This window comes from Eurypyga helias, unplaced genomic scaffold (assembly GCF_000690775.1).
Source record: "Eurypyga helias isolate BGI_N326 unplaced genomic scaffold, ASM69077v1 scaffold16930, whole genome shotgun sequence".
Taxonomy (NCBI): Eukaryota; Metazoa; Chordata; class Aves; order Eurypygiformes; family Eurypygidae; genus Eurypyga; species Eurypyga helias.
Window position 1 is genome coordinate 9,450 of NW_010225263.1, and position 124,696 is coordinate 134,145.

Sequence of the window (124,696 nt, forward strand, 5' to 3'; positions counted from 1 at the left end):
TGTGACAGTCGGGCTCTGCCTTATTGCTGGCTGCTTTCCCATGCCAGGAATATCGATCAGTCACTCCGAAACGACGTCAGAGTTCACATCCCATTATAACACCGTTTTGACCTTTCCGAAGTAACTGCAGCCTGTGCGGGGCGTGCGGTGTCCAACGGGGCCGGGTGCAGGTCACTGTCCCTGTGCCCTGCTTCCAGGCAGCTCCTGCCCCAGCGGATCTCCAGGAATATGGGGACCAGCTGTGGAAACCTGTGTCTCCATTTACCACTCCGGGCACGCAGCAGTTTGGAGTTTTGTGCAGCTGAGGTGCAGGGGGTTTTGATGGGCACCATCGTCCGTGTGCCCAGGGGGTCACACCGGGCGTGATAACCCCGCAGAGCTGAGTCAGGGGGATGCGCATGGAAGAGGGGAGGCTCCGATTTTGCAATCCTTCCCCTACACAAATGATCTCTGCTCTCTCATCACCTCCATGGCGTTTTGCAGTGACAGGTCATAAGCAGGAGCAGTTCCCCGGGTACAGAGCGGGACACTTCTCCAAAGCACGTTGGGTTCAGCTCAGCTCGCCGACCCTGCTGAGTGCACGAGCTGCCAGATGAGCCGGTACCCACTAGCTACCCGGTTTCTTCTGCATATCAGCATGGCCAGCTGCGTTTCCCCTGTGGTGAAACCAGGAGACAAGGAGTTATTTAAAAGTCCTGGAGACTTGTGTGAAAGCAGGGTGAGGGCCTCCTTGCTTGTTTGCACGTCGTTTTGGTGGAAAAGCAAAGAAGCGAGCTGGGGAAGAGGGAAGCTTTTCTGGAACATCCTCCTGAGCTGCCCTTAGACATCCCTGAGCTCCTAAACCACATAGGGGACGGGTAAAAGGACGGGGGTGGCCGGAGAGTGCAGGGATAGTAAACACAGGACTGAGGTATGAAGTGGTTTCAGCAGAGGGACGGTAATGCACAAGCAGTAAAATGGGAGCTACCAGCACAGTATTTCCTATTAACCACATGCCAGACTCGCTCAGCCTTCCAAGAAGAGGCCGGGGAGCGGAAGGAGGGATCTGTGGAGAAGCCGTGTCACGGTCCCTACCAAAGTGTTACCCGAGATATAAAAGATGAGAAACTCCCATCACAACCCAGCGGGGTCTGGGGGCACACGAGAGCTGCAACAGGCAACGAGAAATGAATTGGGACAGAAGCAGGGGTAGCGTTGGAGAGAGTCAGGTGAAATCCTGCACCAGCTCGGGCTCATGGATCAGCTCCCTGGGACACATGACACGGGGCTTTCCCGGGTGGGCTCCACTTGTTTTTCCTCTCTAGGAAAGAAAATTTGTGTTAGGGTGGGTATCCAGAGCCATGTGCCGGGCACTGCTGGTTCAGGAGTCGTGCTACCGGCGCTGCCATCAGGAAAGCCAGAGGTGCAGGTTGCTTTAATAAATACTTTCTGCAAACAGCCTTTTAATGGGATCTTTTGCTTCTCGAGGATATGACGTGTGGTAACAGTCTGTCTGCAGAAACACTTGCCCATCTGTCTGCAGAAATAGGCCAAATACGGCGTTTTTCTCCTCATTTACACCAAAAAAGAGGGTGGTTTTTTAACTTAAAAACTCGTGTGCACTCGCAGAGCGTGGACAGGGCGCTGTCAGCCGCTGGCGGAGAGTCTTCCTCTCCATCACACACAGCGGGATCTGCTGCAGAGCTGCTGCTCCGAGTGCCTCTGTTCATACACTTTGAATATATTTTACGCTTCTCAAAGCATGGATTAACTGAAGTCCAGCACTTACGGAAAGCCACTGGATACTACAAAAAAGGCACTGGGATTAAAACCGTAACCATGTACAGTATTAACAGCAGCACTGATTAAAAAAGTTAACATACACAGAAAATATAACTGACCACATTCCATAACTGTTTAAAAGATGAATGGGATTTTGTGGCAAAACACTGTACTCTGCGACAGGTGGGGAGGGAGCATCTGGGGCAGAGGGACTCAATGACATAAATTTGTCTTCATGTGTATTTTGGAACATGATTTTTTTGTGTTCATTTAAATGACAGCTCTTCTGGTAATTTCTTCCTTTCCTAGCAAAGAAGCCTTAATCTCCTTATTGGAAATTGTACTATTTATGCATAAAATCCTGCCTCTGAGATTGCTTGAGATCAGGAGTTATGTAACCCAAACAGATGGAGTTGGGACTTTTTTTTTGGAATGTCAATTCATATTATAATCCCAGCAGGCTGCAATCATTTATCAGCTCGTTTGTAGCATAGAAAAAAAAAAAAAAACAGACTAGGATTTTAAACATGCATTTAATATATGCTTATATAGGAACACTTACGCTGGTGACAAGACTGTCACTAAATACCAATAATAGTAATAACGCCTATTAAAGACTTCCCTCATTCTTACGAACAGAGGGACTCCGCGTGAAACACATAATAATATGTACACGATATTATGACCGTCACCCTGCAGAGACGTGTATGTGGCTGTATTTACACGCTGGATACATGTGGTTATCTGCAGCGCTGCTGTGAAGTTAAATCTGAGAGTACCTGGGGGATCAAACCGGTGAATAAGTGGGAAGGAGGAGCGAGAGGAGGGCTGGAGAGAAGCAGGCCAGGGCAGGGCGATCAGTGTGAAGAACATGATTAATGCTGCCCTGGTCAACTTTTGAGTAGTATAAAGTCTTAAAATGATGAATCATCCATGCAACTCCCAGCTGATCACTTGCATACCCCGTAGAAGCCAATATATAATATACAATACCTAGTTTTAAAATTCATATTATCTTAATAATCTGTGCGCTAACACGATCAGGCAGGTAAAATCCTAAAAGGCTCAATTACACTTGCAGAGATTTTATCCCTTTTTGTTACTAATGTGGCTGTTCTTATGAGTTTAAGCTAAAGTGAATCAAGACCACAAGAAAAAGAGGATTAAAAGGGATGGAAGGGAAAGGTAGCAAGCAAAGGTTACACCAAAATAAAATTAACATGAATGGAGTACCTAGGTGTTCTCGAAACTAAAGGGGTTTGATCAAATGAATTTGGGAGGAAGAAGAGAAAGAAAGGATAATTTGAACCCCCGTCGAATTTTCTATCAAGCTGAAGTTCAACCAGGGCTAAAAAAAAAAGCCACCAACTTTAAATATGGTCGTAGTCCAACCACATTACACACTTTTCTTCCATTGTGTGGGAATTCCCCATGTCACACACTTGCCTATTGGGGCCCAAAGTGCAATGTAAGGCTCAAACTAGGGCAAGGAGCTTTGCTAGAGGAGAGCTTTCAAGAAAACCTCAGGAAGCCAGTTCCTCTGGCGTATGCCTTCAGGGGACCAACCTAGAGAACTGAACCAGAGAGCTGCTCGCAGCCAAGCGCTGCACCATCAGCCGTCTCAGCCCTTACCACCACCACCAGATCTTCCACTAAGGATATTTCTAAGCGGGACAATAAAAATCAAGTTAGCAGGGGTTCAGCGTGTAAACCCAGGTGTGGTTATAGCCACTAAATTCCCTCATCCCCTCAAACTTAATTTTTTTCCCCTCTCATATTTAAGAATGCAGAGAGAACAAGAGATTTTAATGAAGCATCAAGCGATGGAAGTTGTTACCATGTAGCAGCAATACAACATTTCAAAACCAGCCCTAATTTTAGCCAGGGGCTCACTATTTCTAATATGCAATACTATGCAACACCTTGACCTCCTTCTTCCAGACTGGGGGCTTTACCTACTTGGTGCTACTAATGTGAGAAAAATTATAATAGGTTTTTAATTCCTTCTGGATCTTGGCCAGCGATTAATTTAGTCAGAAGCCTTTTTTTTTTTTAATCAGCCAAAACTTCAAAGATCCCCTTTTTTCTTTTCCACAAGGAAAGAAATGAGCTTCTGCTCCTGCTTGTAAATATATGTAAATGTTTAACTGAGCAGGATTTTGCTCAGGCTTATAAAGCATGCTTTCTTTAGAATAGCTTTTCCCTGGATGATGTAATTTACTTGACTGGGTATTTTCTACTCTTGTACCACTGTGCTAGTCGACCTAAGCAGATTAATCTAAGCACCAACCTGGCACTCGCTTTGCCAAACAGTTATTCAGTGCCCTGCAAAAAAAGGATTGTTATTTTAGGAAGGCAAAAAGATCACTTTTCTGTGCCCGAGAGGACTTTCAGATGGATGTTAGTCTGTTTGTGTGTAAATAGGTCTAAAAGCCCCAAGGACCGATAGGCTGGATGAGCCAGATACTGTATTAGCAGTTACGTAACAGGAGCAGCACTAAGAGGACAAAAAAGGTTGCTTTTTCCCCACTGTTACAATGACAGTCCAGAGTCAGATAATTTAAAGGGTGTAGACATTATTTAAAGCGAGCATCCACCAGCTATGCTTCCTAAATCTTCAGCCCCACAGAGCTCTTGATATTACAGTCTGGGTTTGTAGGGGAGAGGGGGAAAATAAAGGCGAGAGGAGAAAGAAGGAGGTTTATTTTTACTAGAAATGACTCCCAGACAGAGGTAAGGTGATAGACTAATAGCTTTCAGGAAACACTTCATTTAAACCTAAAACACGGACTGCAGAAAGCAGATTCAAGTCATGTCCACAACACGGTCCAAAATGCTTCAACATCACTCGGTCAGTCTGCCCTTAAGGGTGAGATAATTATGGCTGTGCTGTCTGAATGAGGGTTTTCTTGGTTCACTGATCAAAAATTTATTTTAAATCAACTTGAAAAGAAAATTTCACTCCTTGTTTTGTTAGGGTTTGGGGGAAGTTGACATTTTCCCTCCTTTCATTCAAAATTATTAATGTAATTCAGACAGTATTAAAAAAAATACATTTTTTTCATTAGGGCTAAGGAGATTTTAGGAAAAAAAAATCACCATGAATATTTTTGCCATTGTAAAAGTACTTCCTAAATTCAGCTCCGGTACTTGGTCATTCCGAAACCGCAGACTCCTGCAATGAGCTGTCTTCCTGGGCTTCTAGTGAACTCTGAATTAATATTCAATTCCTCGATATTTTTGACTATTAAAGACACAGATTTAGTACAGCCAATCACATCTCCCTCTTGTGGCTACTTCCCAGGACTAAACCAACCTGCTATTTACTCGGCATCGTATGGGATTACATAGGTTGCTTCTTTCCCTTTCCAGCCTGTAGCCCTGCTGATGACAGTACGTGGGTGTTCGAGAGGCTACACCGCCACGCCTTGCCTTGCGCTCCCCAACAGGATGCCACCGACTGCACCTCTGGGACACCGCTATCAAACTGGAGGGTCCCACCAGCCGCATGCCAACCGGCTCAACCTTTAGCCAAGCCAAGAGAGACGTTAGCAAAGCACAGGCTTCTCTATCTGCGTGGTGGGCAGCTGAACAAACCCAGTAAGTAGGCAATCTGGAGGAGACATGGGCTTTATAAGATGCTTTGCCCTCCGGAGCTCTTGCGGAGGTTTCCCCCTAAATAACAGCATTTTGCTGCTCCCCACTTGGGTTTTACAAATAGCTGCTTTTATAGCTGCATTTATTCTCCTGCTAACGGTTTCACAGCAAATGATATTTCATTTTCATGAGAAAGCTTTTGAGCCAAAGCCAAATTGCTCCAGGCAAAGCAGATTTTGTTTTCCTACAGCTTAATCAGTAGGAAATTAAGAGGCCGATATTGTGCTGCCACAGACATGGAGGCGAGCAGCCACCTTTGGTCAGGAGAGTTTTTCCTTTCCCTCACTCCCTGGGACATAACCGGGAGTCAGAAGTCACACTGTCAGACATAAATCCGACGGTCCCAATCCTCAGCCCGTGTAAATCAGTGTCGCTCCATCGGGAGCAGATTTACAGCCTTCGTCGGCCGGCAGGTACGCAGCATCCATCGCAGAACAGTACACGATCAGCCGACCTCTCTAATTTGTTTAAAAGTCAATTTTACCTTTTAAGAGGAAATCAAGGACGTAATTCCAATTCCTGTTTGTGTCCTTGCCTCAAGAGGAAGGCAGCTCCTAAGCAGCTTCTGGTGGCTGGTCAGACAGTATGAAAAGCCACTGAAATCCTATTTTTTTTTTTTTCCATGCTGTCTGAAAGGGTCAAGACTGGCTGCTCCAAGGGAAGGTGTTTCTAGGCAAACATTAATGTGACACTCCGTTTGAAGGGGTGACTCAGCCACAGAAATATGTGCCTTTTATTGCACATCCCAAACTCTGTAAAAAACAAGTTTAGGGGACCTCAGTCTGCTTATTCCACCGTGGAATTCAGCTCAAATTCTCCATCCAAAAGATGTTTATCTCACTGGGTTTAGCAAATGTCAAACTATATAGACTAAATGCTTTCCGAGGGGTATGTGCTTTATATATGAAATACAATGCCTGTGTTGCTTTAATAAAGGACCTGGCATCGTTATCCAGGTGATGGTTTTCCAGCACATGCCTGAACGATCATGAGGGACCTGCAAATCCTGCAAGGATTGTCCCCATGAGGTCTCACTTTGCAGCAAAAGACTTACAGTAATCCAGTGCCCCATCCGCGGGAGCGACAGCCCTTCGCTGGGACCCCAGGCTCTTTCCAGAGGAGTTTTATGCCAGTCCCTGTGGCCGGCAGGGCTTTAGTGCTCAGCCTTTTTCATGGGGTTGTCTGAGGTTAAGAGCAAGGGGGGTCATCATGTTGGCTCGAGCTCCTCCTGCCCTCTTCTAACCAGGATCAAAAAGAAACTCACTCCAGTGCTGGGCCTGGCTCCCCCTACTTCAGCCCGGGGCAGGGATTTCCCACCTGCTTCACCAGGTTTTTAAGGGGCGATGTCTGCAAACTCCAGCTCTCATCCCGGCTCTCCAGGCGGAACACGTCTGAGCAGCCTGGTGATGCCTTTGCTGGACTGAGGATGTGAACAGACATGCCGGGATGAAGGGACTGGGCCGTGGCACCGAGCAAACCCAGCTGAGCTGTCTCCGACCGCCAACGTGTCACCCCGTGCTGCCAGCAGTCCCCTCGCAGCACCCAGAGCCCATGGCGGGGAGGGTCAGCGCGTTAGCGCGGGAAGGAGCATCTTCCAATACTTCCTCCGCGTTAAGTGGCTTTCCTGGGAAGGCAGCCGCCAGTAGCTGGTCGTAGGGGAGGGAAGGGTAGGGTGGTGGCATGGAAAACCCTGTCACCTTTCTCCAGGTTTCCTCATCTCGAGAGTCAGCACTTTATCATATCGCTGGCGGAAACTATTTAAAGGCTCCTTAATTAGCCCGTGGTCTCGGGCAGTTCCTGTGCTGATGGCTAGATGGGTCTGGGCGATACCACAGCCTTCGACTTGCCAGATGGAAAAAGTTTTCATGCGAACCGCAGCAAAACCCGTGTGTCGCCTGACTACCAGGCGGGCTGGGGGGAGGCGGCGAGTGGAGGTAAAAGGGGGCAGTCACGTCAGGCAGGATTTGCTTCTGCCGCATCCTGATAGGAAGCGACAGGCTCTCGCTGAGCTGGATTTCAGCAGGTCTCACCTCCAAAGCTCTTCTCCGCTCCTGACTCCTGGTGCCTTGTGCCGTGGCTGGCGGTAGGAGGATGGGAATGGCTTCTCGGAGAAAAGTCGCTCAGCATCTGAAACAACCACTCTGGGTTTTGCCCACCACATCCTGCCGTGTAGCTCACGCCAGCGTAGCTGGGGTTTTCGTCATTTTTCTTGACCTGAAGTCTCATAAAAGCCTTTTTTGGGGGGACTCTTCCCCACCATGAGCCATGCCTTGGGTACCAACACTGCGGCAGGGCTACCTCACCCCCTGCCTGCACTGCGTCTCCTGGCCAGGGTGCTGGGAGACTGAGGGTCGGAAAAGGACTTTTCATCCATTTCATGCTAATAGTAGAGGCTGAGTTAAAGCTTTTAATCACTTGCTAAAAGTATTGTTAAATGAAGTAGCTAACTCAGCTGATTACTCAGCTGAGAAACCTGCTTTTCAGCTGGGGAACCTAGCTGCTTGCCCCCATGTTTGGGCCAAACCCCAAGCAAATCCAAGCTACAGTTCCCGAGTCAGAAGGGAATCCAAAATCAGAACTTCGGGGACTTTTCCTTGCTGCTCCCCTCCTCAGGGCTGTGCTCCCCATTCCTCATTCACACACACACCTCCAATCTGTTGCTCACACCTCTTTAGGGCTCCCAGAGCTGGCTGATCCTGCCTGTAGCAGGGCTCCCACCTTCCTCTCCTACCCCCCAGCACACCTCCCTCCCACTCTCCCAAAATCCTTCAGCTGGCATGGATGTCTCATGCACCTTGGGGCTCTTCCTTATGCACAGGGGTGCCCTTGGACATACATCGATATCTGCATCAGCTCTGATGCATAAAGCAGCAGTTGCCCAGAATTATGTTAAAGCACGTGCATATAGTCACCTCGTACGGGTGTTTCTGCTGCAAGTGTCCAGAAAAGGGTGACTGGGGACTGCCTGTTGCTGATTTTTCTCATCTTTATTCCCACACATGCAGCGGAGGCTTTCACAGGCAGTAATAACTGGAAATAGATTTCTGAAGAAGTTTAAGTTAAGAATATTTTCCTGTGCTTAGGCAGGCATTTAGCAGTGTAATTCTTAAATACACTTTATTGCTATTAAATTTAATACCCGTGAAGGATTACATATCTGCTTCATTGCAAGTCAGGCAGGATTAGGAGAGTAGTGTCTGCTTAGTGTTTTTAAAACATCAAACACTAACAAAGCCCTGAGCAAGAAACCTTTCCTAAAGGCTGCAAAATGCCAAGGGTCTGGGGAATTGCACGGTGCCAGGAAAGCTGATGGCATGCCCTTTGAGGAGCCTTGCGTTCCAGCTGCCCAAGCACGCGGTGACAGAGACGCAGCCGCTGCAGAAATCCTCTGCACCCTAATACTCCAAATTCTGCTCCCTGGCAGCGAAGAACCACTGGCTTCAACCCAGGCAGCCGGCTGGGGAAGCGGGAGCTCGCCCCCCTTCTCCACAGGGGATTTAAATAGTATTTGCAACATTCAAATAGCAAGTAATTGTTCGTGGTGATCTCCCTCTTTCTCAGATATACACGTGGAATGAAAGTCAGTTCCCTTAGTCCTGAAACTACAGACATGTAGCAAGGATGTTAAATCCTCGTTAGAGCAGGAGGTGCAGCCAGGATGGGATGAGCCGGGATGGGATGAGCCAGGCTGGCTCGGACCCTCCTGGGGTGGCGAGGAGGTTGGCATAAGCCCCTTTAAATGATCTGCCTCTTTGAAAAGGCTCTTCCATTTCTCAAAAGAGGCTGAAAGTCAACCCTGTTTGCTCTAATTAATGGCCTCTCCAGCACAGGCACCAGCCTTAGGCAAATCCACCCCAAAAATCCCCTGGAATAAACACTATCACTTTGATGATAGCTATGAGGTGACTTGCCTTGCATTACAGTAAATTGGCATGTGGGAAGAGCAAACCAGCCTCGCCGCTTCCCTGCTCCCTCCGGAAAGCTCCCGCGCAGGCGTGGGATGATCTTCTGCCCTCCATCTTCAAGGAAACTGGGACTGTGCCGAGAGTCAGAGCCAGTCATTGCCAGGCTCTGAATGGGCCATAAGCACCATGTTTAGGTACAGTGCAGGGGCAGTGAAGCTTATTTTTGATTCAGCTGCTATTAAGGTGATTCTGGCATCAATAGAGATGGATTAGCTCTGGATATTTCCAGGCGTAAGGGTTTGGCCCTGGAATCCATAGAAAAAAACCCACTTGAGGTACAGTAGTGGAGGTGGGGTTTTTAAAAATATTATTATTATTATTATTGCATTTTCCTTTTACAGCTAATGAGCGTTTGCCCCCAGGGAAGGGAGCAGGCGCAGTAGAAGGCTGCAAGTGCTGGAGGCAGAGCCGAGCTGAAGAGGGTGAACGGCAGTGAAGCGGCACCTCCCGATGGGTACTGGATGGACACAGAGAGAGTTCACCCATCTCCGGCAAGATGCAATGGCCAGGCATTCCTAGAAAGCTCATTTTCTGCTACAAAAGGGAAAGAAGAGATTAGAAAATGAAAAATACTCTAAGAGTTGCCTTCAAAACTCTGGTGGCAGATTTAAATGTAATCTCCAATTACTACTACTACTCTCAGCTCAGCTCCAATTCCTCATAACTGTTTCCTTTACATCAAAGACAGAGAAACTTGAAATAAAAATAATAATCAAAGCAGCAAACAAATCATAAAGCAAAAAGGGTTTCATAAAGCAGTGAGGGAGCCAGGTCTCTCTTCATTTGCCTAAGGAGAGCCCAAAGACAGAGCCTTGCAGTTGCTTGCTGAAAGATGGGATCCCAAGGGAAGGCTCTTGACTAAATCCTCCCCAAAACCCGCAGCTAGGCTCAGCTGAGCCTGGTTTAAAGCCGTGCTACCACACCAAGCTGCTTGCGCTGAAAGAGCTGGGGGCTGGGGAGGAATGCTGGCCAGACCCAGGGCCAGGTGGGCAGAGCATTTGCCTGGGGCTGGGAGAGGGATCAGACACCTCGCCAAGGGGTTCCCAGTGACCGAACCTCACCCGCAATTACCCAGCCCTAATTAGCTGGATGGGAAACATGATTTGTCATGAACAGAGTTTGGGGAAGGGGGGGGAGGGTGTCAGTGTGTCACAGCTTCAGTTTGAATCATCAGCTCGAAATGTAATGGCAGCATCAGCCAAGAAGAAACACTTCTCAGCTCAGATGTGTTGCCATCGGAGGCTGATGCAAGCATGGGAGGACCCAGGGGCACCCCGTAAGGGGCACACCAGCTTTTTCACAGATGGGCTGGTGGGAAGCAGACCTCCGAGTTACACTCAGAATTTGTGGGCCATTCATTACCCAGCCCACAGCAGTAAATGCCGCACGGTGTATATGCGCCCAGCACAAGACGGATCGCTCTGGCAGCGACCGCTGCACTCCTGGGCAGCTTCCTTTGCATTAAGTGCTTTTGACACTAATGGTGGTGCCTAAGCAAACACATTTGGATGACTAAAACACCCGGGCTGCTAGGAAGCACAGAGCACACACGCTGGTAACGCAGCAGCGGAGCAAGAGAAAAGCAATGTGCTTTTGTTTTTAAGGCTGGTCCTTGTCGTCTCCTGCCTTTGTACGGCTGTAAGCTGGGTTTGGTGAGATGTTTATGGGTGAGGCAATACTTCACACATCAGTGCTACTGGTGAAGCAGACCTAAATATTCTGCATTAAAAAGTCCTGTCCGTGGTTTATGCTCATGTGAAAAGTAATTGGATTTGATTGTGCCCTTTACAGGTCTGGGAAGTAAATCCACTTCCTGCACTCAGTAGAATTACAGTGTTGTAAGGACAGCTGAAACAAGAAGAAATTCGGATTCGTTGCCCATAGTACTTGGCGCTGCCGCGCAACACTAAAGGTTTTGTTGCACAGATCTACAGCCCAGATATTCCCATTTGGAAGAACTTGAGATTCGGGGGATTATAAAGGATGCGTGGGAGTATTAGGCAGCTCTCCATGCTGAAGATGAAAAAGACTCTCATAGAAATACTTAATGGCCTTTGAAACAAGAATAAAGCAGGCGGGATATTTTTAGAAGCCCGCCTGCACTTGCCAACACCTGCATCTGCTGATGGTAGAGGCTCCTGAGTGTCGACACCCAGCACCTCTCATTGCCACACCGCGCCGGACTTACACAAGATTTTGTGCTGCAGCCACGATAAAAGGGGAACGTGAAATGCTGAAGCATGGAGAGTACCCCAACTAAAGCATCTCTGAAAAGCCACCTCTGAAAAACTTCAAGGACCTTGGTTCGTTCCCTTTCTGCAAACTGAGAACATGTTTGTCCTGCGAAGGTGCCTGGGGGTTGCATGGTGGAAATATCCCACAGTGCATGAGAAGGATTGAGGTGGGACTTGCCCATCTGTCCTTTGCCCATCTCTTTTCTTGGTTAAAGACACAGTATCTCCAGCTGGGTCATCTGTTTTGGACTTTTCTTTCCGGAAAGCCAGATGGTGTCTGCGGCCCAGAGACACCAGCACTAGTCAGTTATGGAAATGCTGAAGGGATGCGAGTTAAAATTTCTTTGGAACTCACACTTCAAAGCAGCATAAAAATACAGAGTGGTTTGGTGTTTTGCATGTTTACCTACCACTCCAAAGAATGGTTGGAAGCAGGTTGATAAGTGAGGGGTTGTAATTATCCTGTGTGTTTTCCCTTTCACCCCAGCTGCCATTACTTTCCTTAAAAATAGACACACACACTGGAAAGAAGCATTTTCGCATGAAAGACTACCAATGCCTGATTGTGTTAAGTTCTTAGGAAATTACTTGTTATTACATGTTTGGTTTTTGATATTAAAAAATTGTAGTGTCTGAATTTTCCAGCAAGAGAAACTTAATCTTATTGTATAAGAATTAGCCCAGGCCAGTAATAACATTTCTGAAAGAACCAGTCATGGAAAACATGTTTCTCAGAACTGTTCTCAGGACAAGAAACTTCCTGGGAAAATCTAAAACTTGAAAAAGTAAAGGAAAATTGAAACCAAGAGGCTCAGGATACAGCTGGAACTGCTGTGCAAGGGTGGTATGTGGGAATTTAACATGTTGCTGTTGCTAACAAGAGGGTTTGTCTCCTTCACCAGGGTGGCTAACTGTTGTGCTTCAGGCTACGAAGGGCCATCTCACGTGGGAATATCAACAGTAAAACTACAGGGGTTGTGCCAGAGAAATCCATACCCCTCTATCCATCAGCCCTCAGGCTCGGTGTGGAAGCCCAGGATGGCTTCCCCTTTGCACGGTCTCCTCTCCAGTCCTGGACAGGGATTTGGAGGAGAAGACACCTCTCCATGCCAGTGCCTTCTCCTCCTGCTGGGTGGGCAGAGGTGTCCCTGCTAGCGGCGCTGGCAGCCCTCCGGAAAGCCAGCAGGACACGTCATCAGCTTAGCCCATAGGGATGCTCTGGCTTTCAGGGTACAGCCAGGTACCTCCCTTGACACCCGACCCCTGTGCAAGCTGGCTGCTCCCTGCTGCGGGGGCATGGACCCGGCTTCTGTCCCCAGGACCTCCCTTGCTTGCTAAGCACAGCAACAAGGACGGGCTCTTTTCTTACCCAGAGCCATACATGGAAAACATATTTTGCTGACAGTGTCGTATCTGTCAATTCTCCTGTTAAAAGAGGAGACATGAGTTTTGTCTCTGCTAAGGCTTGTATATGCAGTAAAAGCCCTTCTATCAACAGAGGCACCAAGGAAACAAGCTGGCTAAACCCCAAACTGTACCAGATCCTATCTATCATCTTTCAGGCTGTTGGATTCTTGCCTGCTTGCACTGAGGACATTCAGCTGGAGCAGGGTCTGGGACCGGGGGTCAGGGGAGAAAGGAGTCTCACTGCCCCCGAGCCCTCCTCTGGGATCGCTTTTGCATCTGCCGTCTTGCCATGCTTGGTACTCGCTAGGCTCCTCTCCATGGAGGCAAGGCACCCCTCCTTTCCATCAGGGCAACCTCACTCTATGCCCTGGCCATCCAGAAAGTTTGGGAAAAGGCTAGACAGGGGGGAGAAAAAGAAAAAAAATTAAAAGGACAGCCCTACCAAGGACTGCAAGGAACAGCATCTGCTTGACAAATGCTCTTCACTTGTAACTGTAATGATTTGTTTGGGAAACAGATTAATTTGGAGCCAGTCTGACACAGATCTTTCTTTTCCCCTGTATTTATTGTTACCGCTCGGAGTCTTTTGCTATGATCTAAGGGCATGTTGCAGAGCTGAGGACTGCAATAAGCGTGGTAGTCTTAGATTATTCACTTACCGAGCCAACAGGGAGGATCTTTGCAACAGGAGGCCAAGGGCAATTCCAATCTCATTCTGAAAAGCTGCATTTCATTCAGGCATCCTTTGAGGATCAGAGTTTCTCCTCATCTGAAGCCATTGCCTTAATCTAAATCGTTGGCTCAATTGCTTTTCATGAATTCACCACTTAAAGGGATTAGGGCAAAAAAGCTCTAATTTTCCTTCTGACCTTTTAACATCATCAGATGGAAGTTGGGACATCAGCAAAGGAATTTTAAGTCAATAATTGTTTTGTAGCAGCTGTATGTTTGTGAGCCAAACGCTGCCCCTGCCCTAATCCTCATCCCCTGTATGGAGCAGTCATCCGCGGTAGACTTCTGGATTTGGCTTCACAGCGGCCTCACCAACAAGACGGACCTTGCAAGCAAGGCAAGACAGCAGTGATCCACATAAAAATCAAGGAGGTGAAGCTGCTCTGCTTCAGCCCCAGCAAGTTCTCAAAATGGGCTGTTGCTGAAATCCTGACCTTGTTTGCTTTTGGTTTGCCTGAGCTGCTGCCTACCCTGTAGCCAAGATTAATTAGTTCTCATATTCATGTGTCGAGCAAGTGCCATGAAATCATAAAACACGCAGAAAGCTGCTGGCATCTTGTAAAACTTGAGGAGGAGACAGGGAACCAACACACAGGGATTTACAGCACGGCGTACAGAGCTAGCGCAGCTATAATCTCGGGTTGTGTTGCCTAAAAAGAGGCAGATCAGGTACCTCATTCTGCTCTGTGTTACCCTGGTCAGCAGTTAATGGACCTACATGGCACAAAGCACATGAAGGGAGAGTAACCAAGGAGGCCAGATCCTTATCCCTTTGACATTTCAGCTCTTACACCAGGTAAGCAGCTGGACGGTGAAGTCTGCGTGTTGCAGATGGGTTTAGTTGCAGCGTGGAGTTGCAGGTTTAGATTTCCTTTTGGCCCTCAGAGCCCATCTTTGTCTCTTCCCTGGTCCTGTGTTGGCTCCCCTCGCTGTCACACAGCTGCGGTGACATTGACGGAGTTAGAAAAACTCTTTTGGAGGTGTGGTTTGTGTTCGTGGAGAGGATGGAGGGGAAAGCCAAGCAGTCGTGGGAGCCTTTTGTGGCTGCAAGAAAGAGCAAGGCTGGAAGGAAGCGTAACCCATGGCAGGAACATCACCATCCCCTTGAAGGAGAAGGTGGCTTGGGCAGCACGTGGCAGTGGTGCGGCACGCGGCGTTGGGGTAGATGGCTCGTGCCACTGTGGGTCTATAGGGCTGGAATGGGGACCCGGATCCACGGCGGCATCGCTCCGCAGCAGGCTGCACACGAGGCCAGGCCCTGCCTGCTTTGGCAGGTCTTAGGCGCTGCCTCCTTGGGAGGGAATGTCTCTTGCAACATCTCTGCGTTTTCCAGCACAATGAGCCCCTGTCAGGCGTCTTCACTTACTCCAGTACCAAAGTACAGGGGAACCACAAACAAGAACTGTAGTGTTGCAACACCGCCGCGCTGTCAAGCCATCTCAGCTAAAAATAAACCGCCGGGATAGACTGGCAGCCTAAACAAGCATCAGACTTTCTCTCACCAAATGCCGTGAGGAAGACACCCATCGAGCACTAGCTGAGACAGGGCACAAATAACTTAAAATACTGAGATGAGTTTCATTTAATTCCTCTCTTCTAAGTCCCCCCCAGCCCTCTCCTGCTCCTCTGTCCCAAGCAAGTAGACTGGAGTCACTGGGATTCCTCCAGAAACTATTTGAGTATTTCTCCCCTTCTCATCACTTTAGGGTACTTTATGTAGCCCCGGGAAGGTAAATCCCCCTGCAGGGAAAGGAACAACCCTCACCTCTGCTTTAAGCTGAGTTCAAGCAACCTGTGAGCTCTGTTTCTTAGCTCAGCCGTTCACGTTTTACCATGATATGCAAGTTTTGCACAGCTTTACAGGGAGAGGGAGAACCAGCCTTGCGGAAAACTGCCCACAGACAGACAAAGGCCGGCAACAAAGCCCAGCGAGCCGTTTTGTCTGAGCCCGGACTGCTCCATCTCCGGCTTTTGCCAGGACTGGCAGCAGTCGAAAGCCAGGCTAGTTTTCTCAGCTGATCTCGCTTTAGTCTTACCAGGTTATCCGAAGTTCAGGTTTCCCCCCCGGCCCTGTGTGAGCTGAACGGAGTGTGATACCTGCCCGGAATCGCAGCTGTGCCAGGCTGCCCACGGCACACCGTCCCGTTGCTTGTGAGAAGCTGTGCTGGGAAGGTTCCTACCAGCTCCTCGCCTTTGAAGAGGAGCTGGAGACAGTAAAGACGGCTTTGGAGCGGCAGGTGGGATCGTTTGCAGCTTTGCTGAAAGAGTTCATCACCAGAGTCCCTCTCAGGGCTTCTTGGCAAGAGGCAGCACCAGGCCAGGGAGTGTAGGGTGCAGGGAATGGGGCCAGACCACCTTCAAACGCTGCTCCCACCCAAAGCGCAGTGGGAACAGGCACAGGCATGAGCTAAGCCAATGTTAACCAAACGAAAGAGAGTTCTGACTGAGGCTAGTGAACAGGGATGCACTCCAGCTCCTTGTAACAAACCTTTGCAGCTCCAACCCTACGGAAAGGTTTGGTCTTGCAGAAATTGCTGAAAAAAACAAGGCACAGAAATTCATGGACAGGTCCATCTGTGACCAGCGGAATTTGAGTCTCATTTCTTCAAGCTATTAGCAGATATAATGAGAATATTAAAAATACCGCAGCCCTATGGGGGCTTTGGGAGTGAAACTGTGCCCAGGCTGGATCAGACCCTGAGAAAGGGGTGCAGGAGCAGGCTCCTGTCTCCCTCTGTGTGGCTGCTGAGCTGCAGCCAGCCCAAAAGGCAGAGCAGAAGACTATAAAGCTACACGCAGCTGATTATGCCTTTCACTCACCCTCATTTGCTGATTGCAAAGCTGGGAAGGAAGGAGGCAGACAGTAAAATTAAAGCAGCTAAAGGTTGTTGTCAGAGATGCAAAGCAGTTCCCCAACTTCCTGGATGCCTGTTACACCCCGGTCCTCCGAGATCTCTGAAAACCACAGCCTGACAGTGCTGGGCAGCATCGAGTCCTTGGTCCCTATGAGATAATAAGGACCAGGATTTGCCATTTGCAATGATCCTGGAAGAAAACAAAGCAAGAGCAGGAACTGGTGCCGGAGCTGCAGCCCCCAGCCATGGGATGAGTTGTGCCTTGCTAGAGAGGGGTCAGTGCTCACAGTGTTAATTCACACCAACAGGAATCCGGCCCCGTGTGTTTGAAGCCGCTGCGCCGAATCCCTCACCGTTGGCTGCAGATGTAGCGGCAGCGCATCGCGTCGAGGGGTGAAGCAGGAGCCTGGGCTGGGGCAAAGCTCCTTCAGCGTCAGGAGGGCAATCGGCTCCGATTTGAGCAGAGCTCAGCATCTCCCTCCCGTATGAAGAGGGGAAACATTTTCAGAATCCGTACAGAAACACCGCGGTGCTGCAAACACTCCTGGGGTTTCTGTACTTTCTCAATCAGCAAACAGCTCAGCCTGACTTCTCCCTGTTTCTGCACAAATGCTTGAAATTCTCCTGAAATGGCCTTAAAAATTTTCCATTTTAAATACAATCTGGAGGGTAAAAGGAAAAAAAAGAAAAAGCTGCGTGTAACAATATTGGCTGGCTATAGGATTTATGCTGCATCATTGTTATATTTGGCTCTTCCTAATGTCCATAACTGTTGTGCTTTTAAGGCTGCATTAAAAAGATAAAAAAGGAACCAGACAAGGACAGTTCGGGCCAAACTTTTGTACCGTTGAATTGGTCAAATACACAAACCAGCTGCTTTAAACTCCAGAATCAATATTTTCACATCGGAGTGCTGCACAAAACATAGACCAGAGAAACTGGGGAAGTTTTGACAGGATTTTCTTTGGGAAGCCCTGGCTGAGCTCAGGCGGCTCTGGAGGCTGGGCTGGCGAGGAGTCAAGGCTGCAGGAAGCCTTTACAGGAGCTCTGGGCAGGGAAACATCCAAGTGTTTTACGGGTCTGCAGCTGCATGGGCCAAAGTGGAATTTGCTGGGCTACAACTATTTTCCACTGGATCTGCTGGGACCTGTAGCTGCTACTCCTTGGGATAAATTTGGTCCTGCAGTGACTTGAATTTCCTGACATGAAGAAAAGCATTTCCCTGCTAGTTTATGTGTCCTAAAATATACCAAGAAGAGGAAAATGAAGCCAGATGGTGCGGAGCAGATAGTAAACCCATCGCTTGCACCCCAGTTACCCTCCCAGCTGACTGTGCTGCCGAATAAATGATGCTGCGGGGATGATAAGTCATTACGCCGCTGCTTGAAGGGTTAATTACTGCTTTGTGAGCGAAAGCAGAAAGGTTGGTTCGTCAGATATAACTTGTTTCTGTTAGGAAGGAAAAGCTCAAGTCAAGGAGCTTCTCTCCACAAAAGCGAAATTTGTAACGTAATTCATGCCAGCGAGTTATTACTTTTCTGATCAAAGCGAGTTTAAGATTAATAGAGAATCTCACCGTATACAACATGTATATGCACATGAATACCATGTCTGAACTGCTCTCTAGCTCCAGGAGATAGGGAGGTGGGGCAGCAGTAAGAAAAGCTGGATTCATCCAGATGGAAGCTAGGACAGCACACAGACAGCTGACTTCTGAGGAGAAAAGGAAGAAAAATAAAAAAAATCCAAGATCAAAAATAAATAAAAGCCGTGAGATGTGAGGGGGATGCTCAGTGCCCTGGTGCTGGGCTGGGTCTGTCTTTCCTTATTGGAGATTATCCTTTCCCAGCTTACTGTTATAAAATAAGAAAAAGTCCTTGAAAATAAAATTGGAGTGAAATATTAACCTCCAAGATCATGGACTACTTGGCCATGGTTTTCCAGGGTCTGTTTTTGCCTGGACACCTATAGGAGGAGGGCCGGGCTCTTTGGAGCCTTCACTTGCCAGGGAGGGAAGACACTGCTAAGCCAGAGACACAAAAAATCCCCCAAGTCCAGTGCTGACCACCATGAACCGCCCCTGGAAATCACCGTCCTGTGCAGGTGACCCAGCGGCTCGGGCTGGGTATCAGGTGGTGTAAGAAAGGCAGAAGCAAGCCCCAAATACACCCCCAGATACTCTCCGACAAGGTTGAGCAGCTTCCCAGCCTGCGACACCCCAGCACCTCCTATTTATACACCCTGCACCCCGTAATTGCCTGCCTTGGCGCTTTAATCATCTGCGGCATGAATACAGGGGGCAGTAAACTGGTGCCAGCAGGGAGGCAGACTCACCCTGCTCAGCTCCCGACGGCAGGGGGAGAAAGAGGGGCTGTGTATGGTAGCCAACGCTACGGTGTGGGGCAGGGGGGGAGGAGTTGCAACCCCCTCGTCAGCCCCAAACTGCATTAGGCAGTTCTTGGGTGCTGAAGAGGTGTGACCAGGGCTCTCCAAACGCCTGCTCCACATGCCAGCCACCCCCAAGGACAGTTGGAAACTCCCCGTGTGATTTCGCCTGGGACAGGCCCGCATCCTGAATTCGGGCACACTCCTGCCAGGCTGACCCGTGAGCTGGCTGAGGACCTCCATCCCGAGGAGGACAACCACGAATCATGCTCCTGAGCACCCAACCCTCTCGCCCTGTGTAGGGGAGTAAAATAAGACACCGGGCATGCCCACATGCATGATGTTTGGGCCCATTTCAGGGTGGTTGGAGCCTCTGGGGTACTCTACCCTCATGGCCCAGGGACATACTGCTAGCAGAGCATGCTGGGGGACATCCAGGATGCTGCGGAGGAAAGAGATATCCCAGGAGGGATTAAATCGGGGAAAACCTATACATTCTGCAGCCTCCCATCCGCACCCATCCTTGGCTTCTTGGGCAACCCTAGCTGCCTGATTTGCCCTGTTCCTATGCCAAAATGGCGGGGATTGCTTTGCTGGTCCAACTGACGGGGTGTTGAAGAGGCCAGGCTGACTCAGCGGGTGCAGAGGCCAGTGACTCACACCCGAGGGTGGATTTCACCCGAGCCCTTGCTGCCTCGCTGCCATGCCGAAGGCTGCCGACCTCCCCCTCGGCAAGGCGATGCCGTCGGGATCAGCAGCGTTTTGCACTAATAACCTGGATCTGCAAGGCAGCAGCAAGAAGGAGCCGAGCAGCAGGGGGTTGGCAATGCCAGCATGCAAAGGTGGGTGGGCAGGAGCCAGAAACACGCTGGGTGCTGTGGCTAAACCCCCCTGGGATGGCGAGCCAGAGCCCCTGGTCAGCTCTGAGGGGTGTGCCTCGGGAAGGCGGGGGGATGCCGAGCCGGCCTGGCTAACGTGGAAGCCTGGGAACTCTGTAAACAGAGCTGGGAAACGCCCCATGGGTCAGGAGATGAGCACCAGGAAGGGGGGAAGTGGAGGGGAGAAGTAGTAAAAAGCTCTGATAAGAAAGGCTTTGTAATCAGAACAAATATTGAGTGATTCAGCAGCAGCTGATCAAGGAAGGAGTAAAGTGTACTCCTTGCAATGTTTGACTTGCCGGCTGTGATGGCGCAACCGCCTTGGCCGAAGCGAAGGGCAGACCCAGCGAGCGGGCCCGCCTCATCGCCGTGGCACCTGCTCATCTCCTGCAGCGGGGAACCCCAAAAAAATGTCATCTGGGCCTCCTTCAGCTGAAGAGACGCCTGCTCCTGCGGCGAGCGCATGTCTCCGGCCCACGGGGATGGCAGCGGCGCTCAGCACCAGCTGTCAGGCAGGAGGCCAGGACAAACTGCCCGGTTGTTTGCTCCGTGTCCCGGTAGACAAATACCGCTGGCAACTACCTTGCCGGGGGATGCTGCAAGAAACGCAATCCCCGCCTAGCCAAGCCTTGTAGCAAGGGCGAAAGGCCAAGCGGCAGCTGAATGTCCCGACGGCCCGCGTGATTTGTTCATACGGGGCAGGTCTGCCTGTAGCCCTATTTCACAGTGCCGGGGGGTGGTACCCTTGATGCTCACAGCACCTTGGCTCTGGGCTCGGCGCCGGGCATAGCTATTGCCTTTTATTTCCCTGCAGATCCCTGCAGCAGGTAGTTAGGAGAGGGCTCTCGCTCTCTTCCCCAGGGAGGCACCAGGAGGTGTGATATAATCCTCCACACAGGGCTTTGCTGGGCTCAGGCTTCGAAAAGCCGATGGTGCTTCAGGTCACAGGCGGGCTTTCCTCTGCCACTGCCAGGAATACAGGCTTGGAGCCCTGCTGAGCATCCCCCTTCAGAAATATAGGCCTCTTGAATGAGACCTCCAGCTGCAATGGAAGAAAGCAAACTGTGAAAAAAACCAACCTCAGCACCTCCCAAAATCATGACCTGAACTTTACTTCTGAAAATCTGGGCTCTCACCCCATATATATAAAATACACACACGCTTCCTGTTGGCTCCACCCTCTCGCTCACAGCACGGCCCACGTTTCACAAGACCCAGCTGGCAAAGAAATATCTATCTTTCCTGGCAGAGACAGACATGAGCTGGGGGCTCCGACGTGCAGGACCCCCACACCTTCGTCTCCTTTGCTCTTGGCTGCTGCAGGTGGGCTGTGGTTAGAAGAAAGGCTGGTGGGACACCTCTGGTGCCCATGGAAAACCAGCAAAGTTAAAGGAGGGAAAAGAGCCAAAATGGCAAGAAAAAATGGTGGTGGATCATATGGATGCCCACGCCACGACAAGGTGTAGGTTGAGGAGGTTCCTTGATTGCACAGGTCTTTCCACGGTCCCGGTGCCCCCTTCCCACCCATTGTGCCAGCGCGGGTGGCTGGGATAGCCAAGCGGAGCTGTGGAGGGGCTGGGCTGCGGGTGCAATGGGGCCGAAAGCTGCTCTGCCGGAGCAACCCGGGGAGGAGTGGGAATAACTCCCTGTGCCAGTCTCCTTTCATGGGGAAAGATGGGTGTCTCTAGTCCCACTATGTTGCTGAGCAAGGGGCAGCACTCACCCACCCACCCTGCTGGTGGCAGAGGGGGCTCCCGGCCAGGCCATCACCACAGATGGCATTTTCAAAACCATGGCAACACCCTGCTCACATGATGTGGCCCCGCAGCGGGCACATCCCGGCCAGATGGGCAGAGCTGGGCTCAGTTACGCCAGCCTCAAGTGCTGACTGTGCACAGGAGTAGCTTGGTATCCGGGTAAATGAACAACAAACAGGCACCTCAAAACAAAACACAGGCACAAATAGTGATGAAATCAGCTTTCCCGAGATCACATTTATGCTTTCTCCTTGGTACAACGCCTCTCCTCCCCAAACACCAGAGCTATGGCAGATGCACAAAAACACAAAAGGAGGGGGAGGAGGATAAATGAGACAATACAAAGGCCATGTAGGTACGGAGCAAGGCATGTCTACAGGCTGGCATGCCTTAACGTGGATTTGCAAAGACCTGAGCAGTGCCTGACCCACCTGCGAGAGCCGAGATGCAGCTGACCCTGACTGGCTAACCAGAGCAGCGGGAGATGGAAAGTCCCTCCGAGACCTGTGGTCATTGGCCAAGAAGTAGGGGGAAAAAATCAAGCAGAGGATTTCACCCCCCTGGAGATCACAGCTCATGGGACAAAAGTGCACGACCTCGCTGTTGCCCAACCGTTGGAGCTTCCCCGTCAGCGTAACGCAAACACCATCTGGGTTACAGCAGCCACCACCGGCTGCAGTTCCTGCGGATGCTTTGTGGCTGGGGGTCACCACTGCTGCTCCAGGCCCCCCTTTCCCACCCCACTGAACCTCCCAGACACCTTCCATGGCTTTGCCAGCAAAGAGCGAGAGGAATAAGCAGGACGTGGCGCGAGTCCAGGAACATGTTACCAGCGTGCTGGTTTGCACACGTGGCTTCTTGCCACGGACACTTGCTGCTCAGTTGATGTTGCATTTTGTGCTCCATCTATGGAGTCCAAGGGAAAGCAGGTAGCAAAACACCAGGGACCTGCCAAGAAAGCCAATAGCTCTGGCAGCTTCCCCAGAGCCCGGTGAAGACCCGCTCCGGTACCACACATCCCCCCGAGACCACCCGGTGCCTGCTCCAGCCACCACGGCCGCCTTCCCTACCCGCACCCCAGCCCCAACCTGCCACCCAGGCTCCTCAGCAATGCAAGAGCCAAGGCCCATTGCATAATCCTTACTCCACCTCCCCAGGGTAGGTCTCCATCAGCCCCAAACCTGGCAGCTTCCCCTGGGAGAACTTCGCCAGCCGGCCCCAAATGGCTGAGAGGAGCTGGGGCAACACTTGCCCCGCGTCCCGGAAAATACCCAAGGTTTTAAATCGTTTCCTGGTCCCAGGTCATGCCAAAGCCAAGACCTTTCCCAGTTCCTGGTGAGCAGCACCAGTTCCTGGTGTTCTGCTCAGACAGAGAAGGAACACCCTTCTCCAAGACCTCCACGCCAGCTCCTGCCTGCTTGCAAAGACTTGCCCCAGAGGGATGGGGTTAATGGATTTTCAAGTGCCTGAAAAGGGTTTTTATGGGCACATATTCAGCTTTACCCACTGCAAGCAAGATGATTTTACCCAGATTTCCAGGAGACCAGAAAAGAAAGGCAGAAGTGGAGCAATTAGCCTCTGAGGAAAGGATGGAGAGGTGAAGGTTTAAGGGCAGGGTGGTTGTTTCTCAGCAAAGTGGGGCCCAGGTGCTGCCAGGAAGGCCTCGGTGATAATGTAAGGAAGAAGCTGGTGCAAAAACGGAGCTCCCCGTGGGCTAGAGAGCACCCGGAGACTCTGCACTTCCTCTCGACTGCCGCCCACTGCCTTTCTCCTGGGCTGGGAGGCATTGTGGCCTGTGGCTCTGCCACCAGCCCGACACAACAGAGCCTTAAAAGCAAACGCAACTCCCCTTCGTATAAAAATAAAGTCATCAAGAGCTTTTGACCTGAGGGAGTCCATGAACTCCCGTGTTAAGCTGGTACCGGAGCCGGCCGAGGACCCCGGGGCACCCAGCTGCGTCGCAGCGGGTGCAGAGGGAGGCAGCGAAGCCATCACTGGGCATCGCCGTATCGCACCCACAATGTCTTAGGCATTCCTTTGTGGGCTTTTCTATTTTTGACCTTCTGCCTAATCGCATAAGCTGCTTTCCAGAGCAACTACAGCACTTGCAGCTTTCATTCACTTCCCCGGAAAACGAGAGGGAGGACTGCCAGGAGGGAGATACCAGAGTCGCACTCACTTTGATGTGGTTTATTCACCTGGATGGTCCATGGTCTTCAAATCATGCCAGGCAGGCAGGCAGCGGGACAAGCAAAGGGCTAGCGGTGCCCAGCTGGCATCTGCCACCACTTATTTTGTTGCCATCTGAGCAGCAAAATACTTGGTGTACTGAGCTGTTTGCTTACAACTCTTTCCACGCAGGAGAAGCTGAAAGTAGAAAGCCAAATCGCTCTCCACTCCACAATAAAGAGCGGGTGTTGAGTTTTAAAGATCATCTCACCGTGACCTTGACGGCCCATTTTATGTGTGGTGGCATGGAAGGGAGCCCAAAGGTAAAAAAGCTTAATTAGTAATACTTCAAGCTGATTACAATGGCCCATATATAGGGTGACCTGCATCTACTATCACTTAGCATGGTAATGACTAAGTACAGCATGCGGTTTAAATATCTCCCTAATGCTAAAGCTAAATGCATCTATAGCCCTAACCCTCTAATTGACTGATTCTAAATATGATAGATTAGCTTTCCATCTCATTATATGTACCTAATCAGGGGATGAGGGTGTGTATACCCTTGGACACATGGTTTTTCATTTCTACTGCCCTACAACAGCAATTAAAAGAAAATTACTTGTCTGCTTAGGTTTGTTGCAGGCTTATCTCAAACCCTATCTCAGAAGACGGGCAGATTCACTTTATGATGATAAAAAAAAATAAGCTGCAGAATCCTGCTTCTAGGGAGACACCAAGATTTAGAAACGTAGGTGTTGCCTGTGTGACATTTGCCTGATGACCCTGATTCGGGGTGGGGGTCTTGCTGCCTGTGGTCATCGACCTGTAAACAACCGGCTCACAGGCAGCAGTGCCCAGCAGGAAAGGCTGGGAGCAAGGAGCAGGGGAAGGTCTTGTCACAAACAACAGCTTAGGGTTCAACTGCCGATTCTCCATGAGGACGCTCATTTAGATACTGTCCAAAAGAAGTTTCCTGATTCCAGCAACCAGCTGTACAGGGTGCCAGTTCCTGTGGTCAGCAAGCCCAGCTGCAAGGTCCTGCACAGCAGGCAAGTCCACTTCCCTGGGAGCTGCTCACCATGACCCCAGCCTCAGGACACGTGGGTGGAGGACTAAGGCGAAGTCCCTGTGTGACCTCATGTGCATCTTCCAGCCCAGCTGAGCACTAATAAGCTTGCTGCTCTTGGGCTTTCTCTCCAGGTCTGGGTAGCTCCAGGCACCTCCTTGCTCATGCCGTGTCTCTGCCTAGGAACCAGTCCCCAGAGCAGGACACCATGGGCCATCTGTCCGGTCTTGAACTCCAGTTGCTGCTGGGGGCTCCTAAGCCACTTGTAAATGCTCAGGAGGCCCCAGGATACACTCGTGCTCCACCAAAACCGAGAGACACCTACATGAGGTCACCCTCAAGATTTGGCTACCACCGACAGGCTCCCTGGAGATCTCCTCTGGCCCAGGAGGCATGTCCTTTCCTGCTCAGAGGTGAGACCATTTGTCCATCCGTCCCTCCCAGACCCTCTGCCTGGGCCTGGCTAAACATGAGAGAAGAGGTCATCAGCTTTTTGACCAAGAGGCTTTCAGAGGAACCGAGGATCACCCACGCCTACAAACCTGTGTTGTTAGCATGGCCATGGGTGCTTGGCTTCCTCTATGTTGAACCCAATATAGAGGCTACAGAGCCAAACCAAAGGCCCAGAGTACCTCTATGGTCACGACAGCTGGTCCAGGCCAAGGCAGACAGGTCTATACGTAAACACAGTGTAACTCACCATGGGGAGATGAGACATGTTACACTTCTGTCATTTTCCACTCAAGTGTCCCAGGCACTGGTTGTAGTTTGGGGATTTTCCTTCTCAGACAAATTAACAGGCTCCACCAAAATAGCTGAGAGACAGCCCCGTTTTGGACTGCATCGTCTTCACCAGGCGAGCAGCACAGAGCTCCCTTCCTGCGTGAGGGAAACGCCTGCCGTGGGCCATGGTAAACGCGCTGCAGCGCAAGGAAAATGAAAGGAGTCAGGGTACCAGACTACAGAAGGCATCCCGAACTGGCAGGGGAAATTCTTACTCATTAGAAGCAAAAACAAAAGACAGCCTTCGATTGCCAGGGTGTAATTTAGACCCAGGTTCTATGTGGAACTTTCATGGGTCTGCAGGGAGCCCTGGTGAAACTCAGCGATGAAGGTTCCCACAAGCAGAAGGATTTTGCTGAAGTCCAGGCCTAGCTGAGCAGGTTTAAAGGTCACAGTTGCCTTTTCCCCCCCCCAGTTAAAATTGAGTTTTAGGCTACCAAGATTAGCATTTGAAAAGGGACAATATCCTGTGACATAGGGCTCACTTGACCATTTTCCTGAGGCAGTTGGAGGCAGGTTTGCTCCAGTGTCCAAGGAAGTGGCAGAAGCACCAAGCTGAACAAAACCACCACCCTGCTTTCCCCCTGGAGAAAGGGTTAGTGATGAGCCAGAATCAAGGGCCTGAGAAGCAGCAAACAGAAAGGATTGCCCCAGGGAGAGCAACATGTTCGGATACGTCTATCAGATAACAATACTTAAGCTCAAGCCCCAGAGTGTGTTCACAGAGCTTAAAAATAATGGTGACTCAGTTCTAGGTGAAACACTTACTCACCTGTAACACTGCCCTCCTGCCTCAAGTCAGAAGGTTTGAACTACTGATGGTCTGGCCTTCACTCCAAGTTTGGGAGACACCAACACCTCAGAAGCTAGAGGAGATGTCGGCCAGAGTCGCGTTGGCATTTGCAAACGCAACAGGCCGATGCTTAAGGTGAACACGATGCTACGTCTCAGCTCAGACGAAATCTGTAGCCAGCACCAAACTCTAATGAAGGCTCTTAACACCCTCGTTCTTCTAGACTCTGCGTTGGGGAAAAGAACGAAAGACCCTTGTGCAGAAGGTATCTCTGGGCAGCCTGTAATGACTAGGAGCCCTGGGACAGTTTCCCATCTGAATCTAGAAGAAAATAAGATGAAGATATACAAAATTGCCTCTCACTCCCTGTCCAACCACAGCACACCTTGGTTAGTCTCCAAGAATGGCTTTATTGACAACTCCTGCAATGTTCTTCTACCCTGGCGTATGTGCTGGCTACGGTGGTGGCGGTGATGTTGGTGCAGTGGTTTCAAGACCTTGTGATCCCGTTCCTGGAATCAAGTGAGATGAAGGTGAAACAGATTTCATTTAAGAAGAAACATTTTTAGTTCTCACTATTGTAGAAAAACTGAGGCTCTGACCCCAGTCCGCACTAAACTGGAAATGAGAAACCAGGTGATGAATAAGCCCCTCTTTTGCAGGAGGGGGGAAGGAAGGAGTGGAGGAACTGAGTCACTAGTTTTGAGCAATCCTGAACTCGCTGCTAAAATCTCTCAACTCCACTTCTATAAGACCTGTTGCCAACAACAGCCGTGGGAGCTCAGAGCTGGAGCTGACACCACAGGCAAGTTAAAACGGTTTCAGGGCTAAAAACTTCACACTGACACGTTACCTGTGTGAGCCCACGCAGCGAAGCCTCCATCTCTGACCCAAGCTCGCCTCAAGCTTCCTTCTTGGGATGAAAGGGTTTGGGGATGTTCCTTGGCAATTCTGCCCGGCAGCATTTTGCCACAACAGCTTCGAACTCCCACTGTCCCTGAGACCCACGGGGACCAAGTGTCCTCAATCAATTCATCCTCATTGAGGCAAAGGCACCTGCCTCTCCCAGCATGGATGGGGGCAGAGGCAAAAGGGTGACTTTCTCGCATGTCTTCACTAGTTGCCTACAAGTGGCCTCAGGAACTTCTAAAATACACTCCACCCTCACGGTCACATCCCTGAGCTGTGGCCCCATTTCTGAGAGGACACCCTCCTGTCCCCTTTCTCTCTCCTAGATTCTCATACAACGTGTGATAGCTTCTCCCGCAACTTCCAGTCATATATGGACATGACTGGGACACTGGCTACACCAATCACCACCACCTTGCTCAGGACCAGACGATGCCCAGGTAGCCAACCGCCAACACAACTTATCCTTCATCCACACTTTTTGAGCTCCTGTTCTTCCTACCGGCTCCATGAGCAGGACACTTCCAGCCGATGACGGCACCAGGGGCGATGCAAAGTGCTGTGCCCAGAGGAAGGCAGGCCGGGCAGCGGGGTGAGGGACGGCAGCACGGGACGCAGAAGGCACAAGGTGACACGCTTGTGCCAGGACTGATGCACGAGTGCAGAAATGCCGCTGAACAAGCCCCATGCACAGCAACTATACAGCACGTGAATGCCTTCCTCTTCACTCCAGTGCCTCCCGAACGCTGAATGCCCCGTTACCCGGCGTTTGAGGCAGGGGACCACACGGGGGACCATACATAAATAGGAAGAGGTGGGAAAATACAAAAAAGCCTGTACCCTCCGTTCTTAGAGTTTTAGCATTCTTCTTTTGGTGTTCGGCATTTTCCTCCAAGCTCCAATGCCTGGCTTCACATCAGTTCACCAACCCCAGCTTTCATCTAAAACATTTATAATTACATGACATTCCAGCTACTATTGATGTGGAGAAGAACTGCAAGTCAGAATCTGAAATATTCATAATAGAGATGTTTAAAAAAAAGAAAAATACTTTGACATTTATTATTTTGGAAAGCTCTTGATTTCTGAGTGAGCCATGATTTTCAGACAACCTGACTCATCATTTCTGAATGCTTTGGTTTGGCAGCCCCGTATGTATTTAGTAATACAAACCCTAACTTGCAGCTCCCAATGAGAATCCTAATGGCATGATAAGACAGATTTCCATCTCATTCACGTCATTTCCAAATATCAGGAAATTTACTTAGCAGCAAGAGTTGTAAAAGCTGTGAAATGGTCTCCCCGGGGAGGAGCAGCAACCTCCTGACTACTCACTTGAACGGCTGAACAAACCGACCGAGAGCAGGCAGCAGCAAACAGCCCTTTACTTTCTGGCCAAAGGACAGAGCAGATGATCCCAGACACGTTTTCCTCTGTACTTCTCCTGGCTCTGGGCATTGCTAATCAAGTCCTCATAACAGAGCCACCGGAGCTCCTCTCACATCCAACTGGAGAAACAGCAACTTCTGCAGGAAGAGCATGCAGCTTCAAGGGAAAAATCCTGTTGTGAACCGTTTAGGACTTCACAAGGAGTAAGGAACCTGTGCCAGTCCTTGAGAATGCATTCAAAGCATCTCCATCCAGCAGTTGGAGTTGCATTGTTAACAGTAAAATCCCTTAGGCGCTTGGAGTCTGTGAGATTTATTTTCCATTGCCTATCAAGCGGCGATATTAAAAACGATGTCTTTGGTAGCACCGCCAGCCTGAGTAGATGCGAGATGATTTTCATCTATTCATTCTAGACCATCTGCTTCTCACCCTCAACTTTCAAAGGCCTTGAATGAGATGTAGGCCACTGAATTTTACAGCTAAATTTCAGGAACCTCTTTGAAAATGAAAGGATCACACAGAACACAAATTTAGAGACATCAAAGGGACCTCCCCTCTTCATGCGGGCACTAAAAGCAGTGCAAAGGGAACTAATTCTAATTTGCTCTATTGCCAGTGTTCACACTGGAGCAAATACAAGCATTTTGTGCTTTAAACCTTACAAACCCACGGCTGCCAGCTTAACATACTCCTGAAGCCAGGATCAAATGGACACACTAAAACCACCTTGCATCCACTCAGGCAAGCAGTGAAGCCAAAAGAGCTGGCAGGCTAGCTCATGGGAAAACTCTTTTCTTTTTTTGTATCCCTGCTTTGTTTTAAAAAAATCAGTATTTCTTTATGTATGAAACAGCAGCATAAACACTAATTCAGGTTTCTCAGAAGCAAAGCCATCGCACTGATACTTTTCACTGAGCCGATCTTCACCCATGCTGCCGACAGAGTCTGGAGAGGACGCGATCGAAACGGCAGCGCCTCGTACGAAGTATGGCAGAGTTCAGGGATCTCAGCCAAACGCAGCTCACTCAGGATCTGCTGACTCGAGTGGCTGAAATCCGCATGCAGACATGCGATTTCCAGGCAGGCAACAGCGGGGAAGAGTTGCCCTAAATTATGAAGCAAGATCCAGCTGAAATTATGAAAATTAAGGAAATTATAGCAGAATTGGCTCCTAGTGCACACACAGATCTGCACACACACTTCGCAATGAGGGCAAGGGGAAGGTGGAGTGACCCTGACGCTGCTTGAAATCCGTGAAAAGAGAAACTGGGAAAAAATTTCCCTTTGATATTTGATTCCTGCCCCATCAAGCCAACAAGCCCTGGGCCAAAGCAGGTACTGGCTGGCCAGGGCAGGAGCTTTTCCTGCTCCCCAGGATGTCCTTAGACACTGAGTTTTATCCTCCAGACATCTACAACCTTTCCAATTTACAGTTCACAAAAATCCTAACGGAGCACCAACAGAGATGCCTTAGTTTCCATTCCACAAGTTTTCAGGACACAGATCGGCAGGTATCGCTACACCAATATAAGTCTCCAAAAGTGAATATTCCACATTCTTCATACTGTCAGTGATGTAAGCAAAGCTGCTCGGATCCTGGGGCCATGGAGGTGGGATCACGTGTTGATGCTGAAAGCACACTATGGCACCAGCTTCTTCAGCAGAAATCAGTCCAGAAGGTCTCCAGAGCCCTGAGGAATTACTCAAGCAGTGGAACACTGGGATGATACCAACATGCTGGCAAAAAAAGCATATCCCTTACTGTTCTCCTGCTCTGATCTCCAGGGAAGGAGAGGTGGTTCATCATCCTCAACAGCGGTAGAGTCCAAAAGCTGTCAACACAAAATTCACAGGAGACTCCTTACAGAAGGTGCTACCACCCTTGGTGGCCAGGTGAGCTGCACTCTCCCCCTGACAAGCAAGCACTGCTGCTGTCATAACACTGGGAAACCAGGAGGAAACGGAGTGAGGAGTTGCCTAGGGTCATGTCTGCACCAGGCAGGTGAACACCATGCTCAGTTCACATGTGAATAATATGCCACAGTGGCCCCCTCATGCAAATGCATTCATCCCTGTACCATTTCTTCCTATATGGGAAAGCAATTCAAGCTAGCCTGCACAACTGGTTCTCGGATAATTTTTCTGGATATCTGCTCTTCTTTCTCACACTTACACCATGCAACCTGTCCTTCCTCACCTCTTGGCCCTCTTTGAAGGAGCTGGGTATCTACAGACGGACAAGAGGATGAGAGGCTGGAGGTGACATGGCCAGAATATACCAAAGGAAGGAGACCAGAGGATGAAGCTGTGCTTACCTGAAGGAAGAGATGCAGGAAAAAAGAGGTAGAACTGGTATAATACATAAGCACAAAGGCAAGAAGAGTCCAAAGTTAACTGAAGCTGTGCCTCACTGGTCAAACAGTTCAGCAGATGGTTTAGGGGTAGAACTAAAAGGGACTCAATCAAGTAGAGAAGGCTTGGGGGGGAAGGGGTGTCACTTCTACTTAGATTTCCATTTCAATTTCTTATTCTAACTTGATCTCGCAGCAGGCGAGCACATACATGCTGGTGGGTCTGTGCTGTAACAGGGGTTGTGCCTGTGCAATTTCCTTAACAAGGGCTTATGCTCCTCTGCGTCACCTCCATGGCTGCAGTGGTGCAAGGTCTGTGCAGAGGTGTCCCTCTCTGCCCTTCTCTCAAGTTAAAGCACTACACAAACACGATACAGTTTTGCAAGAGATCAGAAAACCTTCTCCTTATCCAGTAATCCACATCTGCCCAAGGAAGAGGCTATAAACCTGACATACAGTTTCAAGCCCAGCCAGGAGTGCAAAGGCTTGTCATTGGGCTACAGAAAAGTCATCCAACTTCCAGAAGAGCAGGGACAGCACAAAACCATCTCCTACAGTGTCTGGTTTCTACAGATCACACTGAAAAATTATCTCAGTCTGCCTGTCGCGGAGGCTTGAGTCTGCAACTGATAAGAAGTGCCCTGTGAGTAATAAGCCCTCAAATCCAAATCAAACCAAGTCACCCTGTTTCTTAGATAAGGTTTATTGTTCTCATGGGAGAAAGTTGTCCTTTTGTGTTAGCTGTTGGTCGACGAATCTGCTTTCAAGCAGTTTGGCAGCTCCGTGGCTCCCATCGCAATAATGCTACAAATAATTTAAGCTCCACCACTTTGGATCAAAATTTTAATGAGGCACTAAACCCACAAAAGGGGCTCTGTAGAGCATAATTAAATAGAATGGGCCTAAATAAACAGTAAGGTTTTACAAGTTACCTTATAGTTGAAAACAGCTGGGAGGCAAAGAAAGGAGCATTGAAGATGCGTGAAGTAAAAAGGCATTTCACAGAATGCAAACACTAAAACTTTTCATATCGCACAAACAGGGAAACGCTACAAGCACATGCCTTCTCTTTGATTTGGAAGAATCCGTGTGGGGCACAGGGCATTTGTTTTTATCCTTCTGCTAGTCAGCACAATGAAATATTTCACATGGAAACCCAAACAGTGGCAAAGAGAGCCATTTGTCCTTGGGAAAGAAATAAATACTGCAGAAACACATAAAGTCAGTAGGAACACCTGGTTCAGTCAGGCCACGGGATGCTGGATCACAGCTCCAGAACACCGGACAGTGCTGGGACTCCTCAAAATAGTCTTGCAAACAATCAGAATTGTAACAAGTCTGTTTGGCTCAGAGCTGCAAGACACTTGTTTCATGCTCACACCGACTCCTTGAATCCACTGCAAGCGGTGACATTCAGGCTGAACCAACGAGCTCAGCATTCAATTCTCTGTCTGCATCAGCTATCTACAATATCGTGGTTGTTCCACCCCTGTCAATATTTGATCCAAGAGCTGCATAAACCCTACAAACACAGGAAGGTTTCAATTTCACATTAAGGTAACGTTGACAGTGGTGCTGCTGTGTCGCATGAAGTCAGTGCACTGTTACTCCTTGAGAATGAAATTACTGGTAAACTTGGGTTTCATTTCATTTCCCCCCAGTCCGCTCAGCAGCCCTTCACCAGAGCCGTAGCTATTGCTGTAGTTCTGGGCTTGTGAATGAAAAGTTTCTAAATTCATCTTGGTTTATCATCGGAAGAATTCCTTCTTCAATGGGAGTCAGAATGGGCTCCTCTTTTATAAAATCTGGATCGAAGTTGCTCACGTCATCTTTGGATTTCTGTCAAACAGAAAAGACAAAAGACAGAGATGTCAAAAATACATATCATCTGCTTGACACTCGTGATGCGTCTTTCTTCTGGTCTTGAGTGCAATGACCCACCACTTCCATAACCCAGACTGAGCTTACCGAAAGCTCCTTCTAGGGCTGCACTGGGAGCAGCTGAGTGCCCCCACAGACCCTCCTAAACCCTTTTAGGGCCTGTGCAAGCCTCTGTCAGAGAAACCCCTCTCTGATTTCACTGACACCACCTCTGATGGGTTGCCTACCCGGACATGGCAGGGCAGGGCACCTTAATCAGTTCTTTTTCTCAAGTGTCAGCACAGGCCCAGCATTTAAAGCAGTTATCAGCCGTGTTTCCAGTCTGCTGACTCCACACAGTCCCTCCGTATCTGCAGAGTGTCTCAGCTGGGTTTTGGGGCGAGGAGGGGGTGTACGCTCCCATATGTTCAAGCCATTACACTTGTTCAATAAGGAATTACTGGGTCATAGGAAGACAAATGGCTTGACTCCAGGTAACGTTCCTTGCTGGGAAGAGGCAGGAGGAGTGGGCAGGATGAGGACTACTTACCCTGCCTTATATTTGGGGCAATGCAAAGGGCAGTGAGGTGCCTGATCTGCTGCAGTTGCTTTTACAAACCTGCATCTTTTGGCTGAGCTGCTTTTAAAAACCCAGCATGGAGGGGAAGAGTGAACTGTACAACATCAGGTGGCCAACCAGCAGCCAAGCCAAGAGCAGAGACCTCAACTCCTGGCTCCTGGGTCAGGGCATTTTGTGTCAAGGTTGCCCTTCCTCCACCCACCTCCCTTCCTGTCTCACACGAAGAAACCTGCTTAAAGAGCCCAGTGGAGGTAAAAAAAACCCAAAGGGATCCTCCTCCCACCCCTCCCTTCCTCCTCCTTCCCACATACAATTCGGGGCCTGAAGGGTGGCTCCATCTGACGCTGGTTCAGCCGGGCCCAGAGGGGTGCCGCAGAATCGCGCTCTCGCCACCCAGCCCTGGGCTGCCCAGCCGCATGTTGGGGTTCTTCGTCATGAACTGCAGAACAAAAAGGGCTGTTTGTTTCCTCTCATGGCACGGCTACGGGAGAGGGACCTATTAGCAGTTGCACAAAAGCTTGTCCTCAGCTTTCCTGTTGAACCCAGTTGCTGGCCAGACTTCTCAATTTCACTGTACTGGAACCGCATGCAAAGAACTTGACTCACGCTCTAAAGGAAGACGTCACGGTGTGTTTTAACTCAGTCCCTTTTCCTTTGGTCAAATCCTTGGTCACCACAATAAGAAAGTTGTATTGCATCGTTCGTAACATTATAAATGCTGCACAGTGGGTTCGGTGGTTATTTATTTCTGTATTAATCTCTCAGGGATACAAACTCTCTCTCGAATGCTGCTCACCAGCCAGCCAGGCGTTGGACTGGAGTCAGTCCTGAGCTGCGTCTTTTTCCTAAACCTCAGCCTGCTGAAGCGCAGCCAGAAGCCTACACTTTCCTTCCTGTCATCTCAGGAAACCGAGGAAAACGAGCAAGGTGCTGGTTTTTAGAGCCTCCCTAAGCAGATGAGAGCAGACAGGTGACCATCTCCCTCCCTCAACGGTGAAACTCCGAAAGAAGATTTCTTCTTGTAACATTTTCACTCTGCTACCAGTGAAAATAAATCTCAAACCTCAGCCAAAGTGCCCTGATTTGACAGGGAGGAATGAGAAAAGCCATGCATCACGCACACAGTGCGAGAGCCCTGGCAGGTGCCCTTTTGGTCCCGAAAAGAATGATGAAGTGTGAGTGCTGCAGATATTTCTTAAGGGGAAGGGAAATACTGGGGGAGGAGGGGAATCCTTTCCCCAGGCAGGAAGAGCTAGTTGGCTTGTTAATTTAGGATCATAGTTCTTAAAAAGTCAGTAAAAAACCAATCTTTCCCCTCCCCTCAAGTATTTCTAATTCATGAGAGAAATCAGGTTATGTTTAAATTGGGAAAATAGCCGCTTTTATTTGCCTATTGAAACAGCAGCATAAAGCGAGCTGCACTCGGGTGGAGGTGTCCAGACGATTTCCTCGAAGATGAAAGAGCGTTAGTTTAGCAAATAGCTGAACCAGCCAAACCAGACAATCGGTCACTGTTTCAGGAATGGCCAAGTCTGCTGCATCTCGGCAATGGGGAAATGAAAAGGGGAGGTGCAGCGAGACCCACTCCATTCTGACTGTAGGAGCTTTTCAGAACGTACAAATGCTCCTAGGACGAGCGGATAAAAGGTCTAGTCATTCCCTACCTAGAGAGGAGATGGGGAGAAGACAGACAACTGCAAGATTTATTTCAGTTGTGTCCCCAGTAGTCCATCCTGAGGGGACTTCAGAGTCAAAGGGGATGGGGCATCTGCAGCTGAGACCTTGCTGCAGGACCCCAGACTCTGCTGACATTAGCACAAACACTCCAGCTCCTGAGCCCTTCCAGGACATGTACTGCCATGGCACTCCCTATGGCAGAATTGTTTTCCACCGTTCCCCCCCAAAACACCAGGAGAAAGTGCAGTCACCACGAGGGGAGCAAATCCGGCAGCTGGGGTCTTCCCATGCTTCTCTGGACTCTTCAGCCCTCAGTTATTCAGCATGTCCAGGGTCAGGCTCAAGGACAAGCAGAACTTCTCCATCTCCCTAACCCTTTCAACCTGTTCTTCTCGCTTTCTACCAACAGAACTTCAACACAATTTGTTTCCCAAGAGACTGTCCCAAAACATCTGTGGGATACTGCTCCCCAGCAAAAGCTTGGTTTCCAAACAAGAAATGGGTCAAGCCAAAGTCTCTCACAGAGACCTTCAAGCTTTGCAAGTCTTGAACCAAACTCCCTTGGTTTGCAAAATGGGCCAGAAATCTCCTGGAAGCCCCATCTTTCTCTAGAAATTCCCTGCCCAGCTTCTTTGTCCCCACAGATGGGTATCCACACCTCAGTGGCTCTTATTTGCATTGCTGGAACACCTAGAAAGTTCAAACAAGATCAGAGCTCGCTGGTTTTGGGAGTGGTATAGACCAAAACAGTCCATAAAGACAAGACAAAAAGGAGAGAGGAGCTGGGAATAAGTCCCATGTCTCCTGACTCCTGACCTACCACCGCCTCCATTACACCAGGAAGCTTATGCTAAATGTGGAGAGGAAAAAACCCAACCTATAATGAAAGCCAATAGTCTCTGAAAAGGGCTGGTAACATGCTTTGCTTGGGTTCCCATTCATGCTCAACCATATAAGACCAAAACCTAAATTGGGCCGCCCAATCCCAGACCGACTCAGAGCCCTGGGATACAAAAGTGTGTTTACTTTCCTATTTGCTTGCTTTATTCCACATGATGCCAAAATGGCACCAAGTAAAGGCGTCCCAACGCAACAAGCTGAGAGCCAAGGTAAATGCATTCCTGGCTGCTTAAAACACCCGTTTTGTCAGGACAATGAGGATTAGGCAAGGGCCACCCTATGAGGTGGGCGGTTTTGAGCTCTGAAAAAGCAAAACGTAACATTCAAACCAAAATGACTGTTCAAATTCATCCCTGATCAACATACTGTACGCTGCGCCGAGACCTCGACTGCATCTGCACTTGGGAACCAGCACTGCAAACGTTGCCTTAGACGGGCATCATTCAGCACGTCAAACATGGTCCCGCACCCCGGCAGGTTACTCAGCCGGCGGATGCAGCCATTGCTGCTCTTCCCTTACAGAAAATCTCCTGGTGAATTTTAGAGGCGGCAGGTCCGTCGCAGACTGCTGAAGGTGGTGGCGAACGGGCTGAAAAGCAGATGTGCAAAAGGTGACTCCAGCAGAGACAGGACTGGTGTTTTTGCACTGGAACAGGGTTTCCTGCCTTACTGTAAGAAGTACATAAAATCAAAGGAGGAAATTTTTGAAGCCAGTTTCCACTAAAATGAATAACTAACCCTCTCAAACACTATTTGAATTCACCAGAAATTGTTGCACTGACAGAGCTGAAGTTTTGTGTTGTCCAGTACATCAGGAAAAAACAAAATACTATAATGACCTCTCAAAGGCTCAAGAGCCCATGAATCCTCCTCCTTCTCTCTCTCTGCCTTCGGCAGTACTGACGTTTCTCTGCTGCAACAGGGCAGCATCTGACAGCCCCTCTCACACCGCCTCTGCTATCTGATGGCACTTCCAGCAAAGCAAACAAAGAACTTGAGATTTCTGAGGAACTTAATTACAAGCTCAGCCTTCACCTGAAATAAGTAGCTGGAGCCCATACCCATGTCTCTGACCATACAGGAGGCATTTCTGCACAGACACTACCCTCTGCACACATACAGGCTGCGCAGGAGACAGGTTTTTGGAAGTGTAGCCCATCTGTCATCCGATCCCTTCAGCTGCACTCAGAAACAGCTGGAAAATGCCTTACAAAGTGTTGGCTGTTCCTGGCATCCATGGGACAGCCGGAGTTTGACTCTTGCTTCACAGGTTGGATAGCCCTAAATGTCCTGCCAAGTGCAATCCTCCAATGTTTTTGCAGATGACGAGAGATGATCAGCAGAAAGTTTTTTGTGGCAAAATGTCATCTCCTAATCTTTATTGAGTATCTCTAATTTTGCATGACAATCCAGAATCCAGCATGAATCTCAACCTCTGGCACACAGAGCTCAGTGAAGAAACACAGAGGAAAAACAATTCAGCAGTAACAACAAGGCAAACCAGAGATGTTCCTGAGCAAAAAGAAACATGTAATCACCCAAATCCAAGATTCCTCCCAACAGAACTAACAGTAAGACTGTCAGTCTTAAACCTGAATCAGGTCATCAGGCCCTGGCTCTGCGATCACATCCGACCATGAGGAATTATCCCATTCCCAGTGTAAAAACCACCTCGGGAGCATCTTCAGACTGGGTCCCTTTGGGCCACTCCAGTTTGCCGAGCAGCAAACTCGAGCAAGGCTCTCCCTGACCTCAGCTAACCCCTCAGCAGGATCGCGGCCAAAACCAGCAGCTGGAATGAACCAAAAGCATGACTCCACGAGATCATTTGAAAACATTTACTGAAAGAAAATGCAGCAAGTCATGACAAGAAATTAAAAGCTGGAGATTAGTCCATAGAGGGCCTGTGAAGTTACAAGGAAAAAATGCACACATAGCAGTGCCAAGCATAAGGAAAAATTTGTGTCAGCCCTGGGAGCTCAGCCCAGAGCAGGTGAGGGAGAGCAGGGGACCTACACCGCTCCTCCCCTCCTCCCAGTGCATGGCTCAGACTGTGCTGGGAAGGGCTCCAAGGTCTCCCAGTCTGCTGGGCAGGGCTGTACTGGACTTCTCTGGTGCTGCTCAGATGCAGCGTTGCAACTTCTGTCTCAAAAGCCTGAGTTTGCAAATCAGTCTAATGGCCTGGAAGTCAGTGAAGGGATGTGTGCACAAAACAGATGTTTCCAAGCATTCATTTCCCTGAATGTACAAGATCCCTTTCTCAATACTGGAATCCCTGATAGGTTTAGGTAACCCATGGATGTGCCATCTGCATCAGGATAATTAATTTCATGAGTAATATCACAGTGACTAGAGTATGTGAAATTGCGCCACGTTCTAGGAAAACACTGACAAGCCCAGACCCACAGAAGTAACGCACTTCAGGAAGAGGAATACAACTTCCTGCTTAGCCATTCCCTTCACATTGTCAGCCATCTGAACAAGGAAGAAATCCTTATTTCTTGTATTAAAGGAAGTCGTAGACACATCAGCTCCCATCAGGACTCTGTTGCCCTGGGCAGGGTGCATTTACCTTGTCAGAGAAAGCCCGTGCCCCCGAGCAGCTCGTCTTTCAAATGCGAGCGCACAGCAGAGACATCCTACAGGCCGGGAACAGAGACCCTGGGAAATTCATCACTTCATTTTGCCAGGAGCTCAAGGCCAGCCTGTCACAGACACCATGGCAGACCCTCAGCCTCACCTCCACTCCATCACAGCACGTGCCTCAGAGAACCCTTATTCAGGATTCTGCCCGTGCAATAAGTCAATGCCAAACTGCTGGAGGAAAGCAAGATTTCTATGTTCCTGGTATTAACATTTCCTGCCTGTTTGTGTTTCTCCCATGTTTCTCACAGTGAAAAGCTGCAGCAGCACAGGATTAACACCCCACAGTCTCCTCTCTAGTGATGGGGAAGAGCAGGGAGATCAGGAGATACCCAGCATGTTCGTCTTCATTAAGATGCATGCGCTAAACTAACAGGGAAGAAATTAACTCGAAATAAGATTTCTCAAAGATCTATTCGATTGCAGACAAAAGGGAATCGTTATATAAATAGAGCAATTACTCTAATTAAGGCTTCCCTCCATGAATCTCTCGACTGAATGTTGCAGTTGCCGAAAACAGTTTGCCTGCCCATTATGTAAGGCAAACAAACCCGCAGTCTGGGGTTTCATTAGCCTTCATCCAGCCCTAAACAAAGGACAAGAAAGATGGCTCTATGGCTCCATCTGTTAATTTCTGTATTATTTTTAATGATTGGAAGCCAGTAGGCATTACCATAGTAGAGAGACTTTTTTTTTTTTTTTTAAATAAAAAGCTGCTCATTTTGAGCCAATCTTGTCTTTTGCTCTCTCTGGCAAGGCTCCCTCAAACTCCATCACAGTCCTGCCAGGGCGATGCTCACAAGCATGCCTCACTTCCCCACACAAGAGCAATCCACACAAGCAGGTTATGGAGAGCCAGGGAGTTGGCACAGCCCAACTTCACTAAATGGTGTCTGCTGAAGCTCCATTGCCCTGGGAGCAGGGTGGGCAGAGAGCTTTCCCATGGAAAGCTGTCCTTACGGCAGCACAGCCGGTGCCTTGTCACTTAAACTGCAGCGACTCGGCTGCGGGTGTGAGCTAGGCGCTCGGGAGCCCAAATCCTACTGACCTTCAGTGAGGGTTGGGCTGCTGAGACCAGGACCTGGAGTCACTGCGGCTCTCTCAAGCTTTACCTCTGTTTTACGCTGGGGATTTGCTCTGACTGCAGCCGTTAGAGGCCACGTGGCATTTTGGCTTCCTACCTGGCACACAGCAGGATCAATTGCTAAATGCCCTGATTCATACCGGTGCAATTCATTGTGGTGCTGAGTCAGAATGCAACCCACACATGCACAGGATGCTTCTACCCCCGTGCTGGGGTCCTGGCTACAGAGAACTGCGAGCAGGTGAAATCCTTCAGTGCAGAGAAGGTCCAGTGAGTGCAGTGTCAGGGCTCGGAAGCACAAGACTGCTCTGAAAGCATTTTAAGGAGGGGGGAGGACGACAGAGAGAGAAATCTCCGTTATTTCCTTTTCCAGATAAAAAATGAATGGGAAGGGAGGTAAAAAGAGAGTCCTCAGCCCTGCTCCTAAAAGCCAGAAGACTGTAACAATAAGCGTGACAGCAGTCACATGTTTAATGTGCCAGCCCCAGGCAAGAAGGACAGAATGTCAGTGCAGTGGATATTAAGCAGATAAATTTGATCTCGCTTTCCCCTAGTGCAGAAATGGCTGCTCGATGCTGCCCAGTCAAAGCTCCAGGGAACAAGAAGGATTAACTGTCTTGCAAACAGTGCTGAGCAAGAGAGACTAGCAAAATAAACCAAGGCAGATAAAGCAGCAAACGTGTGGGATAGACCCATCTGGCTCCAAATCTTCTGGTGGTGTAAACTGATGTAACTTTGCTGACTATCACCAGGAGAGAATTTGGCCCAAAATATGAAAATTCAGTGTTGTTCAAATAGTTACAACCTTCCTTGCTGTGCTGAAATCTATCTGTTTCCCTGCCTCTCCCCACTCATCAACAAATAGCTCATGAACACTAATATGGAATGAAAAGGCCACAAGGATCAAATGCATATTGGCCCCTGATAATAGCTAGTGATTTTTGACACTTCTGCCTTTGGTACTACTAATAAACAGAAATTAAATTTGGCCATTAGATATATGGAATATCTAACATAGGTTTTTGTCAAGATGTCACTCCAGGAGTCTGTGCTTTCCAAACTGAGGAGTCGACCCCAGTTCCCACGTGGGTCACCAGCTGCATGGGCTGCTCAGACAGTATCAGACTCTGGCTGCTGTCTATAAATTACCCCAGTTGGACTATAGGTACAACACGGGGAGATGCAGGTCAATTACTCTGACTGATGTATTGATTTAGTAAGACAAACATGGAGGGAGAATGACCACTGCACTTATTAACAGACTGGGGGCATGATCCCACTCTCGTTTTAAGCAATGGTAAACTCTCCCCAGGGCTGCATGGGAAAACAATTAATCCTTTTCTGATAGTCTTGTCAAGAGGAACCAGGAATCCATTACACAACCCTGGGTGGCCTATTTACATAGGGTCAAGTACAAAGGGGACCAAAGTACCCCAGACAAACCTGTAAAGGCCAATCAAGAAAAAAAAAAAAACACATAGGAAAATACTTCAAAGGAGCTTTTTTTGTGGTCTTGGTTATATTCCGATTCTTTTAATTTTAAAGTTCCTGAAAAGACACAGCAGGTCAGAAAGTTCAAAGCTGGAAGGACGAGTAAGACGTACAGCCCTGAATAGCTCGGATGGTCAGAGACTTGTTACTCCTACAGCGATGCTGAGACCTCCCAGTTAGATGGGCTAGCCCCCTTCGCTGAGGGCTGCACAGCAAGAGCTGGGCCCATCATTCAGCCATCATCCCCATCTCCAGGTCGGACCCAGGTTCTCAAGGGAATCCTTGCACATTCCCCAAGATTAGATTTTAATGGACTTTACCAAAACGCCTTTGAGGATCCATAATCACACTGCTTATCTGAGGCAGCGCTGAGAAGTGAGCCCATGACACTAGGTCTTAGGTTTGGCCACCAACATCGATTCTTCCCAAGCACATAGGAAAAAGCAGAAAACAAACAGGGAGAAGACAAAGTCTGCGCAATGAATGTTCCTTCACTGTTTTTTTTTCCATCTCTGGCAGGCAAGAGGAGGATGAGTCACACCTGACATTACAATAGGTAGGGTTAGGAGCCCAGTGATGAAGCAAATCTGAGCCTGCACGCTGCGGATTTAAACAAGAAGCTAATTTCAGCCTATTGGAAAGGGAAAGGTAAAAGACCTAATGACTACTTCAAGATTAACTTGGCCTTGGCAAGCTATATAGAGGTGGTTTTAGTCTTCTTTCACTGTGAATTATTCAGAAGCATAGGACTGTTACTGTGGGGAGGAGAACCACTTCAGAAAGGGGTGTAATCAATTGTCAGAGGAGATGAAAATCACTGGGGAAAGCTGTTCAAGAATTCAAAGGCAAAGAATAAGAGGCAACACGTTACAGAAATGGATATGCAAGCTGAGGCAAAAGAGGTAAGAAGGCAATCTGCAGTAGAGCACAGCCTTGCCACTTCACCACAATGTACGTTTATTGCAAAAATGGTCTAGAGATCATTTGAAACTGCAGAACTCCTCCTGGTTGGGAAAAGACAGGCTCCAGAGTCCTGCTTTTGCTGCCGAGGCTCCAGAGCCAACAAGGAAATGCGAGATGAAAGCATTTCTAAAACATAAAATAAAGAAAAAAACTGTTTACACAGACCAGCATAGAGTTTCACAGAAAGATTCAAATATTGGCCTGACTCTGAAAGCCAAAGCTTAATCAAACTGTGCAAGAGGATTTATGGAGCCTGCCAACTCTGAAGAGATGCCAAGGAGAGTAATTTATTGGCATATTTGAAGGCATTTTTAATATCTGTCTTTGTTAGGCTCCTCAGCTCTGAGGATAAAGGAGTGAGCTCATCTAGTCCTCTCTTTGATTTCAGTGGGCCACCATTGTGTTGTTTCTTTTCCTTTTAATCTTTGTCTAAAAAAATACTCCCGGCATCTGGTTCATTCAGAAACAAGTTCATTCTGGCTGCTCCAGCATTGCATGTGAAACAGATTATCTGCCTTTTTCTGTCTGCTGCAAAGAAAGAACCTGGCCTGGATCCGTGGGATGTAAGTATGAAGGAGAGACACGAGCTAGCACAGAACAATGTAGAGGAATCGTAGGCGGCCTTGCGCCAGCAGCACCTGGTTGCCTCACTTCACACCCTGTACGAGTTCAGGAGAGGACCGGGGAGCACAAGCACGGGGGTTTGGTCTACCTCCTAAGTGCCCAAACCGACCGCCCAGAACTTAGGGAAAAGATGAGGCACCAAGGCATCAGGAAGCACATACGGATTGCACTTGGATGTGCCAAGCAAAGCACAGCCCAGGTATTTTGAGTCATGTGTTGCTTGCTGCAGCATGCAGGGAGGATGCAGACACCTACCGTGGTATCTGAGGTGATGGCAGTTAGTTCTGACCTCCCAGTATTTCTGGGTGTTGGACCCCGAGCAAGTGCAGTGTTAGAACCTGAGCAAGTGCAGTGTATGAAGAGAATAAACTTCTCCAAAGAGCCGTTCAGAAAACCTCGCCCTCCGTGCTGATGTTCAGGGTGAGCAGCTGCAGAGAGCAGGCAGCTTGGACCATCCACATCTCTCCTGAACTTAGACATCCATGCCAACAGTCCAAACCCAACCTCTCCCCTTCACTCTGTCACCACAGACTGTTTGCTTTGATTATCTTAAAAAAATCTACCTCTAAGTCTTTCTGCTGTGAAAGCCCTCTGCCTTCTCTCCTCATTAATAGCATTTTCAAGTTGCTCACAGCAGTGGGGCCAGTCTGGGTCAGCAGAGAAACTGTCCAGAAAGCCTTTCTGAAAAGAAGCCACAGCACACACAAAACGGGTCCTCACCGAGGGTTTGGGCAACTATGGTGGCATCACCACAGGATGGACAATTTACTCCTGCAGCACAGCTCAGTGTTCACTTTCTCTCCTTCTGCTGGGCCTGGGTGGAGTGCCCTAGGGAAATTTCTTTTCCATATCTCTCCAATCTTGTTTCTTTTCAGCCTCTTAAGTACATGCAGCACAGCCCTCGTCTCTGAGGGCTCTGCCGGAGCTGTTATCCTGCATCCAGACGGACTGGACTGCCCTGTGCTCTGTCCATGCAGGATGAGTTTATCCTCATCTAGTATGACACGCATATTTAGGGAAGAAAGCCCTAAAATACACACACACAGACACACTTTCCCAACTGCTGCCTACCTTACTTTATGTAAACATATCCATACCTAAAGCATTTCTACAATTCACCATCGGTACCCTCTAACTTAACCTTAATTAAGTTAGTTAACTTAATTCAAGGTACAATTGGGCCACATTTTGAAATAATATCCACAGGCTTCCTCCCATCAATTCAAGAGAAATTGCTGGTGGAGCGATACACTACTCATTATAGTACCATGTGGGGAAGTCATTTGTGTCCGACAGTTATCCGAGTGACTGAGGGACCGAAAGCGGCTCCATAATTCACTCTTCTGGGCAACAAAGGAATGAGAAACTTCCATAAAAAGTTTTGAGTGGCTTTTTTAATTAACAAGCTGGAAATTGCCTGGGCTGTTGTGGAAGGGCCCCCATACCTCTTTCGCACTGAGGATGAAGTGGCTGGTTACTGTCTGCACTGCAACATTCCCGAGCCCTTTTCTTACTCCCCAGAAACACCCATGTGTGCTGCCTCCCAGCAAAAGGGGTTAAGTTGCACTGCCAGTGAGCCCTCAGTACTGAATATTGGTGTGCATGCTAGCTGTACAAACAAGCCAAAAAACCTAAGGAACTAACTGAAAAGCCCCAGTTTCTGGGTTTCAGTCTGTGACATTGGCTCATAGGAATGGGAGAGGAGGCTTTTCCTTTCTAGATCATGGCTTTTTTGACTTCTTGATCAGGCTGTCTGGAGGCAAAGGGGTTGGATTTGACTGTGGCACATTTAACTGTTCCCCCTTCTTGCTACTCCCTAGAGCCATGCAAACTCCCTCCTGGCTGCTGGCAGAAGCTGGGAAGGAAATCTCAACTCCCTCACCTTACGCTCTAATAGCCAAAACTGAGTCCCAAAAGCACAGGTTGTCAGAGCAGGACCTGGCTCTGGCTGAGCCACAGAGCATCATTATTGCTGCATCTGAGTTTGAAGCATTAATTCACAGAGACAACAGTCCCTTGATGTTAACATGGCAGAGCAAAGGGGATTTTAAGCAAATCTGCAAGACCTAAGTCTAAAGGAGGATGGGGAGGTGGCAGTTAGTCTTTACTAGCGTTGGCAGGTTGCAGAGTGTGCCAGGGTATCTGGAGGGGGAACAGTGAACTCAGTGACAAGAAACAGCAAAGAGTTCACTAAACCAGAGTATTTGCCTTTTCAGTCAGCATCACTGCTCTCTAGAAAAACAGATCAACTTCAAGCTTTCCTTTTGCATCCTTGCCCCTGCACTGCTGACATCATTTTGCTCTGACATACAGGTCATATTTGCTCTCAGCTGAACTCCCTCACCTTTCAATCCCTCTCACTTTTCACACTAATCCACCCCACCAGCATTTGGATTCCCCTGTGCTGCTCCACCGGCTAAAACCACAGCCAATTTCCTCTGCACCTTCCCCTTTTCTTGCCCAGTGTTTACTTTTCACGCAAAACCCGCTTGGAGTGGGACATAACTATTTTTGCCCAGTCTCTTAACTCTGGTCATATTTCCTTCAACACACGTGTTTTTAACCAGTTGGAGGGAGAAAGGGCTTTAGTCTCATTTGTGTCTCCAAAATATCCAGCTACAGGCAAGGCTGCCCAAGCTTTGGAATGAGTATTTCAGCTGGGCGTTTCAGAGCCCACATTAAGACTGGCGGTTGGCACACAAATGCCAAGAGGAACCCTCGGCTTCAGCAGACTCAGCTGTGATAGGAGTTCAGAAATCGAGGGTGAAGAAGACAGAACAATGCTACCACTTCCCTGGGGAGATGCTGCTTTCTAGCCCCTGCTGTTACCTGGCTCAGAGTGAAAACACCTAAATTGCAATTGCCCACCCAAATTTTCAAGCCTTTGCGCCAAACACTGCTACTTCAGGTCACCAGTCCATGGAGCGACTCAATAGGCTTAGTCCTTCTCTCCTCATCTGAAACCAGGCTTGGAAAGGAAAATCCCTGCAGCTTTCCCTGTGAGTTTGCTTCCCATTACGCCATCAACTTTTGAGACCCGATTTTCACTGTGCCCCTTCATTCTCCCCTCCGGCTAAGCCTGACAGTGAGGAAGACAGCGTGATTGAATTGCATTTGAGAAAGTCATACGTGAAGCCAGTGAAACGTGCTGCCAAAATACAGCTCCCCCACCACCCCCCCCAATGCTTATGGGAAACCAGAGGATTGTATTTCATTCTGCAGTTCACTCAGCTGAATCCCTAAGCCTCTGGCTGCCAAGAAAGCCACCCTCTTTGCTCAGACAGTTTCTGCTCGTGCTGATTTACAAATTCAGAACATCGACGTGCTGTAACAAAGCAAAGTCCAGCTGCACTCTCATTGTAAAAAATACGGTGCGGCAGTCTGCTCTCTGCATGCTCACAAAGCTTCCCTTTCACAGTCTCTTCATCATCAGACACTGGTGACTACTCTCTCAGCTGATGGCAAAGAGTATTTGAAAGAATTTCTTTTACAGACACAAACCCAATAGCTCCTCCAGCATAAAATCCTTGTGACTGCATCCAGGTGAGAAACTTTTTGGGTTTTTTTTTTTGAGGAATCAAAATCTAAGCAAAACTCAGGTTTAGAATGAGCTGAAGTTGTTTGAATCCATTCAGGAGCAATTCTCCTTTTCCGCACTTTTTTGACTTCCACAAGCAAATCCATGCCCAGTTCAGCTTGCTCACACAAGCAGGGGAGTCCTCAGTTTGAGTCCTCTCTGCCTGACTTGAACCATCAACACCCAAATTCCCCAGTGACACACTCGGATGGGGCAGGGTACACCAGTGAGATTTTCTGCTTCCTGCCTCTGGGAATATCACCTCCAGCAAAATTCTGCTGATTTACACTGCTTTAGTTCTGCTCTACCTCCCTCCCCAGCTCTTGAGGGAACATATCATAGAAAAAAACAACATTAAAAAGAGAAACAGATTAAAAAAATCTTTTTCTAGTGCACAAATATTTCTGCTTTCAATTCTAAACAAGGTCCCAGGCCACCAAGGTTAGTTTTGGTTTCCTTGGTACCAGTGCTCAAAACCACTCCAGGAACACGCAACAACCTAAATAAGGTCCTCAGGACTTATTTTGGTTATTATCAGGAAACTGCAAAGATGAACAGGATGCGACCTTCCAAAATTGCCTGGTTTGTGATGGAGGGGAAATTGGTGAAGCATAATTATGGTAAATAGAAGCAAAACAAGATAACAGCGTCTGTGAAATGGGTCCTAAAACCTATTATCCTTGTTTACAATGAAGCTCTTCATGAAGGCAAGCAGATCAGGTGTGTTCTAAACCTAGATATATCCATCTGTAGAGCATCTCTAAGCACCTGTACCTACTGCATCTTCCTGGCAGAATAATTTTATTTTCGTTTCAGAGGTTTGTACCACTCAAGACTAAGAAAATTCTCACTAGTCCTTTTCTAGGTTAGAGGCCAGAACTTTCAGCAAGGGGATAATCCAGTTATTAAGGCTATTCAGCCCTTAGCCTGCAATACAAGAGACCCCGGGTTTAATTCTCTGGTCTTCCATAGGCTTCTCCTGCCATGTAATTACTGATCATCATTTATGTCACTGCAATAGTGGAGTGCACTGATTTTCCAGAACTCTTAATATCATGGGTTGGAAAGCACTGTCACAGTTGTAAATCAGGGAGCTCGAGTTCACTTTTTGATGGGGGTAAACTGTAGTTTATTAGAAGAAACTCACTTAGTAATAATGCTGTATCTAACAGAAATAATATTAGCTCCAGAAGTCTGAGAGAAAAAAAAGGTCTACGTATTGAGCAGCTAGAAAATGTACTGTCTTTCTTCATAAAATAGCCACAAGGGAACAAAAAAGCCAGGTTCATCACTCTGTTATACTGAAACCCAAAAATACTGACCAAACATTATCAGTACACTGCAAATACAATACCTCAGCAACAATGGCATTTGTTATCATTCAAAAGAAATCAAAGTATGTGGGTTTTTTCCATTTTAATCTAGAGCCCTAGACAATCTCATGGCAGGGTGTTTCCTTCCTGTTAAAGCCCACATGCTCTGATGCCTGTAAAAACTCAGCATAAGAAAGGGAGAAGGAAATGAGGGGTCTTCTAGTGAACAGCTCTCATCCCAAAAGCACCTGCTGTGAAGTTGCAGAAATTCAGGCTGTAGCCAACTATCACCCGTGCTGTAAAAATAAGATGCAAAAGTCACCTCCAGGTAGCAACCACGCAGGGCACAGAAACACTGAAGAGCTGAAGGTCCAGTAAAAATTTCAGCTGCAACTTCCCACTAGTTAATCACAAGGCTCCTGGTCAATGCCCTAAATTTCAGCCTTTTTCCCAAAGCAGACACAGCGTAGTGCTTCTCTCGGACAATGCAGGTGCATTTCAGACAGGCAGTTTTGCCTTCATTTGGGTTTCACCAGCAACACATGATGCAGCAGACGAACAGAGCAGCTGGAGAGACCTTTTTCAGGCAAGTAACCAGCAATTGCCAAGTTGACTGTGCAGTTTTGGAAATGCCTGGTCAATCTCTATTTAAATTCTCAGCTCCCTCCTTAAATCTGGCCCTCTTTCTGCAGTGCCTCTCATCATGCTGCTTGCCTGCTAATCACAGGTGGGACCCTCTGTTAAAAGTTGGGCTCTGAATACAGGCTGGAGCAGGCTGAGGTTGCTGGAGCTTGCGCTGGCTGTTTCTATGCGGTTCCAATCAGAATCCGGAAAATAAGCATTTCATCAGAAGGCTAAAACACAAATCATATTTTAGTATACCTTGAAATTCCAGTTATGATGAGCATCTATCTGATAACACTTAATGCAAGATACCTGCACTACAAATCCACTCTGCAATTACTTGTCACTGCAGATGAGGAACTGGCTCAGGCATTCACGAGTCCAAATCCAACAACACGCACGCTGCTCCAGAAGCTGCAATCAGACCGAACTTCCCTTTTTTTTTTTAATTTTAAGTAAGTTGCAGATTATTTCCAAAACCCCAAGAGGGCCTTCAGCCTGACAAACGATCACTCCAGAGCACAACCTGTGATGTCAAAGCCCAATCCTTTGCCTCCTCAAGTGGATTTTCTTCTCAGTTCATTTCTGTGGAATTTATTAGAGGCATTTTCAGCTACACAAAGTAGTTGCTCAGATCATATACGACAGAAACCTCTCAGCAGAAAAGTTCCAGATGCTTGCTACTAAAGACCTGGTGAAAAACTTCCCTTTCGATGGTCCCATCATTCATTACCCCATTTCTTTGCACCAGTGCTCCACAATTTACTGTGAACTACTTCCTTATCCAACTATTTCTTAGATCCTCTATTACCACCATATTTAGTAGTATCCAGTCTTAAGCAAACTTTTGTTCACAGTGCTTTTGCAAGGAAAAGGAATACTTCTCTCTCCATAGGGAGCTTAGAGATATTAAGTGATTTGATCAGGGGCAGGAAGCAGAACAGCCAAGTTAGGTCTCCTGATTCCTAGGTTAACACCCCCGTCATTTAATTACCTTTTGATTCATTACAGTAAAACCAGGCAGTTCCAGTGCACCAGGCACTGTTTGTACACACACAGCCTGACATCTTAAAAAGCTTCATTCCATTGTCACAGGAGAAGATGTGAGGCATGCAGATAAGAGAGCTCCTGGGAAAATTCAGGAACACAATGTAGAAAAAGGACAATGCGTGGCCAGGAACAACTCTCGTCAAACTATTTGCTGTGCAGCCCCAATTGTTTTTCTCCCAAAGACAGAAAAATCAAAACCCTGTCTTCGTACGCAGGTAGACAGCAATCCCTGGGGGAAGGCTGATATTGCCAACAGTCAGAAGGAAGGATTATCATGAAGACTTCACTTCTTCACCACACCAATCACATGGAAATCTTATGGTCACTACTAATAAATACTGTGCCTACCTGCTGCTTCTGCTCTGGAAGTTGACCATATGGTGTTAATCATTAAGTCACCAGGGGAATGCCCCAACACACAGACATCCACACAATCTGCCTGCAAAGTTGGCTGCTGAAATATGCAAACACACCTAAGTGTGGCAGGAATGTTTTTTTTCTGTTTACCCTTCAATACAAGATAAGAAAAGGGTCAGGGTCAGGGTAACCACGATTTTGGAGTGCCCATACTCCAGTCCTGTTTTCTTTTCCTAGATTTAGGTTGAAGAAAGCCAGGACAGAGAGCATGCAAACGGCGAAAGGAACTCACCGCTTTGAGGATTGCCACTGCGTCCTGCTGGAGCCACGTTGGGTAGACGACTTCGTCATTCAGAATGGCCTCGAAGAGGTCGTCCTCGTTCTCTGCCTCAAAGGGTGCGTGACCGCACAGCATCTCGTACAGCAGCACGCCCATGGCCCACCAGTCTACGTCAGGGCCATACAGCATCTCCTGCAGGATCTGAAAAAGGGATGGGAAAGAAATATCAATGCTGAAGCTTCTTAAAATGAGCAGGGGAGGAAAAACGATGCTGAAACAATGCAGAAGTTCTCACTACATCCTATCAGTGCTCTCCACTAGGTTGGCTGTATGTCCAGTAACATATAAGTGATCTAAAGCTGGGAACCCCCAGATCAGCACAGGGGTAAATCAGATGTATTAAACAAGGGCTGGACTAGCTTGGCTGCTCACAGGGTCACTTAGGAAACAAACCCTTAGAAATTATACTAAGGCTTAGCAGGAGGAGAAGGGGCATTTCAGCAAAACTGGCTGAATCTCAGAAGCAGCAGAGCAGCCATCTGTGAGGGTTGACATCGCCTCTTCCTTGTTCCGGTAAGGAAATGCTTACCCGGCTCCAACAGTAAGGCTTTCAGCTGGAGTGGGGAGGGTGTGAGAAAGGCACAAACACCAACCACAGGCAAAAATTCAATTGCGTTGAAGAAGGATCTGAAACCCTGTCAGAATATCTGGCAGCATCTGGAGGGCAGCTGCTCCTTAAAGAGGTGTTTATTCATTTTATAGTGAGACTGGGGAATGACAGAGAATGGGAAGAGGTAGGAACTGGGAAGTGAGGGAGAATTTTATCTCCTTTCAAATCAAAACACGGCCAGTATCTGTATGTGCCTCTCTCAAGATTTTTTGCAGCTGTGCCTCCATGTTTCACTTCATGTTTCCTAAAGAAAAATACAGGCTTCTCTTGGTGCCTACAGCAGCCTGAAGGTTTATTCATGCTTTGCTTGTGCAAGGGACTGCACAAGCACACACCTAGGAGAAAACCTTGCACTCGGTAGTCAAATGAGGTGTTGCTAAAGACAGTAGAGAGTACACTTGCTGTTCCAAAGCTAACCTATTATATTGTAACCAAATTTCCCCGCCAAAGAAAGGTTTCCTATACCTCTGGAGCGATGTAGTCTGGTGTGCCACAGAAGGTGGCTGTGGTAATGCCATTGTGAATGCCCTCTTTGCACATTCCAAAGTCTGCCAGCTTGCAGTGACCCTCGTAGTCCAGTAGCACGTTGTCCAGCTTCAAGTCCCTGCAACGAGAATCGTTCACCGAGTCACTACGTGCCTGGAGCAGCCCCAGCACAAATGGAGGCAGCGTCCCAGACTTCAGAAGCTTAACTTGTAAACTGGACAAGCCTCATCATCATAAAAAAATAAACAGAAGCCATGCAGGAGGGGTTTTCCTTTGCTTCATCTCTTACAAAAGGGAGGGAGGAACAAACATCATTCTGCCGAACTGCATTTAATATGGGCAGGTGCTATACGAGTTCTCCCACATGGCTTTCCAAACACACCACAGGCTGGCTGGCAGAGCTCCTGCTCATTTAGCTCAGGGACTCACTGGAGCAGAGGTTGCCAGAGCTGTCAAATTGCATAACGATGTTATGATGCAGCAAAATGCACCACACGGGACCGGCTCTGATTCAGCAAAGCACGGCCCTGGGAGCACACAGCTGGAGCCGGGGAGGCATGCAAGGCCCCTTCAGAGGGGACCAGATCACCTCCTGAGGTGTGGGGGGTTAAGTCACAGATTTCCCTGTATCAGGCCAAGCCGGATTGATAAATCCCACCTGGAGTGTTACCCAAGCTGAGAAGAAAAGATATTCCCTGCTGACACCATGTTGCGTGGGCAGTCAGCCAGCATGGGATGCCTCCATCATAAGGCAAAGTCTTAAAAGTCCTCCCAGATGTATCGATTCCAGCAGGACTGCACTAACGTATAGTGCTCATTGGGGTGGGGACCTCCTTGTCACTGTCACAAGAGACCTGCAGCCAAACAAGCTGCAGAAAGGCACATTTTCCAATACGTCACCTCTAAGAGCCTGGGAGCTTCTCATCAAAAGCAGAGTTGCCAAAATGAGAGAGCCCTAGCAGAGCTTATCAGCTTGCCTGACCTTGAGATTGCCTGAGGGAATAGCCCGCAGTCAGAAGCGCCGTTGGGAACACGACCAGAAAGCACGGTGTCATCCGCAGACCTAGGCAATGCCTTCCTAAAAATACATACTAGCTCCCGGCACCTCCACTTCCCAGCTGCCAGGCGAGCTCTAGGCACAGTCACAGCGGAGGAGAGGAGCTGTGATGGGAGCTCTGTGCAGTACAAATAGGTCACAGTCCATTCTTTGAACTGTCTCATGTACTGGCCCAAGAGTTGCAGGGAAGTGTTACCATCGCCTGTTCACCAAGATGGAGGACACCTTATAGGACTAGACAAAGCCACCTTCAAAGTCATTCAGATGCCAAAATAAGGATCAAATAACTAAATACATTTGAGGGTCTTGGGACCCCGTCATGAAATCCATGATGGAACTGAATCCTTTTGCCCTCTGGTTCGACACCTATTTCCATGGGGAGGGTGGTAACATAGTTGATGGCAACTCCATATCAATATCAAAACCTATGGGTGAGCTGAAATCTGAATCCAGCTTTATCCTGTTCATTGTCTGTCTATGATCATAAAGTGAAAATCAGGTGGCTGATTGCTCTGTTGTCATTGGCATTTCTACAGCCCATCCCCCCACCCGAAGCCTCTCTGCAGCTTGAGACAGCTCTCTCTCAACTTCATTGCTGCAGTGGAAAGGATCAATAACACATTGCACTAGACAACCAGAGCAACAACCTGGCCTAAAAAGATAAAAAAAAGTATTATTAGCCTCTTTTGAACAGATGTAAAACCAAGGGGTAGAGGTTAAGAAATTTGCCCATGTCCCTTAGAGCCAAGACTAAACAAGAGTTCCTGAGTTCCAGCTCTGGACCTTTGTTGCAGGATCATACAACCCTGCTCTGCAGCTTTAACATATCATGGCAACACAAGCCAGCAAAAAGCCTTCTGCAACGATGCTTCCTTTCCCAGCAGGCCCACCAGCTATCCAGTGGCCAGTGAAATTTGGATGACAAGGACGGTGCAGTGTTTACTCTGGGTGGGATGCTCAGCAGAAGACACTTATTTTCCTCCTTCTGAGAATCAAAAATGGCTGCTAAGGCATGTGGGCAAAGACTCATCCTGGAAAGGCTTTAGGTAAGCACAGTGAGAGGTATTGTACGTGCTCACCCATGACAGTACGCCTTGAGCAGCAGTTTACAGCCAAAGCTCCTGTTGCTCTTCCCTGTGGTTCTTGGCAGACCCGGGAAGCCCTCTGAGCATGAAGGCAGGCCTTGTTTCCAGCGGCCTACAATGATGTGGTTGAAACGCGCAGTTTATTCTTGGCTCAGTTTTAAATGCAGCAAAAGCCTTTTAGGTCCTGAGCAGGCCCGACCATTGGGGGGTGCTCCCAAAGGTATGACTGGAAGGGGGGCTCTGGCGAACCTGCTTGGAGATCCTTCTTTCAAACCTCTCCTCACTCCCCAAAACATCCGCCAGGCCCTGGCATGCTTTGGGGATACCTCAAAATACACCTTCCTTATACCCAAGCCAGCAGAAACAGCATCATGTCCATTGACTGAGCAAGCAGGTTACAGTCATAGAATCATAGAATCATAGAATGGTTTGGGTGGGAAGGGACCTTAAAGATCATCTAGTTCCAACCCCCCTGCCATGGGCAGGGACACCTTCCACTAGACCAGCTTGCTCAAAGCCTCATCCAGCCTGGCCTTGAAGACATCCAGGGATGGGGCATCCACAACATCTCTGGGCAACCTGTTCCAGTGCCTCACCACCCTCTTTGTCAAGAATTTCTTCCTGATATCTAATCTAACCCTCCCTGATTTCAATTTGTACCCATTACCCCTTGTCCTGACACTACAGGCCCATGTAAAAAGTCCTCTCCCAGCACCCTTGTAGGCCCCCTTCAGGTACTGGAAAGCTGCAATGAGGTCTCCTCGGAGCCTCCTCTTCTCCAGGCTGAACAAGCCCAATTCTCTCAGCTTTTCATCATAGGAGAGGTGCTCCAGCCCTCTGATCATCTTCATGGCCTCCTCTGGACTCGCTCCAAGTGGTCAATATCCTTCTGATGTTGAGGGCTCCACAGTCCCTCATGGACAGCCTGAGGAGCAGAGGCAAGACACAGCTATGAGCCAGGGCCAGCTCTTCAGACCAGATCACCCACTGCTCTGGCACTTCTTAGCCTCTGCCCCACTGGACATGCTGCAGAAATCCCCAAATCCCTGCTAGCTGTGTAACGCATGATGCTCATCATCAAGATGGCAGGAGCTTCTGCAGGTGCAAGAGTACTCTGCACAGGCTGTGTCCTCCCAGAAAGCCTCTATATATGTAACAACCATTAAATTTAAACTGTCTGCCTCTCACTGAGCAAGCAGAGTTTTAATGACCCAAGGCAAACCTCAAGCCCTGTGACTTCTCTACATTGTACATTAAACCCATTAAGAGCACTTGTTGTCTCCTCCTGCAGTTGGGATATTGGCTTGTCCTGACTTCTTTCCAGCAACGTGGAATCCAACAACTGCATTTTCTATTTTCACATAACCTGTAACGTGACATTACTGCTCTCGCTTGCTCAGGCGCTCTGGTTACATGAGGATCATTTAGAAGAGGACCTCCTGTAACCAAACAAGACTTCTCAACTCTCTTCCCTTGGCAAGGCCACAGAATATGGCCCCACGCACCCCCCTTGGAGCACGACTCGTGGGCCAGCACGGTGGCAGGCTCAGCCACGTAGCTCCCCTCCGGCAGCCCCACAAGGATAATTCTCTGGGAAAGTCGTGGTTTGGTTTCGTGTTTGAGCATTTGTCTCAAGCCATCCCAGCAGTCACAAGCTCTGTACTCGCTGCTCGATGTTGACACGTCGTGTCCTGTGAACCAGCACAGCCACATGAGAGGAAAAACACTGGCAGGTTTCTGAGATTTACAAGGAGCTCTTCATTTTCGCAGCAAGGATTCTGGGAAGCTGATGAAACTGGAAGTCATCCAGCTCAGAAAGTCCAAATCTACCTCATTTCCTTAATACTTGCATTTTCCATTCAATATTTTTAGCAGTTCAATGAAGCAATAAAGGCGGAAAGGTTTTCTGAGGGCTGCATTTCTAAGGTCCTGCTGAGGTTCTGCCTTTAACTGGCAAACTTCCACTGGAAAACAGGCTTCATCCTGACTCAGAAAGGCAGCCTTTGTCCTTGAGGGCAGCTATGGCCCATTGGCTTAACGGCCTCCATTTAAGTCTAGACCCAGAAGAAATTATAAAATGAGCTGCTTCAGCATCACTTGCTGGAAGAGGCGTTCTTTATACATCTGCCACTTGAGTTTAACATTCATTAAAAACCCCAAAATTACAATCGCAGATGATCCAGTCTTTTTCTGAAGCATCTGTCAAATGTGATTTCCCTGCACCAGAGAGTTTTGCCAACGAACAGGTGTTGTACACGGACCTGCCACTCGCTCTGCTTAGATCATCTCACTCGTGAGGTAGAGACTGACAGGATGAGGTTTGGGGTTTTTTCCCTCTTTTATTTTCACCACCCTGCATGGGTGATCCTCTCACGGTGGGAAAGATCCTCTTTGCAGGAGCAGCGGTGGCAGAAACTAGCTTCCACCTTCAATGCCTCAGTTTGAGGTTCTCCCAGGTTTGGTAATTCCAAAGGTTCAGTTTAAAGCTCATAAAAGCCTGCTGTTCCCATCTCAATGCAAATCATTTAGTCAGGAAACATGTAGGTACAGAGCAGTGGGAGCTAGTCACAAACATAGCTGAGACTGGTGTAATACTACAGCCAAATGTTTTTTAAATATATATATATGCACAATTAAAATTAAATCCCCCAAACCTGGAATTAGCTAAATGAGTTATGTTGGTATTTCTGAAAGTGAAAATGTTGTTTTTTCAAATCTTCAGCATTCAAGGCCATTTAGACCCTCATTTGGAAACACCTTTGGGGCGAACAAATGCTTCAAATCCCCTTTGCAAGCAGGGAATAGATTTTAACTTTTCTCCACCTCTTCTGCTGAAGACATTTTATTTTGTAGAAATACTGAAATCTCCATCATGATGGGGAAAAATGTGTTTCTATTTCTTGCTCTGGTAGTCAAAGCAATACAGGTTTCCAACTCCTGCTCCAGTGAAATTGGAATTATTTTTTGCAAAATAAAGCAACCTCAACAGAGGAGAATGAAAGACCTGCAGAACAGCACAGTTGGTAAGATACTTATGGAAGAGCTAGGATTTTTCAAGTTGGAGGCCTTGCTTCAAACACAGTGGACAACAGATTTAAGCCAATATTTTGATTAAATAAGGAGAACAGATGGAGGTCTCAGTTGTATGTAAAGCCCCAAACACTCATGTGAAGCTAATATAATTTCCCATTTTCCTTTGCATTCACTAATTCAAAGCCTGAGCCACCCCAAACTAATACATTTTATTTTACTTGAAACCAACAATCTCGAGCTACAAAAAAATACCATTGCTTTAAAAAAAGCCCTAATAACTATTTTAAACCCACAAAATCTAAAACAATTTTCTATCTTTCTTTTCACACCAAATTTTGAAGATTCAGTTACCAAACTCAAGGCAGATAATTATTTTCACAGTTCCATTCCCACCGGCTTTGGATTAAGCTTTTCTATGTTTTGTTCCCAAGATTTCATACCACTTTGGGAATGAGGCTATTTCCAATCTTGGGTTATAGAGAACTCACTTAAAAATTCCTTCACAGACAATGGTTCACATGTCCCACATTTTTCTATTAACAACCAAACATTATTTATCGTTATGGTCAAGTAAGTTTTTATAACCAGAAACCGACACTCTCACAGAATCAAGGAAGAGTGAAGCAAATCTCCTAAGCAGCCATAAAGATGAGTGTCAGCCGGCAGCAGTAAATACAGGCTCAAGGAGACACCTGCAATATATTCTACCAGAACTAAGACATAAAAGCCCAGACTGAGCTGCTGATATTTGCTTAGTTGCTGCCACATCTGTAGGGTAGGGTGAAATACTGAAATCACAAAGGAAAACTAATGTTACTGGCCTTTGAAAAAGGGAGCCACAAAGCAGAGATCAGAGAACAGTTTGAGCTGCACCAGGATGGAGAAAACCAGTTTGAAATCCTAAGTTTTGCTGCCAAATAACAGGATGAGCTGTTGTTCCCTTCCAGCCTCAGGGGCTTCCTCTAACTCAACTCCTGTCATACTTTAAAGGGGAAAATCAGGGTAGCTGGAGCTTACTGAGGGCACCCTCTTGGGTGCAGAACCAAGCAAGGAACCGGAGGTAAGGCTCAGCGCTGTTACACTGAAGATAACCAGTGTTGTTACACTGCACATAACCAGCGTGTAGCCACTTACTTACAGCACCACTTGGGGCTCATGCTGGGATGGCAAGCGTTTATGCACCCACTGCTTCACAATGCAGTCCCTAAACCCCGTGGGATTCAGTCCGTGCGCTCTGTCCCTCCAGCCACCGCACGAAGTAACCATGAAATACAGTGCAGGGACTGAAAAACATATCTTCAACTCCTTTTCTTGTAAAACGTTCTCTTGAGTAAAGAAAACATTCCTTCTAGTTTCCAATCAACTTCTGAGGTGCAAACCTGTTCAGAGCACCAGCAGGCATGCAGAGAGCCGGGCACACTGCAACCTGCAGTGCAATGTGACAGGACAGAAATGAAGGGAAGGATCTCTCCCTATCTTGTAATTACCAGAAAATAGGAATGAAACATAGCAAGGTGCCCTTCTGCACTGCCCTAACAACTAGAAGTCGTTTTCAAAAACTGACCATGCCTAAGTGTTTAGAGACCATAAATAGAACCACAACAGCTCCAGACTGAACTTCTGCATTTCTCAGAAACAAAGCAAAAGCAAACACGTGACACCATGATACAAGAATCCAACTCAGACCCAGGATAAGTGGTATGAGCGAGGGAAACTCCACTAAATTAACACTCACTGCTAGGCCATACAAGAGGAGACAGCCACCTGGGAGGCAGTAGAGGCTCGTGGGGAAGGTTGGACCCATAGGCATCCCAGTACCTGAGCAGTTCTGTACCCAGGAGCCCAGCACCATTCCTGGGGATCTTATGGCCTCATCCCACCTCAGCACATCCTACAGACTCCGCAGAGGGCTGCGGAGGGGGAACATGGCAGAATGCTTTTCTCAGCTTTACCTAACCCACCCACACTGGCACTCAGAGCACAGACCTTTTGAAACGCTCTGCACCCACGTGTTAGGATAAAGGAATGATGGATTACAGCCACACAGGCTCCACCTCTCTTGCAGACACTAGGTGTGGTGTGATGCAATACGGACTTGTGTCCGGGGCCAAATACAACTTCAGAATGCATGGCTGAACTTCTCTGAAAACTCACACCACTGCCCATGGCCAAGGACTGCTCCAGAAGGCAAGGGCACGGGTGTTTGGGTTTGTGCAAGACAGAGGGAGACCCTCATCCCCATCTGTGCTCTTCAAAGGCACTCTGTATCAGTCTCATGCACCCACAGGGCTAAGTGTGACTACGCTTTAAAATACATTCTTGCTCTGTTGCTTGGGCTTCAGACTAAACTCCGATTGGCAAGTGCTTGTATCCAGAAGCAGTCTGTTACTACATTTTACTCTTCAAGTCAAGCAGCCCTTCAAGGACAAGTTTCTGCAAGCCATCTGCCAGGGCTAAGGCAGCACCATGGGTTTTTTGGTGAGGACGGGCTGCAACCCAGCGCTGCCGGCTCCCCATCTGCCTGACCCTTCCTGCTGGCAGGGTCTCTCTGGAAGCCAGTTCCCCAGACCACATCAGAGCATCGGTCCCCTCCCGGCACTCCCCGGGCTGCCGCTCCAGAGACAAAGCAGTGCCCAAGGCGTTGACTTCTCTTACGGCAAAGGAGCTGGCATAACCCAGGATCCAAGACCTCTCTGATGGTTGAAGAAGCGCCAGCAGTCCCACCTCCCCTCCCTCTGGGCACTCCAGGAAAGCGTCTGTGGAAGCTAACACAATTACTGACATGATTTCATTGCTATTGAGATGAACAAGCATGATTCATCCTCCAGTTAAATTAGAGCGGTAGGCTAAAGTATACAGCCATAGCCTAAAAAAACCCTCGGCATACCACAATAGATAATCACAAAGCTTCCACCACGTTAGTGGGTCTGATCCCCAGTGGTACAGATCCAGTGGGACCCTACGGGTACCCCGAGTCCCTTCAGGGCCAGGCACACCTATAAGCTTCTCCTTTTATATATGCACGGCAGCTCTAAGAGAGCTAATTGTAGTTTCCAAAGGCAGCTTTACAAGGGCAAAAAGAGACTCTTGTGAAATGGGGCCGCTGAGAGACGGAGCCATTACCGCTGAAACACAGACGCGCTGGAGATTGCTACGTTGGAGTAATCCCAAAGATGGCGCAATCCATATATATTTATATGTCCACATTTGTGTGCGTACATTTTTTGTATATTATTTGCTGCACTTTTATGTGGGACTCTAGTGAGGAAAGGGGAGTTACACTTGAGGTATTTCCCTGAATCCCAGAGCAAATGTCCTCCCATTTACTGCGGGAAGGGGAGAGGCAGACAAAAAAAAAAAAAAAAAAAAGACTTCGTGTCCAGCCCTTGGTATGCATGCCACGCGTTCCCTCCGGATGAGCTGCCAGCTTAGTCCTGTGATAGACTCCTTGGTCCCACTGGGCAGCAACACTGGAATTTGCTGGCCCAGAAACATCACTTGCTGAGTTGCTCCCAACAGAGCTTCTATTTTACTCTTGCCAGAAAAAAAAGGGAAGAGGAAAAAAAAAAACTCAAACCACAACGCTTCTTTCTCTGAGTCCCCTTGCCTGAAGCCTTCAGAGGAGGCAGACGACAGACTCAGGACTCAAAACGCATGAACAAGAGTCAGGTGTGGACTTACGACTGGTGGTGCCAAGAGAGGTGAAAAAGCATAAGCCTATTATGTCACCTTGACAAAAATAGACCAACATTGATTTAAAGCATGACACAGAAACTAAAATGAAAATCAGGCTTGTGCCTGCAGTACAACACAGTCTCAAGGCTTCAATACAGAATGAAAGAGTTACCCAAGATTAACCACCCCCAACTGCCCACAGCCCGCCTCAGAGCTGCTCTAAGGCCCTGTCCCAGCTTCAAGCTGTCCTGTCAGGATCAGGGTTTGACTGTGCTGCTGAAAAGACTCCTCTTTGCCACCAGTACAATGACACGTCCCCATTTCACCACTGCCTGCCACTAAGCCTGCCCTTGGGGAATTAGACGGTGGCTCACCCTAAAGCGACTCTCCTTGTTCTCACTGCTGCCATGAAATCCACCCTCCCTACACTTGGGAGTCTTAGAAGGAATGTTTCACTCCAGGAAATATCAAAGGAACATAAAAATAAAAATAAAGGTGGCCCTATCCATCACGATCACATATGCAGACTGCCTCTGGCAATGGCTTGGGCAGCAAACAAACCTGTGCTAGCAGTGGCAACTGAACCTGTGTGTCTAGTCAGGCAGCCTTCTCCATATGCATCCGATATGGATAAGATCCACTTTATTCTGAGCCTGATCCTGAATTGAGGGAAATCAGCTGAAAAAGTCCTGTCACGTTCAGTCAATTTTGGATTATGCCCTTAGAAACAAAAATTACTTAACCTTATTAAGGCTCTGAATTACAGATCCAGATTTATAGGCTCTAATCTCCTTTCTATAATGGCATGAACAAAGCTGAAGGCAAAAGTACTGTATTTTTAGATGGGATTTTTAAAAGCACTTTGCTTTGGTCTGTAGATTTCCACTACCAAATTTACTATTAACTTTTGAAGTAGCAACACTGGGCCAGCACGGATGCTTTTGAAAAATCTCACCATCTGCACTGAATTTTTATGCAGACAGCAAAACAGCAATCTCCGCACCAGTAACACACTGTGGGCACAAAACAGAGGCATCCCAGTACTATGCAGGAGAGTGTATTGCCAAGCCCTCCTTGGAACTAAGCTTAAATATATTTCCTAGGAGATGCTGCCTTGAGAGCTGTTTCTTAAGAAACTGAGACCATCATTGATATAATTGATTCTCTCGTTTACTAAGACTTCAATGAACCTGGGGGCAAACAAAGTGCTTTCCTGACTGCTCTGGTCGCTCTGCTTCTCACAACAATCACTTAAATAACAGCAGTGAAATCAGATGGAAGAGGTATTTGTAGGGGCCTAGCAAATGGGTCATTATCCCAAGATTTAGTTTCTCATTTCATGTGGATTACTGCTGCTATCTGCTGCAGTATCACACACTTACTGTTATCACTCACTACAGGTGATTCACACAGGGCTGTGTCAAGCCCAGTTATCCTGGATAAGCAGGGCAGAGCCAGGTGGAATTCCTGGCTGGGCATGCCGAGCTCTCTGCAATCCCAATCCCACTTCTTGGGACTCCTCCCAAACTGCCTGTGTGCAGGAACCAGCGACACTGAGGTTTGTGCCAGACCAACAGGCATAGGCCAGATCTTACGGGGCCACCTCCAACGCCATAGGGCAGCAAACAGATCCCAAAATGCCCATGGTCAGTGCTGGCTGGTATTGTCCCCGTGTCATGTCTCCTTGGTCAGGGTTCCCTCTCCAGGTACCAGTGGGAGACACGTGCTTTCTGAAGGCAGTTCAGCCCCTCTAAAATTTGACTCACCAGCTGGCAAGGCTATCTATGTTCCCAAATTAGGTGCCTTGGCTAGTAGCCCGATTGCAAGCAAAGCAGAAGAATCTTAGAGCAGGAGTCAATCAATGCTCAGCTGACATGGCTACCAAGCACAAAAAGCTACCAGCTCCCTTGTTCCTGTAATACATGAAATGAATCAGAAAATGACACTAAGCCCTGTCTCAACTGACCCCAAATAGAGAAAGGATAGAAATTGGACCTGACTGAGGAAAGTGTGTCTTTACACTGCTCACCTCCTGAGTTTTTAGCCCACAAGTCCCTGCATGAGATTCACTGCAACCCAACCAGCATCTCCCCAGCCTGCAGCAGGGCACTTTGGGCTCTGCAACGTGGGACCATGGAGGCGGATACCCACTGTGTCTCTGTCTCTGGGAATACGACTGAAGCCTCCTGGCATGACAGCTTTCTGCAGCACTGCAATAAAAGACTGCTTTCCAGCACAAATATTACAGTCCTTCCCCTGATAAACAAGCCAGCCTCTCCACGGGCATCTACAGTCACACCCTTACAACAGGAGGAATCAGCGCCCCTTTCTTCCCTCAATACACAGAATATCCACTCCAGGTGGGGAAACTGTGAAGTTTGTGTAGGGGAAACACAGGGAGTGTTTGCAGGACAGGAACGGGAATTATGAATAACTTCAGCGTGCAGCAAGCTCCAGTTAAGATGGAAATTTGGGGATGTTACCCATGAGCAGCATGTGCCTCTGAGGCGGCTGATTCAGAGTCAATTCATGCTGTGACTCTGTCTTCACTCTTCTTTCCAGAACCAGGATGCCTTGCTTACTGAAGGCACCTGTGACAACTGTTCTGACCTCAGCCTTTTTCAGGCCAACACCACAGACTTCAGGACAATAGCAATTTATTATTTTTAACTGGGGAAGGTCTGAAACTGTCAGGTCCTTCTCACACAGGCCTTGGGTATTGGCTTGAGTATAAATCCCTTGATTATAAATCCCTTTCTGCAGGAAGAAGACACCACAAATCCCCACTGAAACTTATTTCTAATCTAGGGAGACAAGAAACAACAGGCAACCCAGACAGAAGTCTTTGTTGAGAGGTGTGATGACAGCACACCAGATCAAACCTCAGAATTAAAGATTTTGTATCTAAACCTCTCATGTTTACACATGATGGAATTGCACAACGATACTTGTTTTCTATCACAGTACAAAAGTTAGTCAACCTGAAGGCAACCACAAAAACACACAAAAAACAAACTAAATGTACACCCAGGTGGCATCTAAAGTGCATTGGTTTTTAGCTCATGTCCTCAAAGTTTAGCACACTCCACCTACCAGGCTAATTTTTTATTTTGTGGCAGGAAAGTAGTTATTACTGTTATTGACAATTCCAGCACAGCCATCAAGTATTTCAAACGCATCTACAGCATCAAGTGCCGCTACTTTCAGACAGGACTGCTGTTTTCAGATACTCTCCCCCATAAATAAATAATTGATTGAGGACTAATGGAAGACCACAGAGGCTCAGGGGAAGCAGAACAACTATTTACTGCCCTGAGAAAAGGGAACAAAAAGTGCATTATTTTAATTTTAACATGCTGAAATGCATCACTCACGAAAGAAACATTAAAGCTAATAAATTCCTGGAACTGTTCTAGATAGGCTGTGCAGACAAGGAGCAACAGATGACCTGCGTCCCCTCTGCACTCTGGGGACACGTGTGGTTTACCTGTCCCCCCATTTCTGTTCTCGAGCAGACTTCACAGTGCTTTACTTCACAAATGGTTTGCAAACCTCTTCATGATCTTGCATGAGAAATGATTTCACAGTAGGCTTGAGAGAGCAGCGAACGCTGTGTGTGGTGTGGTGGCATGGGTGCTGCAGCATACTGCATGCTAGACTGTAACAGGAAAGCAACCACACCATGACACAGCAGCCACTTTCATATCAAGATTACGTCCACGTGCGTTGGGAATCAACTTTCAAACATGGGGTTACTTTCACTTCCCATCCCACATTGTTCCTGTGGTGACTTGGGAAACACCACTGTGATACGAATGCAAACCCAGCTTGCTTCCTCTCCAGCCAACTCCTTAATTTTGTACTACTACTTTTGAAACTCTGCGTTTCCATCACACACACCTCTCTCCACTGCCACCCCTGCTACCTGGAACTCAACCCTTGGGCATCTGGTTTGCTGCCCCCAGACCAAGCACTTGCTGTCTTTCCTGGCACCACCAGCAACCTCCACCATGGCTGGAGTGACTCAAAGCAGAAAACGCCCAACAAGAAGACAACCCTTATCAACAGCCTTTCATTCCCCCACAGCCTGCTCCCAGAGCGGCTCTGCCCAGACACAGGGCGGGTGCAGCTCTGCTCCAGAGCTAATCCAGGCTTCGCGGATCACTTTTCCTGATGCACATCCCCAGACGAGCCTGTATGGTAGATTTCTTTGCCAAGAGCTTCGCCACCCCAGCTTTCTATCTCAAAACAAAGCCCTGCACAGCCCGTCAGCTCCGGTACCCACACAGCACCTTCGTACACCAGACGTCAGGGCTGCGGCACCAGCGACACATTACCCGAACACAAGGCAAGTGCTGCTCAAGCCAAGCAGGCAGAGCTCTCCTTTGTCCTCGGTTGCCCTGGGCAGCTGGAGCTTTTTCTGGCACCTGACTAGCAACCTTGTGGCTTTTACCTCATGTGCAGAAATGAGACAGAATATGGATTCTGGCTTAGCTTCTTCCTGCATCCATAAAGGAAAGTGTTTGGGTTTAGCACTGGCCAGCCGCTAAGGAGCCAGCAGAGCAGCTTTTTATAAAGACAGCGAGGCCCCTCTTTCTGGTGATGTAAGCCTTCTCCTCCGGCAGCACAGCCATGTGGCTTTCCTACCTGAACCTGCCCTTCCATGTCCTGTCCCATCCGATCTTAGGGTGCTGCGTGCGGGGTAGGCACGGATGGCGGGGGAATCCAGCGCTTCCCTGCATGCTACAGCCAACCTCAGGAACAAGAGGAAGGCCCTGTGCGTGGCACAGCCGCATGCAGCCTTAGAGGACAGCACTTTGGCAGTTACAGAACCAAGCGATTTCCCAGGTCACTCTGGCCAAGCTGCATCGTGGCTCTCTGCGGTGCGACCACAGGACTTCAGCGGGGCCCTGTCCTCCCCATCGCACCCCCTGCTTTTTGCCAAACTCCAATGCATTTGCTCGCATCACGCAGTCTCCTGCTCCACAGCACTGTCCCCTTACACAGGCTGAGCCATTCCTGGGATCAAGTACCGCTCAGATGAGCAAGACTGGAAAAATCTCCCCCACGCCGCCCCCACCTCCATGCGAGTTCTATATTGGCCTGTCATTGGTATAAACCACAGATTACTTCATGACTTTCTGGCACCCACAATCCACATCATCAGCCAGTGAGTGGGATGGCTCATATACGCATGAGAGCGGCCGGGTGAAACCACAGAAGGGTTAACCCTGCGTCGGGCTGAGAGAAATGGGTACAGAGGGCTCTTGGAGCCAGCCTGTGACTCACCGGGAGGGGCTGCACAAAACCAGGGCATTCAGCAAGGCCCACAGGGATTTCCTTAGGGAGATTCTTCCCGAGACAGGCAAAGGACCTCACCTTTCCCATCACCGAGTGGATCTGGTGACTGCCCTGCCAGGAAGGGAATCACTATTGTCCGGCCAATTGTTTCCAGTCTGGCTAAAAAATAAAAACAGGATGACAGGGGACTAATTGCTTCACTGGAGAAAAAAAATAAACAGTCTGGAGTGACTGAATTATTTTGTAGACTGTTGTTGTTTGGGTTTGTTTCCATCCTGGCTTAACAAGCATTAATGACTTCAGTTGCAGGAGGATGGGGGGAGGAAAGCCATTAGGGTGAGAACATGATCTGCAGAGACATCTCTCACCCAGCACATGCTTCTGACCTAGACAACCTCTGCAGCCCTGCTGACAATAGGGAATGGCGTCTGTCCGTCCATCCATCCCTCCCTCCCTCCTCCTCCAGCCCGTCAGAATGAGGAAGGTGGCTGAGAGCAAAGGGAAACATTAAGATTTCCTTTTTAATCTGTCTGACTGGAAGTGCCAGCCTTCCCGCAGCTCAAATACTTCAGCATGTTAGCTATGCTCCACAGCGTCACCAGAAAAACTGCTGTCCCTGCTCAGTGGCAGGGAAAAAAAAGGGAAAATGTCCCAAAAGAGCAGATGCTCCAGGATAAAGCAGTAGAGCCTAAAGCCTGTAAAATAAAGTTTGTTTGTTTTGTTTGCAGAAGCCACATTGAAACTTCAGAGCCTACTTCCGGAGAGACAGAGTTAGACCTAAAGCCAAGACACGCAATTAACGCTGAAATTCTTCCTTACATAACAGTGCCTGGGCCGCAGCCACTCACTTGGCCGATGCTGCGAATGGCCCTGCCAACACAGGCCAAGGAAAGTCTGTGAGCAAGCAACGCCTGCATTATACACAGTGGCTGCAGGCATCCTCACATACTCAGTATGGGCTTCAGGGAAGGAGGGATCAGGAGCCTATGGGAATTCTGTGCCCACACCTATATGCCAACTCTACTGAGGGACAGCCATCTCCTGACTAGATACCTCCTCCAGGGAACAGGAGAACAGCCTGAACCTCCCCAAACCACAGCAAGGTCTCAAGGAAGACACAGGCAGAGCAAAGACTTGGAAAGATGAGGAGTTTCCCTGGAGAAGAGGTGGAGAATTTCAGCATGAGTCTGGTTGTAAGAAAGTGAAGAGAGAGTGAGTAGGGAAGGTTCTCAGCCAGTCAAACCATGACGTCAACTGATCTGTCCTAGACACGACAGAACATGGGGATACCTGATACTCTGTGCCACAGTTAACTCATGCAGAGGTAACAGCTATGTCTCCAGGAACTGTCATGTCACATCCCCTCCCTTTCACACATTCCCAGTCCAATGTCAGCTTACTGGTTCACGGCAATAGCTGGAATTTGCTGTCTTGCTTCCTGGACAGTGGGGATCCAGAGATACCACCATCTGATGCTGGGAAGCAGCATCCAACAGCTCTGTCAGGAACTTCTCCTGACTGCCTTGTGGCCCGGGGAAAGCTGTCAGTCCTGAAGGACCTCAAAGGCAGCTGTGACTGGAGATAATGAGGTGCAGTAAATAGGGCAGGCTGCAAGACAGTTTTCCATTAATTTGATCACAAAATGCCTGTCTTTCCCCCTGGGGCTATCCTTGTCAGGGTAGTCACCGATTTGAGCATCAGTGAGCAGGGCAATTTCACCAGATCAAAAGAGCGTAGGGAGGTGTGCAATATAGAGACTCTCCACTCATGAATCAGACTTCAGCCCACCCGAGCCGCAGACGTCTTGTGGCTTTAGAGGTCTGAAAGCCGATCTCACTTTGCTCTGAATCCTTTCCGAACATCATGATTTCCAACAGAAGCATAGGTTAGTATGGCCTTTCTGAAAGCAGACAGGAAAGTATGTTTCAAGTGGCTCAATCACAGGTAAAAGCTATCTATTTAACAGATAGGGTGCAATAAAAGCTTATTTGGGCATTTTCTCATTCTGTAGGGGTAGGGAAAAAAAATTGTGATTTCAGACACGAGTGACACTAGTCCCATCTCAAACCTACCACCAGCAAATCAGCTGGCATCGATCGGACATCACAACTTTAACTCTGCAGCTCAAGGCGTGAGTTGGACTGGCTGAAGCTTCGCTGGCTTGCTGCATCCCAAGCAGAACACAGGAGATGGAGAGCTGTAACACTCCCGCGGGGGTTGGCCCTGCCCCCAAAGAGACCCCAGTGGGACAAGGACTGGCAGGGCCAGCTCTTGCTCCATGCTGATGCAAGGGTAGAGTGGCTGGGCAGTGCTGCGCTGACCTTCGCAGTGGGTGGGCTGTCTCTTTGGGAGCTTGGCCAGCTGGCAAGAGTCAGAGCAGCTCCTTGGCTTTCTCATTTATCAAGGCTGGGCAGACAAGCAAGAAGCAGGAGTCAGTTGCCAAGATTTTTGCTCCCTTCTGTGCTCAACAGTGGCTGAAGGTAGAAATTGTAGCTGTAAAGCTGCTGTTTGGGCACCAGGTTTTGAACAAGTGATATGAGAAGTACTGAAATGGGGAGCTCCAGCTAGGAAGAATGGTTATAAAGGAAGGGGAAAAATTAAAGAGAAGGTGCAGGCAATGGCAAAAGCTAAATGAGATTATAAAATTGTGTCAAAATCCCCAAAACACAGATAAGCATAGAATTCCTCAACTTATGGTCAAGACATACTGAGAAGCAGAAACACAAAGCACACTAATTCAGCTTTTAGGCACAAGTCAACAAGGACATAGGGACCTGCTACATTTTCATATTCAGGTAAATGTCAAAAGGAACGTAACCAGATCCAGAGAAGGGAGGAGAAAACCCGAAGCCCTCATGCTAAATGTCACACACCAGCTCGGACTCTCACACGGGTGCCACAGAGCCTGCACGTTGAAATGTGCTGCAGCCCTGCTACAACAGCACACGCTGGCTTCTTTGAGAGCCCGTAAAGCGTTGGAAGGGATCATTTCCTACCGCCCCTTCTACCGCACATGGAATAATTTTCCCCTGCTACCTTGCACAGCTAACCCCGCTTTCCCCAATTTCCCTCCGTCCCCGCCTCCAGCCCCTCCCTTTTCTAAGACAATAAACAAAGCAGCCATGACCCACTTTGGCAATGACACTGCTGCCTACCCTGAAAGGGTGCAGATCAGAAATGGTTCAGATGCAGACGTTCACATCCTTATGGGACGGACTCTGCCAGAGCGGTATGCCTGGATCAGAGCTAGTAAGGAACATCTCCCAGCTGGAAGTAATGTTCCCCATCCATGATCAGTCCTCTACCACGCAGCCGAGAGATTTGTGAAAGTGGCTCTAGATGCTGATAATAAAGCACACTTGTGAAACTTTAATTGGTTCAGAAGAAATCAGCTGAGAGCATGGAGCATCTCTGCCGTTTTGAATATATCACACCTTGTACGCGGTTGAGACTTGAAGGCTTGCTCCCGTTTCCATTGCTGTCAGCTGGAATATTGCCACCTGTTTTAGCGGAATAATAGTCAGGTAATACAGTTCTGAGCCTAAATTGTGCCTTTAGGCACGGCCTCATAAAAGGGGAGGCTCTCGATCCTATTACCAGCAAAGGTGGTGTGACTCAGAAGCCAAATGATGAGTAATGCTTTCTCCTTGCTCCATGGGAATGGGCTTTGCAATCTGCATCCTGGCCCCCACCAGCAGCGAACTACAAGCCCCAGCACCAACTCAACTGGTGCACAGCGGGCAGAAGCAAAGCTGTGCCCACCTTCCTGCCCAGGATAACACTGGCAGAAGGTAGAATTCTCTTCCACGGAAATTTTGAATAATAAAACAGACAACTATCACTGCAGTGTTAGCATGTAATAGTTGAGATTTTCTACTGCCTTATTATTTTTAGTTCATTTCTGTATCGCTACAGGCAGCTGATGACTCTGAACTAGAATCTAAGGACAAGGTGTTACAATTGCACCACTGACATTAAAAGTTGCTGGGTGACTTAAAAATTCCTCTGTTTGCATAAAACCACAGCACCTACATGCTCACTGGCACAAAGAACAAAATCTAAACATCGGGATTATTAAGCAAGGAAGCATCAAGCGCTAATCTTGCTACAGCTAAAAGAATAAGTCAAAATCTCCCTGGACAGCTATGGCAGTTGCTGCAGGCCAAGTATGTCAACAATACTGATTTTCTCATTGTCTCCCTTACATATACAGTAGCTTCACCCACTGCAACATGTCACACTGCAAGAAATCTTCCATTTCAGCAAGTCAGATGGAGAAGATGCAACAGCATTTTGTTAGCATTATCTTTGTTTTAAAAGAATTGTACAAAACATTTATTAAGGTTGACAAAGACCTTTTCCTCGGCTATATATATCAGCCTCTCTAACGCTAACTCAGGGGTCATGTTCTCTGACATTAACACGGAAAGCTTCCTCAATTCAAGTTGAGTACAAAGATCAACAAAATGATTGGATTAATGCTGGGGAATTCTGGAGATCTCAGAGCAGAAGTTTTCAGAACTGGGTCTTTAGAATCCTAGGCCTGAATGCTTATTAAAAGTCAGATGAGCAGTCCTGGCTAAAAAGGTAGCAATAATATTTAGGGGAAGTTTTTAAAAAATAATTTTTACACAACATCTTAAAATGTATTTCAGTTTTTACTTTTTCTTCTTCTCATGACCTTCACACATTTAAAAAAGAATGAAGAGGGCAGAAAAGGCAGAAAAAAGGGCTTTTTGTAGGAAAGACTGTTTCTTAGTTTTAGAAGTTCTAACCTGAATATTCCCAGGTGCTCTGGGACGTAAAGACTAAGCCTAATTCTGGGGTCCTTTAAGAGCTTGGCTGTAATTGTTACACGTACCTATTTCTTAAACTGTATCTGCATGCTTTTTAATTGTGAAATGCCTCCATAAGGATGAGTTAGTTATGAAAAGAATGACAGAACACAAGTCTTGCCTAATCACTTATCCCCTCCACAGATGAGTAATATTGCTTATTTTTATTGCAGCAGTACCAGAATTCCCAACTAACCCCGAGCTCTTATTTCGAACATTTGGTAAATGAGAGTCCGTGCCTGTATGAGTGCAGCACACAAGTTATTACATGCAAATGGAAAAACTACACCAAAGGAGAACAGTGAAAGTATGAGGGACTTGCATTTAGGTAAAGGTTATCCAGCCTTGGGGCAGGTGGATGAACTGGACAAACTCCTGAGGCCCCTTCGAGCTCTGGTTTTTAATGATTTATACAAGCTTATTATGTGCAGGGTTTGCAGGTTTCAAATCAATCCCTTTAAATAACCATAAAGGAGAAGTAGACACTAGCTGAGCCAATAACTTCTGTAGGCTATTCAGTAGTCCTTAGTCATGTGGAAAGTTGCATTAAAGTTCACAGACTATATACAGTGGAGTCAATGGGGCACAGAGATCTGATATGTGGATCTCAAAGCAGGACTGCTCTTCGTAAGCATAACTGTAAATCAGGACTAAACTGTCCCGCACAGTGACTGATTAAACATGACATGGAAACGTGAGAGGCTGGGTTTTTTATTCTGCACTTTCCATTTGATCAAGTGCAGAGAAACAACACTTTAAACACGGCATGCCAGAGGCTGTAAAAGGGCCCGGCTCACAAGCATGCAGCAACCACATTTGAGTGGAAAACAATGTGGAAGATGCACTGTCTAGAAGCGCAAATCAGTCTACACGAGCTGTTGACTGTCAGATAAGATAGCCACAGACATTGCTACACTCCTGACCCTAAGAGACATTCCTTTATGTTTTCTAAAGCTGAATGAAGCACTTCCAGAGACTCCAGCATGGAAATTTCTCCTCCGCACTAAGCAGTTGTTGTAGGGACGGGGCTGTCAGTATGCTATTCTGTGCCAACTTGCAGCTTTTAGCTGGTTTGCTTCACTTGTTCACCGCAAAATCAGCTTATAAATCATTCTTTCTGCTGTTCTCATAACCTAGCACACCCTTCATTTTGTCCTGCTTCCATATGTCTCCTCTCGCCTTCAGGGCTCCAACCCAGGAAAGCGCTGAACCTAGGAGCAATCCTGAATTGAGGTGTTGAAGTGATAGGGACCAGATCCCACAGCTGAGGGTATGGTGCTCCACTGAGCAGAGATTCACACCCGTTTTGGTGCTGGCTGAGCTGCTTTCCCCCCTTTCCTCTCAGATGCAAACAACGTGCCTCCGCCCGCATGTAGCCAAACCAGGGTGGGGAAGAGGCATCAAATACAGCAAAGACTACCTACAGATGCATCTATGTAGCACATTTAAGCAAGAACTTTCAGAAAAGCTTAAAAACACCTTTCAAACCCAAAAGAATTATCTTTATTTGCTAAGAAAACAAAGCTATGCATAGCACCTAAGCAAACCATTGATAATCCCTGGACAGCCCCCCAGCCAGCCAGTTTGCCTTGCAGGGCACTGCTGCTATCAGCCACAGATCCAGGTCAACTGCTAATTCACCTCCCTGGGGAAAGCCCCTTGACTTCAGGGGAAACAAGATCTGGCTCCAGCTGTGCAAAAGGGCGTAAGATGAGAATAAACAAAATCAACAGTTCCCCCCCGCCCTCCCCAAAAAAAAGCCAAACCAAAGAACAAGAGAGAACATGAAAGATCCCATGCCTACAATGACTTGACCCATGGAAAAAGCAAACAGCACACCAATAAGAGTTGTTGTGTTAACAGTGGCTCGATGTAATTAGGAAAGGCATTCAGCTTCTGTTTTCAGCATGTAATTTTTAATTGATTTTTCTGAAAGAAACTTTAGTGTTGTTTCACTTCATAAGAGTCTTTCCAGCAAAACTGGTCTCCGTAAAAGGCTTATGTAAACCTTCCTCCAAGTGTCACAGGCTTATTGTTTGAATTGGCAGGGAATTAACCTGTTGCAAAAAACCTCGTTCCCTGTAAAAGCCAACAGTCATGAAAGACACAGCTGCAGACCTGAGGGGTCTCCTACATTAAGGAAAGGTGATGATTTCAGAGACCTGGCCAGTATCCAGCAATCTTTCCAGATCCCAGAGGAGACTGAGCTTTTCACATAGAGCACCACACATATGAAGGTCACACAGAGCACCACACATATGAAGGTGATGCTTTCAGGTAACAAAAAAGTAAACACTTGCCCAGCATGGGGACTCTGCACACCATCCCACGTTCAGAGGCATGACGAGCAGACCCCGCACACCTCTAGAAGGGCCAGTTGCACGAGAAATATCAATACAGACACAAAGGTAGTGGAATAAGCTAACTAGCACAAGCCCTCAGGATAAAAAACAAGGTTCTTCGGCCAGCCAAAAACCAGCCCTTCTCCCAGGCTCTCTAGCCCAGCCTTTCAGCTTGCCTGGCTCTTGATCAGCTATATTACCTACGTTCTACACTATCTATACCCTTAATCATATATCGGACACTGTGCTGTGCCAAGCAGTAGTCTGGGACATGTATCTCTCTCTGTCATCCAACTCCATACCCAGGGGTGGCAAAACCAGCACTGAAGTGCAGGGTACAAAGGTGACGCTGCCTCTGCTTCCAGATATAGCTAGCCCATGGCGAGTTGAGGTATGTCACCATGTACTGCATGCTGTATCACCTCTGCAGGTAGCGGAGACATGTTCTGGAACGTGATCCTCTTCAGCCCATGCATCCTACCAGTGAGACACGGTTGCAGAGGGAGGGAAAGCAGGTTTGTCATAAAAACCAAGACCATGCCATTAGGTTGGGCTGATTGCTCCACACTGCCTGTAAAAAGGCAATGTAAAAACTTTCTGAAATATAAAGAGACTGTAGGGCAAACCCCTAGGCCCCCTCCCCTGCCACAAAAAAAACCTTCCATCGCCACGAATTTTAAGAAAACATTTGCATTTGCCCTCATTTTGCAGGCAGAAGCCTCTGTTGCAAGAGACCATGTAGGTGACCCTGGTAAGCAGAACCATCCACCAGCAAAGCTATACATCAACCTATGCAAAGGTTTGAATTTGAGGGCAGCAGAGCAGACCAGTCATTCCTACAGCAATGCTACACAGAAGGAGAAGTCCTGCTTTTAAAATAAACCTTTGCAATCATTTGCTATTTCTTTGCTTTTTTAGAAAACTGTGAGTGGACTAGCTCACTTGCACTAAGTAAGCCACTGTGCAATCTAATACTGCTCCCATGTGCATGCTGTTTTTTGTTTCTGTCATGCACAGAAGCCAAATATGCTTCCCCTACCCTGGGAACTGCTGAACTGGAAAGTGAAAGTCAGGAAGAGCTGCCTCAAGAAAAATAGCGCAATCAGTCTTTAGATAAAAATCACAAATGAACCTGCAACAGGACCCAGAACACTATTTTCCTTTAGGAGTAAGCTTAAAGAAAGCAGCAGTGCAGGAATACTGCCCTGTGAGCAAAGATTTTATCTATAATAGCTTTGATTATCACCTAATATTTTCCTGGCAACATCCAGCAGGAGCCGATTCCAAATATGTCATTGTCCTACTCCTCTGTAGGGTGCACAACATGCTACGACTTGACATGCTGAAAAGCTTGCTTTCATGGCTGGGTTCATTCTAGTCCTATCCCCTGCATGGCGGGATAAGGAACCACACTGTACTTGTCGACATTTTTTTGGGAAGCAACTATAAATAGGCACTGGGGAGTTGAAAGCTAAACCTCAGCTTAGGGCAAGACAGGCATGTTTCCTTGGTAAGGCCAAAAAGCTGTCTCTCCTTTGCAGTGTCGCAACTGAAAAATAAACAAACACAAAAAAAGTCTGTGACACTGAAACCTCTCTAAAAAAAACCCCAAATACACACATGTACGTTTATGTGACTTCTGTTCTGGGCAGGGCTTAGTAACAGAACACAGACCTTCCCCAAAATGAGAAGCAAACTTACTGAAAATTTCGGTTGTATCATGAAAACCATCCTATGAGAGCACCAATCCAGCAGTAACCCTGGTTTTGATGTTAAAAAGTCACATATAACCACAATACACCATCTGCCTCAAGAACCCCATTCTCAGGGACCAGCAATTGCAGACACACTGTGTTATGGCTCTTTCAAATTGCATATGTGTGGCCGGAAAAGGCATAAACAAACACCTGATTTTAGGTGTTACCAACATTGCCACCCCAGGCCGAAGTGACACATTTCAGCTACTTCTTGACGAAGTTTCAGTGCTGGCTTTCAAGCCTCAACAGTGTTTCAAAGGAGCAAAGACCCAGCTCTTGGCAGCGCTTCTGGCAAAAGCAACTTGACTTACCAGAAGAACGCTCATCTGTGTTGGTAAATGAAGACACTGTCCTGAAATGCTTATTCTTGAAGGGGGCAAGGGAAAATACAGTACTATTATGTTTAAGTTTAGCCCAGAATAAAAACAAATGATCGAGGGTATTCTAGGCCAACAACTCTTGTTCCATTGATGCTGGGAATCCAGAAAAAAGAGGCACATTTAACAGCTTGTGGCAAAACACTTTTTGGTCAGGTTTTTCTTAGTCTCTCTCCCCTCCTGCTCCCAGCGTCCTAAACAAGCACTCCCATTCTGATCATAAAATCTCCAAGCTCTCTTACACAAGTGCAGTGATTCCCTTCCCAGTAACTCCGTCCATCCTGCAGACCCCACCCCAGACCGCAGTGTTCGTGACCTGACAGAAGCAACCTCAGCTCAGCACAGCTGCAGCTCTCTCCCCTTACATCTTCCAGAACAGTCACCCCAACTAATTTTACAAAACCAAGTCATCCCCCCGCCAACCTGCCCCGTGCAGCTCAAGCTACCTGACTCCATGGCTCAACCAGTTTTCCAGCAAGATCAAAGCCCGTGCAGTTGTTCAAGGAGCTTTTCAATTACTCCTCCAGTTTCTATCATGAATTACAGCAGCACTCGAAGAGTGCCAAAACCCAGAGGGATCGATTACTCCTGCCCTGTGACAGGCAGCAGGCTGGTGGGGGACAGCACAAGCGGTAAGCACAGTGGCATTACAATATGCACAGACACATTTTTGCTACTGAATGATTGACAATAACTACTGGATGTCACTATTTTAAGGATAATATCATTTGCGTAATTATCTGGAAGGGTCTTTCTTCAGCAGCTGGCATTATTCACAAGGGAAGTATTAGACTAAAATCCAGCTGTGTAGTAAGTAGATTTGCTATTCTGTGCAGACAATCACAGCGCTTTAGAAGCTCAGTACATATGGTATATATCACTAGTAATTTTCATACTCTCAGGACCCAGAGAATATTAAAATAACACTCCTTCTCTATTTCACTGTGCCACATTTATCATATGATTCCATACTTAAAAATAATTTAATATTCTCTGTCCTCACCTGACCATCTGTTTCTTACTAGGGCTCAAGCTAGGAAGAGAGAGAGAAATTGCTTTTACTTGATTTATCCTATTCTCTCACCATTAGATAAGAAAGCATCCCCCGCCATGACCCCCAGCCCTTTGGCCACTTTAACCCTCAGCTATTCTGGGTTTAGTGTCTTCAAACCAGGGTTTATCTGATACGGGAGGACACACTACTAAACACAGGACTGCATCGCCTGGGTTAAATTACGCAAAGCCCCAGACCAAATGGCACTTGGCCCAACCCACAGTCTGAAACGGTACCAAAAGAGCCTGACTGGGATGGAACCGGTCCCATCCTGGACCCAGCTGTGGGTCCCAGCTGTACAACTGTAACCAAGCAGCAAGAAGAGAGCTGATGTTTTTCTTTGCAGTGTTGGTGTGCCTCAAGTGGGACTGAGCAGGGCTACAGCAGACCATACCCAAATACACACACCTTGCTGCTGGAACCCAGGTTACAGCAATCCAAAGAAAACAACTGACTGTTCCTCCTTTCCAGTGCTCTGGGCAAGAAGATGCCAGAGGTGCTCTGCAAAGCATGTCAGAAAGAAACATTCCTGTATAACCAGACGGTCTCAGTGCTGACATCTCCCTGCTCAAGCTGTCCTGTTCCACCCCAGAAGAGGTCTTGCTCTGTGCCCAGTGTATACGGGAGGACGCTGGTCAAATGGTCACCCGGGGCAGGGAGGCCTCTGCAAAGCTGACTGGCTGGCTGCGCCGTGCTGGCTGGTCCATGCCCTGATGCTTGAGCTGACAGTGGAGCACTTCGGCAGTACAAAAGGGAAAAAATATAACCAAACTACCCCCCTGAGTACAGAATAATGACAAATAAGAAGAGAGCTGCTTATGGGAAATAGCTTCCTGAGAACAGCCTTGAGACCGGATGCTGACACAGAGGCAATGATGCTTCTATCCTGTTGCAAACACAAAGATGCCAGACATGGACAGGAAGGAAAAACTCCTGCTGTAGGGTCATGGAAGGAACTAGAAGACTTTTAGTGGCTGAGCTGAGTGGCACTGGATAGTTTTGTCATGCAGATAGGGTTTAAACACAGGCCCATAGCTAATACAGGGAAACAAAGAAGCTTGGGTGTAACCAGCACACAGTAACCTTTAAATAACAAAGCACATAGTGGCAAAAGCAACAGCTCCTTGCATTCACCTCCCAGAAAACGTAGGAAGGTTCCACTTAATGCCTGTCCCTTTGTCACCAGCGTGATGTGTGCTCTACGGCAGCAGGACAGGCCCCGAGCAGCACGATGGAGGCTTCTGACAGTCAGCAGCTAACACCCTGCAGCCACACAGGCACCTGAGGTGCAGACAAGGGGCAGTTCTGGGGCTGATATAAACCAGCTATGTGAATTGACACCAACATAAAATCTAAGAAAAAGGAAAACCTGTTTTTCTACGTGTTCGCATACACATCATAGGACGACCCTCCCTGCAGTCAATACTCCAGCCTGAGATTTCACTCCTCCTGGAAGCTGATGCACCTTGGGCAATGTGCAGGGGGAAAGCAGAGGTACTGTTATCCCAGCTGACAACTCGTTCCTGGTGGGCAGCAAGTGACAGTTATTTATTCAAGCAGAAAACTCAAGCTATCATCTCAGCTGTGGGGTTCAGACAAAGAGAATGAATGAATGAATGAATGCAGAGCTCACCGATAAATGATGCCTCTTTCATGGAGAAACATAAGGGCTGAAATAATTTCTGCAGCATAGAACCGGGCCCGATCTTCATCGAAGCGACGTGACTTCTGAATGTGGAACATCAAGTCCCCGCCATTTACGAACTCCATCACAAAGAACAGGCGATCCTTCACACAGGCAAACAAAACAGATACCAACAGCATTAATCATATCCTCTGTCAGGCTCAGAAAATTCTAAGTAAAACTGTTATCTCCCAACTAAAAACAGATTTAGTACCCATGAGATGTTAAGGGAAAAAAATAAATCTTGATTTTTTCAGGAAAGATTAAGTCGATACCAGGAAGATCTGTTAGTACCTTCCTGCCCTGCACTCCTCCCAGAAATGCTGCCCCCAGTCATGAAATTAATTCCTATTTCACATGTGGATTGGGCGTATCAGTAGGTGTGTGCTCATCACTAACCAGCTCCCACTGAGTTTCCCGAACTGTCCTTCTCCTGACTCAGCCCTTCGACAGCACTCCGAGCTGAGTGGGCACAAGACAATTCTGCAAACAGCCACTTGCTCCCTAGTAAACGCCTCAAATCTCTGAGGAAAGATGCTCCATAACATAAGGTGCATGACCAGACTCTCACAGGCTGCAGCTTCACCGCGACAGCACATGATGACGTTTTTCTCGAGCGTATCCCAGCACTATTTCTGGGGAATGTGCATTGTTTTCCAGAACGGGATTTCCTGCCATACACTTGCATGGCAGCTGCTTTTTAGGTCCTCAGATTTCAGCTTAACCTGCAGAGACCTCCAGATGATAAAGGAACTGATAAGGACAAAGTATAAACCAAAGTTACTACTGGGCAGAAAAGCAACCTGTTTGATAAAAGTTCAGCTCATAAACCACAGCTGCTGTCTCTGAGGTTTCTTTTTTGGCTTTGTTCTGGCTTTTGCAGAAGTCTACAGGTAGGGAGGCACTTGCTTAAGCTGCACGCTCAACAGTCTGTGTATGGGTTAAGTGGGTGCAGAAGGGGTGCGCCACTTAATTGTGAGAGGAAAGACACACAGTGGTTTCTCACAAAACTAAACCCTAGTATTGCTACAGTCTGGTTCAAAAAATTTCCCCTGGTAATTGTTTCAGGACATTCAGTATTGATTGTTTCGGTTTTACTCTGAATATCAGGAACAAGCAGACTGGAAAAGAGGCATACAATACAGTTGAGACCAGTCAGCCTTTTAACGGTATCTTTTTTCTTCCCAGGTCTGATGTTAATCATCTACAAGCCAGTTTTAAACCCTCTCCAAGTTTAAGAGGATAAGCATTGTTATGTTCCACTTTCTGGCAGCCAGCCAGCTTGAAATGACTACTAGTATTAACATCTTGAGATGCACACAGCAGAAGAAAAGCAGCCAGGAATCCTTTCTTTCCTCTATGGACACGAGCGGGAAAGCAAACAGCTCATGACAGATGAGGACAGCCTGCTTCTCGTCACCATCCTGGGCTCTGCTCAACAGCTCCTCCTGGGTTCCTTCCAGAAGCTAAGATAGACGTGTTCCCAGCAATCTCACAATACTACTGCGTGTAGCACCATGGCCACGTATCAAGTGCTATCTCCAGTCCATTTAAACAACACTTTTTTGTTTCGCTCTGCCTCTACAGGGCTGCTGAGAGGCACCAAGCTGCCTCGTCTATGGCAGCAGTCTAAGCCAGAGTAGCACAAACTGCAAACCCACATCAACCTTGGCTCTTGAGCCCACATCAGATCTCTAATGTCACATCTTTGCCGCAGTTGGTTGAGTCTGGATACCTACCTGTTCGGCAGCCTTCCTCCAGCTGCAGTGCAGGTATCACCTCTGCCTTGCCAGTTGGGCCAGCCTTTACATCTCCCTGTTATTCTTTCCCACCTCCCTCCTCGCTGATCTCTCCACATGACAGGTGCTTATCTAGCCCAGCTTGTCCAGGCATCTCTTCACACCCATACTTAAAGAAATCCCTCCTGCCAGATCTTCAACAGGAAGTAATTTACCAGCAACCTGACGACGGATGTATGTGTGTGCGTATTTATGTAAGTAATATATACGCTTGTATAAACGTGCATACAGTTAGGTGAACATGCATGTATTTTCTACTCTTTCCTTGAAAGTGAGCTTCAGGCAAACAAAGTTAACTCCTCCTGTCTTAAAACATACATGTCCTACTTGTTCAGTTTGGGCAAAACTCTACAGCCCATCTCAGACTTGTGCATGTACTCATCTGTACTATGATGCTTAAAGGAAGACGCTACTTCTTTGTCAAATGTTCAGGTGAGCACCAGAACAGCTGGTTTTAAAATTCACATTACTGCTGTCACAGAATGAGTAGCTTTTGTTACAAACACCTCTTGCTTCAGACTAACTAAGCCAGTATCACCACACGTGTTACATGGTGCTCACAAGTGTAACAGCTAACGCCTCACCTCCACCCACCGTCTCATGTCACAGGTCAAGTGTAAATACAGAACTACGGAGTACACAATTTTTATTCATTTGTCTTTTTAAAAAAAGATTTCCAGCTCATTGTCTGTCCAGTTTTCTAGCACTTTGAAATCCCATGCGCCTGCTGAAGAAAAGAGCAGGATGGGTATTACAACTTGTTTATAGCAGAGCATTTGTGCACTGGTCTGCAACAGGCCTGGCAACAAGTATTACAAACATCACTATTCATGATCACCCCTTGGGCAACAGCATCCAAGAGCCAGGCAAGGTCTTCCACTTTTACTCTTAAGCAAGACCATCAGCTTTCCAAACTGCAAAGGTCAATCACTCTCCCAGGAATCACTGAGAAATAAAACGTAGTGTTATATTATGGCAAGGAGCAGGGCTGGGGGGTGAGGGGGGAAGGCAGTTTGCAGCAGGCAGAGTAGAAGGGAATAAATACCTTAAAAAGGGGCCAGGAAAAATAAATCCTAAACCAGCAGATAGTTCAGACACTTGCAAATTTGACCTAAGAGCTGTGTGTCTCTTTTCTTGATGACTCTCAGCGGGAATTAGAAGTTGAAAGCTGGGAGTGTTTTTTGACAGGGCTTAATGCTGAAATCCTCGCATTTCTATTTTGCATTGCTCAGAAGCCTTCCCTGATCTGCCATCTCTGTTTGACGTCAGCAAAAGTAAGAAAAGAGCATTTGAGTCAACAGGAAACGGTGATGCGAAAGCTTTCGCAGCAGCGGCAGCCACACGAGGAAATCACATTGCACCATTCTGGACTGGGATCGAGATGAATAAAGCTGCAGAGCAATTGTTACTGTAAATTAAAGAAACACCTGGAGGAAACAAAGTCATGGGATCAGGTGGGTTCATTTGGAGGCTGGCCTATGTTCCAGAGATTAGCCCTGCCGATTTCAGTGTAAGAGAACTGTTTGGGGGTTGGGGTTTTTCTTATATTTATTTGTTTAAATTTCAGTTTGTTATCTCCACTTGTTTGCTGATTAGCAGGGCAGGGGCTGTTGGAAGCACACACCCTGTCCTAAGGATAGTGTTTGATAGCAATTACATATACTCGCTTCATTTGTTTGTGGTCTTAGCAGGGGTTTGGCGGGGCTTGAAGAGAGCCCCTGATCACAAAAGCCCCTGCGTGGGACAATCTCGTTACTAGTTACTGCCCCTTGCAAACATAAGCACCCACTGAAATCCAATTCAAACACCACTTTAGCCCTTTGTCCTCACCAGATCTAATAGGAAGATGATTTGAACCATCATACCTTTCATCATCACAAGGGGAAAACGAAGATTTTATTAAAAGAGCATCCTTTCCCTTGCCAAAAAAAAAAGCCAGTGTGACAGCTAATTTCCACCCCCTTCTAGTTAAGTCACAGCTGATGTCCATGTACAGCCACATAAGACCAAAGACCTCGGAAGAGAGCTAAGGTGAGCACCTCATCCCCGATCATCAGCTTTCATGCTAAGGAAATCAGGCAGGGCAGCACCATTGCCCTGGTTCAGGCAGCATGGAGGGAGGAGATAGGGAAAAAGGAACGTTTCCTACATGCAGACAAGGAAGAAGGTAATAGCAAAGCTGCCTCCCCTATCTGCCACCCTACAAGAGCTGCTGTGCCAAGGGCAGTGGGACTTCTCTCAAGAGAGTCATCAGTGGAGACTTAGGAGACTCACTGGAAAACACCAACAGGGCCCCTCCAGCCTCCAGAGCCACCAGGAATGGGCTTTGACAAGTTCTGCACATCCCCGTCACAGCAGAGCTCTCCCTGACGCTGCTTCTGCCCACACAGCGCAGAATAAGGGGCTGAGCCACCCCACCAAGGACTCATCCCAGCAGTAATTTCACCCAAGCCTTCTCTGCAGCTGACAGCTGCCATGTAAGGCAGCATCTGGAGGATAAGGAAACCTGGTTAAGTGTGGTTTAGAGCAATGGTCCCTTTCCCATTCCCACCACACCTCCTCAAACCAAAAACGAACAAAAAAAAAAAAAAAGAAGGCCTGGCTCAGGAATTCTGTTAAATTTGCACTTCATCTTTTTGGAAATAATTCATGTACACAGCTACCCAGAAAATCAGCTTTGGGCTCAATCTCAGTTCACTGAAGCCAAAGGGTTTCCCCGAGAAAACAGTTGTTTTTCACTGTTTGGCAGTTTTTGCTTTGCAGAGCATAAGGCAGGCTTTCAGAATTATCTCCACACAGAGACAGCTGTGTCGCTGCTTCCCAGCAAAAGTTTATTGTTTCCAAAAAGAGTAGCAGGGCTCAGGGAGCTCGCAAGCAAATTATTACAAGATAATTACAAGAGCTGGCAAGCTCCCTCAGCACTCCCAATGTTCCTGTTCTCCCTTCGTGGTCCACAACCCCACACAAAGCAATCTGCCTCAGGTCTTGCTGGGAGCACACAGACCGTGCCATCTCGGGATTTGGAAAGCCACGTGGCCAACTCCCCCAGCAGCGCAAGCGGCCATCCGTATCTGGGTCAACTCATGCCAAAGCACAGGACCCATAGGAGGAATAATAAATGGGTTTGTTCCACAATATTTACCTTCACAGGAGTAACACAACCACGGACCATGCTTAGATGCTGCCCTGAGCCAAAATACCTCCCCCTCCATACCCTGCCCTTCGACCAAGGCAGCGCCGCATCCTCACGAAATGCCTGCTGTTAACGGGGGGGACATATGCCCCAGTTTTTCAAAACCAGAGAGGATTGTAGGTGTCATAAGAACGGTCTCACCAAGAGGGAACTGCCAAAGCAACCTTTGCACACACACACACACGTGTGCACAAAAACTGAAGCAGAGGAGCTCAGCCCCAAATTTCCACACAGTGTCAAGGCCACGCTCACCTGATCACAATGGAGCAAGACACTGACTTAGGCTAGGGAAGATTTGGTGCTTTGATTTCAAATCAAAATAACTACACCAAGCAGAGGAGAAGAAACACCTCCGCACCACACTTGCTCAGCTGGGATTACGTGCACGCGTTAGCGATGCTCCTTAAACACGGCCACAGCCGTGACCGCCACCGCCCTGCTCGCCCTGGCCTGAGACTCCCAGGCGAACAAGGGGGCAGGTTTCACAGCCATCTGCCAGCTGGGTTTTGGTGCCCTGTTAGCCCTTTTACCTCTCTGCTTCAGTGACGCCAGCCTCGGGAACCACTTCTGCCTGGGAGCGTGCCACAGACGGCACATACAGCCCCGAGGCTATGGAGGTAGGAGAGATCGCTGCATGCTGCATCCGAAAGGCTGAGAAAGGGAAAGTTTCTTTCTTCCGCTGTTTTTGAGTTGTTTTGGTTGTTTGGGTTTTTTTTTTTAGCTAGAAGGAGATGCAGTGAAAATTAAGCAAACTCAGGATAGGGATAAGGTGTACGTGGCATCTCCTCCAGGCTGGGCAGCTGGTGCGCACCTTTCTGAGGAGGTCTCTTCCCCACACCAGGCTCCTTTTTAGCTCTTTCAACAATGAGCCGCTGGCATCATCACCACAGCTATAGGAACTATGGGAATGGGGCAGTTATCACTTGCAACGTGCTCTGCTATCGGACACTTCTGATAGTGGGTACAACACAGGCTTTCCTACGCTGTGGCAGCGAGGCACATAAACATTGCCTAGAGAATAACAAATTGGCTCTTGCCATTTGCATAAATAAACTCTGCGGGGTCCCTCGGGGTAAAGGCTGCCTCCCGCACGCATGTGTGCACAGACAGCATTAACGCTGAGCTCGTTCCAGAAGAGCTGTACAACGACAACCACAACCCAGGGCGAGCTGATGGGAGTTGTGGGTTCCCACCTGCCCTGGAAAAAACCCCAACAATCACAAATCTAACTACACCCTCCAAATCCCGGTCCTGTTTCCTTAACTGAGTGGTTGAAGTTTCAAGCTCATGGGCTGGACAGTTTTGTACCACAAATTCAATCATTTCTCTAGAACAGTGCATCCTCTGGGATAAGCAAGTGAACCATACACGCATGCTTGCTTCTCATCCCTTCCCCTCAAGACTGTCTGATTCACAGCACAATTACTTTATTAGCTCATCTTATGATCAGAAACTTATACTCAACATACATTCAAAAGGATGAATTTTATCACTCTCTTTCATTTGTATCTGTTCCATTAGAAACAAAACAAAAACCACAACTTGGGGGGGGGGGGGGGAGTGTGCGGAAATCTCAGGTACTAGGTCAACCAATTAAACCACATACAAAAAACTTCTGTGTCATCCCAATTAAAAAAAAAAAAGGCAGCTTGGCCACCATTAAAACAAAATACCCCAAAAATATAAAACAAATTGAAAGAAGAGAAAAATTAAATCTTACCCTCCAGACCTTTTAAAATGGCAGAGAAAACCACATAAACACTCCTTCCCACCTAGATCAAAACCTAAAGGGCTGGCTGAACGTAGAGTGGAATAAATGGAGGGATAAGGAACTACAATGTATCAAGCTGTAGATATCACCCGTTAATCAAAGATTTATAGGAAATCTGCACCCTTCAGCTCGCTGCTGGTGTCACGGTATCTCAGAAGACAGTAGCTGTGTAATGTTCATGCTTTTCTTACAACCCTCAGCTCAGAAAAAATTGCTACTGGAAATTCTATTTCCAGTTTGGAATGACACACTTGAGACCACTCTGACCTGTTTTTAAAAATACAGAGCTCTGCAATATCTGCTGGCCCCCAACTGCGCTGGGGAAGGCTCGAGACCTCTACGAGCTTGGCCAAAGGTCTTCAGGAAAATTAACAGTGCTGAAATACCCAAAGGCCGTTTGGAAACAGCTTGCTACGAGGGCTTTTTGGATCCATCCCCTCACCTTAAACATCACCTGGAAAGAAATACAGATTCAAAGAGACTGCAGCCTAAAGAAGCAACACTGGGTCGCACCTCAGATAGTTACCTCTTCTCTGAGCTTTGATTGCCCTATTTTGATCCCCCCCCCCATACTGACTGGCATCTGTTCACTCAGGATGTTTGTGACTTATTGCCACTTCAACCCCTTTTTATGCCACAACTTCCTCAATTTTAAGGCCAAAGATATTAGTTTCACGTATTCATAAGCAACAGCATCTCCTTGCACCAAACATTAATTTTGTCTAATAGTTACAGTCTCTCATAAGCCACTGCAGATGGAGACAGGCATTTTGTCAGTCTCATGAAAATGTAAGTGTATCCAAAGTGCCTCAACAACCAGGGGTGGGAAAGTTACACTCAGGGGCTACAGCACGATGATGGCAGCTAACCCTTCAGTTCACGTTTTCACTTCACTTCAGCTCATATCACCTCAAATGTGCAGCCTAAGTGTGGACACCCAGCAAAGTTCACAGATAAAAACAGAAATGTCAGTCTGATCTTGTTTCGTCTCCTGCAAGCAAAACCACTCTGTCTACAAAAAAAACCCCAAACCCTGACCCCATGTGTTCCTGCAATGAAGAGACCACTGCAAGGTGTCACTGTGCTCATCGGAGAAAGCCGAACCCTCAAGACCAGGCTTTGGAGGCCTCAGAGACCTGGTTTACTGGCAACTTGGGCCGGCATACCAGCAAAGACGTCATGGGTTTTCAGTGGATGTGTGAACACTGTAAAACCACAGAAAGACAAAGTTTTGTCCCGTCTGCCTTTATCTGGTGCTACACACAACAGGAACCAGAGAAAGGCAGAAAACAACTCCTCTCCCATGGTTGCAAAGCCAACGTGAGGGCACACATATCTGCAGATGCTGAAGGAGAGCAAAGGTGGAGAGAGGAAATTCCCCTGTACCTCCCTGTCCAACAGCCCCCCCAAAAAACCTAACTCAATGCCCCAGGTAAAGCACAACTCAAGGTCCATTAAGCCTGACTTCAGAAGGATGCTGCATCAAGCCCCCCGTGGGGTGCCTTCCTTTCTGGCCCATGTTTCTGGCAACAAGGCATGTGAGGCCCTACCAAGCATTTTGGGAAATGCCAGGCTTACCAACAGGATGTCCCTGTCACCATCTTCACTTGATTTTGGCTGGCAGCAAGAAAACTGAAGCACACACTGGTCTTCCAGCACAGCAGCTCGGTGCTAGCAACAGTCTTGATGCTCAAGAACGGGGGGAAAATTCTCAGTGCTCACAGAAAACCATTCAAAGAAGTGCACTTGGCTGTCGGGTGCATGCCCATATTGAGTCATGCCTTCCCACCATGCCAGAGGGGGAAGGATGGGGGTTTAGAGCCTGGGAGATGATCAAAGCTGTCCTCTCTGCTCCCAAAGGGCTTCCTCTCAGTGCCACTCAAAGAGAACATCAGAGGCCTCACCGCTTCCTCACCACCCACCAGCGAGCTCCGAGGTCTGTGTCAGGACGCTTGTTCATCTAACCAGAGCCCCAGGACGGCTGCCGCTGCCTTTCCAGCCTTCCTCACCTCCACCGCACCACGCTCTGCCCCGGGGCTGCCTGGTGCTCTACTCACTTGGTGGCAGTGGAGTGGCTGGCGGACAACCAGGCTGACGCTGGAGATCCCCCGGAGGGACCATGACTGAAGGACTGGAATGGACAGCTGCCATTGCCTGATCCCACCACTTCTGCTAGTGGTTGGTGGGTCCTCACTTAAAAATTATACCCCCATCAAAGGCTCCAGGTTAGCTCTAACACTTCTAGGACATGAAACACAGGCTCATCTCTCCAAACACCTGGGTGATCCATGACATGATGCCCACGCTAACCCTGGGAGAACTGCTTGAGTAGCCCAGGAGCCAGCACAGATGTGGAAAAACCTTCCCCTTCCATGTCCAGAGCATGACATCAGCCCACAGCTCGTAAAGGGGGTGGAAAGCTGCGTACCGGACAGTAGGCTGACCTCGTAAAATGGGACCAGTACAATGAGTAGCTGCCCTGGAGTCCTGGGCCAGTCCCTACCGGCCTCAATAGCACCCTGCTACCTATTATCTCAGAAGGATGCTCGTTATAGAAAATCACGTCCCTCTGCCAAGTTCTCATGTCTCACTATTTTTGGAACAACACGAGCAGGCTCTGTGCCTCAGCAACTGTCAGCAGAGCCACATGGAGAGCAAATCCATATAACGATCAGGCTAGCAGGACAGTGCTGGAAACAGCATCGCCTGGGGGACAGTCCCCTGGAAGCACTCCTCAGTCATGAGAAAAGGGAGAAGGGCAATAAACATAAAAACCAAAAGCTATTTGACACTATTTGCATAGGAAGCTGATCTCCCCCAGCCCTTCTCATTCTCATGCATATGAGTGGAGACAAAAGAATTTAAAAGCAAACCACCTGTGCAGGAAGGATGGTTCCTAAACCCCAATGAAGACAGGACCTACTTACAGCAAACTCATTTTAATTAAAACATTCCAGGATCAGCATTCCTCAGGATTAAATTACTGATTTAGCTATTTATACATATAGCCTCTTTCACCCATTCTAGGACAGTATTGCTGAGGTGTTGGATGACACCAGTGTCAGGTAAATGGAAACAAGCATTTTTTGTGGTTTGTGACCCCTAACACAGGATCCACGGTTATCCACAGGTCAGACCCAGCACCTGTCAGCAATTCACAGATTACTGCAGCAGGAGCATAATCCCCTCTAACACTAAAGGATGATTTTAAGGCCCTAGAAAAAGCAGAGGTAAATGGCTTAGGCCACGTGCAAAGTTCCCAAATTAAAAAAAAAAAAAAAAGAATTAACTAAACAGAGATGTGGTAGGCAAGGAAGACCTCACACAGATGCAGCTGGAGCAGGACTTACACTGCCTCCCCTGAAAGGGAGCAGCAGGACTCCTTCCTTGCCTTTCACAGGAAAGGAATCTGGAGGTGCAAGTCCAAAATTGCCCAGCCCAGCCCAGCCCTGGGCACGCACAGGGCCACGTCCAGCCTCGGCCAGCCTGCTGTGCTGCTAGTATTTCCTCTTTAGGCTCTGAAAAGTGTAACCCAGACCAGACAGAGACAACCCTTGCAGCTCCTACCACTTCCTGGCTGCAATATTGCCAGAGCAAGGAGGTCAGGCACCCAGCTCACCCCTGGCAAATAAAGCAGCCCTTGCTAGCGGGTATCACTTGTGCTGCAACTGAGATGAAATTAAGACCACACTGAGCACAGAGGCAGCAGAAGAGAAGGAAAACCTTTCTGAAAACCATCAGCAGCTAACATAAGGACCGAAAAACCCCAGCTAGCTCTAAAAGAGGTGAGCAAAAGCAGCAGCAGTATAGATTCAGGCAATGCAATGCTGTGTCTGTGCCAGCTGAGCTAATGCTAGATTACTAGCACTACATGGCATCGCACTGTGCAGCACAGACATGCCCCAGGCTGTTTAAATCAGCCCTAGGCTGCGTAAGTCAGGAGAATGGTTTGGTTTGGGTGGAATATTATACAAGAGTCTGAATTCAAATGGCTCTAGATCCAGCCAAACCCTCAAACCCTTTGAACGCTCTGTTCTCACACTGCTGCAGCATTTCAGGTGTTTCCAAGCTCCTTCCTTTCCAGTTTCCACAATTTCCTTTTAAACTGGGAGGAGTGGGGCATAACTGGACACCCCTGTTCTAGGTGCAGCCTCACCAGTGCCAAGCAGAGGGGATAATGACTTCCTCTGAGCTCCTGAAGCAGCCAAGTACATAATTTGGGTTACACGCAATGACACTGAACTTGGAACTTCCATAAGCCCCAGGTATCTTCCAGCTCGGCTGCTACCCTGCCAGTTAGGCCCAGCCTGCCTTGACGCATCGTATGGGATCAGGCTCTGACTTTGCTTTGCTAAGAGGCTTCATAATGGATGGTTCTTGAAAAATTCCTAAAGGCAGGCCCAGTAGGTCACGATTTATCCACAATCTCCACTACAGACTGGAGTCACACTTTGTTTTTATAACATGAACTGTTAATACCACATTCTCATAGTTTGGGCTTTAAGTCTGATACATGCAATGTGGTTTCCGTGTGAGTGCAAGTGAAACTGGGTATTGTTTTGTGCAAACCTCCCCCCAGCTCCAAACACATGAAAGTGCTCTTGTATTTTTAAATATGGTTGCAGGCTGACATTTTGAGTAAGTGGTTACTCTCTTATATACATATATATGTATATGTATAAAAGATGTTAATGGAGGGGCTAACTCAGCGCCATGCAAAGAACACGCAGAAACCCCAAGTACTGTTTCAGCCCGGTTAAGCCCTCCTGGAAGGACTCTGTCCAATGAATACCCTGCTGTTGCAATTCCTTCTCTATTATAGCAAAGGGATTTAATTATGCTTTTATGAGCAATTTACATCTGGTTATTCTGGATTGAGGTGGGTGTCACTGGGTACAGAATACACACAAAAGATGCAATGAACCACATTTGTCTGAAATTTGCTTGTTCTTTTGCCAATGCTTCCCTTTTTGGTTTTGTTTATTATCAGGGGAAGTGTTTTTTTGTTACTGACAATCCAGATAATGAAGAAATGGGGGATTCAAGTAAAAGAGGAAGCTGGGAAAGACTGGAATTAGCAGGATTCTGCTGTGAGAAGCACCACTCTCTTGGCACCCTTTCAGAGACTGACCAGCTCTGCGTTCAGGGCAGCAAGGGCTGAGGGGTTCTTCACTCCTCTGACAAGCAGCCAGTCCAGAAATTCCTGTTCCAGGCTGCTCTAGTATTTAGCAACCTCCTTTTCATTTCCAGTCTAACTGTACCCATGGCCAGTCTAGACCCATTTAATCTAAGCCAGCATCTTCACAGCTTTGTTTCCCTCCTCAGTGTTCGACATCTGCAGACATCAATCAGATCCTCTTTTTGCTTTCAATTTGCTAGTCTAAACAGGCTGAGTTCTTCCCTTTTCTTCCCCTTTGCAAAAGATACTGCAATTACTTCATCGGCCCAGAAGACCTCGTCTGCACCCACAGCAGATTGCATTCATTTTTTGAACATGACGGGCGGGTACAAGCACAATGACCTTAAATCTTCCCTAAGTTTATGGGAAATACTCTACATGGTGTTTTACCATGTACACTGTAATTCAGTAAGCAAAGCCCTAGCAAAGAGCATAGCAATGAGTGGCAAAAACCACTGCTAGCCCACATCTGCCCTCAAACAGCACACATCAATGCTGGACTTCTCTGATACTTCACTTGAGAACTTCAGTAAAGCCATTCAAATTTGGGCCCTGTGGCTTCATATTATGAAATAGAAGAGGAGTTTCCTTGGTTACTAGTGACAATAGTGAGCTTTTAAGTTTTGTTTCTGCTATACAGCACAGCTGCTCTGTGATCCATGTAAGCTGCATATAAAAAAACCCCACCAAATCACCTCATTTTTATTACGTGAATCTACCCAAGGGCTCCTCCCTAAATGAGCACAATTCTTAAGCTACATAGCTGACTGTTGCACCACCCCAGTGAGAACAGAAACGGGTGGGTGGCAGGATGCATTTGTCTGCTTTTTTTTTCCCCTTAGTATTTTGGGTTTGTGTAGGAGGAGTAAAGCCACAACTGAAAGGGCAAGTTTCTCCTGCCTCTTCTAAGAGGAAAACAAGCTCTATTACCACTTAGCACCGGACAAAAAGCAAGTAGAAAGGAACCTAGGCAATATATAAGAGCTACACAGCAGAAAATGCTTTGGTCCTAATAACAGCTTAGCTCAGGGACTCCCAAACTTACCTTGCTGGGACATGGCCACTGCCTCCATCACAGCCACTCCTCCCTCCACCACCCACACCAGGAAGGAGCTCCCACCCACATGCACACACTGGAGGAGGCTCTAAGCAGACAGGCAGTGCATGTGCAGTCCCACTGAGGTACACACACCACAAGTGACTGAAATGCCGTAATTTGTCTTATCTACACAAGTACAGTCCTGTTAAAATTCAGGGAGCAGAGCCTGAGATCCCACAGCAACCGGAAGACACTGCAAGTCTGTAGACATTTGCAAATAGGCATTTGGAAACCAATTCAATGGCATAAAGATGTGTCTAGGGAAGGCACAAAGAAAGGCTTCCCTGATATTACCATATTGTTAGGGTGCTTAGAACACGCCAGGATTTTGTTTGCCAAATACCCAGCAGATGTTACAGGTGGAATAAAGCAGAGTGCTCTGGTCAAGCTTCAGCAGAGAAGTTTCTCCTGGGTCTAAGGTGCCCATTTATAGCAGGCCAGGGACCAAATACACAGGAAAGTGCCTCTGCCCTGAACATGCCAGCCAGTGTCAGAAGGAAGGCTGCCCACTGCCCAGGCTGTACTTACAGGAGTCTGGAAGCAACAGTAGAGCTTGGTGAGGAATGGGTGATTCCTTGCTAAGGAAAGGATGCGTTTCTCAGTCATGGTGCATTCAACATCGTCATCTTGGAGAATGACGTCCTTCTTCAACACCTTCACTGCGTAGAGCTGCCCACTCTCTTTCATCTTGGCAAGCATCACCTAAACCAAAGGGGCGGGTGAAGCGCAAAGGCTGAGCCCTCAGTCGCTGGGAGCAACACTAGAAATGTCAGTTACCTCATGACCAGGCTTGTGGGTGCAAGGGAGTCAGCCTGTTAGCACGGGCATCAGTGTGCAATTGATGACACACATGCTGATGTCCACAGCAAGCTTCTCTGGCTAGAAATGCCCATACACGTTGCTCCAGCCTCTGGCACGGGGCTAGCTGGTCAAGGCTCATCCACTGAGCCACAGCAAACCGCCTGAGCAGAGCCATCCATCCCACCTTCCCTTCTCGGTTATCAGATTCAAATACACCTTTCCACAGTGGCTTTGTGGCAAAGCAGAGAAACGAAGCCCCATCTCACTACATTTGACACCACTACTTTGTTTCCTTTAAAGGAGAAGTCTTTACATGCTGCAAGAAGTGCTGCCCAAACGAGTGCTAATGCACACACCTGCAATTTCTGGTATGGGCCCTGGCATGCATCTGTCCCCTTCCTTGCCAACTTCTTTTTCATGATATCCAATGCGTCACTTTGCTGCCATTTTGCTTTCTCTTCCCTTTTCTGCCCGCTCTCTATAACCAACCTTGTTGCACAAAGCATACTCCACTGGACAGCCTATGTGCCACGTAATGAAATAACTTCATCTGCCTTGGAGCTCCTTCAGTAAGGAATGTGGTTTTCCCCAAACGAGCCAGGAATAACTCACCTTTCCAAAACTGCCCTTCCCCAATACGCGAAGGAAGGTTAAGTCCTTGATCCCAAGTTTGCTCGCTGAACTTTCATTAACGCTGCTGCCATCCTTCAGGCTGCCTTTTCCCTTATGTCTCAAAGTAGATCTTGAAACCAGTTTCTGTGGAAGAATGTAAGTCATTATCAGTCTGCACAGAAATCGTACTTTTGCCTCAGACGTGTACACAAGTAGTCAACCTACCAACCTGGGCTTTTAGGACCTGCTCAGATGCCCTGTATGGCCACTGGAACAGAAAGCACGTTGGTTCTACCACCCTGCATAGCTGCTGCGCTGACGGCCCACCTCGGCACTGCGTAGAGCTGTGCTGAGACATCAGTGCTGGTTCCTGACCTGGGCAGTGCACGTTGTAAACCCGCTGCCCAGCAGATCCAAGAGACAAGCCTCCCTCTCTCCATCCTCACTCCCCAGAAAAATGAGACAATGAGTGTGGAAATCCAAGTCTCCTACTTAACATCGGAGCGAGGAGGACTGCTGAATTTCTGCAGCATGTGAAGTGCTGGTGAGATCCAGAACCTGAGCAGATTTCACCTGAATCTCCTAGGTTTCGACCTGTTTTTAAGACTCTTACTCAAAGTCCAGTCCAGTGGGACCCAAACTTCAGAATATTTTTCATTCCCACAGCTGGGCTGCTGGCTTCCTCCACTGCTGTAAATTCGACGAAAGGTTGTTCATTCCCATGCCAGCAGTGAGGTACCTGCATTTTCGGGAATTGTACCAGAGGTAGCACACAATTTTACAGCTCCTGTTTTTGCAGTATACGAAGATCAAGTCATCCTCCAGTGCCCTCTGCTCGCAGCTCTCCCGGTATGAGTATGCATGTAAACCACCCGTACTTTTACTCAGTTTATTGGCCTGAACAGAATCACACGGACTTCTTGAGCACCACCTTGTGACTACTTCGGTGTAAAGCAAAATTCTTCCTGCACAGAAGCCTTGTCTCATTGCAACCCCAGACGTGGGGATAGAACCAAGGGCATTCAGGACAGCACCCAGCAAAACTCCCACAGATTTAAGCTTACAGCACAGACTGAACACTTACCTAGAGCCTCTAGCTCACATATAGCGAGAAGAGACTGTTAAACACCAAACACAGATTTGTATTTTCCTGGTTCCATCTCTTTTTTGATGTGCAGATTATGCAAACGACAAATGCTAACAAGTGCTGTTTTTTACAGAACTGAGCAGGGAGTGTGGGACTGGTGTTTCCCTGGAACTCCCAGCGTAACTGTCCCCCTAAACTGCTACAGCATGAAGAGAGAAGGTAAGAAAGCCTCATTTGCTACAAACCAGCTGAAATCAAAAGGGGCAGCACTGCCTAATGAGCAGGCTAGGCTGATACTGTATGATGTGGTCAACCCATGCAGCTGACTAACCGTATGACAAGATTTATCCAGTCTAGCAAGTATGTTTTGGGTTTTAATATTTTCATTCTGGTCAAATAAAAATAAACAGACCAACATTTTGTTGCAGATTATTCTGGTTTCAAGCAAACTCACTTTTCAAAACTGCTACCAAAGGAAATGTGATGAAAACTTGTTATCAAATGACAGCTCTGACTTCCATTACCCTTTATGGGCATTTTCACTCAAGCTCTTACAGTGTTTTGAACCCTCTGAATAGACTCAAGATATACAACAGATGGATTTTTAGGATGCCTTAAGTACTGACAAGCAGAAATTGTACATGTGTCTCAACGCTGGCAACAAGCTCACTCAGACCCTGGCTTGGACAGGGAAGACCAGAGATGATGATGTGTTGACAGGGACCACAGATTCCAGCTGGGAAACTGTAGTGAGGAGTGAAACTCAGAAAGACACTGACAAAGCAGGAAGAGAATCCAGGCCTCTTGCTGAGCTCTTATGCTCTATTCCACACCATGTCTGCAGACAGTGCATTTGTGTTCACAGAAAAGATTAAAAAAAATAAAGTATGGCATGAAGTATATTGACCATTAACTAGTTAAGGGTCTTATTCTCCTCCCATTTCATGCCAAACAGGTAGAAGATTCAATGCAGTCACACCACTGTGGAACATAAGCAGACAACAAAGCAACACCCATAGACTAAAGCCTCTGACAAGCTAAACCTGGATACAAGACATCCATTTTCCAGGTGAAGTCTTCACCACAAGCCACGGACAGTAAGAACCTACTCGTGCAGTCTGCCGCCCAATGCTGTAACTGAAGTCTCCAACTTCTCCTGCACCCATACAAAGACTCAGTTGTAAATGTTTTAAACAGAGGAGGGGGAAAAATAAGGAAAGAAAGGAAAAGACTCACCGAATTTGGGGAAATGCTTCCAGGTTGCAGACCCATGCACGCCAAGGTTTTAGCAAGCTCTGCTGAATTCACCCCACAGTTCGGTGCAACGTTTGCTTGGCATCGGATGTGGACGTTCATTTTACAGACTGACAAGGGTGATGGTAGCATTGGAAAGTAAAAGCAAAGGAACAATTAAAGCAACTTGGAAGGATTTATTGCTGAGAAAAAAATTCAGCAATTCTGCTTCAGGACATATACCCATCTGGATCTACCCTGTGTCTTTAAACTGTAAGGTTTTTTTTGCCACTGACCTCAGCAGAAACAAAATTAGGACTCTCCTAAGAGAATAAACTCCTGAAAATCAGAAATATACCCCAAACTCTTCCAAGCAGGATGCCACGTTGCCTGAAGCTATTCATAAGCACACGCCTATCAGGTGTACAAATACCACTGCAAGCAGCTATACCTGCAGGTAAAATTAGGATTTATAATGCCACAGAATTCACAAACTTCCTCTGCACTTTAAAGAAATCCCTGAAATTTTAAAGATATGTTGTTCAGTGGGAAGTAAAATCTTTCCTGCTCTCACTCGTGGACACACATACACCCTCTTGTGGGAGATGAAGGCAAGTGGAAACTGTTAGCTACCCATAGATTTTACAGTCTGGATCACTGAAACAAATCTGTAACACCAGGACATGCTTTGTCATCAATGAACAGTGTGACAGACAAGCTAGATAAACTAAAGCAATGACCTTTTTCTTTTTTCCCCTCAGATGTTTTTTTGCTGCATTAGCTGAGGAAAAGCCTACAGGTGAAGGGAAAAATGAATGCAGGAGGCAATAATACCCAAGAATATTTTCTGTAATGCCAGTTAAACAAAGCTGTGCTGAGTGTACAAAGTACAGTCCTCCTGGAAGCCTGAGATTAAAAAGGCGATCAGCGTTTCTGTTAACTCTTGCAAAGATGAATATTCATTGCTTGGCTTTCTCTTGAAGCTTGAACAAACCAAGCCCACTCAGTGCATCAAGAGCCTAAAAATATATGTATTTTGCGAAAAGGCTGCAGTAAGAAGCCGCTCACTTTTACACTGTAGGCCCTGTCGCATGATCCCCCAGAGCAAGGAACCACAGTGGTCACAGAAAGTCGGGACTTTGTAGTTGTGGACGCTGAACTTGTGAGGAATGTTGATTCCAAACCTCTGTTCAGTCACCTGAGGCACCAAAAGAAAAGCACAGATTTAAAATTCAAATACACAGATATATACAAGCTGATGTTCATTTACATACAGGCATTTAAGTGCAAAACTATGGAAGTAATTCCAGCTTAGAAAATGTCCCGATCCATTACCTCACTGAGGTTTACTGAGTGACCAACCCCAGCTGCTGCGAGCCTGCTCTGCTTTGCTTGCCAGTCAGGCTGGACTACCTGACAAAGCAGATTTTAAAAAGGGCTGCCTAGCCGATTTTAAATTCTTAAAATCAAGCTAGAATTAGAAGTGTGGATTACCTCATCACAAACCTATCGCACTGAAGTACCACATATAAGTTGTGTTAGCTACAGCATTTTGTAACTAACCAGCTTTCAAATGATTAACTTGGATACTATGTGCAAACATGCAACTTTCGGTCAAACTGTTGATTTTATTAAATTTAACATAGAATAGTTTTCCCAGCTCCTCCTAAAAGTCTCATTCTTCTTCTCACCCTCGTTGTTATTAACAGTCTTTCATTTCAAGCCCACATTTCACTTTATCACTTGCTTTCATCCCATTTTAACCTTGTTCTTTTCCAACTCTGAATCATGCAGATCTCAAAGGCATCTTAGAAAATGTGAGATCAGCTGAAGAAACCCATCCCTATGAACCTCTACTTTCCATTTTTGTCTCAACATGCAGCTCCTGGAAGACCGAGGAGCCACCCACAACTTCACAAAGAAAAGACATGAGTTTAAAGCAAGCCGTGCCTCCTCACCTTTGTCTTCTTTTAAAGTCACTTAGAGGTGTTATAAACCCTTCACAATCCTGAAAAAGGGGTGAGGAGACTCACCATTTAGGTTGCACTTTAGCCTTAACCATTTTAACTTATTTTTCATCTGGTTTGGCAAGGGGTCATTTTAAGAAGTCTAGCTCAGCAGCTCAGGGGCAAGAAATAACCAGCAAAGGCAATTGCTTATCTGCACTGGAAAGGAGGTTTCTGCACGACACACAATACAGAGCTACCTCCTGACTGAAAACATTTCTGTTGAATTGTCCTCAAACGGTTATTAAATAATTTCCAGTTACAGAAGTGAGACACACAATGTGCAGGGCACTTTTAGGTGGGGATGTTACTCCCATCAAATACAGCCAAAACTAGCAAGAACGAAAACCTTCAGAAACACAAGTTAGGCAAGGGTTCTTTATTACAACATAAATAATTTCATAGAGTAAAGGTACGGAGCAATGACTAAATGGGCACTTTAAGTTACCAGCAAAGAAAAAATGAGGCATAACAAAGATCGGTGGTTGAATTTTAAAGCCAGAGAAATCCACATTAAGAACCGGGCACTAAATTTTCATGACAACACAGTTAATCATGCACGCAAATTACCAGGGAAGACAGTGGATTTGCTATTTCTTGTTGTCTTCCAATGAAGACACCCTGCCCTCCTAAACTATGTGCTAGTCCAACCAGTTACTGGTGTTAACAGAGGAACAACCAGATGGTATCGCGTGGCTTTTATACCTGTCGCTATCACTCTCACTTTTAAATTCATTAATATGGATATCACAGAGTAAATTTTGTTATAAGACAACCCCAGCAATCCAGACAACCTTGAAGATTCACAAATTATGATGACCCAAAATAACCAACATGACTTTACCTTGAGATCGGTCTTGTTAGTATTGTTTTGGCATGTGCAAGCTGTGACAATGAGATGATGGCAGCGCTTGTGTACCACACAGGTGCATACTAGGAAATAAAAGAGGCATGCTGAGAAGGGTTTTTGAAAGCCTCAGAACACATCAACCCATCAGCTGGGTTCTTTAAGGCTCATCTATATCATCAGGACACAGTGAAGATGTGAAAAATAACTGGTGGCTTGGAATTCCCAAAATCTTGTAACAGATTTAGAGATGCATCTCCAACCCACTGCGACCGAAATTCTGCACTGGATAATTCCTACAGCCTAGAAGACAGCTCCCTATATAAAATATGGGTGATTCACACAAGAAACAATAGTATAACTTCTCAAATGAACTGAAAAAATGCTGTTGAAATTATCCAGTGGAGAGTATTTCTCAAAACACACACAAACAGCATTAGAGAACACAGGCCTGAGATACCAAAAGTCATCCCTACATCTCAGTGGCACAGTGCATATTGAAATGAGTCCTGCCCAGGTTAGTCATTTGAGGCTCAGTGCACTGCTCGGGTCTGGGAAGCTGGATAACTGCAGCAGAATGGTGCTGCGTCTAAGATAATTAGCCTTCTTGATAGGGACTACCTAATCAGCCTTAAAGCAGAGTTGGGGTCTCCCCAGGTCTGAAGGTGTGAATGGACTTGAATGAACTTGAATTCCTCCACTCCATGACCCAGCATGGACTGTAGACACCCCCAAGGACCACAGCTACTGTCTATGTAAGGAGATTTTTTTAATGGCAACTGGAAGTTACAGATGTGTTGCAAGGTCCCACACTATTCTATTTGTGGACTCAAAGTTTGCACCCACAGGAATCTATCAGCAACTTCTACCTGAAGATTTTGTGCAGGAGAATCACTTCGTTTACATCCAGCTTCCTTTCATACAAGGACACCAGTGCCCTGTTATATTGCTCGAGAAACAGGCTGTGTTAGAAGGCTAAACTGAGTGACCATGCACCTGTGAAATGAGTAATTCTGCCATCTTACCATAGAAAAAGGGAAAGGCAGAACAATAATTAAGCCCCACATACAGCCATTCGGCCAAAACAAAGGTGCTGTGCCAGCCCACAACGCTGCCCTTCAAAGTCACAGCCCTAATTTCACTTTGTTGAACTACATAGGTAGAGGAAGGAAGAGGGTGGCCATTCCAGTAAGATGCTCTGTGTCCCAATACGAGCTGAACGATGCCCTGAAGGGACCCTGGATCTCTGAAGCCTAGCTGGGTGTTACATGTACTCAGCAACTCAGTGCATCTGCACAGGAGGAAAACTGTGGGTGAAACACAGCAACCGGACTTGTAGGTGTTTGCATGAACATAGGTGGTTGCTTCTGCACGCATGCAAGCCATCAGTCTGACAGCTGCTCCACTGCACAGCTCTGGCTGGCTGGGGAGGAAGAGGAGTGGTGACTTCAGAGAAGTGTGTAACTGCAGGACATCCCAGCAGCACAGGAGAGTGCTCCTGAGACAGCACATCCCCCACACACACCGTGCAGGAACAGAGCACCTTACCTTGGCACTGGTATCCCTGCTTCCCAAACACGCCCCTGTTCAAAATAAAATATGAACATAATTTAACATCAGAAATCCATTCTTCTTGCAGATTGTTTACAGAAGAGAGAGCCAAAATGCAAGAGGATCCCAGAGGACAAGATCCCTGGGGCAAAACTGCCCAGCAACGATGGTGCAATTCAGCACAGGGGTGTGAGAGCGTAGCATAGCACTACAAGGGTCGCAGCTTACAGGACGGGCTGTCAACATGCACGTTATTCCCCACAACCCCCTCACTCTGGTTTCTGAAATACCTCACTTTATTACAACATACACCACACTTATTAGCCCGATCCCAGCAGCCCACACCCTGTTATTATCTCTCCCACTCCACGCTCTTTTGAGACATATCTAAGTTTTTCTCCCTGTTCTGCCTACTCCCCCACACGTATCACCCCACATCTCTTATGGTTTTTCTGTTCTTAGGCATTTTCTTTAGTCTTTCAAGCAACTTTTTCTCAGTGTAATCTCAAAGCTCCACTCAAGTTAATATCTGGGGTCTTCCTTCAGATTTGCTTGGGTTACTTTTTCCCTCCCTGAAACAATACCTACACTCACAAGGGAGGAACACGGTGCCATCCCCACACCCTCCCAGTTTGCTTCCAGCATCCAAGGTGCACATTGCCTCTGGCCTCTCTGCAGACTCCAGTTTGCAGCACAAAAGTACCCTGCTCAACCTCACGGCTAAGGGCAGTCACAGCGATGGCCCTCGGTGAAGTGCTGGGTGACCGATTCAGGACCAGGGGCGGTATGTCGGTCCCCACAACGCGAAGGGATGGGAAGCTCCACACCACCACACCTGAGCTGTTCTTACCAGATGAACTCCCTGCAGTGCGAGCAGTATGTAGGTTGTCGCAGGTAGGTGGCCATGAATTTGTGCCCGTTCACCTGATGCACGCGCCTTCGCATTGCCCGCTGGCGTTTCCGAGTGAGGTTCTTAAAAATTCGATCCCTCTGGAGAGTCCCTGTGCAGAGGAAAAAAAGAAAAAAAATACGTACATGACCATGTACAGTTTTCACTCCTGGTTTTGCTATGGCACAAAACGCTTTCAAAGACCTCAATTACATCCCTGGTTTAGAAATCGGGGTACCACGCTCTAGAACATGGAAAACATCTGGGACAGGCAACAGAAGGAGTTAATTGCAAAGGCCCCTTTAGCTCAAAATTACATTTTTTTATCTAGAAATAACTGCCTCTTCCCATCATTCCCTCACTCGTCTCCCATGTTGAGACATGTCACTAACCCACTCACTTAATTCACAAGCTGCAAACAGTCCAGAAGCTCAAGACTAATGAGTTGTTATAACTCACAGCCTTTTGGGCAGTAACTCCCAAAAACATGACTGCGTGCAACCAACTGACCAGCCCTGCAGCCCCACTTGCCAAGCCAAAGCGATGCCTGGCTCGGTGGAGGGTGTTTATCCGCTTTCTCATGCTACACTTCAGTATTACCATTTGTATCAATTTTGCTTCCTGTATTGGATAAAAAGGCACAGCCTAATTTTTCAAGGACTGGTAGTTGTTTGATATGTGCCCCTCTCAGCCTTCCTGAAAGGGCTCAGTTTCCAAAGGGTAGGTGATATTTTAAAGTTGTGGGAAGCAGAGACCCAGTAACTGCTGGCATTCAAATCTGAATCATCTCAAAATCTAATTTAGTATTTTTTGTACTAGGTTTAGTTCAGCCATATAAAAATTTCCTAGCAAAGTTCAATTTACACAAAACAAGTCACTCTCAAAAGGCAGAGCTGAGCTCTGCATCAAGAAAGTCATTCCCAAACGACAGCATCCATCTGACCCAAATCACAGCCAGCTGGTCCCTGGGATGTTTGCGCAGACCAGGTCAGATGCAGCTGAGCGTCCCAGATCAAAGCCTCATCTGGGACACACTCGCCTCAGAAGAAGAAATTAAACTTGCAGTTTTCGAGCTAGTTGCCTTCTGAAGGACAGCATCAGGCCCTGCTCACAAGTGCCGTTTGGGGACACACAACGGAGTTTGCTAGAGGACTGTGCTCCCACGTACGTACTCCGGACTCTTGTTTTGGGCGCAGAGCGGATGCAAGATGAACGCTAGCTATTGCCAAGCCCTCTGCACAGATGTAATGACACAGGAAGGGACAGGCAGTCTGTAAACTTCCCACCCATCTGATCATCCCGGAGCAGTGGCTCAGCAGCAGTCCCCAAACACAGCTTTCCCCCTACCACTTCATTTACCTATAAAAAGGGGACAGCACATTTTCTGCTTTCAACTAGCTTTGTTGATTAACCACAGGGAGAAAAAAAAAAAAAAAGGAAAAAGCTGACAACCTGATCAAGGCTTGAAATGTCAGAGTCCCACATCACAGGCATACTTCCCAGTCCTCTTTGTAGGAGTGGAGATAAGGGAAGCCATCCTGTCAGTACTGAACCCAGCCACTTCAAAGGGCCGCAAGCCACACGATGTATTCCTCTCGGTACTCTTGCCACACAGGTTTAGAAGCAAAGCCAGCCACAAAGCTCATGCGATTTTTTTCTGGCTGTGTTCTCCCAGCCATTTGTGCATGCATCCCCTTCACAGGCACTAATGGAAACCTCCTACCTGATCTCATATCTGCAACATGGAGCACGGCTTGACTTTAGGACAGCTTGCATCCATTTTTAAAATGGAAGCACATGTTATAAATTAGGATTTTTCAATTAGGAAAAGAAAAACAACAACAAAAAAAGGATGTGGCAGGGCTGATCCAAGCACTTAACAGAAACCTGCTTTCTTCACTGCACAGCTTCAAGCAGCTGGGCAGAGAGACCGGCGCAGAAAAGCCTGCCTTTCTAGGGAAGTGCTTGAGTGGGTGTTTAATGCTCACTGAAGTCAACAGGACTCAGGGGACCGCAGGAATTACCAGACTGGATCAGAACGTTGGTCCATCTAGTGCAGCATCCTGCCTCTGTCAGTGGGCAACCAGAAACACATGACAGCAAGATGAAGGAACCCTGCAGCTGGGACATAATTTGCCTCTTTCCCACACACAAGATGTCATTTTGATCTCCAGAAGTGAGAGCTGATGTGCGGAGGTTTAATATCCCTTCCAAACACTCAATCATCATTGCACAATTTCAACAGGCTCATTATCCGCCACAGGAAACATGGTTGAGAAGAACTTCAAGAGGTCAGCCAGTTCATCCTTCTTCCCCAAAAGAGGAAGATGAAGAGCCAGTTTCTTCACTGAGCCCAAGCCTCCTGCAGCTCCATGTAAGAATTTAAAAAAAAAAAAAAAAATCCTTATAGTATTACAAAATTTGCCCACTCTTAAATTCAAGAGAGCATCTCCTTGATCTAGGTTTAAACATACGCTTTAAGTGTTTTCTTGGACCAGGGCCAAAAACCTCAACTGGCAAAGTATCCTGTCTTGGCGTTCAGGACGTACAGGAGAACTTCGAAGGCGTGGAAAGGGCAGAGCGGGGTTTGTGAGTGGGCAATGAGCACGTCAGTAAATCACCTGAAGAAGCAATCCAGTTACCAGCTCGCTCCATACCATCTGCTCCAGCAGCAGCCCAACAGCTGATGCACTTTCAGTTCACGCACTCACGTCTACCAGAGTTTAAGAGAGTATGTTCCCAATTTAGCTCATGTAGTTTCTGGATTAGTTACGGTTCCCCTCAAGGACCAGCATGGGGTAATTGCGCCCCCCCGGTGCTCTCCCATGCAGCGAGAAGCCCACACGCAGCCAAAAGCAAATCAGCCCTTTGCACCAGGAATAGGGGACACTGGTCCCGCAAAGCCACCGAGGGGGACACTGCTGTGCATCCCTGGGGTTCGCCTGCCTTCAGAGACCGCAATTCTGAAATGGTTCAGGAAGGCCAAATAACAACAGGCATTTGCTTTTTCTCATGGGCGGAAGGGAAGTTTTCATGCTGGCTCCACTGGTGGATCTCATTCATGGCCAGCCCTGAGCCTTTTCCTCTGAGCTGTACTTGGTTTCCCACTCCTGTTTTCCAGGCACTGGTATCTCATATGCAGTGTACCAGCTTCATCTTACAGACCCATTTTTCATTAAAATACATGCCAGAAGCTCTTTGCGACTTTGGGTTGCTTTTTTTAAAGCATCATTCATATTTAAAATGTTCCTCAAATCCCACATTTTCCCACGCTATGCTGCATTACCCTGCCAATTTCTCCAGATACTGCTTATCTTTCTGGTGATCCTCACCCATGCTTACATTCACCTCACATTACATGATAAGGAATCTAAGTGTTACTAAGAAGGAGACTGACTGCAGCAAGGTCTGGATTACTTTTCATATACAATCAGCTCTTTTGGGTACCGCTCCACCCATTACCTGATGCCGTCCCAAACAAAGAGGAAGGAGAGCACAGCGCAACTTCAGCCAGACCTCACACCCGGGCGTAGCCGCAGGAGACCATCTACCACTTGCTCCAGTAGATCTAGACATACAACCGCATCCCACAGAATAAATCCCTCTTTCAGAGGGCTTGGGCGCTCACCCATCCCACACACCACATCATGGAGCAGGCAAGCTCAACCCTCCAACAAGATGCAAGTGATTTTGAAATGGTGGAACGTATCGCTACCAAACCACCCTCCTACCCAACCACTGAGACGGCAGTTCCCCAACTCACACCCATCACATCTGGCCAATGCAGCAGCCCCTCGTGTCTCTCCCCTTTAGTGTCAGAGGATGTAAAGTCATCACAAAACATTTTACCGCTCGTGTTCTGCATTCTGGCCAATTCCCTATGGAACACCAACCACCCCCCTACCCAACCACCGAGACGGCAGTTCCCCGACTCACACCCATCACATCTGGCCAATGCAGCAGCCCCTCGTGTCTCTCCCCTTTAGTGTCAGAGGATGTAAAGTCATCACAAAACATTTTACCGCTCGTGTTCTGCATTCTGGCCAATTCCCTATGGAACATATATTTTTCCTTCTGCATGCAGAAAGCATTTTACAAAACAAAGCAGCTCTAGACCACTTTAGGAGACCCAGACTTTTAAAAGCCTCTAATCTTTAGTAAAGCAACAACCACCATGAATGGTTCAAGTGTCAAAATACTGCTATAAAAATGGTCAAGTAATTGCACAGTGAAGAGAGTTGTCCACATCCACGGTTAAATTTGGACGTCTGTAACTATGGGGTATTGACTGTGCCTGGATAAGTGCAAAAGTAACTACAAAGTTAAATACTAAAAAGCCTCTTACCCTTTCCTCCTCTCCACTCATGCCTAACACATGTTTATGGCAGTGGAAATTATGCATGCAGAGGGAGAGGAGAATAAATAACCCACCAAGTCATCTGAGGACATCTGCATGCACTAGCACACCGCGTACCCACTCAGCACCCTTACGCTGCCCTACCTGCCCTGTGAGCTGACCTGGTCCTGCCCTTCCTGGCCAGAGATTCCCCCTTTCTCTCTCCCCCATATTTTATTCTGGGGGGTATTTCAATTAAGTCCTCACAGTGGTGTAACCACAGCAGTAAGACACAGGAATTACTGCAGAATGAAGTGCTGTGTGTGTAACTATTTGTCTCAAGAAGTTAAAGCCTGTCAGGTCTCATCTACTGGAAAGCAATCTCACCATCGTGCTATCAACTGCTGCTGTAACACCGGCATGGAAAAAGGTCATAGAATCACATAGGTTGGAAAATACCCTTAAGAGCATCAAGTCCAACCATAAACCATGCACTGCCAAGTCCACCACTAAACCATGTCCCTAGGCACGACGTCTTAAATCCCACCAGGCATGATGACTCCACCACCTCCCTGCTCAGCCCGTTCCAATGTCTGACCTTCGGGTGAAGAAATTTTCCGTAATATCCAATCTAAACTGCCTCTGGCGCAACTTGAGGCCGTTTCCTCTTGTCCTGTCCCTTGGGAGAAGAGACCAACCCCCACCTCTCTGCACCCTCCTTTCAGGGAGCTGTAGAGAGTGATAAGGTGTCCCCTGAGCCTCCTCCAGGGTGAACACCCCCAGCTCCCTCAGCTGCTCCTCACAGGAACTGTGCTCCAGACCCTTCCACAGCTCCGTTCCCTTCTCTGGACATGCTCCAGCACCTCAGTGTCTTTCTTGTAGTGAGGGGCACAAAACTGAGCACAAGATTCGAGGTGCAGCCTCACCAGCGCTGAGTACAGGGTCATTCGTGTACATCCCAACATGTGACAATTTCTAGTGTTACTCTCCCATACACGCCAATGGGATTTTTCTTTATTTCTTTCAAAGATATGAAAAAAAGCAGTGTAAAAAGCCTTAAAGCAATAATGCCAATAGATGAAAACTTAACTAAGCCTTTTTTTATTAGTAACAGTAACAGTATACACGTTTTCCTATGCTCCCCTGGAAGCACTGCAAGCAAGATCCTGTTGCACCTAGTGGTACGTGAGCGTGGAGCAGAAACCAAACACTGAACTTATGAGGCTGCAAAAAGCAAGACAGCAGATTGACAGACCCCTCGCCTCTCGCAACTCCTGTAGCATTTAGTGATTTCACATCGGGCTAAACGCTCAGCTAGCTCACGCTCTTACGGTGCGTTGTGATGGGTGTTGTAGAAAAAGAATATACAAAACAAACGGAGGGGAAATGAATACACACACCCGCCTTCCAGCCACCGGTATGCAGGTGTTCTCTCAGTATTTACCTAACAACGGGCTCCCTCACCTCTACTGAATATAAACAGAGGCTGAACCAAGATGCTTATTTTCCAAGCTGGAAAATACAAATCTTCTGACAAAAATCCCTTAAAAAAGACTTGGTATCTTGTAACCAAGAGCTTTATGACCATAATCCCATGGATGGTCAAAACCACAGGAAGCCTAACTAATTAAAACATTATAAACACAGCACAGCATTGAAGCAGCTGGCAGTCTGACTGAAAAAAAAGATTTAAAAGCTACAACCCAAAGTGGTATTTCCATTGGTTATTGTTCTGATTCCCTAGTACTAGTGCTGCAGAGTGAAAGTCTTGCTTTTCCTCATTACTGCAAAGTTTTCTCTTCAGTTCTCCTCAAAAGTCACTCAGACGCATGAATCGGCCAGCTGGAAAAGAGCCACATCCGCTGGGATCGTGTTAACCACACCGGACTTCTCTTCCACTTCACGTGCATCAAAGTTTCTGTCCTTCTGCTGCCTGTGCCAATCTGTGCACACAACCAGATCTGTTCAAACCCCAGGAGAGGCTCAATGCAAAGCAAACATGTGCCACATCAATCACAGGCTGGGACTGACGTTTGATGTCGCTGCTGTTTTCCCCTCTGAAACTGGATAAAGTTTTGTATGAAGACCAGAGAAAGAGCCAGCTGGTGCTGGCAGCACTAGGTTGTCTTCTACGACTTCACAGAAAACCCACATTAATGGGCAACTCATCTTTTAAAATGACAACACATCAATATTGTCTGAAAGAATACGAAGGAACAATGATGCTCTGAATCCAAAAAAATAAGAGTTTTGCTACTCATGAGGATGAAACAGCATTATCAGCAGTCTTGGAAATGCAAAAACATGTAATCATCCCTGCATCAAATCACGCAGAACTTCACACTCGAGGCAAGGTCTGTGTTTGTTGTCCAAGTGCTGAAGTAGGGCAGATCCATCCTCCATGTTTTCCTGCCAAGTCAAGGCCATAAATTCATCTCAGCTCACACCCTGAGCTCTCTGTGATTAGCAGCATTTGCGTACCGAGGCTGAATGATGGTGTTTCAGTGCAGAAGCAGTGAGAACAGGATCAACAAAGTTCACACACCAAGATTAGTGAGCGTGACAGTGCTCAGCTATTGCCACAAAAAGCCAGTCATAGGCTTGTTTCTGGAATTACACAACGACACCAAAGCTCTGGTGGCACCAGTGACACAGCAAAGCTGAGAGGACACGTCTCTGTGCTTCCCAGGCTTACCAGCTGAGCTCTGCTCCATCCATCACTGCTAACCCTACCGCTCACCTCATCAGTGTGGAGCCAGGGCCCTGGACCTTTGCGGGGCGTTCAGTTTTCTTCACTCACAGTCTGTTGCACTTGGCCATAGCGGTGCCAGGGACAGCAGGACAGCTCTGCAGAGCCAGAGTGACGAGCACGTGGCTGCTGGGCGCCATCCACATGCACACGAGGGGAGGGGGCTGCAAGGCCTAGTGCTGGGGCTGAAGGAGGAATAGCTGCTTTTTACGTTTGCATAAGGTCTGTGAGAACGTGAGAGAGGAGGAAGAAGGTGGCTTGAGAAACTCTTAAAGCAAGTATTCTGCTGCCGCTTCGAGTCTACCAACCAGTTATGAATACCACACAGGGTATTTTGCATAGAGTTTTAATCATGATTGCCACGCAGGTTTCCAGACATGCACAGGGTAACTCAAAAATATTGTTCTCCACATCTGCTTTAACAAATTATTTCTGAGAACATTTCTGCTTGAGGACGCTGACAGCTACGAACCGAGGCACTGCAGCACATTGCGCAAGGCTGAAAAATATGAATGGAACAGCCTTCCCATTCATTTTTGTAGTGAGTAACAATGAACTGAACAAATGGGATACTGAGGATAACAAAAGACTTCAGTGAAGATTGAGCAACCCTGTGCCATAGAGACCAGGTTCTCACAGGGAGAGCACTGCATGCCTGCCCGCTTGCGCTTTCCAGGCCACAGGCTGCAGAAAGGCTGCCGAGACGGCTGTGTCTGCAGGAGACAGCCACTTCCCCGCACTTCCCTCTCCCTTCTCTCCACAGCTACACCACTGAGGGAAGGGACAGCCCTACTTTTCACCCTGCGCTTGTTTCTCTGCCAAGCGCAGGAAAGCTTTTACTTGTGCTCCATTTTATCATTCCATCTCTGCAAGCTTTTGCATTTGGTTGGAGATTGTAACCTCATGATATTTCTCTGTTTGCTAGAGAGACCAGGCTGGGGTGGTAATAGCTGAGAACAACTGTCTCAGCTTGCACAAAGAGGAAATGCCAGGAGAGAAGGATTTCATTTTAAATTAGAGGAGGGACTTGAGGGAGACAGCAGGAACCTGAGCACTGAACTGAGCCCTTTGGAGCCCCCGACAGACCCTGTAACTGGAAAGCAACATAAGTCAGTCAGGTCACATCCAGCAAGATAACGGATACGTACTTCCCTCTGGGTGTCCTCAAAGGTCGTCTTCCAGCAGCAGGAGAGCTGGGTGAAGACACCCTTGCCCCAGCCCCACTGCTCCCTCCTCAGACCTGCTGGCATGACTCCATCTGCAACCACTCCATAACCCACCCCCGTCACATCGATTGGGGGGAAAAGCAGGCAACAGGGGGAAAAAAAAAAATCTCCCATGACTGAAAATTTAAGTTGACCTACATGAACAGCGAGAAACAGGCCGTATTGTGCCTCCCTTTTCAGCTGCAGGCAGAACGGCACATCTGCTTGCAGTCTCCATTTTATCCTAAGATGTGGACAATCTTCGTCCTTACTTTGAGATGTGCAAATAATACTAGTACCTCATACTTCTCACTGCATTGCTCATTAAAGCCTTAACGAACTGATTCTTCTCCCTCCTCCCCTTGCCAATTATCATCATCATTACTTCCTTGTGCTTAGGCAAGTGAATTTCCATTGTAAAACCTCCTGTTAGTCCTTCCCACCTATTAAACTCAACAGAAAAATGTTGAGATGTGATTTATTAGGGAAGGATACCATTTAAATACATTATTCATTAAAAACAGGAAAATAAAGCTAACAAAGCAACTTTGATCTTTTCCATGATTAATTCATGTGCCAGAAGCCCTCTGCACCATAAGTTTCAGAAGATTTCAAACTATGTTGGCTACAAAGCAGAAGTAGTCCTGATGGAGTGGCAGCATCTATAGGTCAAAGCTACCAGCTCTTGTGCAAAATCCTTGAGAAAAGCAGAATTGGCAGGCTGGGCAAACAGCAGGGAGATCCTGAACCTTCCCCTACTCCCAGCGCCTCGGGGCTCATGCATGTTGTAACCATCAGCAACTCACATGCTTGTAGGCGGCTCTGTAGTAGGTATCACAACATGCTATTAGGAAGCCCTACCCACACAGGGAAGCACGAGCTCCAAGTTCAGCCTATTTTTAACCAGATGCAGTTTAAAGCTATTTTTAAGTAGATGCTCTGGGGACATCCTTCTTTTAGGCTATGTGGCCAGCTTCAGAATTAAAATCAGCCACTTTGATATTAAAACAAGAGCGTCCACACCACAAACAAGTGTTGTTTTGCACTCAACTAAATCTGCTTAAAATTCACACCTTTATGTTCAGGCAGTGCAATTTTCCAGAAGGACAGGCTTAACATCTGTCTCAAAGGAGGAGGACCAGGAAAATACTCCTAATGTAACACGAGACAAATCTCACAAATAAGCCAGGATCAACAGAAAGCCAGCTGAAATGGGAGTATCAAGCAGCTTGTGTCCAGAGGGACCCCAAGTTTTGCAGCAATTCCACAAACGGCAACCGTGTTCCTCAACACAGCAGCCATCCCTAGGACAAAACACTCAAGCCTTCCTCACCAAGGGCACCGCATCTCTCAGCGGGAAAGCAAACTGTAACCCAACTGGTATCTAGTCAGGAACAAATTAATTGGGAGAGCTAATTAAGTAGGACAAGTTTAATACTCCTCTTTTTCTGCTGTCGGGGCCTCCGACTGCTGTCGGGCAATGTCTTGGCCTTTCCCCAGTCCCAGGAAGTGTGCTGGCCTTGTGCTCACCTGGGAGGATGACCAAACACCTGAATCACCACCCTGCAACACCTGGATTCTCCTGGTCGACTGGTCACCCAACAGTTGCACAGACACAGCCCAAGTGGTCTGGCCACATACTCAGCTCTGATTACACAGCCAATCCCAGTACTCTTGAGATTTCCATATGGCAGCTTGCTAGTAAGTTCTCTAATTGCAACAGCCTTAAAAAGCAGGTTGTTTACCATGTCACTCTCCCACGCAGATTCCCACATACCATGGGCTGAGCAAGACACTGCCGCAGCAAAACATCTGTCAAAAAACAAAATTCAGCCTCTTGTATTCCAAGCTTATTGCCACCATGAAGGTACCTGCCAAAAGGCAGCATCTCTTCTTCTCATCGAGACAGTCCCCACCAAGGAAATACTCGATGCTCAAGCCAGCAATCACATTTGGCTTCATTGCACAGCCCATCATAAAACACTTCCGCAAATGGCACAGACCATCACTGCTCTGCCACGCACCGCACCTCTCCTAGTGCTAGCACATTATTGTCACTTCCCAGAGGGATTTCCCAAGGGCTGCAGGCCAGGAGGAGCGGCGCCTTCAGAAGACAGCTGTCCCCGACAGCTAACCCAGCCAGATCTATCCTCCTTCCCCATCTCCTCCCCAACGGGGTTTTCACCCTGTAAGACACATTTCTACATTTCTGAGATTTCAAAAGCAGATGTCCTAAATCCATACAAATACAGCTTTCAAAACGCTGGGTGCCACATGGAGAGGACGTTGTTTGCCTTGGCTCAAGATCTCAACATACAGAAAGGGAAGGACCCTGCCAGTGGGCACCAGCGCCACCACCCAACTTCCTTCTCGCAGATGGGTGACCCTTCCCACCAGGTGTAAAAGCAGCAGTAAGAAATACATATTGTGCCTCCCCACAGGCTCTCCCATCTCTCCCGATTAACAAACAGGCAGAGATGGGTGAGTGGGAAGAAAGTCACTTTTCCCAACAGCTTGTGAGAGACACCTAAAGCCTGCAACTCTTATCATCTTTCTGCCAGTCTCCCAATGGGGAAGGAACACATAGGTGGGAATTTGTTTAGGCTCAAATGACAGCAGATGAAAGGCAGCCTGCAGTTTGATGCTCACAACAGCCCTTACACAGATTTAAGCAGTTCTCCCCCCATACAACAGCCTGCCCTCCTTCCAGCACTCCCTTTTCCACATAGTCATTTCCAGACAGATTAGCTCCCAAACCTGGTTTGCCATGCACCCCACAAACAGCTGCGTTGGCGTAATGTGGGGCGTGAAACCAATCTTGGGGGGGGAGGGGAAAGTCAGCCAGGCTTCATGGTGCCTTCTGTAGGGTCCATATCCCTTACATCCAGGCTCTGCACTCCTCACAGCACAGTCCAAGTATGCTGGTTGTGACTGGGGTAGAGCTAATTTTCTTCACAGTAGCTAGCATGAGGCTATTATGCTTTGGATTTGTGCCAAGAAGAATGTTGATAATATAGTAATGTTTTTAGGTGTTGCTAAGCAATGCTTACATTGAGCCAAGGACTTTTTCAGTTTCCGATGCTGCACCTGTGTTCCCTTTTTCTCTACATAAGCTGGGAGGAAATACAGCCAGGACAGCTGACCTAAATGGACATTTCATTCCATATGACATCAAGTGTTCAAGGCCAGGTTGGATTGGGTTTTGACCAACCTGACCTAGTAGAAGGTGTCCCTGCCCGTGGCAGGGGGGTTGGAACTAGATGATATTTAAGGTTCCTTCCAACCCAGACCATTCTATGATGCTATGATTCCAAGCTCAGTATATTAGTTGGGGGAGCTGGCTGGATCCTTGCTCTTTCTGGCTCTCACTGCTCAGGGACAGGCTGGGTGTCAGTCCATGGGTGGTAAGTGAATGTATCACTTTTTTTTTCCCATTGCTGTTTTCTTTCTCATTACATGTTATAACCATTATTAGTAATATCTTCATTACATAGTAGTTGTAGTATCATTATTTTATTTCAATTATTAAACTGTTCTTATCCCAACCCATGAGTTTTCTTACCTTTTCCTCTGATTCTCTCCCCCATCCCAACAGGGGAGAGGGGAGGTGAGCGAGCAGCTGGGTAGTGCTTAGTTGCTAAGGGGGGTTAAACCACAGTACTGAAGCCTTGGGTGCTGCTGGACTCGGCCCTGCATGGGACATCGCCGCATGGGACACAGGTGTGCGATGGCCTTCATACAAGTTATCATCACCCCTTTTGGATGCAACATTGGAGTCTTTCTCACCTTACCTAACAGTCACAAGTGAGCTATTAACTATTAACTCACAAGTGACCAGAGACAAGGTAAAAATGTGTGTAGAACCAGACTGAACCCCAAATTCCTCACCCACCACCTAAGTCCTCTGAGCTGGGCAGGCTGGAGAAGAAACATCTTTCTGCCTTTGTTCTTGCTGATCTGCAAGCGTGAGCTGCAAGTCTGTATTGAACACATAGGAAGGATAAGTTTTAGACACAAAAATACTGCATTTCCTGACTTTTGAGAGTTTAATTTTCTAGTATTAGTAATATCCTTCAAATGTAAAAAGTTTTTTAAGACAATTTCCTAAGTTTTCTAAACAATGAAAACCATAATTAGAAATAAGTTCATCCACTGGAACTGGAGCAGCCTTTCCCCTCCACAGTCCTGCTTCACCAGCACGGCTGTGGTTTCAGACACACAGATCCAGACAGAGAGGGTAGCACTGACAGGGGAATCATTCCCAGATAAGGACTATGCTCTGCCGTGCAGATCCAGTAGTGGCAACGGACACACACTTGCTCAACAAGTTTGGCAGCTAGACGGCAGAAAAGAGCTGAGATTCTGGGATTAAAACTTGGTTCCAGATTTTAGCAAGAAATGGGCTTTCCTGGTCACAACTCTTCCGCTGCAGCCCTTCTTCATCCTCTGCAGCTCCTCTACCACCCATCTGTCCATATTTTTCCCTTCCCACTTTCTTTAACCCTTTGAGCTTCTTCAGGCTTCCTCCTTACAGCTCCTGTCCACACCCAGCCATCACCACTCCCCAGCCCAGTCTCCTACTTCCTCCTCTCTCTCCTTATATTTTGTCTCTGTCTACCTCAAGACTCCTACAGCTCTATTACTTCGAGTGCCTTTCCCTAGTGTTTCCACCATTCACTGTCCTTGCCCTGTGTGCCAGCAGAGAGGAATGGAGAGCAGCACACCTGCTCAGCTAGATGTCCTGCCTTCCTCCCTCCTACCCTGCCACAGCTCCTCGGGCCAGCGCTCAGCTGAACCAGGAGATAGATCTGGCCCAACACCAACCCCCACCCCTGTTCCAGCTTTGCTCAGCTCCCCAGTCCAGCCAGCTGGTGCAGAACCAGCCCCACACGAGGTCAGCCCAAGGGAAACCCGACAGCATCCTTTCAGACAGGCAGATTTACCTACAATTATGAAACCGCCCCACAGTCCCATATCTACAATGGCCAGCAGAGCCGGCAGTGCCAGGAAGAGCAGCCACCGAGGTGGGAACCTGCTCAGTGCAGGTGGTGGCCACAGCCCTCAAAGCCACACTGATCTCATACGTTTTCTCCCAAAAGATCACAACTGGGTAGATTTTCCCAAAGAAAGGAGAAGGCAGATGAAGTTGGCAGAGGCTCTCATCCCTCCCACCTCTCCTCTGCCAAGCTTGAGGTCGCCGTGGCAAAAAAACATCAGGATCTCTTTGCCCAAAGCTGTATTTTGATTCGGCATCTCATACTGGAAATAACTGAATGATTTCAGCTGAAGTACTCCAGAAAATAAAACTTTTTCAGCTGGCACTGAAGAGCAGGAAACTTGGCATTTTACACTGGGCACACTCAGGAACAACCCAAAACGGAAGCAATGGCGAGTATGAGGATTTGCCTCTGAAAACACCACTGGAAGACAAGCTCTGCTTCCTACAGCTCTGTGCCAGCTTCCCCAAGGCTGACGACCCCACTCTGCTTGGCTGTCGATGAGATTTTGCCCCACTCCACTGAGGTGCAGGAATCGACTGCCCCGGCACCACAATGGGCAGATGACTGCTGCTGCTGATCCTCATGTCTGCAGGGCCAGAGGGAACTTTGCCCCTCGCAAGCCCTAACGATGTATGAATACCTTCCAGGTAAAACAAGGTAATTAAGCACTGTGGCACATCAGCATCTTGTTACCTCGCGCATCTTGTCATGCCGACAGGCCCAGAAGATCCGCCCATATGGAGTCCAGCACTGCCCCATACGGCGAGCAGGCCACAGGGACTTCTGGATGCCTGACAAAACAGGCTGCCAGGCACAAGAAACACCTTTGCCTGTGGTGATACCACCTGAATTAGGAGTCTTCTCCAGCAGCCAGCATTGGCAGACCAGGATATTAAATGGGACACAGCCTAATTTTGTAGTTGGTTGAGGTGAGGTTAAAAAAAAACAACAGATGGGGTGGTTTGTTGGGGTTTTTTTCCTCCAGTTTCTGCTACACTTTTACTGGGTGACCCTAGGTAAACTACTGGGGCTTCTGGACAGCCATTTATCTATTTCATCAGTCAGGTACCTCACAAACTGTGGGCTATGGAATTCAGGTGCAGCTATGAGGTGTTGTGGTACACAGGGCACCCCCCCTCCATCCCAGTCCAATGGCATCATCCAGGTGCCCTTGACGTCCACGGAGGGAGATGGCCGTGAAACAGCATCCCCCAGCGCAGGGTGCAGCAGCCGGGGATAGGGCTGCTGTAATTATCCCTGCCGCAGGATCACGGTCCCCACCCCAAAGGCTTCGTGCTCTGCTCCTTTCAGCCCACATTTGCCATCCTGCTCCGCTGCGGCACAAACACCCGCTCCAGCGCAATGCTGTCCTCCGAGGCCGAGCAGAGAGATTTAAGCTCCTCTGGGAACCACCGTCACTTCTTCCAGGAATCACATTAAAATAAAGCAAAAATTGCTGTTCCTCATTACAGCCAGGAACACTGAAATCCCAGAGCAGATTGCAAGCTTGCATATTTATAGCTATGTTTCAGAGCCCAGACAAAACACAGCCCACTGAGGAAGTGAAGTTAACCCTGATATTGCTGTTTGTTGTGTTTTTACACTGTCTGGGTATCTAAGCAGTTGGCAGACCTTGCTAAATTATGAATTACTGCTGAAAAACCTCTCAGCATTAGACATACGGCTGTAGGTGCTCAAATGGATCGTTTTCCAAGAAATAAAGGTGGTCTTGTGGATATGCAGCAGGCTGGGATGCTGCTCACCTCCTGGCTCTCCATTAAACTCCCCCCATAACACCAAGCAAATCACTTCATTTCCCAGGACCTAGACCTTCCAGCAATCAGGAATAAACAGTCTTTTGTTTGTTTACCCCTGTTGAAATCCATTTTTCCTGTGAAAATTCAGAGTTTACTAAACTTGCCTTTTCCTTCTTTCTTCTAAATGGTGGAGAGGCATGTGTGACATATAAGACTGGCAGGGTGCAAAAATACTTGGGTTCTCTCTGCAATATGTAAATGTGAAATGCAATATGTACATTTTGAAGGCTCCACTAAAAAAAAAAAAAGCCAAACCAAAAACCACCTTAAACTATCCTCCCACAATAAACAATAATAATTATTCAAGTTGATCCACTTTGTCTATCTTTCAAGGCTGGGCTGTCTCTCATTACAGTGACCCCTTCTCATGCCACTGTCAGCTGGAACAGGGCAAGTGAAAGGCAGCGCTCGGGAAGATGCAGTACAGCCCCTTCTTCTGGTAACTCACAGCCTGAAGGACATTCCTCGGAACACCCAAAGACTCCTTCCTGTGAAATGAATCTCCAAGAGGTTCTTCATGGTCTCTCTGACTTTGAAGTTCTCTCCTGAGATCCTCAGTGTTGCCAAGACTGTAACATCCCTGTGCTAAACTCACAGAGGCTTCAGAACAAGGATGGAGCTGCTCTTATTCCTGTTGGCTTGGCTGACACATCTCCATTGGAGTGCAGAGTGTGATCCCCAGGACATCAATACCTGCTCAGGCCTTCAAGATCAGCCTCTGGAATTGCCTTTCACTTTTCAACCTGGTTGACACTTCCAGCAAGGCTGGGGATCCAGTGGCGTTCACCTGCTTCCCACGCAGAGATGCACAGCATGTGTGGATGACATCCCCGGTCTCTGCAAGGACTCAGTCTTTTAGGGTATATTTTCTCCCCTGTGGGACTCGACATTGTTCTGACCTATTTCCATCTGGAAATGCAGAGTTGAACCAGCATGGAGTACATCTGGAAATCCCTTGCCTGCAGCATGTACATATGTGACTAGTGTAAAGCACTGGAAAAAGCGTAGACATCAGAAAAAAATACACGGCTATAAAATACACATCTTCTCTCTGTCACATAAGACTTTGGGCTAGACATTAAAGACTTCCATGTTCTCAGATCGTGAATGAAAGATAGCAAAACTTTATCCTATTCTGCACTGATATTGCCTATTCAGATCAGAAGGTTCTCTGGACAGTGTCTACTACATGCCTTAAAATTCTCCCGCTTGGGCTAGTAACACAAAATAGAAGAGTGCCCCAACTAGCCAGGGGATGAAAACAGGACATTTTTCATTCCTGGTTCCTAGTTTCCAATAATTATTCATTTAACTATAAAAAAGGCTCAAAAGAGTCATTATTGCAGTTTACAGGGGACTGGTAAACATCTTTTTTGCCCCCCTCTTGTGCAAGAGCCTAATAACATATTTGTAACCAGGAGTTTCGTGGGGCTGAGGAGCTACAGAATAAGGATCTTCTTCGCACAAAACCTATAAATCATTTGAGACTAAGGCTACAGATCTGGTGCCTGCATGAGGAAATGCTATTTCATAAGACACAAACCACTTCACAAAAAGGTATTCTAAGAAAAAAAGGCAGCAAAAGACTAAAACTTCATGCTCGAGAACAAACCAACCCAAATACATGGCATGACAGTTGCAAAATAAAGAAGCGTTTCCTGCTCTTGAGGCAGGTTCAAGCTTCTTGGCTGCTGCAAAGCCTACCAACATTAAATATTTAGCAATGGGTGCTATATCTGCTCTACCAAGTCACTTGGCTTTTAAATATTCTCGTTGTTCTATTTCTGGCCCAGAATTCAAATTTGTCTTTGTCTTTCCTGACACTGAAAGAAAAGCAACAACCATTACTTGCCTCACAGTGATGAAATTAAAATTGAACTTCAAGCCAGAATTATCACTTTGAGTGACAATTAAAAAAAAAAAATTAAAAGGGCAAATTGCAAAGGTCTGAAGCATGAAAATAGAAGCACTGTATTTTCTAGAGGTCTTGATTCATTCATTAATTCAGTCAAATAATTTATTTGTGTTAATTTCATTAGTTCTGCTCAAAATTAAAAAGGGCAAATAGCAAGAGAGGTGGCAGATCGAGGGCACAGCAACGCTCCTCGTAGGCAAAGCTGCGAGGGGACTCGCCTTGCTCTGGAACTCCAGTATTGCAAGGGAGAGAGGTTCATGCCATCCTTCAGGCACATACCTGGGGCTTTCTGGTGTCCAGTCTGGCCTTGCTATGGTGAAACACCCTGACCCATGGACGATCACCTGCTCTTGAGTATCTCTGCTAGCTTCTCACAGGTGTCCAGAAGCACCACCAGCAGGAGTAGCTCACCCACACTCCTTCCAAGGCTTTCTGTGTCAAGTCAATCACCCATTGCCCAAGAATAAAGTAATTCATGGCTTGCCCTTTGCTACTGAATCCCTGGAACCAGTATTCAGTAGCAGAGACAAAAAGCGGAGAGCTGGTCTGAATTCATACCACCGACTGCTCAACACCCAACAGGGCACCCCAATAGCATCAGAGTCACTTGCTATCGACAACACAGGTCCCAAAGACAGAGGCACCAGGTCACCTTCAACCAGGGCCAGGGAGACCTAGGTGACACCCTGGGAGAGCACAGAGAAGCAGCACTGGAGCACACCACACCAGAGAACTGCAATGGCCCCCCCATCACTGGTGTCTCCCTGCCAGGGTGCTGCCAGATGCTGTCCAGGAGTGGTGACAACCCTACTCAGAAGCTGTCCACCTGGAAATGGTTATGGCCAAGGTTAGGAGAAGAGGAACAACATTAGCAAACTTTAAGCCCTATGCAACACTACCTGTTTTAGAGAGCAATAAAGGATAAATTTTCCTTTAAAGGAGGCTCAAAACAGAGTTGACATCTTGTGGATTATCTCAGACATCCCGACACACACATGGGTCATCACATGGAGGGAGGACACAAATGGTTCAGGTAAAGCTCAGGTCCTACAACCCCCAGAGCTGCCTTCTGACAGCTACAGCTTTGCTTGGTCCCACGTGCAGGAGGCTGAGCCCCAGTCCCATCCCCAGCAGGTAATGTGCCGCACATCCACGGATGAGGCCTGTCTACGGCAAAGACAGACCTCTCGGAGAAGGCACATTTTTAAGAGAGAAAGGGACAAGGAGACACAAAGAGAGATAGAGGTAAGAAACGTTAAAGACACCACTGCGGGAGACCTCAAACTATTAACATCTGGAGTAAAAAGAATCAGGAATTATTTAAAAGAAATTGTGATTTTGATGACTTGAAAAAAATCCTATCATCAAGCAGGGTAAAATAAAGAAAACCAAGGAAAGAGTAAATAAATTCATATGAGGGAGGGAGGTGTTGGAGGGGGAAATCCATCCCTAAGCAATTCCTGAAGTGTCAGTCCTCATCTTCTGTGTACAACAGCCTGGAGTGAAACAGCTCTTGGGTCCACGAGGGAGAGGGCTGGAGGAGAGGGTGCTTTCCTCCACCCCAGCCGGCTGCCAGGGCCACCAGGACCCAGCACGGCTGGCAGAGACATGGTGATGCTTGGAGAAGTAATCTCCCGAGGTAAGGAGATTTTCATTTTAATTTTGCACTGGTGGCTTTACACAGGAAATGTCAGCTGAATGAGGGGAGTTAATATAATCAGATATAGCTTAGCACAGCAACAAATACATCCTGAAGAGAAAATAAAGATAGACAGGGATAATTTCACTAGACCTCCCTCACTTCTTATTGCTCTGTTCCTTTCTCTTCCTGAAAAATTACACAAATCTTTAATACGTGAAATGGGTATATTTCCCTGCCTCAGAACAGCAGTTTAACATTGATGGACAGAAGAGCCATATGGGAACCTGCAAAGGACTAACCTCCTTCCAGCTGTACATTTTCTATACCGCCTTCATCCTGACCATACACGAGTGCTTCTGCCAGGCACGCTGCACCCCTTGCAGGAGGGTCACCCTTCTTCCCCATCCCTGCTGTAGGTGAAGCAGAACCAAATTGAACTTTTGGCCAAAAGAACAAAAAAAGAAAAAAAAAAACCCACTCCTGAAACTAAAGAAAGGACACGCTGCCAACGCCAGCAGGGCTCTCTATTTTGGGTAAGCTTTCTAGGACAACAAATAGTTCAGTCTCAGATGGACGTAACATCTCAAGCTTCTTGTTTATTTGGTTTGTTTTTTCTGCTTCCTTCCCCCCACTCTCTCTTTAGACATTTTTTGAGCTTTTACTTTACTGGAGTTAGACGATGGTGGCTGAGACCCTGAATTTGGCTATACAAATATAATTCTGAGTCTTCACATTTCCAGGAGGAAAAAAAAAAAAAAGAGGAAAAAAATAGAATAAAACATAATTTTAATGAAAGACCTCACCATTTTCCAAAAGGAAACCTCTCCCTGATGGATGCCTCCACTATCCAACCATTGGGAGAAGCCAGTATCTGCACTTAGGCTTGCCCTGGATTACGTCTATTCTTGGACACTCCAAATGTGACCACATATGGGACTAACTGGTCAAGAAAAGCCCCAAGAGCTGCCTTTGATCTTCCTGTTCTGCAAGGCCACACATCCTCAATAACGGCAGAGGAAAGAGAAGTAAATTATTTCCAACATTTCCCATTTTCCTCAGAAAGCAGTAGCGGGACAAACGTTTCAGTTCTCCATCTCTCATCTTTGAGACCTTGTTAGCAACATGCCTTAACAACTTAAGCCACCAGCATAAGCTTGAGCCACGCTCTGGATTTATGATCAAGCTCACCATCCCTGCTCAACCCTGCTTTAAATGTCCAAGCATGACACGCTTTTGTATGGCTACAAACTGGCATGCTGGCCAGTAAAAGCCCTCTAGTTTCTTGATCTCAATACAACTCACACCATCGGCGGTGGCATAGGCATTTAAAGACAATTTCTAATGTCCTTTTCACTCCTATTACTTCTAAGAGTCATTACCTTGGTCCTGCAAAAAAGTCCTCCACGTCTTCCTAGCAGACCTTTGCACACTCCCTGTTCTCTGGCTACAAATATAATGCTTTTTTTTTTTTCTAAAATGAACTTGAAAAAGTTCACGTCTCTGTGTCAAAACACAGTTGTAGGGAGCATCTCCTTAGGGAAGAAAGGGTAAATAGTCTGTTAACATTTTAGGCATGTGAGAGCAGTTCCCAGACCCCAGAGTTAATACCTGGGCAGAGTAAAATATGCATTGCTACTTGACAGGCAAAGAACTGACAGTTGCAGTGATGCGATGTGGCCTGTCCAGCTTTACATGGAAAATGAATTTCACTGGAAAAGCGAATTCTGGTCCTCTGCCCTGCTGCCGTCCCAGGGTATGATATTCCTTGTCTTTCCCATCACTCCCAGACCACACATCTTCTTAGGAGTCAAAGCCAGCCAGGCTTTCTGTTCTTCCTCCTAACATACCTCCCACAAGCAGGATTACACCCTGCTCATGGTCCCTAGGAGTAGAAGCAGCCCAGCTGCACACAGGGAAGGATGCCTGCCAACCCTGCCACCGCCTCCATGCCACAGAGCTGGGGGGGTCACTGTCTCCCTGCAAACCCTTGCTGAGCCCTCAGGCATGGCTCAACTGATTACAGACTGGATTGGGCTCAAACGCTATTTGAGAAGGCCACAGCTATTCTGCCATGGGCAGAGCACTCCTGGGGTGCAAACCACCCAAAGAAAACGAAAGCTTCACCAGCCGCTCTGATGCGGCAGGAGCTCCCAATCCCCAGCACTCATCTGGCTGCAAGCTCAGCAAAAGCGAGACAGCTCCCTGAAAGCTCTGAGTAAAGCACCAGCTTGAATTCAAACCTGCATCCGAAAAACAAAAGGCAGGGGCACTGACAGGCCTGGGCACCCAGCACAAGGGGTGAGCTAGGGGAACTGCTAGGCAGGAGAGCAGAGCTCCACCGTAACCCTTGAAGCAAGCACCCCCCAGCTTGCACCTTTCTCACATCCAAGACGGAGCATGGCAGGGTGGGCTGCCTGTGCCACAGCCCCTGGCACAGCCTCCACGCCAAGCAATCAGTTCCTAGGGCAGAACAAGAGAAAGCATTAAAAATCCAGCTCTCCCAGGCTGCAGGTACCAGATAGCGGAGCAGACCCTGCCTCGATTCTTGGCTTCTGTATAGAAAACACTCCCCAACAAATGCAGTTTGAGGCCGCAGCTAAAGTAAATAAAAACAATAGTGCAGATCAGAAGAAAATAACCTATTTCTGAACCCCATGCCAGATTTCCTGGGTTCCTCCAGGAGAGCTTAACTCCACACTTGCAGCTGATATCACAGTAAACATCAGGGAAATTAAAAACATCACACTATAAAAGACAGTCACAGGGAAAATATCCAACCAGATACTTTTTCAGGGCAGCTGTCACGCTAAAAAACTTCTAAGTTTCCTGTGCAAAGTGGACTCAAACAGAAATGCACATGAAGTAGATAGGAACCATTATGGGATAAGAATCATCCAGATGTTTTAAACATGTTCTATTTTAAATGTTCAACATGCTCCTTTAGTTTGCCCCTCCAGAGGTACCTAGGAGAAAAGTGTGAGTACAAAACCAATCCGTTTCAAGGACAACTTCACATAAATGAACCAGATCAAGCACGAATTGGCTCCCTGGGTCTGAGATGGGACCGACAGCAGAGCAGAGGGCACAAACATTACAAACTGCTCCCCCCACATTTCCCCCATCACTCAAGAAGACTGGTGCACAACAGCCCACGGCCCGCGTGAAGAATGCCATTCCCTCCTATACCGTCTGGTAAGTGATGGCAAGTGCGTACACCAGAGTCCAGCTCTTAATGGAAACAAGCCAAAGTAATTCCCTTACCTTCTGTGAAGCTGCCTGTAAGAGTTATGACAACAAACACTTTGCCTTCTGGCTCCAAATCCACCTGAAAAAAAGCAAAGGAAATGTTAGAGTGTTGTTTTTCAAGGCAAAGACTCTGTTTGGGATTTTGCATGATAAATCTTCCCCACATTTGATAATATTTGAAGCCCTATATATATTCTCATGCACACACTTAATTTTATAAAAAAAAAAAATCAAACATCAATGGCTCAAATTATTCAACATTCAGGGCTTCATAAAAAAATAAGAGATTAAAGAAAAAAAAAGGTTAGTAGTGTTCCAATTTGTCAGATAAACGAAGTGGTAGCAACTTTAAACACAGGCAATTCTCTGAAAAGATACATGCATATCTGTTTGGTGAACTGTATGGATATTTTCTCCCTATTATATCTTAACTCACTGAAATTGTTTGAGTCTCAAAATACCATCAGTGGCAGGGTAAATGTTGATTTCTTACATAAATCACCTTTTGTCCCAAAAAACACAGAAAATAGGAAACTTAGTGCTGTTACCTAAGGACTCCTTGTCGCTTAATCTAAATTATACAGAGATATAGAACATAATTTTAGGGATCAGAGATTCAATCCCAGTGTCGGTCAACCTGTCCTTCAAAGGTACTTATTTTTTGGCGAGTAGATTTTTAGTTACATGTTTAATGAAGAGCTTGCTTTTGGTTCGGTTTTGTTCACCAGCTAGTTTTTAGCAAAAATCTCTGCTAAGGATCCCTGAAGTTTGAGTCAGGCTGTCACACAGAAATCTCACTTTAAAAAAATAATACAAACAAACAAGGCACCCCCCCCATACACTCCCAAATTGCAAGGTTAAAATTAGGAATGAGGAGCTTCACAGCTCATGCGTATCGATAATCTGTGCAGAACAGGAATTCTGAAAATAGAGCTCTTCGGAGGAATAATTAAACATGACCGTTCAAACCCCCTCTGCCCTCATACAGCCCTTCCTTGGTCTGGCAGAAATAGAAGCAAGTCACCTGCGTCAGCAGCCCCGAGTTTCATAGAATCACAGGATGGTTTGGGTTGGAAGGGACCTTAAAGACCATCTAGTTCCAACCCCCTGCCATGGGCCGGGACCCCTTCCACTAGACCAGGTTGCTCAAAGCCTCATCCAGCCTGGCCTTGAACACTCCCAGGGATGGGGCATCCACAGCTTCTCTGGGCAACCTGTCCCAGTGCCTCACCACCCTCTCTGGGAAGAACTTCTTCCTGATATCTAATCTAAACCTCCCTGCTTTCAATTTAAACCCATTACCCTTCCATTCATCACAGAGGTGCCCAGAATTGGGCACCGACAGACCTTGGTGTGCACGCTGCGGGTAGAAAAATATTTCCCGGTCCAGCACAAAAGGACAATAAGCCCAGGCTCTCTCTTTTCTCCTTGGGTAACACAGTGTATCCTGCCAACACTGACTCCTCTCCAGTGTAAATATCATTTAAACAAACCTCTAACCATAAGCCTAAGCTCCCGGGGAAGAGTGTATGGACCACCACTAACCCAGACAACTTTTGTCTGTGGTTTGGAAAACCCAGCCACGCACCAACCGGTCCTTTTAAGGGAGTAACATTAAGATACAGACAAAAAGGAAAGCTGAACTGTACACCTCTAATGGAGGAGCCAAACAGCCGTGCTACGGATGGACAGAAACATCTGCACAGATATAGTGGGGGAAGGAGATAACCAAGCCAGACAGACTCTGCAGGGTTAAGGCAGAGCAGTGGTTTCTGCTGGCACCTCCATTCCTGGGGATGCCAACTAACACGAGCCGATAGAAAGCAATCTTCTGGGCTAAATGAGGGGGAAGCAGACAGCACACGCCACCACCGTACATTTCTCTAGCCTACAATTTGTTGCGGAAATAGAGAAATTGGTTTTTAAACTACTGGGAAATTGTTTGGAATTGGAGCAGAGGAAGTATTTTCAGAGAAAGGATGAGAGAATATCCTATTCAAACAACTCCCTACAGTCCAGAAGTGACACATCTCTATCAATGGGATACAAAACAGGGAAACTAGAACTGCTTGGGAATATCCTATCAAAATGTTGATTTTTTATGGACTCCACTAAAAAAAAAAAAAACCACCACAAAACCAAAAACCCACAACACCTCACCCCCCACCCCAAAAAAAACCCCCACAACCCAAAACCAATTCAATCTCAGAGGGAAAATTGAAATTAAATATTTAGCTTTGACTCAGCATTAATTTTTGAGTTTGCTTAGGCTTCTTACTACACTGGTTTTAGGAAGCTGTGTTTGAACAGACCTCTGTCTCCATTAATAGGGAGGATGTTCCCCAAATAAACTGCAACTCCAGCGATACCATGCATAATTTTTTTTCCTAAATTTCAGTTCACTGGAGAGATATGCGGCTTTGTAAAGAAATGGTTCTTTCAAAAATATATAATATATACATATACAGTCACCCAAATTGTTCTATGGAATATCAAGAATGCAGATTTCATAGGAAAATCCTTAATTAGGTTTCCAAAAATAATTCTTCAGTGCCTAACATTTTTGCACCAGTCTCAATACACGGCACTGCACTATAATCCTGCTTTTACATTCACAAAGAGGATCCTTCCTCCTTTCTTCTGACATACACGGTCTCCAATTGGATACACTCCTGCACTTCTTGTTTAGTCTTAAAAGCAAATTTTGTCAAGACACAAGCAGGCAGGTGCTGGTCCGTTCTCCCGGGTAACTGGTGATGGGACTAGAGGAAATGGCCTCAAGTTGTGTCCGGGGAGGTTTAGATTGGATATTAGGAAAAACTTCTTTACGGACAGAGTGGTCAGGAACGGGCTGCCCCGGGAAGTGGTGGAGTCACCATCCCTGGAGGTGTTCAAGGAACGTGTAGATGTGGTGCCTCAGTCCATGCTCTAGTGGGTACAGTAGTGTTGGGTTGATGGTTGGATGGGATGATCTTATGGGTCTTTTCCAACCTTAGCAATACTGTGATCCTGATTCTGTACAGCCTTCCTGCCCTCAGGATGACCAACCCTCCTGCCCAACTCAGTGTCAGCTGCAAACTTACTGAGGGTGCACTCGATCCCCTTGACCAGATCATTGATACAGACATTAAACAGAACTGGTGCCAACATGGAGTCCTGGGGAACACCACTTGAGACCGGCTGACAACGGGATTTACTCCATTCACCACCACCCTTTGGGCCTGGCCATCCAGCCAGTTTTTTACC

At 47.3% G+C, this 124,696-nt stretch overlaps 1 protein-coding gene across 1 annotated transcript; it reads right to left on the reverse strand.

Annotated features, from left to right (window-relative positions):
• Positions 1-32,140: 32,140 nt before the first annotated feature.
• On the reverse strand, positions 32,141-121,529 carry LOC104507553 (protein kinase C eta type-like; the record flags this gene model as incomplete). The annotated part of the gene is given in 14 exon segments (XM_010148880.1): positions 32,141-32,933; positions 33,846-33,898; positions 33,901-33,973; positions 50,130-50,318; positions 51,253-51,391; positions 77,423-77,577; positions 91,043-91,216; positions 91,928-92,071; positions 94,251-94,378; positions 95,316-95,445; positions 97,098-97,186; positions 98,649-98,683; positions 99,502-99,652; positions 121,466-121,529. Coding segments are annotated over 14 exon segments (1,671 nt in total), but the record flags the coding sequence as incomplete, so codon positions are not given.
• Positions 121,530-124,696: the final 3,167 nt, after the last annotated feature.